A 121,896-nucleotide genomic window follows, 5' to 3' on the forward strand; every position below is an offset into this window, starting at 1 on the left:
GTATTTTGGAAAAGCAAATCAGAGCTTTAGATCACTTTTTGTTTCATTGCGTTTTTGGTTGCACTTCAGACCCATGCCCCTGATCTTTGGGCATCTAATTCAGAGAGGTGGGCCTGGTCGGGCTGGTTCTAAACAGATCCAAGCAACGGGCTGTGGAGGGGGTCATCTCTGTCAACTGCCTGTCCCTCTTCTGTAGTCACGTTCAAGCCCAAGTGTCATTGGAGAGGGAGCACACACTCTCCAACTCCATTTTGATTTATTCCATCACTTTTTGATATTAGCATTGCCCTTAACAAGCTTTGCTTATAAATATTCAGTTGGCTGCATAGGTGGTTTTCCTGGTGGTGGAAAAGAAACAAAATAAATTCTCTTTCTAAAGTTGGCTTATCTGTCTCATTTTATATATATTAAAGATTTTTTTAAAAAGGGAGCTTAAGTGCCGTTTTGTGAAAAATAGAGCAGTAAAGGGTGCTTATGGTGAGTCAGGAGGCCTGGGTTCAAGTCCCAGTTGCTCCAGAGACATGTAATAACATTCCTGATGTAGAAAATAAAGCACATCCAGTTCCCTTCCTAGTCTCCCCTCCCATGGCCCCTCACTTTTGATGGTTTGCATTGTTCATTATGGGCTTTGCATGTAAACATCAAATTGGCTGCACAAGCGATTACTGGTGATGACTAATAATTAAATACAAAAGAAGTCATGGTGATGTGGTGGTGGGAACATTGTTTGGTTGTATGTAATAATACTTCTCGATGTAAAATTTAAAAAAAAGACCCAGATGTAACATTTGTTAAAAAGTAGACCTAAGGCTCTGTTGGTACAGTGGTACTGGGATAGAACTGTCTATCCCAGTCTGGGATTATGTATGCCGCGAGTAGTTGCTTTATTTTGGTGTTCAACAATATATGATGCATCTTCCGGAGTAATTACAGAACCCAAAACTATTGCTCTTTCATATCTCTCATCCCCAAGTATAATTAGATTACTTGGATTTTGTGGCCATTGGCAAAGGACAACATTCGCCAATACACTTAAAAAACTACCCTCAGATATTTTAACAGGGTTTAACATTCACACTTCCTCTATTTTGACGTCAGTTTCAATTTGGTGCCATTTACAGAGAATATAGTACATTCAATAACAGGCTGATCAGCCAATCTAATGCATGCTCTATCAGATTGAAGAATTCTGATATATTTTAATGCAGGGACTAGAAGCTGGCAATATAAATCACATTTACATCATTGTAAATAAAGATTATATCAAGTGCTTGGAGTAAGGGAGAAATGTAAACTTAGATCACAAACTTAAAAGACATAATTAAACATTTTGTAAATGCTGTTCTGAGGGAACGAGGTTCCATACTTTTAAAGTTAGTTTTGCAGGGCAAGAGAAGTAACAATTCATCAAGTTTCCTTTGATAGCAACTTCCATGATCATCTAGGAAGGCCAGGGCAGCAGATACATGGGAACACCAGCACCTACAAATTCACCTCCAAGTCACTTACCTTCCTGATTTGGAAGTATATCATCGTTCCTTCAGAGTAACTGGGTCAAAATACTGGACCTCCCTCCTTAATGGCATTGTGGGTTTACCTGCAGCATTTATTGGCCAGAACATTGACTATCGGAGTTGGGAGGTCATGCTGCAGCTGTACAGAACATTAGTTAGGCCACTTTTGGAATATTGCATGCAATTCTGGTCTCCCTTCATTTGGAAGGATATTGTGCAAATTGAAAGGGTTCAGAAAAGATTTACAAGGATGTTGCCAGGATTGAAGGGTTTAAGTTACAGGGAGACACTGAATAGGCTGGGGCTGTTTTCCCTGGAGCGTCGGAGGCTGAGGGGTGACCTTATAGGGGTTTAGAAAATCATGAGGAGCATGGATAGGGAAAACAGACAAGGTCTTTTCCCTGGTTTGGGGAAGTCCAGAACTACAGGGCAAAGGTTTAAAGTGAGAGGGCAAAGACATAAAAGGGACCTAAGGGTCAACATTGTCACACATCGGGTGGCATGTGTATAGAATGAGCTGCCAGAGGAAGTGGTGGAGGTTGATTTAATTACAACATTTAAATGGCATCTGGGTATAAGAATAGGAAGGGTTTAGCAGGATAAGGGCCAAGTGCTGATAAATGAGACTAGATTAATTTAGGATATATGGTCAGCATGGACAAGTTGGATCAAAGGATCTGTTTCTGTGCTGTACATCTCAGTGACTCTATGATATGCAGTGCAGTGATTCAAGAAGGCAACTCACTACCAACTTCTCAAATGCAACTAATGCAATAAATTCTGCTCCATTTGGAGATGTCTACATCCCACAAGTGAATAAAAAAAACCTTGCTCTGTCACAATTCCATGACCCAGCACACTTTAAAGGTAGATTTCTCTTGCCAATATAGGGAGGAGGTACAAATGAGGAACTTAACATCTTTCAGCCTCAATTTCAGTCAAGTTCACCCAGTGGTAACAGTCTGTTAGGTTTGTACCCAACTGATATTATGGTTAATAGAATTAACGGGGAGTAAATTTGGACAAGGTATAAAGACAGAAGTGGAGCCAAACTCATCCATCTTCTTTTGGCAAATAAGCCCTGTATGTTTTTGACCCAGTTCTTCCGTGTTAATCAGAACAGTCAATAGAAGACACGGGTTCCAATAAAAATCATCTCCTGCCGAGGAATCATTCCAGTGAAATGGAACATTTTTGAAAAAGATTGACTATTATTTCAGCAGTTTCACATACAGCACAAAAATCATTGAGATGAATGATTAGTTAAATTGGTTTCTGGTATTGTTGATTGAAGGATAAATGTTGGTAACTTCTGTATTACAGTACTCTGTAATCTATTGAATCTCTTGGAATACCAAAGAAGTGAAAAGGGGTTTAGCTTAATGTCTCAACAAAAGGGCGTAAGTTCCAACAATGGAGCATTTCCTTGATAAATGAGTTTATGCTTGGAGTAGTATATGAGCCCACAATCTACTAATGTATAGAAGAGAAATTAACAACCAAACTAAACATTCTGCAACAGTTTGCAGCAGGATGTTGTGGTCACAATGCTGAGCAGAGGGAAGTTTAACAAACCCTCTTACAGATTGCTGTTGTGAATATTCAGAAAGAAGCAAAATTTATAACGCTGTAAAATACAAATGGGGAGAGGCTGTGTACAGACCACTTACCACAAGTGTATTTTCAGCCAACTCATCTGGGGTGAGAGTAAGTTTTCTTTACATAATTTTTAAAAATTCACCAAACAACTGACAAACCATTACAGAAATGCGTTGATAGCATCAGCTTTTAACTTTGGCTGAACTTGTTCTCTAGTCTGGGGGAGAAAACCAACGGCAGAGGCACTGTGCAGTCTAGATTGCATAATGTTTCTCAACCCCTCTTAATTCCACTCTCCACATCTCAATCACTCTCACATTCACTCACATCATTCCTCATTTCTTTCCTGCCCAGTCTTCACACAACGTAGACAAGTAAGTGGCTGGGAGAACACAGCAAGCCAGGCAGCATCAAGAGGTGGAGAATTCAACGTTTTGCGTGCAACCCTTCTTCAGGACTGGGGGGTGGGTGTAGGGGGGTGGGTGTAGGGGGAGCTGCAGATAAAGGGGGAGGTGGGGGCAGGGTGGTGAGGTTGGGATAGGTGAAGGGAGGTATGAATCTGGTAGGTGGCTGGGAGGAATGGAAGGGAGGGGACTGGGAAAGGAGTCGGGAGATGGGAAGGGAGGTTATTTGAAATTGGAGAACTCAATTTTGAGTCCACCAGGCTGTCCGCTGCCCGGGTGGAAGATGAGGTGTTGTTCCTCCAGTTTGTGGTAGTCTTCTCACAAACCAGTTTCAATCCACTCTTCCCATCTCTCTTGGAAATTCCACTTACCTCTCTTGCTGATATTCATCTTAGGGTTAACTGTAGCTTCTTTGTAACATTCATCTTTGATTCAGTGGCTGCAAGTTACATTCTGAGACCTGAGTACATCATTGAAGGTGGTACTCTGAGTTGTTCAAATAATTGTTACACTATCAAGGGTGTTTCTATTGAAAATACAAGGTCAGGTCTGCTTTCTCATTTGATTAGATTAGATTAGATTACTTAGTGTGGAAACAGGCCCTTCACCCAACAAGTCCACACCAACCCTCCGAAGAGCAACCCACCCAGACCCAGTCCCCTACATTTACCCCTTCACCTAACACTACGGGCAATTTAGCATGGCCAATTCACCTAACCTGCACATTTTTGGACTGTGGGAGGAAACCGGAGCACCCGGAGGAAACCCACACAGACACGGGGAGAATGCGCAAACTCCACACAGACAGTTGCCCGAGGCGGGATTTGAAAGGTCTTCTGGCATAACTTTAAGGAAGAGAATGCGGTTGCAGGGGGAGGGTTATTTCACTAAAGGGTGAAAACACTTGCTAAATATGTTTAAATAACCTGCTCAGAGATTTAGTGACACCTCTGGGGCAGGCGGGGCTTGAACCCAGCCCTCCTGGGCCAGACGTAGAGATATTTGCTGAATTGGATGGAATGTGAATTAGAAACATCTGTTTGAAGGATTAAATTTGTACCTAGTTTTAAAGCTACTTGACAATGATAGTAATGTAAGCAGTGATGGATCAGTGAATCACAAAGCCGCAGGTTTAGCAATGAATGTTGATTAGTCTCAATGTCTTGTGGAGCTGTACATATAGGCTTCATGTTTCCACTTACACTGAAAGTGTGTGGAGTGCTGTAATTAACATGTTTAATTACATCTGTGGAACAAGCTGCACAGGTTATCAGATGCAGCTCAAAACATCCTGATGAAGGAGATCCAGAGTAAGGGGGTGTCCTGTTCTCACTTACCTTGCTGTCTTGTCCCTCCTTTGTGCAGCAGTTGGTGCATGTCTGCCTTGTCTTGTGTCTTCTACCCACTCCTCATTCAGGTCAAGAGCTATCTCAGCAAGACACCATAACCAAGTAGTTCCTTCCTTAGCAAGTTTTGAGAAGATTTGTAGCTCAGGTTGAGGTTCTGGATGTAGGTTTGCTCGCTGAGCTGGAAGGTTCATTTCCAGATGTTTTGTCACCCTACTAGGTAACACCTTTAGTGGGCCTCCGGGCGAAGCACTGCTAATAATTTCCTGTGGCGGAAATTACATCACCAATCCAAAGAAACCCAAACATATAAATAGAAAGCAGTAATTATCGGCAGTGCTTCGCCTGGAGGCCCACTGAAGATATTACCTAGAAGGGTGACAAAATGTATGGAAATGAACCTTCCATCTCAGCAAGCAAACCTACATTCAGTTCCTTCCTTCTGGTGGCTCTTATATATTCTCCAACAAGGCGAAGTAGCACATCACATACATAATAAAATTAAGAACTGCAAATGTTAGGAATCTGAAACAAAAATGGAAATCAGATGAAGGGACAGTGGACCCAAAACATTGCAGAGGTCCTCTTTACAGCTCCAGCAACGAAGACCATAGGGTAGTCTGTGTTCCTTTAAGTACCAATTCAAACTGATATCTGAGCTGTGTGTCTAATCAGCTGGTCATTGTTGGGGTAGTGTATTAATTGAAATGTTAACCACTAAAATACTATGAGCTCTGGCAGGTAACATAAGTGACCATCAAGCCCTTCACTCACTGTGCCAACTGCTGGTCACAATTCCTTTACCAAGATGGCATCTTGAGCTTAGTGCTATGTCGATGTTTCACCCTCATCTAGGCAACTTCCATTGTCTTTTTAATGTTTTAGGTATTCAACACAATTCTAAATGATATTTATCCCTCAACCCAACATCACTCAACCAAATTATCTGGTTGTTGTTACATAGTTGATTATGAGAGTTTGATGTACATGGCAGTTTTTATGGCATAACAGAGATGGCACTTTAAAAATTGCCTGTAAAGCATGTTGGAATATGCTAAGGTGTTTTATGAGTTCAAATTCTTTTTCTTTTCTCATCTTGCCCTTTCTCCTCCTCTCACTTAGGCTCAAATCCTACAACTCTTCTCTTTATGGTGGAGTTGAAAGATGATGGGACCTGTGCAGGTTCTGCAATTATACATTACTCCCAACTTATTCCCCTGTTGATTGAGATGGTGAAGCTAAATGGCAACTTCCTAGTCTTCTTCTATTAAGTAATATTACTGCCACACATGGTGGGAGAGGCAGTTTGCACAAAGAGCAATAGCTTGTCGATGCTAATACAAGGATACAGATGAAGAGCCAGAGCAAGTTGTCACATATTAAAAGAGACTGAAGCATCCTGAAGAATGCAATTTTTAAAAAAAAGCACTGAAAGTGTTGGTTGAGTTTGGAACATTTACAATAGTTGTAACTACTGGGGGCAGGTTTGTATAATCATAGAATCCATATAGTGCAGAAGCAAGCCATTTGACCCATCGAGTCCACGCTGACTCTCTGAAGAGCGTTCCACCAGACACACCGCTCCCTCCCCATCCCTATAACCCTGTATTGGCTAACCATCTAGCCTACACATTCCTGGGCAATTTAGCATGGCCAATCCTAATCTGCACATCTTTGGACTGAGGGAGGAAGCCAGCACACCCTGAGGAAACCCACACAGACACAGGAGAATGTGCAAACTCCAAATGTACAGTTGTCCAAGGTTGGAATTGAATCGGGATCCCTGGCTCTGTGAGGCAGTAGTGCTGGAAGACAGTAGAAAATAGAATCCTCTCTCCTGCCACTGTAAACATTTGGGGCAATTGCTACTGAATACAAAAATTGCTAAAACTTACAATAGGAGGGTGGTTCTGGAACCCCACAGGAAGTGAGGCCTAACTACTGGAATATACAGCAATAAAAGGGGATAATAACTCATACAAACTGGGATCTGATCTCAGTCAGTACCATTACTGTTACACAGGTATGGCCAGGGAACTGAACCCATCATTAATCATTACTATAGTTCAGGTATGCTTAAAGATCCAGTCTGCCTGTGCCATTGCTGTAACACTACTGAACTCAGGGGTCCGAGTCATACTGTCATTCAGCTGCAGTCAGAAAAGTGAACCAATCCGAGAGACATAAATGCAACAGAGATCATATCTATTTCACCTACCCACCATTCGTCTGTCTTCTATTGATCTAGTAAGAACCTGATTGCTGTGCCTGAGCATTGATGGTGCATTACACTGCTGCAATTCCAGCTATTCATTGTTACTCTTCTGCTCAGCTGATAATCTTCAGAATCTCTGGAGCACAGTAGAAGATTTTTGGAAAGGATCATGAACAAGACTCAGATCACATGTAATTGTGTCTGACCTTTGATATCATATTTAATTAAAATCTAACTAATTCTGACATATAGATTCTCATAAAAGAGCAAGTTTTGACAACAGATGCTCCTAACATTGAAAGATTGGCAGAAACAAAAGTTAAACATTCAGTACAGCCCACAGTGTGATTCAAAGGGGAAGAGGAGAGAAAGGAGATAAGAAGAGAGTGATTGTAACATCTTGTGATGATTTTGAAATTGGGCACATTGGAGTGAGTAAAAGAAAACAGGAAGTTATTACGTGCTCTGTGCATATAAGCACACTTGGCAACATTGGTCTTTTACAATACATGGCATTGGTAACAGACATAGCATTGGTTTGAACGTGAATGTCTGCAAAATAACAAAGCTGAAAATGTGTTGCTGGAAAAGCACAGCAGGTCAGGCAGCATCCAAGGAACAGGAGAATCGACGTTTCGGGCATAAGCCCTTCTTCAGGAACAGCCTTTCTCCTGTTCCTTGGATGCTGCCTGACCTGCTGCGCTTTTCCAGCAACACATTTTTAGCTCTGATCTCCAGCATCTGCAGCCCTCACTTTCTCCTGCAAAATAACAAAGCCAGGTATGTCACCTTTGTTAATGAAAAGTAAAGTGATAAGCATAGCCAAAAAAATCCAGCAAAAGTCTTTTATTAAAATAAAAATATCATAAATAATATGGGAAATGAATAGTGAAGACTGGGAAACATACAAAAACAGATGGAGACTCAATTTAAGATCTGATAGATGTCTCTGCCAGCAGGACTTCACCAGGTCAGCACTAACAATTATAGGTTCAAATCTGTAGATTAGAACATGGATCCAAGCTTTTAAACTCTGAGGTGAGAGAGCCACTCCTGAGTCAAGGTCATATCGGAAAGGATGAACACTAACTCCAACCAATCGCACATCAGTTGCTGCTGTGGCAAGAAAAACTACTATTCTAAAGGGTTGTTAGCTTGTAATTGCTAATATTTGAAATACAATATTTCAAACAATTGAGATTATAACAATTGTAGTGATTTGAACTAGAACCAGGTGGATCTCATTGACTATGAGATCCTTAATTGGGATTGTTAACCTGAAGAAGGGCTTATGCCCGAAACGTCGATTCTCCTGTTCCCTGGATGCTGCCTGACCTGCTGCGCTTTTCCAGCAACCCATTTTCAGCTCTGATCTCCAGCATCTGCAGTCCTCACTTTCTCTTCATTGTTAACCTGGGCCAATCAAGGATCTCATAATCAATGAGATTCACCTGGCCCTAGTTCCAGTCAATACAAACCAGCTAAATGACACCTCTCCCAAAAAGACTTAGTTGGATCTGATGGCCTAACTGAGAGATAGTATAGAAACAGGGTGTTATTTCTAAATTACCAGGGACATCTGTACCTTTGAAACATTTGGCCACTGTGCTGTCTCAGGTTTGGAACAATAGCATTGCCAATGAGCCATGATAATGGACTATTTGAAAAGTAACAGTGGAGGTAAAGAAATGCAATGATTTATGTTCTACAGCAGTGTTTGTTATTAGGTTTTTGTCATCCATGTTTGCTGATGACTAGCCATCAAAACATCCAACACAAAAGCAAAGCTTTACAGATGCTGGAATTCAGAAATAAGAACAGAGAATGCTTGAGATACTCAGCAGGTCTGGCAGCATCTATGGAGAGAATAAATAGGGTTTCAGAATATTAACCTTTTCATCAGAAGTTAGAATTGTTTAAAAAAAAAAGTCTTGGATTTTATCAAGTGAAGTGGCAGAGGTTACGAAGAACAAAAGGAAAGGTTTATGATAAGTGGGATTCGGGAGAGATTAAATGACAAAAGCTTTCATGGTGTAAAGCTGAAGTGAAAGGAAATGGGACAAGTAAATAATGTAAAGATGTCTCTAGCAGAGGTGTGAATGGTAGGATCCTAAATAGTTGTCTGTAAGCAAAGGAAATAAGAGACTGAGGCAAAAATAAACCAAATTAGCAAAGAAAAACAAAAATTCAATGGAAAAAGAGGTTTTGATCTGAAATTGTTAAAATCTGTGTTGAGTCCAGAAGGTTGGGCTGTAAAGTCCACTCAGAAGACAAGATATTACTTGAGTCCTGATTGTATTTTATTATTTGATAATAAAAAATCAAAGCTTCCCCCAGCAACTGACCCTTCACCTGGAATCATTCCAGGATGTACTGCAATTTGCCAGCATGTAGTGTACATGTGTTCATGGAGAGTTTGTGTACATAGTGTACATATGCTCATGGGGAGTTTGTGTATATGTGATGTCCATGAATTGGAAGAGTACCAATTTCACAGGAAATAGTGACATTGGATGAGATTACAAAGATAAGGAGAGGCAAAGCCATTGAGCGATTTGAAAACAAGAATTGGAATTTTAAAATCCATATGTTGTTTTATTGGAAGATATTGCAGGCCAGCAAGCACAGGAGCAACAGGAAAATTAGACTTGTGAGTTAAGACGAGCAGCAGAATTTTAGTGGACCTCATGTTTACAGAGGGTGGAATGAAAATCCAGCCAGGATTGGATTGTAATAGGGTTAAAATGCTGAAAATGTGTTGCTGGAAAAGCGCAGCAGGTCAGGCAGCATCCGGGGACAGGAGAATTGACGTTTCGGGCATAAGCCCTTCTTCAGGAATGAGGAAAGTTTGTCCAGCAGGCTAAGATAAAAGGTAGGGAGGAGGGACTTGGGGGAGGGGCGTCGGAAATGTGATAGGTGGAAAGAGATAGAAATAGAAAGGTCGAGGAAGGGGAGGGAAGAATCTGAGACTGTCCTCCCTCCCCTTCCTCGACCTTTCTATTTCTATCTCAGGCGACCAAATCAACACGGACATCTACTACAAACCGACCGACTCCCACAGCTACCTGGACTAAACCTCCTCCCATCCTGCCCCCTGTAAAAATGCCATCCCATTCTCCCAATTCCTTCGACTCCGCCGCATCTGCTCCCAGGAGGACCAGTTACAAAAACGCACAACCCAGATGGCCTCCTTCTTCAAGGACCGCAATTTCCCCCCCAATGTGGTCGACGATGCCCTCCACCGCATCTCTTCCACTTCCCGCTCCTCTGCCCTTGAGCCCCGCCCCTCCAACCGCCACCAGGACAGAACCCCACTGGTCCTCACCTACCACCCCACCAATCTCCATGTTCAGCGCATCATCCGCTGTCATTTCCGCCACCTCCAAACGGACCCCACCACCAAGGATATATTTCCCTCCCCTCCCCTATCAGCGTTCCGTAAAGACCACTCCCTCCGTGACTCCCTCGTCAGGTCCACGCCCCCCACCAACCCAACCTCCACTCCCGGCACCTTCCCCTGCAACCGCAGGAGGTGCGAGACTTGCGCCCACACCTCCCCCCTCACCTCCCTCCAAGGCCCCAAAGGAAACTTCCATATCCGCCACAGATTCACCTGCACCTCCACACACATCATCTATTGCATCCTCTGCACCCGATGTGGCCTCCTCTATATTGGGGAGACAGGCCGGCTACTTGCAGAGCATTTCAGAGAACACCTCTGGGACACCCGGACCAACCAACCCAACCACCCTGTGGCTCAACATTTCAATTCCACCTCCCACTCCACCAAGGATATGCAGGTCTTTGGACTCCTCCACCGCCAGACCACAACAAAACGATGGTTGGAGGAAAAGCGCCTCATCTTCCACCTAGGAACCCTCCAACCACAAGGGATGAACTCGGATTTCACCAGTTTCCTCATTTCCCCTCCCCCCACCTTGTCTCAGTCTAATCCATCGAATTCAGCACCGCCTTCCTAACCTGCAATCTTCTTCCCAACCTCTCCGCCCCCACCCCAGTCTGACCTATCACCCTCACCTTGACCTCTTTCCACCTATCACATTTCCGACGCCCCTCCCCCAAGTCCCTCCTCCCTACCGTTTATCTTAGCCTGCTGGACAAACTTTCCTCATTCCTGAAGAAGGGCTTATGCCCGAAACGTCGATTCTCCTGTCCTCTGGATGCTGCCTGACCTGCTGCGCTTTTCCAGCAACACATTTTCAGCTCTGATCTCCAGCATCTGCAGACCTCACTTTCTCCTTGTAATAGGGTTAGCAAAGGCATGGGCAAAGGTTTCACCAGGAGATGAGCTGAGACAGGTGAAGTCAAGTTTTGTTGTGGAGGTGGAAATCGGCAGTCTTACTGATAGAGTGAGTACAAGGTTGGAAACTCTTCTTAGTATCAAATGTAATGCTAAGGTTTCAAACAGAGACTTAATCAAAGACTGTTATTAGAACCGGGATAGAAAGGGACCAATAACAAATCCTTGGAGAGCACCAGAGGTCAGTGCAGGAGCAGGAAGCAAAGTCACTGCAAGTGATTTTCTCAGCCTGACTAGATGGATCACAATGGATCCACATGAAAGCCTGAGTACCCAGCTGGAAACTAGTGGATAGGCATTGGAAAGGACAGTAATAATCAACCAGATCATTGGCTTAGACAAGTCGGAAGGATCAAGTGGGAACATTTACCTTTGTTACAGTCTCATGGATATCATTTGTGACTTTAAGAGATCTTTGTTATTTGGCAGTGGCCAAAACTTAGTTGGAGAGATTGAAGCATGGAGTTTGGGACATATTGGGAATATTATTTGGAGTCAACAACACATTCCAGGACTCCAGAGATGAAACGTTGTTTGGAGGTTGGATAGTGGTTTGCAAGGGGAAAGGAGGTAAAACTGTTTTGTCGCGATAGCTGTTGGCAGTATTTCAGAGGTGAGGGGGACAGCATCTAACGAGTCTCTAGTCAACATCTGAAGAGAGGGTGATCCTTACCTGGATCTGGAGGGAGTGTAGCAAGCTGGTTACAAAAATGTACTACTCAGTGTCAAGAAACAAAGAGTAACATTTGATGAGTGTTGCAACTAGAAGGCTCTTTCAATGCCCTGCTTTTTCTTTTGATGTATATTAAGATTCAGAATTAAATGTAAGGAGCAGGATCAAAAATTTAAAAAAATCAAAAACAAAAATTAGCTAGTTAATAGTGAGGAGGGCAGCTGTAGACTGCAAGAACATATTAATGTATTTGTCAGCCAGGCATAAGAATGGCAAATGGAATTCAACCAGATAAGTGGGAAGTGATGCATTTTGGAAGTCAAAACAAAGGAATAAACAATAACTGGGAGGACATTGAAAGTGAGAGATCTTGGACTACACATCCACAGATCTCTGTAGTATGGCAGGACAGATTGATAAGCTGGATAAAATGACCAATGGAAGACTTTCCCTAAGTAACCAAAGTACGGAAGGTAAATGCTGAGAAATTATGCTGAAATATATAAAACACTATTTGATTACTGCATGCAATTCTGCACTGGTCACCACATTCCAGAAAAGACGTAATTGCATGAGATAAGGTATGGAGGAGATTTATGAGGATGATAGTGGGATTTGAAAATTGAAGCTATGAGGAAAGATTGGATAAGATGGAGTTGTTTTTCTTGGAACTAAGATGGCTGATGGGAGATTTCATTGAGATGCACGAGGTTGTGAGGGTGGAGCGCATGGGAATGACCTATTTCCTTTAACTGAGAATTCAGTTGGTGGAGTTTGGAGTCATAGATTACTGGGAGGATTAGAGGACAGATGAGGAAAACATCTGGAACTCAGCCTGAAAGGGTAGTAAAAGCAGAAACTCTCAATCCACTGAAACAGTGCTTGGATATGGATCTGAAGTTCTGTAACCTACATGGAGGCTTTGGCAACCGGCTGTTTCACTCTTTTCCCCAGGGTCGGGGAGTCCAGAACTAGAGGGCATAGGTTTAGGGTGAGAGGGGAAAGATATAAAAGAGACCTATGGGGCAACTTTTTCACACAGAAGGTGGTATGTGTATAGAATGAGGCAGTGGTGGAGGCTGGTACAATTGCAACATTTAAAAGGCATTTGGATGGGTATATGAATAGGAAGGGTTTGGAGGGATATGGGCCGGGTGCTGGCAGGTGGGACTAGATTGGGTTGGGATGTCTGGTCGGCGTGGACGGGTTGGACCGAAGGGTCTGTTTCCATGCTGTAAATCTCTATGACTCTAAATATGAACCAAATGCTGGAAAATGGGATTAGGTTATGAGGTTCATTTTTATTTTTGGAAGGTGGGGATATAAGGGTCCTCTTTCTGTGCCATATATTTTTGTTCTAGATTTTATAAATATTCTAAATATCTGAAAAGGAGGAATCCACGATTTGGGAAGACAATAAAGTGGCAGCATGTGAAGGGGTCCTTAGGAGGACCAGCCCATACTTTTTCAGTGCTGTAATAATCAATAATTCATACAGGGGCCTGTGGACCACTGCCCTGCCACCGCATGGCCATCTCTAGGTAGTTAGTCCCACCATTCCTACCCCTCCTTCCACTGCATCAGGAAATTGGAGGCCTACTAGAAACTTTCAGTCAAATTCCTATTGACAGTGCTGAGCTTAATTGCCTGCCCATCTCTTGGGGACCCGTGGCCCTACCAGGTTCTATGCCCATCTGGTCCAATATGGCTAACATCTGAAATGGTGTCCTACACCTGCCAGTCCTGAAAATTTCAGAGTCATGCCACCTCCTCTACTCCTGCCTTCTGGGGATCCCAAAAATTCAGACCTTTGTCAATTATATTGCTACAAATTTAATCAGACAGAAATAATCATAAAATTTATGATCATTCATTAATACCTGCTTACCAATCTGCTTGATCAGTCATGTAATTGCTAATTAATGAATTATAGTTAAGATAATTTGTTAGTATTGTATGAAAGAAAGGAAAATAATTGTTAGTTACAGTAGATTGCAAATGAATTCACCAGACTTTATGCAACCCTAACTACATCACTGCCAAAGTCTCCCTATTAAAGATCTCATTGTGTTATTTAGGGCTCGTAAATGGTTTAATCTGGTTTACCAAAATAATTTGACATGGAATGTACTCTTAGGATGTCTGAATGAACTGCGCTTGCTGACTCCAATACATTGAAACTCACTTTGCCTGGGGAATAAGTCCATATGATTCTTCACCTTAATATAATTAATAATATTTACAGATAAAGATAATTTATTTATTCACTTGCTTCAAAACTTGTATTTCAAAGCTAATTATTGGGGACCAAATATGAAAACTATTGAATACTGCATGATCATGTTAAATATGTAATTCTGTTAACCAATAATATTTTAATTCAGTAAGCTACCAATCAAATTAGAATGTCATCTATTTTTCAAATTTCTTTTTAACCCAGGATTCATTTTACAATTACCACAAATCAATCTCATTTCACAGTAAACAAAATTTGACTCAACTAGCAAAAAAAATTATAAGGTAAGGAGATTTAAGTGAAGTCAATTAAGAATTTAAGGTCCTTAAATAATATGCTACAAGAGACTGAGCCACGTTTTGCTATAATTTAAATAGATTATACAAATAAGTGTGAAATTGCCTGTCCTTTCTCCATTCTTGTTCCCAAAAGTTGGGCATGGAGATTAGCCCACACTTACTCGCAAAATACTGCAATAGTTTGAACTGGTTTAGACAGATTTGAATAGATTTGGAGGTACAAAAAAATCCTGGCAAATTTAAACACTTGCAGGTTAGTGTCCTAGATCTTTAAATAAAATGTAGGTGAGACAATTTGTTTATTTTCGGTGACTTGTGTTTGATTAAATTAAAAGTGAGAGAAATGCCTCTTAAAATTGCTAATGTGGTTCTGGGATTTGAAGATGATTCTAAAATTTGCCAAGAAAGTTTAGAAGGAAAGAAAAAGGCCATACTTTTAGAATTAGCAGCAAAGTTAGATTTGGGTTTAACCAAGGACAAAAGTAAAGCTGAAATAGTAAGGGAGTAACTCAAACACTTAAGTGTGTCAGAGAAACAGACAAGTGCGGTAGAGGTAGAAAAACCTAAATTACAATTGAGGAAAATGGAGTTAGAAGATAAACAGAGTGAGAGAGAGAAGGTTCTTAGCTGAGCAAAAAGAAAGAGAAGAAAGGGGGAGACAAACGGAGAGAGAATTTGAACTTGAGAATTTGTGATTTAGCAAAGTCAACAGGATGGAGATTAAAAGCGAAGGTAGTGATATATACAAATATGTCAAAACTCTGCCACTTTTTGATGAGAAAGATGTTGAAGCCTTCTTTATTTCATTTGAAACATTGGCTAGGCAGATGGAGTGGTCCGAGGATTTAAGGGAAATGCAAGTTTGGACTAAACTGGTAGGCAGGGCTAGTGAGGTATTTGCCATGCTGTCAGATGAGGTGTCAAGAGATTATGAAGAGGTTAAACAGGCGATTTTAAGTGCTTACGAATTGGTACCAGAAGCATATAGACAGCAGTTCAGAAACAAAAAAAGAAACCAAGTCAGAGTTGTGTTGAGTTTGAAAGAATTAAACATAGTCATTTTGATCGATGAGTGCATGCTTTGAATATAGACAGGATCCTTGAGGCTCTAAGAGAGATTATTCTGCTGAAGGAGTTTAAAAACTCACTTCCAGAGATGGTAAGAATTCATGTGGAGGAACAGAAGGTTCAGGAAGTGGGAAGGGCAGCAGAATTAGCAGATGAGTACATGTAGGTGCTTAAGGCAAACATCTGGCCAGAATTTTGTCCTGTGAGGGATAGAAGTTGGGAGAAGGGGAAATCCTACGCTACAAAACCAAGAGTAGAGAGCACTGGTTAAGAATTTATCACAGGATAAAAAAGAAGCCCGAGAGGGTGGATGGGAGGTGGAAGGCCTCGGGTGTTTCCACTGTGGTAAAGTGGGACACAAAGTCACAGTGCTAGTCGTTAAAGAAAGGCGCTATGGGAAAAGATGTGGTAAAAGAAGCTAAGCCAGTGGCATTAGCGAAGGTAGTAAAGGAGACCCCAAGAAGAGCCGAGGAGCTGCAGGAAAGTGCACAGCCCAGGCAGGGGCTGGGTATGGAGTTAGTACCTGATCTTTACAAAGAATTCATCTCTGTGAGTAAAGTTTACTCAAAGAACAGGGGAGAAGGACAAAAACTTATAATTTTGAGATATACAGGATCTAACCAGTCGCTGATAGTAAGGGATGAGCAAATATGCAGTCCTTCTGATCTGTTACCCAAGAGCCTGGTGATTTGTGGAATAGATGGACAGAAATTTAGCATTCCCCTATGTAAGATTAGGTTGGAGTGCCAAATCCAGACTGGGGAAGTTACAGTGGGAGTGAATGAGTGCGTGTCAGTTCCAGGAATTTAATTTGTTCTTGGGAATGATTTGGCAGGATCCAAGGTGGGAGTGACACTCCTTGTGGTGGAGGAAGACCAAGAAACTGAGGAATTAAAACTGAAAAACCCTGGTATTTTTCCAGACTGTGTGGTAACCATATCCCACTATCATAAGTCACAGCACGAAGTGAAAACTAAAGAGAAAGATGAGGGAGTTGAGGTTCAGTTAGTGGATACCCTGTTTGATGTAATGGTGCAGGAAAAACCTGAACAGGCGGAGAATCAGACAGAAGTGTTTAGTTCTGAAAAGCTAAGAGACTTGCAACAGCAAGACAAGATGATAAAAGATATATATGTGGATGCGTACTCAGAAAAAGAGGCAGAGAATATTCTGGAGGATTATTATATGAAACATAGAATCTTAAAATGGAAATGGAGACCACAGCAGGTTAGTGCAGAGGAGAATTGGGCTGAAGTGCACCAGATTCTGGATCAGTGGTGCTGGAAGAGCACAGCAATTCAGGCAGCATCCGAGGAGCTTCGAAATCGACGTTTCGGGCAAAAGCCCTTCATCAGGAATAAAGGCAGAGAGCCTGAAGCGTGGAGAGATAAGCTAGAGGAGGGTGGGGGTGGGGATAGAGTAGCATAGAGTACAATAGGTCAGTGGGGGAGGAGATGAAGGTGATAGGTCAGGGAGGAGAGGGTGGAGTGGATAGGTGGAAAAGGAGCTGGGCAGGTCAGACAAGTCCGGACAAGTCAAGGGGACAGTTTTGCTGGAGGTTAGAAACTAGGATGAGGTGGGGGAAGGGGAAATGAGGAAGCTGTTGAAATCCACATTGATGCCCTGGGGTTGAAGTGTTCCGAGGCGGAAGATGAGGGGTTCCTCCTCCAGGGGTCTGGTGGTGAGGGAGCACCGGTGGAGGAGGCCCAGCACCTCCATATCCTCGGCAGAGTGGGAGGGGGAGTTGAAATGTTGAGCCACGGGGCGGTTTGGTTGATTGGTGCGGGTGTCTCGGAGATGTTCCCTAAAGCGCTCTGCTAGGAGGCGCCCAGTCTCCCCAATGTAGAGGAGACCGCATCGGGAGCAACGGATACAATAAATCATATTAGTGGATGTGCAGGTAAAACTTTGATGGATGTGGAAGGCTCCTTTAGGGCCTTGGATGGAGGTGAGGGAGGAGGTGTGGGCACAGGTTTTACAGTTCCTGCGGTGGCAGGGGAAAGTGCCAGGATGGGAGGGTGGGTCGTAGGGGGGGCGTGGATCTGACCAGGTAGTCACGGAGAGAACGGTCTTTGCGGAAGGCGGAGAGAGGTGGGGAGGGAAATATATCCCTGGTGGTGGGGTCCGTTTGGAGGTGGCGAAAATGTTGGCGGATGATTTGGTTTATGCGAAGGTTGGTAGGGTGGAAGGTGAGCACCAGGGGCGTTCTGTCCTTGTTCCGGTTGGAGGGGTTGGGTCTGAGGGCGGAGGTGCGGGATGTGGACGAGATGCGTTGGAGGGCATCTTTAACCACGTGGGAAGGGAAATTGCGGTCTCTAAAGAAGGAGGCCATCTGGTGTGTTCTATCGTGGAACTGCTCCTCCTGGGAGCAGATATGGCGGAGGCGGAGGAATTGGGAATACGGGATGGCATTTTTGCAAGAGGTAGGGTGGGAAGAGGTGTAATCCAGGTAGCTGTGGGAGTCGGTGGGTTTGTAAAAAATGTCAGTGTCAAGTCGGTCGTTATTAATGGAGATGGAGAGGTCCAGGAAGGGGAGGGAGGTGTCAGAGATGGTCCAGGTAAATTTAAGGTCAGGGTGGAATGTGTTGGTGAAGTTGATGAATTGCTCAACCTCCTCGCGGGAGCACGAGGTGGCGCCAATGCAGTCATCAATGTAGCGAAGGAAGACGTGGGGAGTGGTGCTGGTGTAATTACGGAAGATCAACTGCTCTACGTAGCCAACAAAGAGACAGGCATAGCTGGGGCCCAAACGTGTGCCCATGGCTACCCCTTTGGTCTGGAGGAAGTGGGAGGATTCAAAGGAGAAATTGTTAAGGGTGAGGACCAGTTCGGCCAAACGAATGAGAGTGTCGGTGGAGGGGTACTGTTGGGAACGTCTGGAGAGGAAAAAACGGAGGGCTTGGAGGCCCTGGTCATGGCGGATGGAGGTGTAGAGGGATTGGATATCCATGGTGAAGATGAGGCGTTGGGGGCCAGGGAAACGGAAGTCTTGGAGGAGGTGGAGGGCGTGGGTGGTGTCTCGAACGTATGTGGGGAGTTCCTGGACTTGGGGGGATAGGACAGTGTCGAGGTAGGTAGAGATGAGTTCAGTGGGGCAGGAGCATGCTGAGACAATGGGTCGGCCAGGATGGTCAGGCTTGTGGATCTTGGGAAGGAGGTAGAACCGGGCAGTAGTGCACCAGACTGTTGCCAGTAGCATACAGACAGGAAGTGTTACGGGTAGCACATGAACTACCTGTAGGAGATCACCTAGGTGTACGAAAGACTCAGGCTAAGGTACAAAAACATTTTTATTGGCCTAAAATGCACAAGGATGTGGTTAACGTTTGCCATATGTGTCGTACATGCCAAATGATGTGTAAGCCACAGGCGGTAATAAAACCACCACCTTTGTTGCCAATTCCCGCATTTGAAGAACCTTTCATGTGTGTTATAATTGATTCCTGAGAACTAAAAGTGGGAACCAGTATGTTTCTACCAGATTTCTGGAGGCAATTCCATTATGGAGTATCAAGGCAAAAAAGGTGGTTGAGGAGTTAGTAGCTTTCTTCACATGGTATGAGCTACCCAGAGAGATTCAGTCAGACCAAGGGTGAAATTTTACTGCTAGGTTGTTTAAGGTGTTTATGGATAGCTTAGGTATACAGCACTTTAAATCCAGTGCATATTATCCTGAATCCCAGGGAATTTTAGAAAGGTGGCATCAGACTTTGAAGACCATGTTGAGAGCATATTGTCAGGACTACCCGAATGATTGGGATAAAGGTATCCCATTCGTATTGTTTGCCATTAGAGATGCCCCAAATTAATCTACTCAGTTCACTCCCTTCAAGTTTTTTTTTGTCATTAAGTGAAAGGCCCTTTAACATTAAATAAAGAAAAATTGACATGACCAAAGTTAGAGATCTCACACTTAGATTATGTATCAGAGGTGAGGGAGAGATTAAATTGAGCAGGTGAGTTAGGTAAACAGCACCTAAAGAGGGCACAGTATAGAACGAAGCAGGTGACAGATAAAAACTCTGAGACTTGGATGTTTTCCCGAGGGGATGATGTGTTAGTACTGTAACATGTGATAGGAGATCCCTTCAATGCCAGGTTTAGTGGTCCCTATCAAATTAAGAAAAAGTTGAATCAGGTGAACTATCTCGTAAAAATGTCAGATGGGAATAAAAAGGTATCGGGTATGTCATGTGAATGTGTTGAAACCGTATTATACTAGAGAGAAAGAACTGGAGAAACTGGTGTTAGTTACTGCCCTGCAAGTGAGGAATCAAATCCTCATGATTTGAATTTTAGCGTGCCTCAAAATAGATTAAAAAATAAAGAAGTCCTTTAGGAGTGGGATAGGTTTGTAAACTATTTGTCTTGGGAGCATAGAACGCAGTTGAAAGATTTTGTTACTGCAATATAAGGACATGTTTAAGAATCAAATGGGGAGGTCTAATGCTATTGTACATGAAGTAGATTACAGAATACTGCTCCAATAAGACAACACCCCTATCAGCTTAATCCTTTCAAAACCAGACAGGTCCAGGTGGAGGTAGAGGCCATGCTCAAAAAGGACATCATTGAACCAAGCCGAGCGAGTGGAGTTTGCTGATCATCCTAGCTCCCAAACTGGATGGAACTCAGAGATTCTGTGTGGATTATCGGCAGGTCACCACCATTACAAAAACTGACTCATCCAATTTTTAGATTGGAGGACTGTATTGAGAAAGTTGGACAAGCCAGTTACATCACCAAGTTGGACTTAATGCGTGGTTACTGGCAGGTACCTTTATCAGAGTCAGCAAAAGAAATTTCTGCGTTTGTAACCCCAAAGGGCTATATCAGTTGAAAGTGATGCCCCTTGGAATGAAGAACGCACCTGCTACATTCCAAAGACTCATGAGTAGAGTTGTGGCTGGATTAACAAACTGTGCAGTCTATTTGGACAATGTAGTGATCTTTAATAAGTCCTGGAAAGATCACATGGTACTGTTGGCAGAGCTCTTGGAATGACTACGAGAAACAAAACTGGTGATAAATTTAAATAAAGCGGAATTCACAAGAACAGAGGTGACATTCTTGGGACATAATATTGGTCATGGAAGGTTGACCCCATGGAATGCAAAGACAAAGGCCATCAAGGAATTTCCACGACCAACTTCAATTCTTAGGACTCAGCAGATTCTATCGGAAGATGGTCTAAACTTCAGCAGTGAAGTGACATTGTTAACTGGTTTGCTGAAGAACACAAAGTTTTGGTGGACAGAACAATGCCAGGAGGCATTCGACCATTTGAGATCAATATTAACCACCAAACCAGTTTTAGCTACACCAAACTTTTCAAAACCTTTTAAAGTCACCATCAATGCTAGTGACATTGAAGTTGGAGCTGTACTCCTACAGGAAGATGAGGATGGGATTGAACTGCTAATTGGTTGCTTTTTGAAGAAGATCAACATCCACCAGAGGAAATACTCCACAATCAAAAAGAACTATTGAGTTTTGTACTGGCCTTACAACATTTTAATGTGTATGTCATGAACAATGTGTTGAAATGGTTGTGTACACGGATGGCAATCCACTTCCATTCTTAAAACACTTTAAAGACAAGAATATGAGATTATTTCATTGGAGTCTTATGTTACAGACTTTTAATTTAAAAATCATACATGTTGCAGGTCATAAGAATGTAATTGCAGATGCTTAATTGCAGATTTAACTGATTTAGTTTAGTTGAGATTTGTATTTTGAGGTGAATTTATATTATAGTTATCTGTATGTTAGGGTAATGTGCTTAAAAAAAGAAAAATGAAGCCTTCTTTTCATTGATGGTTAATTTCTTCTTAAGGGGGATATTACGAAGATGTGGGTATATTGTACCATTTAAGAAAGTTAAAAGCTAGCAGAACTACCTGACAGCACCAAGTGTTGTCAACAAGATACAATGTAGTATGTGATCCAGCAGTGAGGATAGCTGGTTACCTGAAGACAAAAACAGATTTACATTAGGCCAATCAGTTTAAATTATATTCTAAAAAAACCAAACTCCAATCCAGTTTGAATTTAGTACCTTAATTTTAAAAGCCAATGACCCAATCTGATGCTTTGGGGGTATAAAACCGGTGAAAACTAAACAGTTGAGAGGAGAACTGCCAAGCCACCAGCATGTAAAGACTGCCCAAAAATAGCTCTCTTAAAGGTACCCTTATTGATCAGTAACCTGTGAAGCAGAATCCCCAAGAAGAAAAGACAGAAATACAGAGAACAACTAAAAGCTGCCTGGTTTTGAGATAAGCTTTGTTTTGTAAATTTTAATTGGGATTTTTATCGGACCAGTATTGTAGCAGGGAAAGTAGAAGATAGGTTAGAAGAAGGAGTTGTAAATAAATGTTAGTTATTTATTCTCTGATATACTTTAAGAAATAAAGTTGTTCATTTTTACTTTAAATAGTTCTTGGCCTCTCGAATTTTCACAGATTACTGCACAGGTTAAATCTTTTCTGTATTGCTTGTTTAAATTAAGCAGGAGAGTTTACCCCGTGTTGTGACATCTTCAACTTCATAACCGCCTATCATCAAATGTATTGGAAGAATTTACAGGCTACCAATCCAACAGTTAATTCATATCACAACACATGTTCTATGGCCATGGAACTCGAACACATAGGTTCAGGTCTAGAGGTAAGAATGCTACTGTATCATCATACCTAAAATATTAAACTAAACTTTGTTTGTAACGTCTGGATGAAGTAATTGGCTGCTGGAAAAAGCCAGGATCCATTGAAGGACAGAGTAATCTGGATCAAAGACAGAAATTGCTGCAGAAAGCCAGCAGGTCTGATAGCATTTTTCGAGGGAAAGCAGCCTTAATGTTTTGAGTCTAGTGTCCCTTCAGAACTGCAGTAATCTGGGCAAGAATGAGGAGCAACTAATGCCTTAATGCTGGCATAGAGCTTCATGCCATTAAAACTCAACATAAATAATGCTCCAACTAAATGTGACAACTCAATCAAATCATTGATTGCCGTCCTCTTAATTTTTCATTAAATCCTACACACGTGTCCCAACCTTAACAACAACTTACATTTATAATATATACAGAAGCAAAATATTACAATAATCTGAAATAAAAACAGGAAATACTAGAAATAATCAAGATTGCAGGTGTATCTGTCAAGAGAGAAACAGTTAATATATATCAGCTTAATGATATTGCATGGGAGTATATTTAATTGCATTTATACAGCTTTGTTAATATATCAAAATATTCTAAGGGACTTCATGGAAGCATTCTTATACAAAATACAACTCTAAGCCTCATAAAGAAATCAAAGAATTATATAGTACTGAACAGGCCTTTCAGTAAGTTAAATCTGTACTGCCAAAAATATACTACTGCATACACTATGTACCTGTTCCTGCACTAGGTCCATAACCTTAAATGTTATGTTCATCCAGGTACTTTTAAGGCTTCTGAAATTCCCCACCTCAAATACTCTACCAGGTCATGCATTTCAGATCCAATACCATCCTCTGTGTGAAAACACTTTTCCTTAAATTCCTCCTAAACCTCCTGCTTTTTAATTTAAAATAATGCCCCTTTGTTATGGACCTTTCAACGAAGGGGAACAGAGGGAGAGAGAGAGATAAGTCTGAATCATCAGTTAATAACAATGACTTGGAAAACTTTTCAACATGGTGAGCGGAACCCAAATAGAGAAATCTAGTTTCCATTTCTAGCAGATCTCATTTTGTTGGTGGGAAAAAGGGATGAAATGTGAATCACTGAGGTAAGAAGACCACAGTGAACAGTGGTATTTGATTTGATTGATCAGTGCAAATAGACACAAGAATCACAAGGCTAAGGTGGAAACCTTATTGCTTGTAAAAGCTAGATTTAAGGTTTGTTAATTTCCAGGTTTACAGTTAATTTCTGACACCTAATTTCGCTGTAATTGATGGCAAACAACAAGGCAGGGGGAAGCAGTTGAGAAAGAGGAAGAGAAGATTTCTATCTACCCTTTGGATTGTCCCTTATTTCAGGATGCTATTAGGTGACAGGTATACTGCTAGGCTTATTGGAAGATTATTCGGGACAAACAGAAGGCTCGCAAAACATGGGTGCAACATCTTCCCAATTCTGGTCAATAGTGACCCACCATTAGCAGCAACATGTAGCCAGAGTCCGCATACCTATACAGTGCAAGGCAGAGCTGCCCGATAAACGGCAAGGAGTAGGAGAAGGACGTATTACAGAGTGAAGGGTGTAGCAGAACCAACTAGGTTTCTAAGACATGTTCAAATGACAGTACAAGTGAAGGCCTGATCTGACAATGAACAATCATTACATCTTGATCAATCCAACTTAATGTTGTGAAAGTAACTGAGATTGTCATTTTCTACGTAGCTGGTATTTTCAGATCCCCCTGGCATTTCTCAAGAGTTTACCAATGTGTCACATGCTTGGGTGAAGGAACAAATCAACTTCCCCTTGATGTGACACTGCAGACATAGAGGGCAAAGGAGATTCTACTATCTAGCTTTCCACAATGATAACACATAATAGAATGCACTCTATATCACTGTTAGGGCAACAATGCAACAGCTGGAGTGATTCATAAATGGAAAATCACTCCATTCCATCAACATGTAGGAGGTCTGGACCAACACCAAGACCAACTTGCATATTTCCCCAGCAAGTGTGATGAATCATTCACACTAGCCACACCACAGCTTCATGGCTGGTTACTGGGAGAGAAAGGATTCCCTAAAGGACGTGGTTGCTTACTCCCTTGTGGTTACCTGAGATCTGACCCCAATGTCACTAGAATGCCAGCTACTTACAAAGACAATCATGTCAGGCTGCTAAGAATGTAGTTCAGGGTGAGCACTCCAGTCATTTCCTGCAAGATTAGTATAGTGATAACATGTCACATTTTTCATATTATTGTGTGGCAAAGGGTCACTTGCCTTGCTGAGACAGAGACTGGTGAAGAAGCCATCTCATTGGACCACAAAGATTAGACACAGTCCTCTCAGATGGAGATAGAATCAAGGTAGTAGATGATGAAGAAAGGCATCCTGAGGAGCAGGCCTGGCTATAGATAGCTGAATCCATGCAAGTCACCATTGCTGTCAGGGAACATTTTAATACTAATCCTAACTAGCTCTGAGGATTTCACAACCTGTTGAGTTTTTGATAGTTGTGGCCTTTAACATATTCTGAGTGATGCCAATACATTTCCTGGATATTCACTGGCATCACCATGGCTACATTTAAGCCATCATGTTTTTACAGCATGGAGAAAGATCTGTCGGGCCATTGTGTCCATGCCAATCATCAAGCATCTATGTATTCTAATCTCGATTTTCAGCGATTGGCCCATAGCAATGGTATTTCACCTGATCATCTAAATAGTTCTTAAATGTCTTGTCAGTTTCCGCCTCTATCACCCTTTTAGGCAGATACCCACAACAGTCTGGGTGAAAAAATGTTTATCTCTACTCTCCTCCAACCCTTCTGCTCCTTACCTTAAAACTGTGTACCTTGGTTTTTAATCACTCTCCTAAGGGGGAAAGGTTCTTCCCTATCGACCCTATCAATGCACCTCATAACTCTGTTCATCTCAGTCAGGTCTTACTCAAGCCTTCTCGGTTCTAAGGAAAATAACCCCAGTCCAGTCTCCCTTCATACTCAAACTCTCCAGCTCAAGCAACATTCTGAGGAATCTCCTCTGCACCCTCCCTAGTGCAATCACAATAGTGTGGCAATGAAACCTGCACACGGTACTCCAGCTAAGTCCTAACTGATATTATATACAGTTTCACCATAACCTCCACACTCTTAGTATTCAATGTCTTTACTAATAAAGGCAGGTTTCTCAGATGTCTTCTGAACCAACTTATCCAGTTGCTTTGGAGGACTGAAGGACATGCACTTGAAGCTGCACCATCAACACACTGGGAGTCTCCTGTGCTTTAGGGTTGAGCTTGAAAAGCCCTTTAAAAGCTGGGACTGCAAATATATATCGCCTTGTGCCTAGTCAAAATCTATCGACTAAATCAAGAGCGCTTGTGAATAATATGAGGAGAAACTTCAATTTTTCCATGGACGAGCATGGAAAGGGAGTAAAGGAAGTAAAGGGAGCCAATGATGTGCAAGACAAAGTCACATCTGTGATTGCCACACAATTTGCTATAAGTCAGGTTAATCACAATGTTACGTTTGTTAATGTCTTTATTTAAGGCTAGGAAGGAATAGGTTGTGTCTATTAATTGCCAGATCGCTATATAAAGAATGCACATATAATGCTGGGATATGGAAGATTGAATAGTCAATAAACTGTACCCACAAAGGAAGGTGCCTTGGAATTCTGTCTCACTGACTGACTTAGATTCACAATCACATTTGTATTAGAAGATGGTTGACGTGAGGGACATTTTCTTTTACACAGTGGTCCATGTGTGGAATAAACTTGCAGAGAAAATGGTGGATGCAGGTACAGTCGTTTAGATAAATACATGAATAAGAAATGTTTGGCGGGATATGGGCCAAGCGCAGGCTGGTGGAACTAGTTTAGTTTGGAAGAATGGTCAACATGGACTGGTTAGAGCGAAGGGTCTGCTTTCGTGCTGTATGACTCTGTGACTCCATATGGCTAGACTCCTAGTACTAACTGAAGTTAGATTTTTGGAAAAAAATACTTCTTTTTGGAACAGGTAAGACCGTAAGATGTGGGCACAGAATTAGGCCATTTTGGCCCTTAGAATCTGCTCTGCCATTCTAGAATGGTTGATATGTTTCTCAACCTGATTCTCCTGCCTTTTCCCTGTAATGTTTGATTCCCTTACTAATTAGGAACCTATTTCAGTCTAAAATACATTCAATGACTTAGCTTCCACAGCCTTCTGCAGCAAATTCCACAGATTAACTACCCTCTGGTTGAAGAAATTCCACTTTACCTCATATCTAAAGGGATGCCCCTTAACTCTGAGGTGGTGCCCATGGTTCCGAGACTTCGTGTAAGAAGCCTTAAAATAAGGTGGTAAGATATTCATTCCCAACAGCCTTCATTGCTTAGTTGGGACACTTAGCAGTAGCATAAAGCATGGAGGATTCGATGGCAGTACTGATTTGAGATTGGCCAGATACAGACTGAAAGCTTCTAAACAATGCAAGATTCAGAAAGAAAAAGAGAGAATTTAGAGATAACCTTGGCAATTTTAACAGACAGCAGGAACTGGTGAACCAGCAGAATAATTAACCCCACCCGGGGTATGGTCAACAGCAGTTTTAGATCCAACTCAATATACCATTATTACATTATGCAATGAATTTGTCCAAAAGGGAATAACAAGGTTTTTGTAATTGCACACAAAATGGAATGATTAGAAGGAGAAGGTGATGGTACCGATCAAGGAGTAGGAGATGTACTCATTCCTAGAAATGAATCCAGTAATGAATGCTTTGGTTGTAGACTCATCCAAATAAGTTCCATTGAACAGTGAATGTATGACCACTGTATGGAGTGACACATGACCAAGATTTTTTTAAAACAATAAGCACTAAAATAATATTGAAGAATTTGAGAGTTCTAGCTGTTCAGGTTTGGGGATCACAACATAGTGAAATCATTGAGAGTGGTGATTCTGAAAAGTATCTGAGGTGACCCATAGATATAGTGTCAACTGAAATACTCTTACTACTGAACTTATTGTTGTCAATGAAAAAGCTGAAATGAAACTGGAAATGGAACACAATAGGCAATTGTTTTGGGAAGCCAGTAGATTTACAGTTTATACAATCTAGATATAATTTTATTCCTTTAACAAACCTACCTTATCTAATCAAACAATTAGTCAGGTGTTGCTAACAACAATAGATCGGAGTTTAAAGCAATAAAAGCTAATTGTCTTAAAACCACATTGGCAGTTTGCCCATCCATCTTCTCACTGGCTAAAAATCATAGTGAAGGATGCAGGAGTAGGGGACAATGAATAGATTAAACCAAAACATGAGATCAGTGACAAATGTGACACTATCAAAGTTGATACTAAGTCTCCCATTGGCAAAAGACTTTAACAAAGTTGAAGCAATGGACTTGAAGATATGAGATAAGTAAAACATACTTTATCTTGCAATTCACAGACCTAACTAGATTCAGTCAGTCCACAACAATATATAACAAAGAGGAAGATGTAATGGTGGACAAGGTGATGTAAAAGTACATCCAGCTTTGTTTCGGGGCATCAGCTAAATTCTTAACTGACAATGGCAGGGTTTGGCAGGCTTTGACAGGGAGAGAGAGAATTTGCCAATACTGAATTTAGGGTTATGCGTGAAAACATGAATATTATGGGAACGAACATATCCAGAAAGTACCTTTACTGAAGGTGTGTACACAAAAATCGTTAAATGATAACAGATGAGATGCTTCATAGAATGTGGATCAACCATGTTGTAAATTAACATCTACCTCCTGAATAGGCCAATTTCCTGATAAGTGTTCATGTTTCTAAGAGTTGGATTAATATTACCAAAAGGGATAGTACTTCAAGGACAACTAGGAATGGGCAATAAAATGCTGACCTAGCCAACAATGCCCATGGCCCATGAGTGAATAAAAAAATACTCAGGTAGGATATTCTTGAGAGAGAGGTTGGGAATGACGGATTGAGGGGGTAGTTGTCACAATATTGCATCATCTAATTAGTTAAAGCAGGATTTGAAGACAAGTTATGGGGTGAAAGGCTGCTGTTCCAATGCTCTATACCGCACAAATGCTTGTAATTAGAAGTATACAACAGTAGCAAAAGGGCAATCTTTAACAGTACAAAGCACAGAAACAAGAAAGGCAGGAACTCATTGTTCCCTTCTGTAAAAGATTTAGCACTGCAGATTGTGAAGCATCTTCTTCAGAGTTGACGTATGATTCAGCCACTCTTGCACTCAAGATTGGCTCAACATTATCCCCATTTAGACATTCAGATTTCAGATCATCACCTAATGGGCTCAGTCTAGTTACAATCAATCTATTATATTAAGAATGGTTTGGATATTAAACTAGTCCAATTTACCTATTAAGGTTAATGTTACAGATCTTACAAGACTATTTCACAAAAAGCAATGTATCCCCTCTGGGACCTGACCATCATTTATCCTTCAAATAACATGATTTTTTAAAAAATTAAATGTTCAGTATTTCATTACTATAATGAACATTATGTGCTAATTGACTGCCTTGTCTGTCTACAAAATGAGTGATGACACTAACTATTTTGCTTGTGTCAAGTTTTGGAGCTTTTTAATGATGTGCAAGAAGTTCTATAAATGCAAGATCTTTCTTTCAAATCACTGACTATCATTTTTCTTGCTGCCAGGTTAGAAACTCCAATGTAGCAATGCTGCCCAATTTTAAAAGATTTTAAGGTCACTTTTACAAATCTATATTTCAGGTCTGCACATGAATGGAAAATCCTGAGTCTGATTTCAATTTTCAAATTCTCATATGTATCTTGGCAGCAGAAATTGTAAAATGTGTAATTCTGACTTTGTCTTTCCTTTTTCAACACTCAATGACAGTGTCGATATGGTCATTCACAGGGCTTTTTGACCAATCTTTTCCTATTAAAATTTTCTATTTAACAGTGTTTCTCGGTTCAAGTCTGGCAGAACATGCTGGCACATCGGTCCTTCAAGTCCATCAATGCATTCAATCCAAGCAGGTTTACTCACGTAATTCTCCACAACTCGCTTCATGACCTATGCACCTTGTTTCTATGGTGCCCCACTCATTCCATCTTTTCTCTCATCAGAGGCTTAAGTACTTGCCACTGCTGGGACTTCCTGGCACTGGTGCCATTTCTAAAAGCACAGTGGTGCATCTGGTCAAGTGCTGCTTGCCAGGAGCTACCCTTCATCATGCATTTAATTGGGGTGGAACCAAAAGTAAATGTTTCTTGGAGCAGATAGATGCCATGGCTGACACCTCATTGCAAATACGAGAGCAAATTCATAAATGTATTGCTATTTAAGAACCAAGCTATATATACAACATTTTTACTGTCATCCCATGTTAGTACCTTATCTAAGGGAATGACATTCTTTCCCAAAGTCCTAGTGTAGCTGAACGTTTTTTCATTGTTCACTGCGGAAAAATCACAAACCAGAAAGCCTTCAAAAAGATGAAAGAATTCACTTTTGCTCAGGAACTGTGAAAATAGAGAAAATGCTAATTTAAAAAAAGCTGCATTTATATGTGGGAACAGACAGGGGCTACTTACTCCTTGAGCAATCACAAATTTACAGCCAATGAGAGTGATCACTACACTCAACTCTCATCTACTGGAACCCAGGGTCAACTAAATTTCCTGTGCCTGATGCTGCAGTCATGTTTTATCAGTCAGAAGATCTTGTTCCTCTTGCTCAATGTCCTCATCTTCAACGGTTGAAGACTGCTACTATTCTTCCAGCACTTCAACATCTATCAATTCCCCTCTTTACCTGTTTCAGTTGTGCAGACCACAACATACAAAGATTACATAGCACACTGTGTCTGGAACGTACTGCAAAATCACCATCCCCCAGCCCTAGCAATGATCCATGTATCGGAGCCTCATCTTCAGCAGACCATTTTGCTTCAACATGGAAGAATGGGCTGCCTTAAGTCTGCACTTGGCTTCAATCAGGGGTTGTGCAATGGGGTGATCAGAGGGTAGCCTTTATCCTTGTACTTAGCATATTCATTCAGACAGTGGGACATGAAGATCTCTGACATGGAGGGCCATGGAATGCCCTCATGGGGATCTTTGACATAAGGACAATCTTTTGATTAGTGCAGCACTAGCTATGTTATATAATTACAATAGGAGATTCTAAGTGCTGTAAGATGTCTGACACCAGCTCCCCCCATAATTAGAGCTTAAAGGCAAACAATAAGTCTGCCTTGACTTGCTGTTAGCCGAAACGCAAAGCCAGGCAGCATGGCATGGGCTATGAGCAGTGATCAGTCAAGAGGATGTGCTACATCGATCTTACACTTGCATCATGGGCCTGCATCTTACACAGCAAGCATACTTACGTGTGTTTCAACCAAATGGGCACGTTTCAAAGTCTAAGAGGATTTGTGTTCAATCAAGCCAAGGGAAATAACCTTCACCATAGTGAATGGGATGCCAGTTCAGCAGCTAGGACAGTTTATTGCTTGGAGTGGCCAGAGTCAGAGTTCACATCACAACAGTCTAGGGAGTGGGCCACAGACAGTTCTGAAGATCCAGGGCATCAAATCAAATCAGTTGTGGATCCACACAGTTATCAGTCAGAGGTCTACTCAGCCATCAGTGGAGGCTATCCACCCAAGCCGGTGGTCGAGGGAGGGGTGTCCACGAGTTGCCAGGTATCCGCTTTGATTTTCCTGTTGGGAATTGTTGTCATTTAGTTAGGGTACGAAGAAGTGCAATCAAGATAACTGCAGGAGTCAATGAATTTATAATAAATAATAGTTGATAGTCTGTTCTCAAAAATTGAAACACAGAAGTCAAGAACAGATAGGGAAGAGTCTGAGATGGATCATGTGAAATTGAGAGAAGTGGAAATTGGAAGCTAATTTGAGGAAGGTTTCCACTTCTGTACTTTATCTCTATTTCATGATCTTTCATCATTGTCATTCAGCACAAATGTAAACCCCTGTTGATAACTTTCTGAAGACCCACATATTTCATAGTAATTGTATTTCCCATCATGTAAAGAATGTCTTCAAAAAGATTATTGTACAGAATCCTGAGGGACAGGATATATATGTATTTGGAAAGGCAAGGACCGATTAGGGATAGTCAACCTGGCTTTGTTCGTGTGTAATCATGTCTCACTAACTTGATGCTTTTTGAAGAAGTAATAAAGAGGATTGGTGAGAGCAGAGCAGTGGACATGATCTTTATGGACTCCAGTAAGATGTTCTACAAGGTTCCTCATGGTAGACTGGTTAGCAAGATTAGATCACATGGAATACAGGGAGAACTAAGTATGTGGATACAGAACTGGCTCAAAGGTAAGACAGAGGGTTTGAGGGTTGCTTTTTAGATTGGAGGCCTGTGACCAACGGTGTGCCACAAGGATTGATGCTGGTTCCACTGCTTTTCATCATTTACATAAATGATTTTGATGGGAATATAGGAGGTATGGTTATTAAGTTCGCAGATGACACCAAAATTGGAGGTGTAGTGTGGTGGACAGCAAAGGAGGTTACCTTGGAGTACAACAAGATCTTGACTAGATGGGCCAATGGGCCAAGGAATGTCAGATGGAGTTTAATTTAGATAAATATAAGGTGCTGCATTTTGGAAAGACAAATCAGGGTATGACTTATACACTTAATGGTAAGGTCCAGGGAAGTGTTACTGAATGAAGAGACTTTGGAATGCAGGTTTATAGCTCCTTGAAAGTGGAGTCGCAGGTAGATAGGATAGTGAAGGCAGTGTTTGGTATGCTTTCCTTTATTGTTTAGTGCATTGAGTATAGGAGTTGGGAGGTCATGTTGCGGCTGTACAAGACATTTGTTAGGCCACTGTTGGAATATTGTGTGCAATTCTGGTCTCCTTCCTATTGGAAAGATGTTGTGAAACTTGAAAGTGTTCAGAAAAGATTTAGAAGCATGTTACCAGAGTTGGAGAATTTGTGCAATAGGGTGAGGCTGAATAGACTAGAGCTGTTTTGCCAGAGGCTGACGGGTGACCTTCTGGAGGTTTACAAAATCATGAGGGGCATGGATAGGGTGGTTAACCAAGGTCTTTTTCCAGGGATGGGGAGTCCCAAACTTGAGGGCATAGGTTTAAGTTAAGAGGGAAAAGATTTAAAAGGAACGTAAAGGGTGCCATGCAGAGGGTGGTGCGTGTATGAAGTGAGCTACCAGAGGAAGTGGTGGAGGCTGTATGACTTTATGACTCTCTCCTGCAGCTTAACTATTACTAAAATAGACACTTCCCAATTGCACTTCAGCTAATCTTGAACAGAAGTAAGGTTATTTTATTATTTTTAAGTTTTCTCTAATTAAATAATAAAATTGTTTCATAGATACTTCTACGTAAAAGTCTTGGCTGGAGGTGTACTTTTCATTTAATTGTATTATGTTTGTATAACGATAAGTTACTTCAGATCTCATTAGAGAATAAAGGATGTTCAATTAATTTTAAGTCTCAAGAAAGCATTCACCAACCAGAGAATAAGGAAAGGTCCAATCTTAATTAGATTAGATTACTTAGTGTGGAAACAGGCCCTTCAGCCCAACAAGTCCACACGGACCCTCCGAAGAGCAACCCACCCACACCCGCTCCCCTACATTCACCCCTTCACCTAACACTACAGGCAATTTAGCTTGGCCAGTTCACCTAACCTGCACATTTTTGGACTGTGGGAGGAAACTGGAGCACCTGGAGGAAACCTACGCAGACATGGGGAGTATGTGCAAACTCCACATGGACAGTTGCCTGAGGCGGGAATTGAACCCGGGTCTCTGGTGCTGTGAGGCAGTAGTGCTAACCACTGTGCCACTGTGCCGCCCATTACTTACAGTGTGAAAACAGGCCCTTTGGCCCAACAAGTCCACACCGACCCTCCGAAAAGCAACCCACCCAGACCCGTTCCCCTAGATTTACCCCTTCACCTAACACTACGGGCAATTTAGCATGGCCAATTCACCTAACCTGCACACCTTTGGACTGTGGGAGGAAACTGGAACACCCAGAGGAAACCCATGCAGACACTGGGAGAATGTGCAAACTCCACACAGACAGTTGTCCAAGGCGGGAATTGAATCTTGGTCTCTGGCACAGTGAGGCAGCAGTGCTAACCACTGTGCCAATATGGTTCTTACTTATGTTACTTATAATATTAATTTTTTGCCAATCAGAAATTCTAACCATAAGCAGTGCTAATGCCAGATTATGTAGAAGCTGAGTGTTACAGAAGTTGGAGTATTTGTGCCAGTATTTATCCTCCATCCCAGCAAAACGTTCTAAGCACACTGACCTGTGCTGCTCCCATATTGTACCAAACCAGGTTTGGTTTATTAAGCAGCAATATTTGGTTGTCAATGAACTAAAAACTCTTAACACCCAAGAACTACAAACAGATAAGGAAAATACTTGTATAACATTTTCAAGAAAAACAGGTACCCAATAAACACAATCCACTGGTTCCTCAGAAACAAGCCCAAACAAGCAGACACAATGCAACCAAAAACTATAGCCATATTACATAAATCAAAGATGTGTCAGAAATGACTTACAGACTACTCAGACCCCTTGGCATCATGGTAGCCTGCAAACCTACCATCACACATAAACAGCGACTAATGTACCTAAAGGATCTCTTAGATATTACCAGCAAAACTAACTTAATATACAAGATACCATGCAAGAGCTGTAAAAACACTATCATCAGACAAACAAGCAGGAACCATGCCACCAGGATACATGACCACCAACTAGTGACCTAATGACATGACCCACGATCACTAGCTTCCATATATACAAAGAAGGACACCACTTTGGCTGGGACAACACACATGTCCTAGGACAAGCGAAACAAAGACATGCATGAGAATTCCTAGTGGCCTGGCATTCTCACCAGTAAACACATTGATTTAGACCCCATCTACCTTCCCTTGATAAAAAGAACCGGAAATGACATTACCACCTTAAGAAACCAAGATTTATAAATAGAGAGGTAGGACGTACCAGCACTTCACTGGAGGCTCTCACCGATGATGTTACCTAGTATGGTGATGAAATATCTGAAAACAAATCTTCCAGCTCAGCGAGCTAACTTACATCCATATCATCAACCTGAGCTTCAATTCTTCTCAAAAATCGCCAATTAAAAATACTATTGGAAACAATAGTAGTAACAGATCCAACAAGGTTAAGTAAGATTCAGTTGCTTAATATTGATCATCTGTTATTCATTGGTTAGTTGGAGAAGATGGGCTTCCAGTTTTATCCTGTCATAACCCTTCATTATTTCAAATATCACTGTTAAATCTTCTCTTAATCTTTTTTGTTCCAGAAGATAAAGATTCATTAACTCAGCTAACAATTTAGAAGAAAGCCTGGCTATCTTCATGGTAAGTCTGTTCTGACAATTCTCTATCATTTCAATATGAATGCTATAATAGGGCATAAAGATCTGCATGTAGTACAGGACTTTTCCCAAACCATTGCCTTAAACATGAATCATTAACTCTTTATTATTATACATTATTCCTTTTTATTCTGAGACAGCACTGAATTCAGCAGTTCAGATTCAAAAGTAAAATTGTGACTCGGTTGAGTCAAACTGTGGCACTTAGCAATTGAATAGAAAGAGTCCTAACAGCTCAAGGTGGATGGATGTGTTCACAGTGACAAGAAGGGCCGGCGCTAACTCATTCCAATTGAAACAATCTTGTGTTACCAAATACTGGTCTCTGGTTAAATTTAACAGCAGAACATTTTCATTGTGATGTCAACTATTATCTTGGCCACATGTTCTTTAGAATAGGTACAGTTCCATGTTAATACCACCAACCATGATTTTACAGTTTGGTAAACATTTTTTCCCACAGTCAGAATACCAAATGATGATATAACAAGGGTTGTTGGTTGATTTATTGCAAATCAACTTATTGCAAATCTTCTCAAAACTTGCTAATCAATACCTGTTTAATAAATTTGATATCCCATAATTTCACCCCATAAAGTGCCTTGATATATCTGACTGTGACCTGATTTATTTCCTCACAGAATGTAATTTATGAGGGATAGGGAGTGCCCTGTGAGTGGGTTTAGTTCTCACTGGAAATTCAACTTCTTATGAGCTAGATTTAATATATAATGTGCAGATGGCATAGACTTTGAAAGATATAATTTGGCAAGGACTGAACATTCCCATTACTCTGACTGAGTCCAGGCTGAATGACAAGCTCACTTCTTATTATAGATATTTTTATTAAACTTTTCTTTCTTTACAAAACTATGAATAAAAGGAAGAGAAATTACAACAGCAGCAAACATTATTCTATATACATATAACAATGAAAGAAAAACCCACAACAGCAATAACAATACACCCAAACACAACTATACCCATGTGCAAAACAGACAAATCAGTAAAGGTAGTTTATGAACAAATGAACAAGCAAAACAGCTCAGCACAACAAAACATTAGATCTCAACCTCTGAGAGCACTAAGTATTGCACATAACAAATTCGGAATTCTTCCTTCAAGGACATCAAGTACACTAAATCAGAACACCATGGCTACACGAAAGCCCTAGTTAAAATGGCAGATTAATCTGCATCCATGTAGTCCAGAATGGGCTGCCATATCCTATAAAAATGTTCTATTTTCCGGTGCACTACATTCGTGAAAAGGTCCAAAGGAATATGTTCCAAAATAAGCCTATGCCGACCTAACAGACCCGGGGTTTGGGGGGGGCGGGGGGTGGGATTTCAGCAACCCAACACATTAAAATATTTTTCCTAGTGCAGAAAGTGAGGATATTAAGAAGTCTTTTTTCCCATGAGCATGAAAAGAGTGTATATTGGGTAGGCCCAGGAAGAGAGAAATAGGGTCCATCTTAACCTCGGCCCTCAAGACCTCAATAAGCCTTGCTGCAGAACTCCAATATGTACGGAGCCTGTGGCAGGACCATAAACAATGAATGAGAGTACCGATGTTTATCTTACACTTAGGACAAAAGGGGGATGCTCCCACCTTAACTTTGAGAGACAGCCAGATGGACCCTACAGAAAACCTTTAGCTGTATGGCGTGGGTCCTATTACAAATCGAGATCTTCCTTGCATTCTTGTAAATGTCCCCCCAGGCCTCCATAGAAATTTCAACCCCTAATTCCCTCTCCCAAACCCTGCAAAGCCACTCAACGTCTTCTGATAGATCACCCCCTAGCGTATGATAAAGTGTACTAAGAGAGAGAGTACTTTTAGCATAAAGTACCCTCTTCTCCAAAGTAGTTGGTCAAGAGAGTGGTCCCTTTCCAAATAAAATCCCTGACCTGAAAAAAGGGGAAAAGATTTTTGCTAACTCATCCATATTTACAACTTATTTGTTCAAAGGACATCATTACTTCACCTTCAAATAAATCACCCAAACAGGAGATTCCCCTGGCTGCCAAGAGCTTATATCCAGGGTCCATTACCCCAGTTGAAAATCCGATATATCTACTACCGGGGTAAGAAATGATGTTTTGGACATACTACCCTCTCTCTGCCGCACAATCCTCCATGCCTTAACAGTATTAATAATAATCAGATTACGGCAATATTCCATGACCATCTTCATTTTATTTAAAAATAAACAAGGCTCACTTCTGACAATTACGTAAGCTATAACGAAAATCTCTCCCAAAAGTCAGTGTGTCTTCCTCTGAGAGCTTCTTGTAGGTTTGGCATGCATTCAATACAACCATTATCAGCAAGATCATAGGGCTGATTGCATGCTCCTCTATTCGCTGTGAACTCTATCATGAATGGATCGTGGGACATTGTAATGTTACTACCGTATGCCATCAGATACTAAGGGTTGGATTTTCACTCGCAAGATAAGTAGGTTAATTTGAATAATTTCCCAATTTAATAGATTTGTTCTTGTAGAAGACGGTCAATTAACATAAGTATTGCTTTGGTGGAGTGGGTGTAGGATGAAGTTAAGAAATGGAGTTTATGTGGCCACAGAGTCAATCTAGTGCCAAGACAGCTGGTTAGAAAACTTGTCTGAGCAGTCTGACACTTCGCTACAGTTGTTTTGAAAGCTTTTAGGCTTTCTAGCTATGACTTCTCATGCACCACCCCCACCCCCTAACACCTCATACAATCTCCATTATGCCTTCACTTCAACCTTGTCCATTCACCAAGTAAACACTTTGTACAGAACCATGTACAGTATTAACAATGTCATGTATGGAACTGCTGAGATAAAAAATAATCAACAAATGAAATAGGAACATACTCAATCCCTTGACTCTGTTTCACCATTCAGCAATATCATGGCTGATCTGTTTGTGTTTTGAATTCCACATTTCCATCTGCCCTCAATAACCCTTGATTCCCCTGTTGAGCAAGAATCTATCCACCTTTATCTTAAAAATATATTCTGACCCTAGCTCCACTGCTTTCTAAGCCAAAGGGTTCTAGAGTTGCACAGCCCTAAGAGAGGAAAACAATACTTTTCATTTCTATCCTGAAGGAATAACTCTGAATTTTAAAACAGTGCCCCCCAGTTCTGGGCTTATTCACGAGAGGAAACATACTTCCATAGCCATCTTGTCAAGACTATTCAGGATCTTACATACTTCTGTCAAGCCACTCTTTGGTATGATCCAGCTGATGTTATTACTAGACAAGTCAAATGCCAGATTGAAACTGTCTTGTTTTAGTTTTAAGTTGCTGAAACATAAGCATGCAATACTGCAAATTTTGCTTTAACAATGAAGCAGAAGTTCATTATCAAAACAAATGAAGATAAAGTAGGATAAACCAAACTATCTAATTGTAGCATAAATACAAACATTTTAAAGACATACTAAAAGTTTTTAATAAAATTCATTCCTGGGACATGGCGTTACTGCCTGGCCAATATTTATTGTCCATCCCTAGTTGCCCTTGAAAAGGTGAGCTGCTTTCTTGAATGGCTGCAGTCCATTTGCAGTTGATAGATATACAATGCTGTTAGGGAAGGAGTTCCAGGAGTTTGACACAGCAACATTGAAGGAATGGCAAAATATTTCCAAATCTGGATTGTGAGTAGCTTGGAGAGAAACTTGCAGATGGTCATGTTCCCATCTATCTGAAGCCCTAGTCCTTCTAGATGGTAGTGGTCATAGTTTTAGAAGGTGCTGGCTCAGGAGCCTTGGAGAATATCTGCAGCGCATCTTGTCAATAGTGCTGCTACTGAGTGTCAATGGAGGAGGAAATGAATGTTTTTAAATATGGTGACAATCATAGATGGGCTGCTTTGTCCTGAATGGTATCAAGCTTCTTGAGCATTTAGTATAGTCTCACTAATCACCAAAACAAAACTTTTGTGTAGTATCCAAAACATCACTTATACTTACTCATGTCAGGTGATGGAAGAGTGAGATATGGTGTAGACTGTGTGATTTATATATTATATATATTTAGTATCACTTATTATATGTTTAGGTTTCGGTTTTGAGTTAGTACAGTCTGTAACACCTCAACAGGTTTAAGTCACTTCTGACTTTCACTTAAAATTTGGAACTACAGATAGTTTCTTCCTGGAGCTATTTTATACCTGAGTTTAAATGTACTCAGCTTTAAATAACCTCTTCAGAGTTTACCACAACACATCAGGTCTGGGACTATCACTAACTCTATTCTAAGGTAATCTAGTTTCACTATATCCTTTCCTTCATAAGACCATCTTCATTGAAGTTCTTCATGGGACTGCCCAAAACACAAAGTAGAAGTAAAAATCCATCTCTACAAATAGTGGAGGTTTCCCTTAAGCTTAAAAATTCTGCCTGATCTTCTAAACTGGAATTTGTTTATCATGTTTGGTCATAAAACCCTATCAATGACCACAAAAACCCATTCATTCTAAATTCAGGTCTCAAAAACAGTTTTTAAATAAATCACCATGCTACAGAGCTACCTACAAGTAATTTATTGACTTCAGACACATACAAAGCCCACATTACTAACTCAAAACCCAAACCCAAAAGTATATAAACCCAAAGTACATTAAACCATCCTAAAAATACAAATAAATTACAGTCTACAGCAGACCCCACTCCTCTCATCCCCAGTGGAAATAAAGCCAGCCCGTTCAACGTTATTTCATAATATAGCCCACTCTTTCCAATCATCAGTATAGTAAACCTGATCTGAGCTGTTTCCATTGCATTAATGTCATTAGGAAAACAAAATTTCTTGCAGTATTTGAGAAGTGGAGCAAAATCTTCTCTGGTTCAGAATGACATGGGCTATAGCGAGAAATTTGGGAAGATAAGGTGCGACATCCAATAAGACTTTGTCAATATTGAGACAAAACAAGTTGTATTTACCAACCAAGTCCTGGACATTGAGTTGAGATTCTTGCTAGTGAGAGGTGAGGTGCCTTGTAACATGGATAACCGCTCACTATCACTTGGACTGCTACTTAATCTCAACCCATTCTCCCATCAACTGGTTAAAAACTGGACACTAAAAATTCCCAATATGAAAGTCAGAGTGAGTACATTGTCAATCCAGCTCACCACATGCTCCTGCAGACCTCTATCTTGGACAATAGTCTTCAGAAACTTAGGGCATTTTCCATGGAAAGCGAACCACACCAATGCCATATCCATGTACATTGGCATCCAACACATACCAGCCTCATCATATCATCATAGCACATCTCTGATCCATTTAGAGCCATAGAGTCATACAGTACGGGAACAGACCCTTCAGTCCAACTAATCCACATCAACCATTGTTCCCAAACTAAACTAATCCCACCTGCCTGAGTTTGGCACATCTCTGCTCTATTTAAAATCAGAGACCTACAGCATGGAAACAGATCCACCAGTCCACGCTGACCATTGTTCCCAAACTAAACTAGTCCCACCAGCCTACGTTTGGCCCATATCCATCCAAACCTTTCCCATTCATGTACTTATCTAAATGTCTTTTAAACTTGACATTTCAACACTGCACTTTGGAGCACTCATTGCAATGCTACTGCAAGGAAACTGTGTGTGTTTGGACAGGCACCTAGCTCACAGATTGAACCAGGCTGTATCTCAGGGCTACTCATTTGGTCTTTTGCAACTACCTGTATGTTCACAGTACCTACGTTTTGCTTTTTAGTGCTTAGACCCCTTAAAGACCCTCTACTTCTGACCTGCCTTGCAGTTTACCACAGATATAAAGTCAGGCAGCTTCTTAGCAGCAGTCAGTGAAGGGGATGGATGTGCTACTGTATAGCACTGCTGTATGTTAATTCCACAGCTGTACCATGTGCTGGCATGGACCTGTTTAAAATTCTAATGGATTTGTCAATAAAAGACCAGCTGGTTCAGACTGTTCTACTTAGAAGTGATACCATATCAAAGTGACTCCCTAGTCCATAAGATATCAAACAGTCTCCTTGGAGAGGAATCCTAATTAAACACTGAAAGGATTGGGATGAGGTCAATGGAATCTGGAAAATTATTTTTTTATTTCCCCTCGGTTATTGAGGTTAGCCCAAATTTTGCATGATATCTTTTACTTGCTTGCCTTTTGTATAATAAGGTCTTCATTCCAGCCAGCTATCTCATGAAGTTAACTCTGAACAACTCCATAAGACATTGGGAACAATCTGCAAATTTCCAATATCAAACTCTGGCATGAAACAACTGGGTTATGTATTAAGGGAGATTCTTAATACATTCTGAATTTTTTAATATAAATATTCACAAACTTGATCTTACTTTCTAACACTTTAGATGTAAAAAAAAATTGTTGTTGGTGACGGAAATGAAGCATACCATCTTGAAACTTTCCCCACAATATTGGTTAAAATAGCATTCGAAATAAAAAAATGAAATAAAAACATCTGTTTTAAAAGCTTTCAGGAAGATTCCTGTCACATTTTTTAATGCTTAGCCTCCACATTAAGGGCTGGAAAACTAATAAGATTTTTGGAAATATTCTGATTGTGTTACTTTGTAGGTTTTGGTTGGCAATATATGGATGTTTTAGTTCAACATATCAGAGACTTCGTTAATGGTTGCCCTTAAAGAAAACCACATCCTGTCTTTGACGTTAAACACGTCACACTTGCTGCTTTTCCTGTCAGTGTTATGTATTTTTTTAAAAAACAGCATCTGCTGTACAATTGAATAAGACAAGATTTCAGAAGATGATTTCATACTGTCCAATTTGTGCAAAACCTGTCTATTTTGGTAAGTCTGTGTTCTTTCTAATATAGAGCTGAGCTGAAGTAAGAATTCATTCTGTAATCCAGTTGATATAGTTTGTTCCTGCTCATGTTGATGCAGTGTTGTGCAACACAACTGACATTATTATTTGACAAAAAATGGCAATAGTAATTAATGTGCGTCAACTGTGTTGTCCTCAAAGGATGTGTCCTTTCTATAACTGGTTGAATTGGGCCTCAGCCAGACTTTCTGAGTTGAAACAACACGTTGCAAAGATACTTGGAAACTGTTAGCTCAGCCATTGCTGGTGTGAAACGTATGTGAGATGTAAGTGCTTGGCTTGTGAGTGACTTCAATCTTTAATTGTTAAAGTTTTGAAATTAATCAGTACAAAGTAAATATGGATGTTGGTAAGATATAATAGAGTTAATAAATTTTCCTCCTTATGAAATATATGGCGGGGTCTTAGGCCAAGAGGAAATAGCCTGATGTTGTCAGAGCAGCTTATCATATGCACATTTGCGAGAAGGAAGAACTGATCTTTCTATCGATCAAATACTGATTTAATTGTCACAAAAGCAATGTATTGCTGGTCAAACTCAGCAGGTGTGGCAGTATCTGTGGACAGGAAGCAGAGCTAACTGGGAGTTCTGAAGAAGGGACACTGAACCTGAATTGTCAATCTGGTTTTCTCTCCATGGATGCTGCCACACCTGCTGAGTTTCTCCAGCAATTTGTGTTTCTGTTTCAGATTTCTAGCATCCATGGTTCTTTGTTTTATTTCTGATTTAATTGTCATTGCACAAAAAGCAAAGATTAAGTGGCCACGCTTTAATTTCTAAAAAAAAACCTCATCACAATGACACTTTGTTTCATTCACCATTTTAAAAGATGCACAGGAAAGTGGCTTCAGTTTAACATTGCTACAATAATTAAAGAAAAAGGATATTAAAGCTTTCAGCAAAGGAAGGAAGATGTATCTAGTTTCTAATGTGGCATCATGAATCAAACAAATATTGACATTTTTAAAAACATTAGAAAAAAATTACTTCAGATTTTGATTTAATAGAATCCCTCATTATCATTTTTTCTTTTTACAGCGGAGAGAAAGCGATCTTTAGGCAAAGACTATCACCCTCTTTGTCTAAAATGCTATCGATGTAAGCGCCAGTTAAGTCCAGGCCAACATGCAGAGGTATGTAATGTGTTGAACCTCCATCTGTCTGCCCAAGTATTTAACTGTTTAGCTGTATTGTGACTATAATCTGTCTCCTCAAACTTACTCTATATCTGCTCTCTCCTTTTGGGAATTGTAAGCAATCAGAACATTTGGGGCTTGCTTTTTAATCATGAACATCAACATCCTTTTTTCTCCAGTCTATATATCGATTTGAAACTAATTACGTATCATCGTTTAATGTATCATCTGGGCCAAAATTCTGTCTTCCCTCTCTAAGGGCATTATGGGTCTACCTACAGCAGAGAGACTGCAGAGTTCAAGAAGGAAGCGCACAACCACCTTCTCAAGGGCAACTAGGAATGGGCAATAAATGCTGGTCAGCCAGCAAAGCCCACATCCCATGAGCAAATATATAAATTTTTTTAAAATCTGAGTTAGAGTTCCATTGCTGAGCATTCCTTATTTACATGACAGGGTATCTGGGAGAATGTGATTGTCTTTGGGGTTGCATGTTTAAGCAGTGGGTGAATTGGCTACAGCCATTTTGTGCAAGTTCAGTTGTGTACACGAGTGTGTTCGCTTACACACCAATGTGAATGGATGGCTGTAATATAAGTAACTGCCTCTCAAACTGTTGGTACAAATAAAGGGTATTAATTCAATCACATTTATTGAAGTCAGTTCTTTTCCATGGTGAAAGTCAGACTGCACATAAGTGCATTTTAAAATGAGGTTTTGCACATTTTAAAGGATTATTGGTAATTCAAACCACATCACTCATCTTTACAAGTAACTCTACAATACCTCAGAATCAAATCCTTCAGAACGACAACTGTTGCCATATAAATACATTCAAACTAAGCTTACATAAAAATTCATGCTTTAAACTTTTATTCATGTGCACTTCTTTGTAATGGATGGGTCAAATTATCAATCATAAAAATGTGAAGATTAATATAATATGTAGCAGTATTACAGCCTCTGTAAAACAGGATAGTAATATCTCCTCTGTGTGTTGGTTAACAGAGAATACTCAACATGAATTCCAGTAGTTAATGTCCCATCCAAAGACTATTGAAGTGAATGCAACGAATTAAAAAGCAGGGGATTTCTCCTGATGGCTGAGCTAGCATTTCTTTCTCCATGACCAAACATATATTTTGAATCAGAGCTGTTTGTAGGGCCTTGCCAATGAGAATCATGGGGGCAGAGTCCTTGTGTAGATATTTTTAATCAACCAGTTCTGACGTGTTATTACACATCTCTGGAGCAGGTACCATGTCTCCTGGTTCAGAGATAGGGACATTACCTCTGCACCACAGGAGTCTAGGTGTATATTTAAGACTGAGACAGATAGACTCTTGACCAGCAGGGCAATCAAGGGTTACTGTATAGGGAAAAGGCAGGAAAGTGAACATGAGTAATGTTAGATCAACCATTATCCTATAGAATGGCAGAGCAGCCTCAAGGGGCTGAATGGTCTACTCCTGTTCCTAATTCTTATGGTCTTATAATAACCTGATCAACCTCATAAAATTGATTTTTGTCCTGATTGCTTTGGTAGTTGTAGTGATTGTAATAAGGTCAGCCAGGTGGACCTCATGGAAGATGAGTTCCCTGATTAGGGCTATTAATCTGGTCCAATCAGATATAAACAGAATTGTCAGACATCCTGTTCACTCTGAGAGTTGGCTCTGCCGGAGCTGGATCAAGTGTCAAGGACTCTCCATGCATAAATAAAGGGTGACTTGGTGATAGGATATCGGCCTCTGTTATGATGGTTATATATCAGTAGTGACAAGAGAAAAGCATGCGCCTGAAGAAATTCTCTTGCAACAGTCGTCTTTGTTTTGTGGTAAGCATTTCTGGCATCATGCTGTTATTTGGGAAGCTTGACTTGTTCAATTCTGCTGTTGAAGACAGAGCCCAGTATGTTCAAAAAATTCATTTATTTTTCTGGGTAAATGACTTTGGGACAGGTGAAACGCAACAAGTAATTCTCCTGACAGATTGTGGACCCACAGCTTTTTCGGTTATTAGGAGCCTAACTTTGCCTCAGGTATCACATACTAAAACCATTCAAGAGTTGATGGATTTTGTTAAGGAATATTACGAGCCTAAGACTTCTCAAATTCTGAGATGTTTTATTCAGCAATTTCCGAACCAAGAAATCTGTACTGGAATTTTTGATGAGGTTAAGATGATTGGCAGAGGCATGTCACTTTGGTTTAACCCTCAATGAAATTCTGAGAGAATGTTTGGTATGTGGGATTAATGATGTAACCATGCAAAAGCACCTACCAATTGATGCCCAACTGATCTCCAAATAGGCATTACAACTGGCTTAATCATTGGTAAATGTGGGCAATGGAGCATATGAGTTATAGGATATTCCGATGGAAGTCAGTCCGACTGAGCTTGGGGAACACCATTTGAGTGAAAGCAATTGCATAGCCTCAATCAGGACATACCCTGAACAGAGGGATTCTAAGTCAGGCCCCAGCAAAACCCCAAAACAAAGCCAAGCCTCCTCCAAATGATTTAAATTTTCCTCAGGATCTGGACTGGCAAGCCATTGTAGTTGCTGCTAGGATGCAGACTTAGGACGACAGCAAAAGAGACTCTCAGACCTAAATTGAATAGGAGAACTCATGGGCTGTTATCCACGAGCGGGCACACCCTAGCAAGTCCACCTACATTTGGCTTTGAACAGTTAAATTGCTGAGCAACATCTTAATCCAAACCAATCAAAATAAATCTGGTTAAATGATCACCTGGTTCTAATGGAGGTTGATACCAATACAGCTGTATCAGTGATTGCAGAACCAGTCTTTAACAAAATTCTCTCTGTACTCGAACCCTCATGTTTGCACAAGACTGTGGACCTATACTGGGAAGCAGCTGGTTCAGTTACCACTGATTATAGTAAAAGGCTGGGGCCCAAATCTGATGGGATGAAATTGGTTGAGAAAGATTCACCTAGATTGGCTCAACATTTTTCGATTAGAAATTGGCTGTCTGAGTAAAGTCCTTTTAAGTAACTGAAAGTTTTTCAGGAAAGTCTAAGGACCATCAAAGGAGCCAAGACCAACTTGTATGTTGAACAGGAAGCAATTCCACAATTCTGTAAGGCCCACCCAGTGCCATTTGCTTACGGCAAAAGTGGATGCAGAAATCAGAAAGCTGGAAACTGAAGGAACTCCACTCCATCCCAGATCAAGGAATCCCACCCCATCCCAGATCCAACCCTCTGATTCAGATCCATCCTCTTGACCTGACTTACCGGTCCATTTTCCTTCCCACCTAATCGGCTCCATACTTCCCACCGACCTATCGCCATCAGCTGCTAACTTCACCCACCTACTGCTATCCCACCTACCTTTTCCCCTAGCTCCACCCCTCCCCCTATTTATCTCTCAGCCTGCTTCCCCCTCCCCAGACCTGAAGAAGAAATCATTTGAACCTATCTAAGCTTTACTAAGATTTCGGTTGGAGTACTGTGTGCAGAATTGGCCTTAACACCACAGGAAGGATGTTGAGGTTTTTGAGATACTATAGTGCAATTGACTAGGCATGATTTTAAAAAATTAATTGTTTTCTCATTAGAACAGTACAAGTTATGAGGTGAGGTAATAGAAATGCTCAAAATTATAAACCTGATGGGACAGGGTCGGTAAAAGCAGGTAATTTCTCATAGCGATGAGGAATAGAATGAACAACAATAGAGAAAACATTAAATTTATGAGACTTAAAACGAAGAGCATAGAGACAGTAGTTTTCTTTTGAGTTAATGGTTGAGGTAGAAGTTTGGGTTGTATTTTATATTGCCAGGGTTGGAGGTTTGCGCTAAAGGGAAAGACTGAATAGTCTGAGGTTATTTTTCCTGGAGTGTCGGAGGCTGAGGGGCGTGTATAGCAGGAATAGTCAGGTCTTTTCCCATGGATAGGGCAGTCCAAAACTAGAGAGCATAGGTTTAAATTGAAAAGGGAAAGATTTAAAAAGGACTTAAAGGCCAACCTTTTCACACAGAGGGTAGTGCATGTATGGAAAGAACTCAGTGGAAGCAATGGCTGCTGGTACAATTTGTGACTATGCTGCCACTTTGAAAAGGTTATTTTGTGCTTGGCATTTTTGAAGAGAGATTGCAAAAGCAGAGGTGCCGAAGAATCTCGGGGGAAACAGCGAAGAAATGGAAGGCAAATGGCCAGTTCTCCCATTTCAGGTTTTAAAAAAATTTTTTTTTGCTGTAGCAGTCACAAAATGTTGGAGTCCAGAAGTGTTGCAAGCTTCAATAAAGGACTCTTCTGACTTGCTCTTGAGATCTCTCTCTCTGAACATTGTTCCTTCCTGTCTGCAAGAATCTGTTTGAATTTGCCTTTTTGCCAAGGGGTGTACTTATGGGATGTTACTATATTGGAACAATTAATTGGTAATAGTTACTGTATCAGATCGGTTAAGTTTGCCAATAGTTATTTATTCTAAATTCTGTTTTCTTTTGTTCGTGTTTCAACTGTAATGATTAAATAAATTCTGTTTTGCTTAAAGCCAAATGATTTGACCAGTTGCATAAAACCTGGAACATCCACTTCACATTTGCCTTTATAAGAAAATGATAGGGTTTAGGCTATCTTCTTAAAATATTTTGAGGCGGTCTAGCCTCAACTGCCAAGACAAAGAGCATAGTTGATGCAATGGTGTATAGAAGTCAAGCTTGACTGTGGCAGTAAGTTCAAGGTTCAATGCAGGCAAGCCACCTCTTTACCTGACATTTCACAGAAAATTGCTCTGTTTAATGGATCGTCCATTTTATAAGTAAACAGTGGTTACGTTGTTTGGAAAAGAAAATAAACATAGCTTAGGTTGTGTTAAACATGGAAGATCTCACAATGATTAAATAGAAATGCACAGTTGCAGTTTGGGAACAGGCATTTTGACGGAAAGAATACAAAAGACCACGACCAGCTATCCTTAGTAGCCACACACGCAGATGACAAGCAACATGAATTCGACTGGGACAATACTACCATTATAGGGCAACCCAAACAAAACGGCCAGGGAATTCCTAGAAGCATGATACTCATCCACAAACTCCATCAACAAACACATCGACCTGGACCCAATATACCAGCCACTACAGCGGACAGCTGAAACTGACAACCGGAAGCGGCAGGGACAGGCCACTATAAATGCCGGAGGAAACACCACAGAAGCGTTTCACAGGAGGCTCCCAAGCACTGAGGATGTCACCTAGACAGGGGACGAAACGTTTGCCACAAAAATTTCCAGCTCGGCGAACAGAACCACAACAACGAGCACCCGAGCTACAAATCTTCACCCAAACTTTGAAGAATACAAAAGAATCAAATCTAAATGGTAAGTGGTTGCAGAGCCCTGAGTTGCAGAGAGACCTGGGCGTCCTAGTGTATGAATCATTGAAGTGAGCTGGTATAATAACTAATCAGGAAAGCTAATAGAATGTTATCATTTATTGTGAGAGGAATTGAATGCAAGAGCAGTGAGGTAATTCTTCGGTTATACAGGGGACTGCTGAGACTGCATCTGGAGCAAAGGTCTCTCTAAGCTGTGTAGTTGCACATGGGTGCAGTCATTCCAATGTTCTGCACACGGTGACTGGTGTCCAAATACTGATTGCAGCACTGACTTCCAGTTCCAAAGGTCACTGCACAACATTCGGATGCCTCTGCATAGTAAGAAAACTCTAGGGAATGCTGGTTGGAGTACTTTGTACACAATTGGTCTCCATCCTTATAGAAGGATTTAAATGGATTGGAAGTACTTCAGAGAAGGATTTTTAGACTAAAACCCAGAGGAAGCCGATAGTCTAAAGATAGGGCTGAAATATGAAATTGATGAGCAGAATGTGGATGTCAAGGGAATATGTCATGGAGAGCAGAAAAATGCAAACTTTTTTTTTTTTAAGTACCATCTGTGGATACAGTATACTTCTCATCCAGGCACATTTCCATCTGACTTAAGACCATAAGTCTATAAGATATAGGAGCAGAATTAGGCGTTCAGTCCATCAAGTTTGAGCCACCATTCAATCATATCTGATATGTTTCTCAATCCCACTCTCCTACCTCTTCCCAATACCCCTTGATTCACTTATTAATCAAGAACTTATCTATCTCTTAAATACACAATGATTTGGCCTCCACAGCCTTCTGCAGCAGTGAGTCCCACAGATTAACCACCTCCTGGCTGAAGAAATTCCTCTTCATTTCAGTTCTGTAAGTTTCAATCAGATCCCCCCTCATCCTTCTAAAGTCCATCACATACAGACCCAGAGTCCTCAACTACTCATCATATGACAAGCTCTTCATCCCTGGGATCATTCTTATATATCCTCCAATGCCACCACATGCTTCCTGAGATATCGGGCCCAAAACTGCTCACAATATTCCAAATGCAGTCCGACCAGTGCCTACATCCGCAGCAGTACATCTCTGCTTTTGCATTCTAGACCTCTTGAAATGAATACAACTATTGCATTTGCATTCCCAACTGCCACTGAACCTGCATGTTAACCTTAACACATTTCTGAACCAGGACTCCTATGTCCTTTGTTTCAGATTTCCAAAACCTTTCACTATTTAGGAAATAGTCTATGCCTCTACTCTTCCTACCAAAGTACATAACCTCACACTTACCCACATTACATTCCATCTGCTACTTCTTTATCCACTTTTATAGCCTGTCCAAATTCTTCTGCAGCCTCCCCACTTCCTCAACACTACCTGTCTCTCCACCTAACTTTGTGTCATCTGCAAACTTAGCAACAATGCCCTCAGTTCCTTCAACCAGATCACTAATGTATAACGTGATTAGTGTGGTCCCAACACTGACCCCTATGGAAATCCACAAGTCACTGGCTGTCATCCTGAAAAAGTTCACTTTATCCCTACTTTCTACCTTCAGTCAGTCAATCCTCTATCCATGCCGGTACACTGCCCCTAACACCATGGGCTCTTATCTTATTTAGCAGGTTCACCGGCAGCAACTTGGGATACATTTTAATAAAAAAACTTTAGATCTTATTCACTTCAAGAAAATAATTTCCTACTGTGATTGGTGTAATGCTTACTACTTATGTTGTTTTTTGATGTGAAATGATTAGTTATAAACCTTGGCTAATGTGCCCATGTTTGTGAATTTAAAGTCATTTGGAGGAACTGAGTGCTATTGTGTCAGAGGAGTTGCCTTTTGAATGGGATATTAAATCAGGCCCCATTCGGCTATTGAGATAGATGTAAAATATCCTTTATGCTATTTGTGAAAAGAATAGGTAGCTGTCCTGATTAACTTGCTGCCAATACCTTTTCAACCAATACCACCAAAAATATACCACTGACTATTGATCTTAAATGTTGCATGCAAGTACATCCAGCAAATAGGGTGCTGTTTGTTATGGAAAATTTGACTGCTTTTAAAAATTAATTGGTTGTGATGAATTCTGGGACATTCTAAGGATGTGATAATTTGCTATTGAAATTATTTATAGGAAATGAAACTATTTCTCTTTATTTTGACTTGACTTCCCATTTTTTCAATTTTGTTTAGTATGATGAGAAGCCATACTGCAATCACTGCTACTTACAGCACTTTGGTCCAAGAGGTAAGACAATGTTTAACTAATATACAGGGACATAACAAATATAGACATGCGCAAAGACACATGGATATAGAAACACACATAGATGCAGTTGAGCACGCATGCACACATGGCAAGGCCAACATGTACTGCCTATAACTACTCTTGAAGGTTCAGCACGTCTGGAAGCATCTGTGGAGACAGATCAGCGTTAGTATTTCAGATCAAGGGACCTTTCCTCAGAACTGATGCTGCCAGATCTGCTGAGCTTTTCCAGTGACGTCTGTTTTTGTTTCTGATTTACAGCATCTGCAGTTCTTTTGTTTTTTACCCTTGAAGGTTTTTGTGAGCCATCCATATCGCTGCCTGTACTGATGTGATTCACTTCCCTTCTTCCTTTAACCCTGGATCAGTGGTTTAATATAATTAGTTTTAACAAACAAACTCTGTATTTTTCTCATAATAATGGTAGAAATGCAGCACAGTGGTACATGGTTGAAGAACGATAGCACTGTCAGAGGTTCCATCATTCAAATGAGGAAGTAAACCAAGGGTAGCCTGAACTCTAGGGTTCACACATGATCCCATAGGACTATCTGAAAGACATTATCCAGGTGATCCTGAACAAGTTTTATCCATTAACCAGTACCATGACATCAGATAACAATTCAAAAGTAATTCATTGTCTGTGAAACAGTTTGGGATGTCCTGAGAATATGAAAGATATTTTATAATATGTTGGTTTGTTCTTTATTTTTACAAATAGTTGGGCGGCATGGTGGCACAGTGGTTAGCACTGCTGCCTCACAGCGCCAGAGACCCGGGTTCAATTCCCGCCTCAGGCGACTGACTGTGTGGAGTTTGCACATTCTCCCTGTGTCTGCGTGGGTTTGCTTCGGGTGCTCCGGTTTCCTCCCACAGTCCAAAGATGTGCAGGTCAGGTGAATTGGCCATGCTAATTTGCCCGTAGTGTTAGGTAAGGAGTAAATGTATGGGTGGGTTGCGCTTCGGCGGGTCGGTGTGGACTTGTTGGGCCGAAGGGCCTGTTTCCACACTGTAAAGTAATCTAATCTAAAGACTACATTAACCGTTCACCCACTTCTGTTAATGCACTTCTGCTTTTTGAAACATTGAACAAACTATGGAAACATTGGCCTTACATCTCTTTATAATGTAGGGTGGAATATATATTTATTATTCAGATTCAGTAACATTGCAAGATTACTATTTATTAATTATATGTAATTACCCTGAGATTGTAGTGGTAGGCTTTCTTCTTGATTCTTTGTAATTGAGCAGTTTTTTACAGCACCTCAGGAAGCAGCAAGAATCAGCCATACACTGTGCAGTAAAGCCACGTATCATTTAAATGAGTTTCCTATTTTTAAATAGCTGGTGATTACAATTCAGTAACTAAATGTTTTTTTTGTCTCAATCTACAAATAATCAGACTTATCAAATTCAACTTCACAGCATGCTGTAGTGGAATTGGTATTTGTAACCTTTGCGTTAATAAAATGACAAAACATATATACTCTATGTAAAAAATACTGTATTAAACATGCTACAAACAATGGTCCTGCAAAACCCCATGGTAATATGAATCTTGAAGTTGTGGTAAGATTTCCAATCATCTACCAGAATATTTAGGGGCAGGTACCTCTCAGGTAGTCATGTGCCCACATTGCAGCGTACCTGACAGCCCATATAGACCAGAAACTCTAATTGCTGTTGATATTTAGGTGAGGTGTGGGGAAACTCCCATACCAATATAACTGGGTCCCTCAGGCTGCCACAGGAGTCATGAAAGGTCTGGCAAGTTGTCTTGCTGAAAGAAATTGGTGTTTTATTTTTAGAATGGAAAACCTGTTAACTACAAGAATTAAATAAAAACAAAAGGCCCATAACAGGTTTAATTCTATTTGAGAAAAAAATACAATGTTGAGATCAATGATTTTAAGTGAAATTAAATAGTGGCACCATTTTTATATTTGGAAAAAAATAATTTATTTCTAATTCGTGACATCATTTTGCACTTTTTTCTCTCATTTTGAGGAAAATATGTTGGCAGTTAGAATTGGTGATTAATGCTGTGTATTAGGTAGTAAGACACCTAATATGAAAGGCCATTTGCCTGCAGGGCAAGGATGCAGTTATATTACTGATAAAGAAACACACTTGTATACTAAAGGCACATATAGAAATACTCACAAACACACTGAGGCACATATAAGTATGTATGCTTACAAGCGTATGGTTATAAAAGAAATGGACACACAATGTAATACACAGACAAACAGGTGAATTATGTGATTATTGGTCAGGTTTCCATGCTGGGTCTCCACATGAAGTATTTTTAAAAGCATTGCAAAATTTACTTGGAGATGTCTGCCATCATTCTGAGATGAATGGTCGTCTGATTTACCTTCTTCTTCTCTACTCAGTGCCTTCCTGTAGAAGGCAAAACAAAGAACAGAAACTCAGAAGATTGTGCATTAAACACAAACCCTTCCACACTGAATGCCATGGTGTCTGTTAGAGCTTACATTGGTACTTGACTTTCAACCTCCAGCTTTCCACCGATCAAGGAATGTTGGTACAGAAGACAGATGTCTCTATAATGGGATAGGCAGGTTAATAGATAGAAATCGTTTCATACTTGAGTTCAAAACAAATCCTAGTGATCAGTAAAGTAACTCCACACAGGCCAGTATCCCATCACCATCACCCTTTATTTACACTTGGAGAGTCCTTGACACTGATCCAGCTTCCTCAGAACCAGCTCTCTTTTTCTTTTTCCTGGGGAGGGTAGGGACTAAATCAAAATAGAAGTCCCTGTTTTTTTTATTCTTTTTGCAGTACTGTGTGATTAAACACTCTTGTTTTTTTATTCTTTTATTAATTTAACCCCACACTACCGCCTAACTGCGGTAGTGCTTATTTTTTCCCCAGCACCCATGTGGTGTGTGTAGGTGTGAGACAGTGAAAGACACAAGGTGCATGAATCATTATTCAATTTCCACACTATCTGTCAGCCAGAGTTCTGAGGTTTTTAATCCTATCCAATCAGGGAACTCCTATGTTATTAGGTCCAACTGGCTGACCTCATTACAATTACTATGATCAGTTTTACTGTCTCAACTGAATATTATTTAAATATAGAAATTGGCATTAAAACAGGTTGATGCAAACTTTATGCTCCACACAGACCTCTTTCAAATCTACATCACCTGGTCCTATCAGCATATTCTTCACACGTCACAATTGTCTATGGGAGACATCATTTTGCAATGACAATAAGAACTAAAAGCACTCAATGTAATAAGATGAATTCTACATCTTTAAGTGAACATTAACAGGTTTTATACAATATAACTGTATCCAACTGTTGGTAAGAGAGACATCTTCTGGAACCTGGTAGACTCAGGTTTCAGTTCCATGGTCTGATGTCACTATGACATAACTCCTTTCACAGGTGCTGAGTAGCTATTGTAGAGCAAAGGTATAATTAATCTTTTATTCTACATCACCTCAAGTACTTTTGCAGTATTCATTTAATCATTAACATTTAACCTTGAAGATTAAACTCTTTATTCCTTTTCAGCACTCTTCCCCTCTTCCCTTTCACTTGAGACATTAACTCCAACAGTGTTCTCAGATCTGAAGAGTGCAGGAGGATGGCAGCTTGTTTGCAGACAAGAACATTTCCTGAATTCCATCAGAGAATAGGAGTGTATTATCATTAATAAGGAGATCAGGGTGACATGGTGGCTCAGTGGTTAGCATTGCTGCCTCACAGAACCACAGATCCGGCTCAATTCCAGCCTTGGGCAAGTGTGTGTGGAGTTTGCACATTAACCCTGTGTCTGTATGGGTTTCCTGCAGGTGCTCCAATTTCCTCCCACAGTCCGAAGATGTGCAGGTTAGGTGGATTGGCCATGCTAAATTGCCCATAGTGTTCAGGAATGTGTAGGCTAGGTGGATTAGCAAGGGGGAATGGGGTGTTACAAGGATGGGGGGAGAGGGTGAATCTGAATGGGATGCTCTTCAGAGGGTCATTGCAGACTTAATGGGTCAAAAAGCCTCTTTCTGCACTGCAGGGATTCTATGATTAGGGTTTAGAAAAAGTTCATGTGTTTCCCTGTATTCTGAAGGGCAATTGTAAGCCTATTTTTAAAAAATCATTTCAATTTTGCAGTTATCTCTATCATCAACAAAGGCTTGCTTTTCCTTGATAAAAAGTAATCTCTGATCTTAAACAAAGATTTGCAGCAGAAATCTTCCTCCAGCTAATCATTGGAGGATGGAGAATGATTCCTGGTAGACTGCATCTGCTTCAGTGTCTTTGTTACATTGTTATACTATATCAATGTTACGTAATATGCAACACTGTGTACATAGCTCTGCTTAGTAAGGAATGATGTACATGGTCCCTGTGATGCTGTGTCCAGTATAACAAGATGAAGCAACCATCTGCACTTTCGCTCTGACTTTACTATCTCCTCTGCTCTAAACTCAAAAGCAGGATGCTTTGAAGAGTTGAGACTTCAATCATGTTGTAGCATCCAAATGAATAGACAGCTTTGCTCTTGTTTCAGACATTAGCACAGACATAAAGCTAGGAATCTTACCTTGGTCGGCAGCAGGACTTAATTATGTCAAGGAGATAGTCTTCACTCAAGACATCCTTGCACAGTAAGTCAAGGGCAGCCTCCCCTATCAGCCCAGAGGCTTGGACACTGTCAGTCACTTGCAGCAGTCAGAGTCACAACAGTCTCTACATAATGGTGAAGAGTTAAATTTCAGGCAGTCCACCACCGACCTTGACTCTTTCTGCTGAATTGGTGTCTGTCTTTGAATGTAAGAGAGAGATGTATTCGGGAAGTAGAAGAAGGTGGGTCACAGAGCCATTACTATTGGTGCAGGTGACAGTATGTCCTGAGCAAGCGAGTAGATAGCACAGAGGGCATGTAGAGTTAGTGTTATCAGGGTTGGGGTGGGTGACTGAGTGGGGAAGATGTTACAGGCAATAAAGAGAATGTAAGAGCATGAGCCTTTGTCAGAGCTGGGTACAGTAGCACAGTGTGAGGTTTTGGAGAGAAAATAGTGACACTTATGGTGGCAGAATGCAGAGAGTCAATGACCTTCCTGCAGTGACGGGCTTTCCTCCAGATGATTGAGATTGCTTTAACCTTGGACCAGGTTGACATGGTCTGAAGTTGTGGCGCCCACTGGAAGAAGAGGAAGTCCCACATCTGCACCACCCTATCCAGCAAGTCTTCCAGGTCCCTGCCCACAAAACAAATGCTGATTTCCCCCTGTCTGCCATGTCTGGGGCAAATGTCAGGAACTGTGCAGGGTAGCTCTGGACTAGCAGGCTTGTTTGGGTACACAACAGGCTTTTAAAGATGGCATGTATGCAAGAGATTCTGGTGAATTCCTGGATATCCGCTGTGGCAACTTGTTCTGGAAATGGCGGAAGGCAAGATGAAGGTGAATTAGATGTTAGCAATGCCATCAGGGTGGGTTATGTAGTTAATGAGGTGGGTTCGGTTGAATACGAACTTGTGGCTGAAATCCTTACTAAACTCAGACTAAGCTGTAAAAAAGAGAAGATTCAGCCCAGTATCTCTGCTGGGTTGATGTCCACAGCATGAGGAGCTGTTGCTGCTCATATTGTTGATTCAAGTGAAAACTATTTCTTGTTCCGTGACTACTACCACAACACATCTCTTTCTGTAGCCATTCAGACTCTGTTAACAAATTAGACAAGAATTTTACTGGATAACTTCATAGTCATAGATATCTACAACACAGAAAAGGTCCTTGAGCCCACTGAATTTACACTGGTCAAAACTACCATCTAACTGTTCTAATCCCATTTTCCAGCATTTGGCCCATAGCCTTGCATGCCTTGGCACCACAAGTACATGTCTAATTACTAAAATGTTATAAGGGTTTCTGCCTCTACCACCCATACTACCCATTACTCTATTTTTTTCTGTCTTATCGTTCAGGCTGTACTTGAGAACTGCTAGTACTCTCAGTCTTGTGCTCTTATCCAGTTAAGATAATGTGATTCAAGACCTTGAAGAATAATTTCATAATCTTTTAGGATCTATTCAGCAGTCAATGGCTTAGTGGTTATGAAAACCTTTCTTTGGCAGAAGTAGCATCGCAGCTCAAGCTTTAGACTTGTTTTGCTGAGAGTAATGTCTACTATCTGAAATTTCAGCTCTTCATTACCTCAATGCATTAGGCCCTCAGTTTCACTTGCCCTCCTGGGATGATTACTGTTCCATCATATTGCCTGGACTTTACCATTGGTTTCATTTATCAATCACTGTCTTGAACCACTTCTTACAGATTTGCAAAGCTTATGATGTTGCATGCAACTCTGATAGCTCACTACCACCTTCCCAACAGTAACTAGAGATAAGCAATAAATATTGGACCAGCCTGTGATGCTCACCTCCCATGAGTGAATTTAAAAAAAAGTTTCTGATACTTCATGTTCACATATTGCTCTCTTTCTGTCATCATCATTCTGACAGTCACAAATCATTTATCCCCTTTAGACCTGACAAAGCCGTCATGTTGAATGGTGTGAAATGACTCATCAGTCTCATTGACTGATCTCTGTCCAGCAGCTATTGTTATACCCTTGATTTGCTTCTTTCTAGACAAATGTTTGTATATAAAGTGATTCAGCTTCCTGCAGTTAGAACACTGCTTTTCCCACTCTGCGCATGCTTTCTGTTCTTTTGTGCAACACCCTCCACTATATTCACATCCTGTTTTCTACCCTCTATCTTTCTGCTGGCTGTTCTGCAAATATTTCTTCCCTTTTTTCCCCAATATATTATTCCCAGTCTGTAACGCCTCTTAGTCTAATGCAAAGCCTTGTCTGTTCATTTAACAGTCCTTTGTTGATGACTGACAATCTCAGCACTTTTGCAAATATCGATTAGTTTTCTTGACAGTAGGTTTCTCCTGTCTTAGCAGATGTGCTCTCTGGCAGGATATTTTATGCCTAAAATAATCCTAACTCATCTGTCCAAACTCTCAAGCTTCATACAGATGGGTTTTCCTCTCCCCTATTGAACACATACTATTCATAAGTAATGTTAGTCAAGACTTCAAAGTATGTCTTCAAAGCCTTCCAAATCTCTATAGCCTGAGTCCTCTGCTCTGTGTATTTTAGAATACAACACAGCTTTCTCCAGCACCAATAACAGGGTTGCTGCTTTTAATTGCTGAGATTTACTATTTCATTCTGTAGCTATTTCATATTTTTGTCTTTGGGAGTGGCAAAAATTTCTGTTTCATATCTCCTTTTATTTCCACATTAAAATTCACATTTATCCTGACCCACCCAGCACTAAGATGCAGGCTGTGGTTCTAGTGCTTCCATCTTGTTTTCTTTCAGTAGCTGTCTTTTTTATAGCTAAGAAATTTCATCAATCAAGCTGTCACACTTTGGACATCATGTAATTTCTTTTAGTGGCTACCGCAACCTAAAGTGAAAGCAAGTCATAGCAGAGGTAAAAAAAAAATCACACGATGACCCCAAGCCAACGAGAACATTATGTATAAATGCATTTCTGCAGTCAGCCGGAACTTCAATCTGCAACTGTTCAGTTGCAAACTGATAAAAAATGGCTGATAACTATGAATATAGGCTGTTCAGAACACAGCATCTGGGTACACATCATCATTCATCTCTAAGACTCCAATGGGCAGCAGAAAGCATGTATTACAGTACCTCTTTGTGAACAGTCCTTCCAAATTCAAATGGGGCTTAGAACCAATGACTAAAATAAAAATTCAGTTGGGAAAACAGCTGGCTTGCAGATGCTAAATGTAGAATAAGTGAAATGTAGAATGGCCGTGAGGATGCAGTTTAGCTGAGATTTAAGTGACAACACTGAGATTAATTATAACAGTGTAGGAAATCTGATCAGCAAAGGTCATTTGCAAGCACCTAACGGCCACGCAGTAAATTCTTCAGTATGCTATTTTTGCAGAGACATTAACCTTTTTCAAAAAGACAAAATGAAATAAACAAACTGATATTTGAGCACTGTGGAAGAAGAATGTCAAGTAATATGCATCAGCTTCAGGGGTGGAGCTTCTGTTGTCCTGTCCTTTGGTTGGTGAGTCCTTCAACTATCACTTCATTCTTCTCATTAGTATTTCTGTTTCAATGTAGGAACAAGACGACCAACGTCTCGATCTACTCCTGGAGCAGCTGGATCCAATGTTCCAGTTGAGAAACCAAGCAGCACTTAAAGCCATCCTTTGCAGCTTCAGGATGAAGAAACTTAAGACAATGACACAAAGGGAAGAATTTGTACAGAAATTGTATGAGCTTTAGAAAATAATTTTCCATTATTTACAATTACTGCGTGGACTAAGATACAGACATTTGCTCTTTGAGTGTTTAGAATTAGAATTAGGTTTTATTGTCACATAATTTGGTTACATAATGTTGCAAGTGATGCCAAGATGGTAACTTCCAATGTCTGATAATAGTGCTGTGATCCTGCCTATATCTGGTCTTCTGGAATGTGTTTGTAGGTCCGAAAAAGTTTAGTTTTCATATGACAATATCAACACCTCAGATTCTTCACAAAATAACTTGGTGAGTTCACTCTCTCCCCATCTTATTGATCTGGTTGTGGAACATCATCTCATCTCTGTCAATTGGCATTAGTCCCAGTCATTTATTTTCAGTGTCTGGTGCAGTGACCATAAAGTCAATTATTTGCAGCAATGCATTAATAATATTTGCAATTTCATTTAACCTGTAAGTATTTTGTATCATTCTATAATTAAAAAAAGTGTATGCTTCTGCCTACACCCCTAAATTTCCTGTCATTTTCTCTATATGTCAATTTTGAATTCCATTTTAATGGAACGTCCTGATTTAAGGACAGGCCTAATTACTCTGTTAATATTGACACAGGGCTATTACAATTCTCTCAAAATTCCAATTATTATCTAAGGCCCTCCTTCAGCTGTCCTTTTCTATGCTGAACACCCACCACTTGGCTGAGGGAAGCTACAGCACCTCACTTAAAGCTGCTGGTTTTGTTCTAAATCTATCACATTTAGCACAATGGTAGTGCAACATAACATGATGGATGGTATTGGATGGCATGGTGGCTCAGTGGTTAGCACTGCCGCCTCACAGTGCCAGGGACCTCAGTTCAATTTCAGCTCTGAGCCACTAAGTGTGAAATTTGCACATTCTCTGTTGTGGGTTCCCTCTGGTGCTCTGCTTTCCTCCCACAGGCCAAAGATGTGTAGGTTAGGTGGTTTGGTCTTGGGGAATGCAGGATTACAGGGAAACGGTGGAAGACTCTACAAAGGGTCGATGTGGACTTGATGGGCTGAATGGCTTGCTTCCACACTACATGGGTTTGTTTGTTTGTTCTCCGCCTCTCTTTCTCCGCCTCTCTTTCTCCGCCTCTCTTTCTCCGCCTCTCTTTCTCCGCCTCTCTTTCTCCGCCTCTCTTTCTCCGCCTCTCTTTCTCCGCCTCTCTTTCTCCGCCTCTCTTTCTCCGCCTCTCTTTCTCCGCCTCTCTTTCTCCGCCTCTCTTTCTCCGCCTCTCTTTCTCCGCCTCTCTTTCTCCGCCTCTCTTTCTCCGCCTCTCTTTCTCCGCCTCTCTTTCTCCGCCTCTCTTTCTCCGCCTCTCTTTCTCCGCCTCTCTTTCTCCGCCTCTCTTTCTCCGCCTCTCTTTCTCCGCCTCTCTTTCTCCGCCTCTCTTTCTCCGCCTCTCTTTCTCCGCCTCTCTTTCTCCGCCTCTCTTTCTCCGCCTCTCTTTCTCCGCCTCTCTTTCTCCGCCTCTCTTTCTCCGCCTCTCTTTCTCCGCCTCTCTTTCTCCGCCTCTCTTTCTCCGCCTCTCTTTCTCCGCCTCTCTTTCTCCGCCTCTCTTTCTCCGCCTCTCTTTCTCCGCCTCTCTTTCTCCGCCTCTCTTTCTCCGCCTCTCTTTCTCCGCCTCTCTTTCTCCGCCTCTCTTTCTCCGCCTCTCTTTCTCCGCCTCTCTTTCTCCGCCTCTCTTTCTCCGCCTCTCTTTCTCCGCCTCTCTTTCTCCGCCTCTCTTTCTCCGCCTCTCTTTCTCCGCCTCTCTTTCTCCGCCTCTCTTTCTCCGCCTCTCTTTCTCCGCCTCTCTTTCTCCGCCTCTCTTTCTCCGCCTCTCTTTCTCCGCCTCTCTTTCTCCGCCTCTCTTTCTCCGCCTCTCTTTCTCCGCCTCTCTTTCTCCGCCTCTCTTTCTCCGCCTCTCTTTCTCCGCCTCTCTTTCTCCGCCTCTCTTTCTCCGCCTCTCTTTCTCCGCCTCTCTTTCTCCGCCTCTCTTTCTCCGCCTCTCACTCACGACATCAGCCACACTCAGATACACCTGTGATAGGGTGGAGGAAGTGAGGTCAAATAGATTATTCTTTTCTTAGTTTCTCACCACTTGCAAAGGACCTTAATGTCATGTATATCCTTCAGCAGTGGGCCACCTCGGTCAGTAATGGTGTTGCTGAAATGCTCTTGATGATGGACTCTCCCACTCAGAGTACATTTCACACACTTCCCCATCTTCAATGATGGGGGAGCCCATAATGTTAATGCAAGGCTGGAATATTTGACAAGACTTTCAGGCTAAAGTGCCAAGTGGATGATTCCTAGGGTCCCCAGCATCACAGGTGCCAATTTTCTTTCTTCTTTTTATCCAGCAGTGTTCTTACACACTTTTGTTTTTATCCCATCACCAAATCATCCATGGTGTTTTTCTTACCGATTAACAACCACCAATAAATCACGTGTTTTCCAACTGATTCATTTCACAGATGTCATTGTTCAGCCAATTTGATTCACTTCACATGATTTCAATGTGATCACTGCATGCACTGCCTTCCACACTGGCTATAGCCTTTAATATCATCCCAGCTGTAGTACTGAAGACTAATGCTCCAGAACCAGCTGCATGTTTAGCAATACTGACATCTGATGATGTGAAAAACTGCCCAGATATTTTCTGTCCACAGAAATTCACAACAAACTAATCTGTTCAAATACTGTTCCATCAGTCTACTTTTAATTATTATAGTTAAAAATCACACAACACCAAGTTATAGTCCAAATTTGGAAGCACAAGCTGTCGGAGCACTGCTCCTTCATCAGATGGCTTGTGGGGCATCATCAAAGTGTTGGGACTTGTTAAACAAACTTAAAACACCTGCTCTTGATGTCAGCTTGGGTTCCACCAAGGACATGGCTCCAGACTACATTCCAGCTTTGGGAGTGATTGATTGATATTGGATACAGCAAAAGCTATAGATTGCCCAAACACAGCAGCTGTGGTGCTGGAGAACTGTGTACCAGAACTAGCCATACCCCTAGGAGAAAGTGAGGTCTGCAGATGCTGGAGATCAAAGTTGAAACTTTAGTGCTGGAACAGCACAGCAGGTCAGGCAGCATCCAGGGAACAGGAGATTCGACGTTTCGGGCACAGGCCCTTCTTCAGGAATCCTGAAGAAGGGCCTGTGCCCGAAACGTCGAATCTCCTGTTCCCTGGATGCTGCCTGACCTGCTGTGCTGTTCCAGCAATAAAGTTTCAACTAGCCATACCCCTAGCCAAGCTGTTTGAGTGTGGATGCAGCAAAAGCATCTACCTGTCAATGTAGAAAATTGTTCAGGTATGTCCTATTCAAGTCAAGGAAAACAGATGCAATTTGACCAATTACCTTTCCATTTGTCTATTCTGTTGATTACAAAATTTGCTGATGATTTGCACCGAGTGCTATCAAGTGTCACTTACTCACCAATAAACTGCTCACCGATATTCAGTTTGAGCTCAGGCTTCTATTCTCATTATGACTTTGGTCAAAACTTGGATAAAAGCTCTGATGTGAGAGTGACTGCTCGTAACAGCAAGAAAACGTTTGATTGAATCTAACATCAAGAAAAATATATTTGTCCTTTTAGAAACGTGTCAGCCCAGGACATCTCTGCAGGTGTGTTTCATGGGTAGTGTCCTAAGTCCAAACATCTTGAGCTGCTTCCTCAATGAGCCTCCCTCCATAATAGGTCAGAAATGGGAATATTCAATAATGATTACACACTGTTCATTGCCATTTATGACTGTTCAGATACTGAAGCAATCTGTGCTACATGGAGGAAGACCTGGATGTCATTCAGGCTTCATCCATGTGGCAGGTAACATCCATGTGACACAAGTTCCAGGTAATCACCATGCATGACATGAAAGAGTTTAACCATTTAACAGCATTGCCATCACTTATTTTCCAACCATTAACGTCCAATGGTTTACATTGTCCAGAAACCTACCTGGACCTGCCATATAAGTATTATGATGGCCAGCCTAGATCAGAGATTAAGAATACTGTGATGAGTAACTCATCTCTTGATTCCCCAAAGCCTATCCAATTATGGAACATTTTTCATTCACCTGGATGCATGTCTTTGTAACAACAATGAGGATGCTAAACGACTTCCAAGAGCAACTTCCATTGATCAACATCCCAACCACCACTTTAAACGTTCCAGCACACTGTGGCAGCATCATGTACTACTACAGAAGGCACTGCAGCAAGTCACCAAGCAACTCGGCAGCACCTTCCAAACTCATGATTCCTATTTCAAGAGTAATAGGTGCTTGAGAACACTGCTGCATACATATTCTGCCATCCTGGCCGGAACTGTTTCTTCTCTATTGCTGAGTCAAAATCCTGGAATTCCTTTTCTAACAGCACTGCTGATGTCAGTATTAGGTATGGACTGTAGTGCACCACTAGCTTCTCAGGGACAATTAGAGACCTAGCCAGGAATGTTAATGCCCCATGAATGAACAAAATAAAAATCATTGTTTGGATTTAGCACACAATTTAAGGGCTATTTACAAATTGCTGTACCGTAAATGTGCCTGGTGCACTAAAATACGAGCTGGAATTTAGCCTTCATATCCATATTTCCATTGAGGATCTTGAATTTACAGCTGGCCCATTGAAGCTGAAGGAGGAGGATGGCAGGATGGGTCAAGAACTGAAGGAAAAGTCTCAGTGGTTCTCAAAAGCAACACCAGAGATCCTTATGAAGGAGATACAACTGAGGAGCGATATGTTAAATGCAGCAGATAGAAGATTTCAATGTGTTACAGCTAGGAGCACTGTGCTGAGGGCATTTGTTTCAGAGCCCCAACAAGATTAATGACTGTGTATAAGTGGTCTACATAAGATTCTATCTCACAAAACTTTTTGTCAAAATCTGTACCACCACCAACACCACAAACTTAACACAACACATCCACAATTTGACAATATGTTGAAACTCACTTGACACATAGAACATAGAAAAGTACAGCAAAGAACAGGCCCTTTGGCCCACGATGTTGTGCCGAGGTTTAATCCTAGTGTAAAATATAATAACTTAACCTATTCACCCCTCAACTCACTGCTCTCCATGTGCCAGTCCAGCAGTTGCATAAATATCCCTAATGACTCTGCTTCTACCACTACCGCTGGCAACTCATTCCATGCATTCACAACTCTCTATGTAAAGAACCTACCTCTGACATCTCCTCTATACCTTTCCCTAATATCTTAAAACATGTAGAATCCTTCACAAGTATGACCCACACCTTTAGACACCTGCTCATTGACTGTGTGAGACTTTACATAAACACACAAAACATATCTGCCAAAATATTCATTCGCAATCACCACTCCTTTTCCAGGAAAAAAATACTATATAATATGAGACAGCAGGAATTCACCAGGAGGAGGGATAGCCGAACTCCATCATGTCATACTCCTCAATCAAAGGGATCAAGGCATGCCATGCCCACAGACAGCACCTCCAGGGACATGTCAACACTTTAGCTTTCTTACACCTCCATATTTATACCTGAAAATTTATCTACCAAGTTCCAACACTGTCTCATCACATTTCATGTAGTGGCAAAACAAGATGTACTCTCTGGCCTTAACATTGAAGACTCCCAGCAGAAAGATCCACCCTTCTCCTGAAAGGAACTGAAATAGGAGGAAGAATCCCAAGAGAAAGGAGAGTAGGAGCTCATTTTATTTTTCTGCAAATGCTGGTATTCCTGCTCTCTCATTGTTATTCTGTCATTGTGCTTGTAGACATCTGTCAGTTACTCAAACTTGTAGCCTGAGGCAAATGCATCACAACTTATAGCTTCTCATGAACATTGCCAGGGTCATCTGAACTCCCGCCTTCACATTCACAGCAGCCATTCACCTTGCCTACTCCCAGCAATGGGTTTCTTGCATTCCACAGGAGCACCAGGTTGACAACACCACTTATAGTCACTGAGGGTAAGCACCAGGTCAAATGGTTTAAGGTTTGTAAGTGTTTTGGTTATTGTAATGTTTTAATTATTTTTAGTATAAATAGTGCGTGATGATGGTTTGTGGGTATGGGTGGTGGTGATCATTTCAAAAGTGATCTGCATAAGGAAAGATTTGACACAATTGGCTGCAGATGACAGACTCTCTAAGTCCTGGAAGGTATAGTATGTGACAAAAAGTCTGATGATAGCATATACCCCTCAAACGCATCTTCAGTTGCTGGTGGTAACACCCAATCTCTCATGACCAGCAGACAGTGGAGAGTGCAGCAAGTCACCAGTGACCTTAGCCATGGCAACAGAGTATGTTGCTTGTCACCCTGACACCACCCATGCAATTATGTTGGATGCTGAAAGATCTGTGATTGTTTCATGATGCAACTAACTGGATAACAGGTGTTTACCTGAATCATCCACAGCTCATGGTTGCATGTGAACAATACTTTGAGGGAGTGGAATCCCATCTTATTCCTGAACTTCCAAGTCCAAATGAGGTGCTTGCATTGCTACATGTGTGAGTCAACTGATCCCCAGTCCATGAGAAATCCTGCAATCCAGTTGAATCTGAATGGTCTGCACCTCTGGTCCTCACTGACAACAGGGGTTGTTACGTAGTCATTCCACCAAGTGTATAAAGCCACAGAGAGCTCCCTTCAGTAAAGGTGTCAAGGATTGTGAAATGTCATATTACATACAGCAACTTTGCATATGCCCATAGTGTAAAACAAAAGCTACAGGATATTCAGTCTTGACTGTATTCTAAGGGATGGGGTTTTGTTCCACATGCTCACTGGTTATGAGCTCACTGGTAAAGTGCAGTCTCTTTCCGTACAGGTCTTGGATCATGTGAATGCATGAATCATGCTCTAGAAGATGTTGGAGAGATAGGACCTTCTGCTGAAAGCTGTCCTTGATGTCCTCATTGTCTTTTCTGCAGAGGCTGATGTTATTCTACCTGACCTCATTTATTTCTTGTGTTATTCCTTCAGATTGGCCTGAGCCAGAAGGCCCAATGCCAACCATTCCTTTTCTCATAGGGACTTCTATCAGGTCAACATAGAACCCAGTCTCTTTAAATGAAATCCTCAGAGAATTTCCAGGAATTTCTTCCAGCGTAAATACCACTTTTTTCCATCTACGTAACATTGCCCAGCTCTGTCCTGTTTTGGTTCATCTGATGTCCAAGCCTTTATTCATGTCTTTATGTCACAAACAAAGAATTATGAAATTATACATTGTTGAAAAAATAATTCCTACTTTAAATGGGCACAAGAAGCTACAAGCATGGCTGCTACAGATCACCTTACTGGACATCTGCAAGTTCTAAGTAAGAGACACATGCCTGGGTATACAAAGTTTCTTGAAACACCAGAAGTTGGCAAACAGATATTAGGGGTATGAGAATCCAAGCTTTAGAGAGAACAGCACACTCGAGGAAGAACATCAAAGGAACTCAGTGTAATTAACTTCTTTGTTTTCGGAACCCTTGATTCCCCAAAATCATCAGAAACCTCTTTAGAAATGGCCTATAGCAGCTTGTGTGCAAAACTCTAGTATAAGACTCTAAGCAACATCCTCAGATCATTTGAGGGGCTGATGTGGATGGAGAGGGTGTAAGTGATTGTAACAAGGTCAGCCAGGTAAACTTCATAGAATAGGGGTTCCCTGATTGGGGCTGTCAATCTTTTTATGATTAGATTACATTAGATTACCTACAGTGTGGAAACAGGCCCTTGGGCCCAACAAGTCCACACTGACCCTCCGAAGAGCAACCTACTCAAACCCATTCCCCTTAAATTTACCCCTTCACCTAACACTACAGGCAATTCAGCATGGCCAATTCACGTAATCTGCACATTTTTGGACTGTGGGAGGAAACCGGAACACCCGGAGGAAACCCATGCAGACACGGGGAGAATGTGCAAACTCCACACAGACAGTTGCCTGAGGTGGGAATTTAACCCAGGTCCCTGGCGCTGTGAGGCAACAGTGCTAACCACTGTGCCACCATGCCGCCCCCAAGTCTGTTCCAATCAGCGAGGCCTGACTGACAGAACAGGAATATCAGAGGTTCTGTTCACTCTGAGAGCAAGTTCTGAGGGAGCTGGATCAGTGCCAAGAATTCTCCACATGTAAAGAAAGGGTGACTTGGTGACAGAATGTTGGCTTCTGTGGAGATATTTCAGGAGGAGAACAATTGACTGAAGGAAGATATAAAGACAAATATATAGAAACCTAATGCTGTTCTTGTTAATGGAAGCCAAGCAGTGTGTAAGCGCTGAAAACACACCAACAGTGGAGACAATGAAAATCTCCCTTCCAAAGTCTGCTGAGCTGCTGTGTCTACCTATACAGGAAAACATCAAGTATTCACCTACATAAGCCATTACAGCCACTGGATCTGACTTCAAAAGTTAAAATATTCTTTTCAGCTAAAAGGCACTCAGATAATGGACCCCAATAGTCTACCACAGAGACTTGTTGGGACATCCTCCTTATAAGTATTCTTTTGTCTTATTTATTCTTGGTAATTTGCATTTTTAAAGTTAATTTTATCCATTTGTTCTAAAGGAACCTTCAACAATGGCTTGCAATAGGTTAACCTTTAACCTGTTTTAAACAGAAGCTTGAGTATTGGTCTACTTTGACACAAAATATTAAAACATTTTAAAAAAGGATGAAATGAAACAAGAAATTAATTGACAGTTCACTAATGCCTTTGTGAAATACACCTAGCCTTTATGACTGTTAACTCTTGATTCACCCCTGTGCTTACTGATCACCATTGGCTCCTTGCTGACCAATGCCTCGATTCTAAAACTTGCAATCTCCTTTACAACTCCCTCCACAGCCTTTGCCTCCCCTGACTCTGCAATCTTTCCTTGTTCTATAACATTCCAGAATAATTACACTCTTCCTTCTGGCCCCTTGTGCATTCCCAGTTTTAATTGTTCCACGTTTGTTACCCTGAAGCACTAGGTTCTAACCTCTGCAATTCCATCTCTAAACCTCTTTGCCTCTCTACCTGCTCCCCCTTGATCACAGCTTTAAACCTGTCTCATCTCTCCTAATAGCTCTTTATTTGATATATACTGTCCAATCTAGTTTGATGGGGCTTGTGCAATGTTTTTGGAATGTTTTGTACATTAAAGGCAAAACATATTTGCAAGTTGTTGCAGCTGTTGGACAACTTTCAAGTTAAACTTAATTTTAGACACATGTAGGGGAATTCCTCAATAAGAAATTAATAAAATTTACAGGATACTCTAAGGAACCCACATTGACAGGAGCCCAGCAAAGTAACCTGAGAAAACTGCATAATGATCATTTTGCAGGTATCTATGTTGTATCTCTACATCTTTCACAGATGGAGTCGGGAGAACTTTGTGGAAATTTAGGATGTACGATCCTGCAAATCTCACAATGCCTTGTGTCATTGCTTCAACCATTCCATTTATGAAGAACTGTAAAATACCAACTGCGTTACTTCAAAATATTTCTAATATGCTTTTGTGCTAAGGATCCAAAAATAGAGAGAAATAGGGCAGGAAATGGCTTTGATGACACCCAGATTAGGTAGCATATTTTATCTGTTGCATCCTTTTGTGCGACAACAATGAGGTTGAGACAGGAAATGAGTAAAACTTGATATTGCAGTTAAATGCCTTTGGATTGCTTTAAACAAAACTTTTTTTTGAGATGCAATTGTATCAAAATTACATTTCTTGCAGAAGAACATTTAAATGCTCTCTGTAACAACACATTATTCAAATAAAGAAAAAGCGGTTAAACTTACAAATGGAACATACTAATCTGACCCATCTTGTATATTTCAAAATGGAACTTCAGTACAATCAAGAACATGTGGGCGGCACGGTGGCATAGTGGGCGGCACGGTGGCACAGTGGTTAGCACTGCTGCCTCACAGAGCCTGAGACCCGGGTTCACTTCCCGCCTCAGGCGACTGACTGTGTGGAGTTTGCACGTTCTCCCCGTGTCTGCGTGGGTTTCCTCCGGGTGCTCCGGTTTCCTCCCACAGTCCAAAGATGTGCAGGGTCAGGTGAATTGGCCATGCTAAATTGCCCGTAGGGTTAGGTAATGGGTAAATGTAGGGGTATGGGTGGGTTTCGCTTCGGCGGGTCGGTGTGGACTTGTTGGGCCGAAGGGCCTGTTTCCACACTGTAATGTAATCTAATCTAATCTAATCTAAAAATCTAAAACATTCATTTCCAAGCATTACTTTTTTTAACTTTATCCTGAATTCTCTTTCCAACCACTTGAAGTTATTTACCTTTATTTAGTTCCTCTAAACTGAATACCATGATGCACACTAAATAGGAGTGAGAAGGTTTTCCAGAGTGACCCAGACTAATTCCTTGAATTAGGCGGAAGTGAGGACTACCTATGCTGGAGATCAGAGTCTAGATTAGAGTGGTGCTGGAAAAGCACAGCAGGTCAGGCAGCATCTGAGGAGCAGGAAAATCGACATTTCCGGCAAAAGCCCTTCATCAGGAATGAGGCGGGGAGCCTCAGGGGTGGAGAGATAAATGGGAGGGGCTGGGGAGAAAGTAGCTAAGAGTACAATAGGTAGATAGTGGTGGGGATAGAGGTGGGGATGGAGGTGATAGGTCAGAGAGGAGGGTGGAGCGGATAGGTGGGAAGGAAGATTGGCAAGTAGGACAGGTCATGAGGATGGTGCTGAGCTGGCAGGTTGAAACAACTGGGGTAAGATGGGGGATGGGGAAATGAGGAAACTGGTGAAGTCTACATTGAAGCCCTGGGGATGGAGTGTTCTGAGGTGGAAGATGAGGTGTTCTTCCTCCAGGCATTGAGTGGTGAGGGAGTGGCGGTGGAGAAGGCCCAGTTCCTCTATGTCCTTGGCAGAGTGGGAGGGGGAGTTGAAATATTGGGCCACGGGGCGGTGGGGTGGATTGGTACGGGTGTCCCAGAGATGTTCCCTAAAGTGCTCTGCTAGGAGGCATCCAGGCTCCCCACTGTAAAGGAGACTGCACGGGAGCAACAGATACAATAAATGACATTGGTCGATGTGCATATCAAACTTTGATGGATGTGGAAGGTTCCTTTGGGGCCTTGGATGGAGGTGAGGGGGGAGGTGTGGGCGCAGGTTTTGCAATTCCTGCGGTAGCAGGGGAAGGTGCTAGGAGGGGAGGGTGGGTTGTTGTGGCACGTGGACCTGAGCAGGTAGTCATGGAGGGAATGGTCTTTGTGGAAAGCGGATAGGGGTGGGGAGGGAAATATATCCCTGGTGGTGGGGTCTGTTTGTAGGTGGCGGAAATGTCAGCGGATGATGCGGTTTTTGTGGAGGTTGGCAGGGTGGAAGGTGAGGACTGGGGTGGGGGGGGCAGGTTCTGTCTTTGTTGCGGTTGGAGGGTGGGGTTTGAGGGTGGAGATGCGGGACATGGATGAGATGCGTTGGAGGGCATCTTCAACCATGTGGTCAGGCAAATTACGGTCCTTAAAGAAGGAGGCCATCTGGTGTGTTTTGTTATGGAACTGGTCCTCCTGGGAGCAGATTCAGCGGAGGTGGAGGAATTGGGAATACGGGATAGCATTTTTGCAGGAGGTAGAGTGGGAAGAGGTGTAATCCAGGTAGATGTGGGAGTCAGTGGGTTTGTAAAAAAATGTTAGTTTTAAGTCAGTCTTCATTGATGGAGATGGAGAGGTCCAGGAAGGGACGGGAGGTGTCAGAGATGGTCCAGGTGAATCTAAGGTCAGGGTGTAATGTGCTGGTGAAGTTGATGAACTGCTCAATCTCCTTGCGGGAGCACGAGGTGGCGCTGATGCAGTCATCAATGTAGCGGAGGAAGAGGTAGGGAGTGGTGCCGATGTATCTACGGAAGATGGACTGTTCTATGTATCCAACAAAGAGACAGGCATAGCTGGGGCCCATGCGGGTGCCCATGGCTACCCATTTCGTCTGGAGGAAGTGGGAGGATTCAAAACAGAAACTGTTAAGGGTGAGGACCAGTTCAGCCAAATGAATGAGAGTGTCAGTGGAAGGGTACTGGTGGAGATGTTGGGGGAGGAAGAAATGGAGGGCTTGGAGGCCCTTGTCATGGTGGATGGAGGTGTAGAGGGATTGGATATCCATGGTGAAGATGAGACATTGGAGGCCGGGAAATGGAAGTCTTGAAGGAGGTGGAGGGCATGGGTGGTGGCTACGTAGAACTGTCCATCTTCCGTAGTTACACTGGCACCACTCACCCCCCCTTCCTCCGCTACATTGATGACTGCATTGGCGCCATCTCGTGCTCCCGCAAGGAGATTGCGCAATTTATCAACTTCACCAACATATTCCATCCAGACCTTAAATTCACCTGGACCATTTCTGACACCTCCCTCCCCTTATTGGACGTCCCCATCTCCATCAATGATGACTGACTTAACAGTGACATTTTTTACAAACCCACTGACTCCCACAGCTACCGCTTCCCACCCTACCTCCTGCAAAAATGCTATCCCGTATTCCCAACTCCTCCACCTCCGCCATATCTGCTCCCAGGAAACCAGTTCCACCACAGAATACACCAGATGGCCTCCTTCTTTAAGGACAGTAATTTGCTTTCCCACCTGGTTGAAGATCCTCTCCAATGCATCTCATCCATGTCCCGCATCTCTGCCCTCAAGCCCCACCCCTCCAACCACAAGGACAGAACCCCCCCAGTCCTCACCATCCATCCTACCAACCTCTGCATAAACCGCATCATCCACCGACATTTCCGCCAGGGGATATCTCCGGGACACCCGCACCAATCAACCCCACCACCCCGTGGCTGAGGACATGCATGTCCTGGGCCTCATCCACCACTACTCCCTCACCACTCAACGCCTGGAAGAAGAACGCCTCATCTTCTGCCTTGGAACACTTCATTTTCAGGGCATCAATGTGGACTTCACCAGTTTCCTCATTTCCCCTCCCCCCACCTTACCCCAGTTTCAACCTGCCAACTCATACCATCCTCATGACCTGTCCTATCTGCCAATCTTCCTTCCCATCTATCCACTCCACCCTCCTCTCCAACCTATCATCTCCATCCCTAACTCCATCCACCTATTGTACTTTTAGTTACCTTATCCCCAGCCCCACCCCCTCCCATTTATCTCTCCACCTCAGAGGCTCCCTGCCTCATTCCTGATGAAGGGCTTTTGCCCAGAATGTAGATTTTCCTGCTCTTCAGATGCTGCCTGACCTGCTGTGTTTTTCCAGCACCACTCTAATCTAGATCCTAATTCCCTGAATTTCCTACTGCCCTTTTCCTTAATTGACTCAACTAAGATTGTCTTGAATTTTCTCTGATTTTCCAATGCAGTCAGTGCAAAATTTGAGGCAGGATCTTTTCTGCTGGGTTTCCAAAGATATTTCACTTGCTGCTTGCTTTCTTTGTGCGTGATACTGTATAATATACAGTAATGATAGATTTTTTCAAGGTTGGGAGTTTTAACACAAGCTATATTTTAGAGACCACACATTCTTCCAGATGAACAAATAATTACCTGTATGATCACTGTAGAGGCAAATAACTTAAAGAAATAGATTCAAACTTCCAGTTTTTAATTTTTCTAGGCTATTAGATGGAGATATTTTGCAGTCAGGAACTGGAAGCCAAACATCGATTAGGATTTGATAGATTTGTCATGACCAGGATTTGAACATGGAAGGGGAGAAAGTGAACACAAGTTTGTGAATGAGGCTTCAGCCAATCATGATCTGTCACAGTATAAATGCAGAATGAGGAGAAATAAAAAGACTGTGGGAAATGACCCACATCTCTGTCTGAGCAGCAAACTCATCCAACACTGGCTGACATGACAAGATTTCATGTTTTAAGACCTTTACTGTAGCAACAAGACCAAAAATACTATTTACTAAACACCACTGAAGTTGTTGTAGACAACTTTACATTTTTAACTGTGGAACTGAACTTTCCAATTTTATTTTTAACACAACTGAAAAGCTCACTTCACAGTATATGTTATACTGATCCTTAAATCATTATTCCATTTTCTCAGGTTCAGTCCAAAACGATTCTTAATTCCCAAGGGTTAACTTACACCTTTTTCCCTTTCTAGTCTAATGTCTTGTAACCCAGAACTAAATTTTGCAGTGAGATTTTCCTATTAGAGTGTCTCTTAAGGGAAAAAAATGCAAATCTTCCAACTTTGTTTCAAATCCTCATAAATTTGATCTTTTCACTCTGAATGTGAGCACCCCCTCACCACTTTCCTGGATAGTGAGCCATAGAAACTTCTGTGATTCTCTGTGATCTTTGGCCTCTGGCCTCTGGCTGCTCTTGCACTCTTTCCCAGCTTGCCGGGATAGCTTTGAAACTCTTCCCTTCTCAAAGGTGGAAGGCAGAAAAGGTTAGATGACAAAAGAGTATATTGTTCAAGAAAGAAGGGAGTGGTAAGAGGGCAGATAAAGGAACAAAGTTGCAAGTAAATGAAGTGAGAGTGACAATAAAAGGATAAGCACTAGCCGTCAGCCATTTGAAAATGGGAATCTTGGCTAGGACCTGAAAGTGTTGAACTTCCCACCTCAAAGCAATCATGCAATTAATGATAAAGTTAGTTTTGACCTCATCTTCCACTCTCAATAGCCCTCACATTCACCAGGTTATCCTCCACCATTTCTGTTATTACCAGCAAGAAAGCATCAGCAAACACATTTTCCCCTCCCCTTTCAGCTTTCTGAAGGGACCATTCCTTCTGTTGCATTGGTCATCTGTAACACCCAACATCTCCTCCCCAGGGCACATTCCCATGCAAGTATATGATGTAGAATCATAGCATTAACAGTACAGAAGATGGCCATTTGAACCATCATGTCTCTATCAGTTCTCAAAAGAGCTACACAGCTAGTCCCATTCTCCAGCCCTATCTCCACTGCCCTCTAAATTAATCACTTTCAAACATATTTCCAGTTCACTTTTGAAACCTTATATGAAATCCACCTACACCACTGTCCCACACAGTTCATTCGAAATTCTAACAATTTTCTGAGTAAAGAAGTTTCTCGTCATCTCACTCTTTGCTCTCGTTCAATCTTGAAATGATGCCTCCTATTTACTGACCAACTACTGGAAACAGAATACCCTTCTTTACTGTGTCAAAATTGCTCATTATTTTGAATACCTTATTAAGGTCACCTCTTAATCTTCTCTACTCCAAAGAGAACAAACTCAATTTCTCTAATCTTTCCTTGTATCTCAAATCCCTCATTCCTGGTATAATTATAGTTAATCTCTTTGCTCTCTCTCCAAGGCTTTAGCATCCTTGTAAAGCCTGCTGTTTATCCTTTTACTTCCGACCATCTCAGGTGCTAAGAACTGAATCTCCTCTTTAAATCATTCTGCCTCTCATATGTTTTCTTATCCTTTATGGCATTCCTTAAAGCTTACATGTTTGATCAAGCTTTTATTCACATGTAATATCTTTCATACAGCCCAATGTAACATTATACTTGATTACACTCCTGTAAAATGTCTTGGGGTGCTCTACTACATTAAATGTGTGATATAAATGCAATATATTGTTCCTTTACCTGTTTCACCACCAAATTCCTTAGCTTTCTATTGTGACATATTTCAAAATAATTCAAAAGAATAGGCATGGCTTGCACTACTTCATTTTGTTTTCTGTTAAACGTCAAACAAATACATTTTTGTAAGAGTTATAATGAAACAGTATGAATTCCTGCCATTGTTTCTGTCTAAGTAACAACAATAATAGTGCTTTCATAGTACACCATGTGAAACTGTGTCATGTTGTCCTGGCACTGTAATCACTATTCCTGTGGAGCAGGCTGATAAAAATGTCAAACCTTGCTTCTCAGATATTTTTAATAATATGGACTTACATGCAATGTTATTACTAATCCCATTGATATAGAGGAAAAGCAACCTTATTATAATGCAGTTTTCATCAGGCAAAAACAAGATCAATCCCAAGAGACCAATCTGTTCAGGATTCAGAGTGTTGAATTGATAATTGGTCTGTAATAGAAAATTGCCACCTATACCAGTCAATTAGAAGGCAAGGATGCAGCTCATCTACAAATGAAATCAACTATTGTGTAAAGAGCTGCCACAAAATCCACAGATGAAAGTAATTTGCTAATGTTCAGTAGGACATATTTGTAAACCAAATCAGATGGTGTTATTTTTACTTTTCTTGAATAATTGTCATTTCTTAACAGTATTCCGTGATGCAGATCTCTGCTCTTTGAGACCTAACTTATGTTGTTTTGTGAAAATAGACTATTGCTGAATGAAACCAAGCATCGAGCTCCTTAAACTCTCTTTCGTTTAGTGCACAATATGGAAACTACTTTAACAGTCAGATGCTTAATTATATAATTCCGTGAGTGACAATAAAGGGGAAAGAATGGAAACAGCAGGCACCTGAGCAAGTGAACAATTCAAATTTGGAGGGTCGTTTTTTTATTTATTTAAGCTTATTTCTGAAAGTCTGTCTGTTGTTCTTTTTTTAAGGCATTTTAAGCTGGAGGTTTCAATGGTTGCTATCTCTAGCTCATAAGCTCTTGATAAGTTACTTTCATTACTATGGAAATTAGGTGAATAGCAAATTTAAGTCATAGAATTTGCCTGCTTAAACAGAGAACCTGTCAGCATGCAACTGGCAGGCTAGCCATGATCAAAGAAAACAAATCTTCTTTTGTGGAATCTTTGTCTCTGGTTACACTCTAGAGTATTGAATTAATTTGAAAATGACATTGAATCACAAATCTATTTGCATATTCCACCTGTTCGTCCCCATTAGTCTTGTTTTGGCTGCAAATCCAACAGTTCATTTTTTTGATGATCCTGTGCTTTTGATACCATATACACTGCTGTTACGATGGGCTTATATTTAGGATTTAATTTAATTCAATTTACTGAAATGTGCATGTTTCTGTGTATTGGTGTATCTGAACTGACTGTGTCTCTGCATAGGTTGCATTCAAATATTCTGGATTTCATGATTTTCATGTTTGTCAGTGGAAAGCTTTATAGGAGTGTAGATAAACTTAGGTATTCTGGATTTTTAAGGCTACAGGATAAACGAGGACTCAACACAGTTCCTGTGAATGGACCAACGGAGAACATCTATGGAGGCTCACGCACAGGTCCCAATTCCATATGATCAAACCATGTAGTTCCTTATTCATACAATTAGTAGCTATTATTAGAATAAAGGTATAGTTAATCCTTTACTCTCCAACGACCAGGAAAAGATGGCACACTAGAAAAGAGACAGATACAGCTGAATGCCTTCATTTCTTGGGGACGGACAGTGCTTGGTATTAATGTCATGGCTGCCAGTGAAATTGTGGCAACTAACATTGCTCCTGCCTCATACACTTTTTCAAGCCCAACTCTAAGTCAACAATCTGGTGTGTAAGCTGTGTAACCAGGCAAATCCCACTTTCACTGTCAACACCCCCCCCCCCCCACCATCCCTCATATCAACTCTCCGTTTGTGCATTTATGCTCTCAGACCAACAAGAACTGCCGCCTCATCAAGAAGGAACAGCAGACCTCTGAGGAAGAAACACAATCACTTGATCTGACATTGACAGCCACCATCCCAGACACTGGCACCAGGTCTACCTTAGAAGATAGTGTGGAGATAGGATCTGCACATGGCAAGCCATCAGTCATGAATGATTTGCAGCAAGGCCATCGAGAAAGGATTACATTTGTGATAGCTCCCCAGAGGCAAGTTCTTCTGCAGACATTTCCGATAGGGAATTCAATGAGATACTAGATAGGAAAAGACAGATGGCATTGCATATCACAATACTTAATGAACTCACAGACTAGATTAGATTACAGTGTGGAAACAGGCCCTTCGGCCCAACAAGTCCACACCGACCCGCCGAAGCGAAACCCACCCATACCCCTACATTTACCCCTTACCTAACACTACAGGCAATTTAGCATGGCCAATTCACCTGACCTGCACATCTTTGGATGGTGGGAGGAAACCGGAGCACCCGGAGGAAACCCACGCAGACACGTGCAAACTCCACACAATCAGTCGCCTGAGGCGGGAATTGAACCCGGGTCTCTGGCGCTGTGAGGCAGCAGTGCTAACCACTGTGCCACCGTGCCGCCCACCTGTCATAGTCTGCAGTCTGTCAAATACCATGAAAGATTCCAGATCAAACCTGGCATAAAACTTTACACAGAGATCAAAAATTCATCATTTCCAGCTTGGAAGTGCTGATGAAAGGATGAAAGTGGGTGATGTTGCAGAGATGGAAATCCTAGGATGGCATGAATGCAGGATCAAAAGTTCATCTCAGAGTCAATAAGACATCAAGATTTTGAAATGGGTAATTTCGTCTCAGAAATGAGGAGACATATTCTGGTGAGTGTTGTAGTGCTCCCTCTTGACCAGTCCAGGAAGTGCAATGATTTATTTAAGATGTTGATGGACAATTTCATATAGCATGACTGTCAATTCTAGAACCACAACCACAACCGTGGTGGCACAGTGGTTAGCACTGTTGCCTCACAGCACCAGAGACCCGGGATCATTTCCCGCCTCAGGTGACTGTCTGTGTGGAGTTTGCAAATTCTCCCCGTGTCTGCCTGCGTTTCCTCCGGGTGCTCCGGTTTCCTCCCACAGTCCAAAAAATGTGCAGGTTAGGCGAATTGGCCATGCTAAATTGCCCGTAGTGTTAGGTGAAGGGGTAAATGTAGGGGAATGGGTCTGGATGGGTTGCACTTCGGCGGGTCAGTGTGGACTTGTTGGGCTGAAGGGCCTGTTTCCACACTGTAAGTAATCTAATCTAATCTAATCTAATCTAATCTAATCTAATCTAATCTAACCTGCATTCAGTTGCATGACAGAGGGGAGTCATTATCAGTCACGTATACAGTGTGCAGTTCTTGTTGCCAGACAATATATGCTGATTTGATGTGGCAGCTCAAAGATAGTTGAAATGGCTGATTGGTGCAATTTTTCTTAGAAAGCAGGAATGCATCAGATGATAATCTGAGCATTAAGCATCAGAAGGTTTAGTGAGTGAATTCCCTTCATGGTTCTAGTACCCCACTGAATTGAAGCACTTCAGAGATTACATTTGTGCAGTCAATAGGTTGCTGCCTCATGGAGAAGTCCATTAACCTGGCAGAGTCGTATTCATATACCTCCTGCTTCTCTCTGCTTCATATGCACAATGTCTGTTCTCTTGCTCTGCACCTGCTATCTAACCCTCTTGCACAGCACAGTGACTTCCAGAAGCTTTGCAGCAGCAAGTGGAAAGTCAAAAGTACCTCACCTAAAAGTTGGATGGCAATATCTTTGAATAATGCTAAGAGCATCCCTTGTGTAGGTTGTATTCTCATGTTGTTGGGGTTTAAGGGTCTAACAGAAAAAGTATGAGTCAAAATGACAAAATCAGTGCAAAATTAGCATCAGATGCTAACTGAATTAACAAGCTTTTCTGCCTTTACCATTCACATAGAGTACCTGCATCGGTGTTCTCCATAGCTTTATGATCAACACCAGCCTAGCTCTAAGCCATCCGAAGTGAATCCCCTGCTATTATTTATTTTGTGGGGTCCTGTTGTGCTGAAGTCAGCAGCATCACACAGCCCAGTTTTATAGCTGCAGGCATTAAAAAATGAATGAGAATGTGGTCGGCATCAGAAGGGGCAAATTTCCTCACAGCGATTTGCCTTCATAGCACAACTTCAACAAATGCCCCACTTACATGGAGGTTGTTTTTAAATGCAGTACCCAGCAGAGGAAGCAGTAGATCATGGTAATTTTAACTGTTGGGATCCAATTAAATACAGTCAGACTATTTTTCACCTGAAACAGCTGTAGAGAGGACAGAGAGCAACCACTGGAAATTAGAGGTGGTGGGCATTGGTTATCCACCACATTTAAAATAGATGGCAGTAAGAATGGTTTCAGGTGGTAGGAGTCTGAAATAGGTGACATAATGATTTTACTTGGTGGGGAGGAAGCAGCGTTTAAACAATCTCTGGACTTCAGAGGATGGTTTTGCATTTACCTGATGAGTCTCTTGTGCCCAGAGAACTGCTTCTGTATGGGAAAACTACAGGCAGGAGGCTGGAAGAACACAGCCAGTCAGGCAGCATCAGGGGGGTGGAGAAGTTGACATTTCGGGTGTAACCCTTCTACAGAATTGGGGTTGGGTATAGGGGGAGCCACAGATAGAGGGAGTGGTGGTGAAGTGGGGATAGGTGAAGACAGGTAGAGGGTACAAACTGGTTGGTCAATAGGAGGAATGAATCTGTTAGGTGGCAGGGAGGAGTGGAAGGGAGGGGGAGGAGCTGGAAAGGGAGTCGGGGGATAGGAAGGGAGGTTATTTGAAACTGGAGAACTCAATGTTGAGTCTTCTAGGCAGTAGGCTGCCCAGGCGGAAGATGAAGTATTGATCCACCAATTAGCAGTTTGGTTTGTTGTGGCAATTGAGAAGGCCAAGGATGGTCATGTCGGAAAGGAAATAAGAAGGGGAATTAAAATGGACGGTGACTGGGAGGTCAGGTCAGTCCCTGCAGGCCCGGCTGAAATGCTCGGCAAACCATTCCTTAAGTTTACATTTGGTCTCCCTAGTCTACAGGAGACTACACTGGAAGCAACTGATGCAATAAACTAGGTTGGAAGAGAGGCATGTGAACATCTCTCTAACTAAGTTGGAAGAGATGCAGGTGAACCTTTGACTAACTAGGTTGGAAGAGAGGCAGATGAACCTCTGTCTAACTAGGTTGGAAGACAGGCAGTTGACTCTCTGTATAACCAGGTTGAAAGAGAGGCAGGTGAACCTCTGTCTAACCAAGTTAGAGACAGGCAGATGAACCTCTGTCTAACTAGGTTGGAAGAGAGGTAGATGAACCTCTGTCTAACCAGATTGGAAGAGAGGCAGATGAACCTCTGTCTAACCAGGTTGGAAGAGAGGCAGATGAACCTCTGTCTAACCAGATTGGAAGAGAGGCAGGTAAACCTCTGTCTAACTAGGTTGGAAGAGAGGCAGGTGAATCTCTGTCTAACTAGGTTGGAAGAGAGGCAGATGAACCTCTGTCTAACCAGATTGGAAGAGATGCAGGTAAACCTCTGTCTAACTAGGTTGGAAGACAGGTAGGTGAACCTCTGTCTAACTAGGTTGGAAGACAGGCAGGTGAACCTCTGTCTAACTCGGCTGGAAGAGAGGCAGGTGAATCTCTGTCTAACTAGGTTGGAAGAGATGCAGGTGAACCTCTATCTAACCAGGTTGGAAGAGAGGCAGGTAAACCTCTGCCTAACCAAGTTGGAAGAGAGGCAGATGAACCTCTGTCTAACCAGGTTGAAAGAGAGGCAGATGAACCTCTGTCTAACCAAGTTGGAAGACAGGCAGATGAACCTCTATCTAACCAGGTTGGAAGAGAGGCAGGTAAACCTCTGCCTAACCAAGTTGGAAGAGAGGCAGATGAACCTCTGTCTAACTAGGTTGGAAGAGATGCAGGTGAACCTCTATCTAACCAGGTTGGAAGAGAGGCAGGTAAACCTCTGCCTAACCAAGTTGGAAGAGAGGCAGATGAACCTCTGTCTAACCAGGTTGGAAGAGAGGCAGATGAACCTCTGTCTAACCAAGTTGGAAGACAGGCAGATGAACCTCTATCTAACCAGGTTGGAAGAGAGGCAGGTAAACCTCTGCCTAACCAAGTTGGAAGAGAGGCAGATGAACCTCTGTCTAACTAGGTTGGAAGACAGGTAGGTGAACCTCTGTCTAACTCGGTTGGAAGGCAGGCAGGTGAACCTCTGTCTAACTCAGTTGGAAGAGAGGCAGATGAACCTCTGGTTGGAAGAGTGGCCACAATGAACCAAACTGCAAATTAGAGGAATAACACCTCATCTTCCGCCTGAGCAGCCTACAGCCTGGAGGACTCAACATTGAGTTCTCCAATTTCAAATAACCTCCATTCCCACCCCCCACCTCTCCTCTGAGCCCCTCCCTCTCCCCCCCACTCCTCCCTGCCACCAAAGTATTCATTCCTCCCATTGACCAACCAGGTCGTACCTCTACTTGTCTTCACCTATCCCCACTTCACCACCATGCCTCCGCCACCCCCTTTATCCGCAGCTCCCCCTACACCCATCCCTGTTCTGTAGAAGGGTTATAGCCGAAACATCAACTTCTCTGCCTCCTGATGCTGCCTGGCTTGCTGTGCTCTTCCAGCCTCCTGCCCGTCTACTTTAGATTCCAGCATCTGCAGTTTTTTTATCTCTAACCAAACATGGAAAAGCTACAGAGGTCTCCCTGTTCACTTCCTGATTAAAACATCAAAATAGGTCCCAGAATTTGGAGTTTCCACTTGCTTTCCGTGGCATTTCAGTTGCCTGCAAATCACTGTTGATCAACATCAGAAATAACAGTTGCAATCTGAATGCGTAAATTATCTGCTTTTTATTAAATGCACAATTAGTGGAGAGTTGGGAAAGGGTTAAGTCGAACCCCAAGCTCTCTATGTAAATAATGTCGAGCAGCAGGGGAAGTGACAAGAAAATTTGTATCTGAAGGGTTTCAATGTTGTTTAGAGTCTTACTCCAGTACTAAAATGTCTGCAAAGTTAATGCACAAAAAAAAGTGAAATCAAGGGAAATACATGCATTTTTCTTTAGTGTTGGATAAAGTGGAACAAATTCATTCATCCCTCTTGGAATTGCAACACTGGATGACCTTTAAGGAAGGGATGTTTCACCTACTGATCAAACACATTCCAACAAGAGGAAAGGAGAGGCAAACCAAAACCAGAGCTCCTTTGATGGCAAGGAAGACTCAGGGTGTTTGGTACATGTCAAGTAAATTCTAGATTAATCTGGATTTTTCTGTTCTTCATGCGAACTCATATATGCCTGGGTTTCTTTTAAATTGTATATAATCAATATCTACATGATGGTAAGAATGCAGAGTCCCATCTTCGGGTTTGTACAAGTCCCATTCTTCTAACTGAGCCCAACTCATAACCACTGGGATTACAGTCACATCATAGTATATTACAGACACGCATCTATATTTTCATTAAATCCTACATTTTCCACTTTCTCATTTTCAGTACACTATTTCAGGTCAAGGTCATGTGCGGTTTAGAGGTTGGCTTGTAGGTGGTGGGATTCCTATATTCCTGCTGCCCTGTCCTTCTCAGGGGTAGAGGATACGAGACTGGAAGATTTTTCCAAAGGAAGCTTGGGGAATTGGGTGAAGATGTACTGCTTGCATGAAAGTCATCCCTAGACCATCAAGGCTTTCAGGGATATTACTTTTGGTGGAACATATTCAAAATAAAGGAATCACGTACCTCCCTCACATGTCTCTTCGTGGACTTGGTATTTTATACTGAAGCCCTAATATGCCTGTCAACCTGCTCACTTATAATCTCCCCATTCTCCCCATCTAAGGATTGTAGCAGACCACAAAGTTACTCACCACTTTTCAAGACACAGCTCTGCCGTGGCTGAGGTACTGGAACCTCATCTTCAACAGTGTGCTCAATTGTTAGTCTTGTGGAACTACAAGAAGCTCTGTACCTCACCTCAGCCATGTTTTGCAGATACAGGAGTGATAGCATTAGCCACAATTTCAATGGAGAGCCCTACCAAATAGAATCTATCTCTGCATGGATCTTAAATAGTTTTGAGAGCAGTGAGTTCCAGAGAATGGCACAAGGGATTTCTGGAAAAAGTGCACAGATCATTCTGAAGAAAAGTCCTATTGCATTTGAAACCTTGATTGTCTTCTCTCCACAGATGCTGCCAGACCTGTGGAGTTTCTCCAGCACGCTTTGCTTGTATTTCAGATTTACAGCATCCACAGCATTTTGCTTTTATACACCTGGAGGATTTCTTTCTGGTGGTTGTAACACATTTGAGCATTGGAAGAGTAGAAACCTTTTGAACTTCTGCATTGAGCTGCTGCAGGCTACTCCCAAAGAGCTCTGATCACCATCTAAGACAAAAACCCTGGGAAACCTGCAATAATTCCAAACCCACAGATCTTGTGGACTGGCCCTCAGAATCTGTGTTTTACCTGTTCAATAGGGCATTGCAACCTTCCTGATGCAATGATGTGTCATTGCCTGGGATATGTCACACTGATTCACAATAGAGCTCTGGAAATATCCACTAGTGAAATATTCAGTGTTACTGTCATCTTCAATGCCAATCACAGTGAATTACCTTCCAAGCCATTGGGTCACAGGTCATCCTGAAGTAGTTCAGTGAATACGTCCCTCTGACATCAGCTCTCCTTCACCTGCTGATAGTTAATGTGTGTTCAGAGCATTCTGCAATGTGCCAGTTCTCATCATGCACAGACCTCAGTTGTCTCAATCCTCAGCAGCCTCAGTATCTGATGCAAAGCCCTTCATTAGGAATTCCTGAAGGGCTTATGCCCAAAACGTCGATTCTCCTGCTTCTCGGATGCTGCCTGACCTGCTGTGTTTTTCCAGCACCACACTTTCGACTCTGATCTCCAGCATCTGCAGTCCTCACTTTCTCCCATAAACTCAATGAGCCAAATTCACTTCTGTGCTGTAAATGACTGACTCTTTGAGACCTGAGAGTTAGTTCATGGAAGAGGCAACAATTCAGAAGTTTCTGCTTGATGCCAACAGACAACATTTTCTCAATCCCCCAAATATAAGAGCAGTTGCCTGTGAATTATTCCAGTCTGAAGACATAACAGTTTGGGAACATGACACAGAACAAACTGTCCTTGGGAACACATCTACCAAAACAAGAGCAGCTTCCTGGGTTCCACAGACAAATAGAACAAGCAAGGCCCAGACTAATGAAAGCAAAATACTTTGGATGCTGGAAAACTGAACTAAGAAAGTGCTAGAGAAACTCAGCAAGTCTGGCAGCATCTCTGGAAAAAGAAACACATAACATTTCAAGTCTGAGATGACTTCTCTTCAGAACTGAAAGAAGCTGGAAAATGGTAGTTTTATGTTATTGGTTTACATTCCATCTCATTTCTCCAGCTGCTGTCTGGACCTCTGAGGTCTGTGCATGGCAGTGGCTGGAGGATCCAGAAGTGAATGCATCGGTGTGGCAAATGCCATACATGGACCTTGAGAGCATTTAAGGGAATGTTGCTGTAAACAGAGAGAGGAGGATGAGTGGAACAGATGGTGAGGGTGCTGGTACCAACAATCAAAGGCAATGTTACTGACGGTAAAGAGAGATGGAGATAGGTGTAAAGAAAATGGAAAAAATGGTTCCTCTCTGCTGAGAGCAAAGCCAACAAAGTATAAACAAGACATTGAATGTTAAGTAGTCATTGGTCATCATGCCAGAATTTGGTTAGCATTGTAAGGGCCAACTGCAGTCTCTACTCAGAGTAGCGGTGACTTAGAGAGAGTGTGTTTTCGGGATGTAGCCGTGGACAGGTAAACTCTGTGGCCTGGTGGTTAAACAGTGTCTAGGGTGAGAACATAGGGTTGCATTTGCGAGGGAATATCAGCCACACTTGCTGTGTGCAGCATAGCTTTGCAGCTGCTTTACCATTATGTTGCAACACTTATCCAAAAGACTTTGAAAGGTGGCAAAGTGCTAGGATGCTGGTCCTTATATCTGCTGAGTGGTGAGCAACATTCCCTCAAAGCTGCACAGTGTCAGCATGCTGATTGCAGCATTGACTTCTGGCTCCGGGTGTATCTGCCATGCACCAGTTTCGGAGGCCTGCTGGAGAAAATTAGATGGAACATTAGTGATGAGTTGTTCCAGGAATGGCCTGTGGTAGGATGTTAGCCATGAGACGGAGATGCCAGCATTGACTGGGTGGACAAAGTTAGAAGTCACATGACACCAGGTTATAGTCCAATACGTTTATTTGAAATCACAAGCTTTCGGAGTGTTGACTTCATCTGATGCAGGAGCAGCGCTCTGCAAGCTTGTAATTTGGCTCAGTGGTTAGCACTGCTGCCTCACAGTGCCAGGGACCCGGGTTCAATTCCCACCTCGGGCAACTGTTTGTGTAGAGTTTGCACATTCTCCCCGTGTCTGCGTGGGTTTCCTCCGGGTGCTCCGGTTTCCTCCCACAGTCCAAAGATGTGTAAGTTAGGTGAATTAGCCATGCTAAATTGCCCGTAGTGTTAGATGCATTAGTCAGGGGTGTATGTAGGGGAGTGGGTCTGGGTAGGTTACTCTTCGGAGGGTCGGTGTGGACTTGTTGGGCCGAAGGGCCTGTTTCCACACTGTAGGGAATCTAATCTAATCTAATTTCAAATAAACCTGTTGGACTATAACCTGATGTCATGTGACTTCTGACTAAGTGGTAAGATGAGGCTAGGATCAAATGTGAGGGCTTCGATAGGGGTGGGGTAAGTAGTTAATGAGACAAGTTTGGTCAATTACAGGACAAGATTTCGTTGGGTATTGAGGTGAAAATCCCTTCAAAAACTCAATACAAATATACAGCCAAAGAAATGTAAAATTCAGCCCATTAAACTAGTTTTTAAATTTAAGAACACATGTTTATCCAGGAACTAGTTAACCACCCAAGAGGCCTATCTCCTCAACTTGCTTAAATCAGACAATTTTTCTGTCTGTTTCTTTAATTAACGATTGTTGCTGCAGCTATATTTTTTCTTCAAATTCCTCATTTCCCTGTTAAAATTTAATATTTTCCACTTCCTTCTCTGAATTTTTTGTTCAGTTTTTTGTTTTACTTTATTTAATTTCAATTATACTTTTCTTCTACCATATTTTGATTTCTCTTTTTTTTTCTGAAATCGTGTGTAAAGAAGGAAAAGTGTGTTTCTGACTGGTGTAAGACAGCAAATACAAGTGAGAACCAAACTGAACAGGTGCAGATAGCATTCGATATAGAGAAGTGTGAGGTGAGGCATTTTTGTATGAACAGAAAAGGTCAGAATACAGGTGAAAAAAACAGGTTCATAGCTCCTTGAAAGTGGAGTCGCAGGTAGATAGGACGGTGAAGAAGGCGTTTGGTATTCTTTTATTGGTCAGAGTACTGAATACAGGGGTTGGGAGGTCATGTTGTGGTTGTACAGGACATTGGTTAGGCCACTGTTGGAATATTGCATGCAATTCTGGTCTCCTTCCTATTAGAAAGATGTTATGAAAGTTGAAAGGGTTCAGAAAAGATTTACAAGGATGTTGCCAGGATTGGAGGATTTGAACTATAGGGAGAGGCTGAACAGGCTGGGGCTTTTTTCCTTGGAGCATCAGAGGCTGAGGGGTGACCTTACAGAAGTTTATAAAATTATGAGGGGCATGGATAGAATAAATAGACAAAGTCTTTTCTGTGGGACTGGGAGTCCAGAACTAGGGGGCATAGGTTTAGGGTGAGAGGGAAAAGATATAAAAGAGACCTAAGGGGCAACATTTTCACACAGAGGGTGGTATGTGTATGGAATGAGCTGCCAGAGGAAATGGTGGAGACTGGAACAATTGCAACATTTAAGAGGCATTTGGATGGGTATATGAATAGGAAGGGTTTGGAGGGATATGGGCCGGTTGCTGGCAGATGGGACTAGATTGGGTTGGGAGATCTGGTCGGCATGGACGGGTTAGACTGAAGGGTCTGTTTCCTTGCTGTACATCTCTATGACTCTATGACTAAAAAGAAATTATGAGAAAAAGCTGGCAGCTAACAGGGGCTGTTCAAAGTCTGCTATCAATGTACAAATAGTAAAAGAGTGATTCAAGGAGAAGTAGTGCTGTTTAGAGATCAGAAAGCCACATAGGGAGATTCCACCTAGGCCATAGAGGAAGGAACTCAGTCACTAGACGCGCTCAAAATTAATAAGAAAGAAACTTTGGATTTACTGGAAGTGTTGGCAATTCAAGTTGATAAGGAAATGAGACTGGATGAGATACATCCAAGGAAATGAGAGCAGAGGTTGCAGGGGCTCTAGCCACAATCCTTCAGTTTTCCTTGGACTCAGGGATGGTCCAGAAGGTGGGAGAATTGCAAGCATTATGGCCTTGGTCAAGAAAGGTTGTAAGGATAATCCCAGCAATTACAGACCCATCAGTTCAAATTTGGTGACTTAGAAATTTCTAGAAACAATTATTCTGGATAAAATTAGTGGTCACATGGTCAATGTTGGCTTGATTAGATAGTCAGCATACATTTAACCAACTTGCTGAAGTTTTTTGAAGACATAACAGAAATGCTCAATAAGGATAACACTGTTGATGTGGAAGGCTTGTCGTGGAGTTTTCTAATGGGATTCTTGCTTTTATTGACATACATTAATGACCTAGACCTTGATGTGCAGGAGATAATTTCAAAGACTGAAGCGACACAAAACTTGGATGAATTGTAAATAGTGAGGAAGATGGTTTGGAACTCCAAATGGACACAGACAAAGAGTGGGTGGACAGGTGCAGATAGCATTCGATATAGAGAAGTGTGAGGTGAGGCATTTTTGTATGAAGAGCATTGAAATAGGGGATACAATTCTAAAGGGGAAGTAAGAACAGAGAGACCTTACGGTATTTATGCACAGATCACTAAAAGTGATAGGACAGGTGAGAGAACAGTTTATAAAGCATACAGTGTTCTCGGCTTTATGAATGGGGCGTGGAGTACAAGAGCAAGGAGGTGATGTTGAACTTGCCTAAGATACTTGTTAGGCCTGAACTGGAGTCTTGTGTACAATTCTACATGCCTCATTATGGGAAGGTTGTAAATGATATGGAAGGAGTATAGAAATGGTTTACAAGGATGGTTCCAGGGATGAGAAATTTCAGTTACAAGGATAGATTAAAGACGTTGTGAGTATTCTCGTTGTAGAGAAGAAGTCTAAAAGGAGATCTGATAAGAGTTTTCAAAATCATGAGTGGGCGTGATATCTCCATAATTATTTGAAGCCCTCAGTCTCCCAGTTCTTCCCTCCACCTATTGTTTCACAACCCTTTTGCCTGAAAGATACCAACTCAAATTTCTCTGTGTGAAACTGCATCTGCCCTGACCTAACTAAATCACTTGACCACTTATGTCTCATTGCAATTTCTTCCTCATAATTTTCTATTCTTCATAATTTGAGCTAATTAACCTTTCTTGAATATCAGCATGTAGGTATATGATAAACAAAGAAAAAGGTTCAGTATTGATCCCTGCTGCAAACTACTATCAGATTCCATTTTCTTTGGCTGTGGAACATATTGTCTTTGATCCCAGTTCAAATCTGAACCTTGTATTGCATTATCTTCCATTCTTGTGCAACTGATGTTTCCAATGAACTATGCTGGGTCAGGCCCTTTTTAATTGCACTGAAATAAGACAATTGACAGCCATTTACAAATGGCTATTGTTTTCCTTTATTCATTTGCACTCTGAATCAAATCAGGTTTTCGTATTCCCAAATATTCTGCAAGTCACACAATCATTGCAGCAGCAAACACTGGTGATCAGACCAAATGAGAATTCTGACTCCAAAGGATTGCCTGGGAAATTGGACATTCCATTTGATGATTCCTGTGTATCTGAAACCCTCTTAAAAGCCATTCAAGTCAGAGAATTTGGAGAGTCCTGACTCACTTAAACATAATACAGGTCATTCTGCTATAAAGCATTTTTCGTTAATGCAAATTCACTACAATGCGATTGAAGAATTGGAGACACTGTTTCTAAAGCATCAACTTGTAAAGCATGTATTCATTATAATGCAATTCCAGCCCCGTTAGTTTAAATGCTGCTGCTATTACGCGATTTTCTTATACATGGGATTGCCTGAGAATGGAACTACTGCGTTATAGCAGAACCGACTGTAGTTAGCCAGGAAAATTAGAGGACTAAAAACCTGCTCTAATTCCTGGTAAACAATTAAGCAAACCCCTGACTCATTTCTGTTCATCCCTCTAATCCATTCTCCAATCTACTACAAACCTCATAGCTCCTGAAACACCCCAGACTTCTCCCAGCCCTGTAGTAAAGGCACCTAAAACCCCCAAACTATGTTGGATCAAACACTGCATCCCTCCTGACCCTATCCCAATGATTTCAGCCCCTAAACTCTCCCTACCTGCTGATCTCCCCTTGATTGACAGGTCCCATCAGACCAAACACTGCTCCCAACCTGACCAACAACCCCGTCCCTAACTCCCAAACCAAATCCCTCCTGACTTATTATCAAGGACTCATCTGTTTACCTAGTACCATGGCATCCTACCAACTTGGCACCCTACCATTTCACCCAAATAGCAGACTACCCAAGTGATAAAATACTCCCTCACACTTCTGACATCATAGTCCCCTTACCAATATGGCACCTTTGCTCCTTTCCCACATGGAACATTACTTCCTTTCATCCACCTGTACCCTAAACCCTCACATACCTGGCATCCTAATCCCTCATTCACCTAAAATTCAACCCCCTTATATACCTTGCCTCCAATGCAGTGAACACATCTGCTCTCACCTGGCACCATGCCTCTTCATTCACATTTCCTTCCTACGACCTCACACACTTAGCCTCAGCCCACTCACCTATCTGATATGCATTTCCACAGCACTCTCACTTGGCAACCTAATCCCTCGCTTGGAACCATAGTCGCCAATCAACTACCTTTACTGCTCTGGTGTAAATTGTGTTTGCATGAAATTTATTATTCTTAAATTTGCCCTAAAGAGTTCAAAATGAAAAGCATTAGCAACCTGCCTCTTTTTTCAGCAATATTTAAGTTCTGTGTGACCAAGTGATTACTGCAAACCAGTTTAAATTTTCGACAAATCTATTTATCTTCACTTTTGTGTGGTCTCTAATACCATTTCAACATTATAGCACAATGTTTTTCCATTGTAATCATGCTTCAAGTTCTCCTATTTTATTTCTAATGTATGTTATACATAACGGCACTACACTTCAAAATATTCAAATTTCTTTGTACACATACTCTATTTTAACATAGTCTTTCCTCCCATTGCTCTTAGTTTCTTTTTATTCTGCATATGCTTCTCCAGTCTATACTCCTTCTCAAGCTTACCATCACAGATCTCTTTACTTACATGTCCTTACAAAAACTTATAAATCACTTGGCCAAGTGCAATCTTCCTCTAAGTCCACTTCTTGTAATGGCATGACCTCTGCCTTCACATAAGCCAAGTGACTTATAATCTGCTTGTTAAAGAAGGTCCTCAAATGACAGCACAGCCAAAGTAATATTAGGCAAACTCCCTAATATATCACATTTCATGCACTGAAATATGTAAAAGTGTTGTTCAGTTGAAATTTGATTCTTATTTTAAAAATCACAAATTATTTTTAATACAATGACAATGTAAACTTTTCTTTTACTTGTGGGATGTGTCTGGTTGGGTCAGCATCCACTGCCCGTCCAGAGTTGCCCTCGAGAAGGTGGCGGTGTGCTACTTTCTTGAACCAATTTGCTGTTTGTACACCTGCAAAGCTATTAGGGGGAGAGTTCCAGGATTCTGACTCAGCAATACTGAAGGAATAGCAATATATATCTAAGATAGGCTGGTCAGTAGCTTGGAGGGGTACTTGATTGCTGGTGTTCCAATGTAGTTTCTGCCCTTGTCCTTCTTGATCAGTGAATTTCAAATGGTCTATCATGACAAGATGAGGAGTGTGCCATAAAATGTTCTGGATATGGTACTCTTTTACCTGAGCATGGAAGCTGCATCCATACTCCAAACTCTTCTGGAGGCTCAGTGTCTATTATAGAAGTCAGTATCTTTTGACACCTGGCACCTCTATCAACTGTGCATGTGCAAGCTTTCAGCACCATGTGTTTTTAGACTTCTAATATCACACATGCAGTATGGGTAATGTGCATGTGCCAGGGAATTGTTTGTCCCATTGAAGTGCACCATTGACACTGAAAAGGGTAGAAACCATTATTTTAGGTAGTAGTGTCTGTAGGTTTGGAACATACTGCCTTAGGAGCTTTGGTGAATTTATGTCATAAATCCTATAAATAGTACACAGTGCTGCATTTGAGTGTTGGTGCTGAAGGGAGTAATGTGGCTCCAATTAAATGAATCACTTTACTCTGGATAGTGTCAAGCTTCTTGAATGTTGATGGAGCTGCAATCATCCAGACAAGGGTAGAGTTTTCCACCACATTCTGACTCATGTCTTCTAGATGGTAGACAGGATTTGGGGTGTTAGGAATTGGGTTATTCACTGCAGGGTTTTTAGTATCTGATCTGTTCAAGTAGCCCCAGTGTTTAAATGGCTAGTCCTGTTCAGCTCTGGCCAATGGTAATGCACAGGATTCAGTAATGGTTATGCAGTTTAATGTCAAAGGGTAATGGTTAGATTCTCATTGTGGACACTGTCATTCCCTGGCAGTTGAGTAGTACAAATGTTACTTGCCACCTATCAGCCCATGCCTAGATAATGTCTAGGTCTTGCTACTTTTTTGCCTCATTATCTGAGGATTTGCAAATAGTGCTGAATGTTATGCAATCATCAGCCAACATCCCCATATGATGCAGGGAAAGACATTGATAAAACAGCTGAAGATGGTTGGATCTAAGGTACTAACCTGAGGAACCCCTGCAGAGATGTCCTGGAGTTGAGATGACAGATCTCCAACAACCACAATCATCTTCCTTTGTGCCAGGTATGACTCCAGTCAGAGGAGAATTTCCACTCTCCTCACCTCTAAATCCAGTTTTGATAGGATTCTTTTATGCCATATTTGGTCAAATACAGTCTTGATGTCAAGGACAGTCACTCTTCCTTTGGAATTCAGCTCTTCTATCCATGTTTGAACTAAGAGTGCAGGAAGGTCAGGAGTTGAGTGGCTCTGGTGGAGCCCAAACTGAGTGTCCGTAAGATGCTGCTTGATAGCTAAGTAAAATAAAGAACTGTGAATGTTGAAGAATGCTGGAGAAACTCAGCAGGTCTGGCAGCATTTGTGGAAAGAAAGCTTTTTGTGTATAGGATACAATTGGGCAATTTTCCACGTTGTCAGTTAGATGCTAGTGTTGTAACTGCACTGGAAAAGTTTGGCAAGGGATGTAGCAGGTTCTGAAGCACAAGTCTTCAGCACTAATGCCAGAATGTTGTCAAGGACTACAGCTTTTGCAACATCCAATGTTTCCAATCGTTTCTTCATATCACGTGGAGTGAATTGAAGACTGGTATCCATGATACTGGGAACCTTCAGAAGAGGTTGAGATGGATCATCCATTTGACACTTCTGGCTGAAAGTTTTTGCAAATTCTTCAGTCTTATCTTTTGCACTGATGTACTGGGCTCCCATTGAGGGTGGGAATATTTGTGGAGCCTCCTCCTGTTGTTAATTATTTTAATTGCCTACCACCATTCTTCGCTAGATATAGCAAAATTGCAGACCTTAGATCTGATCTGATTGTTGTGGATTGTTTATTTCTGTCTATCAGTTGCTGCTTATGCTGTTTGACATGCAAGTAGTCCTGTTTTGTAGCTTCAGCAAGTTGGCACCTCATTTTTAGGTATACCTGGTGCTACATTTGGCATGTTTTCCTGAACTCTCATTGACCCTGGGTTGATGGTAATAAAGTGGGGACTGTGCCAGGCCATGAGGTTGTGGATCATGTTGAGAATCTACTGCTGCTGATGGCGCACAGTGCTTCATGGATGCTCAGTCTTGATCTTTTCAAAGTCTATTTAGCACGGTGAAATTGCCAACAATATGGTGGAGGGTATTCTCAATGTGAAGACGGGACTTCCTTTTGATAAGGGCTGTATGGTGGACTCTCTCACTGATATTGTCATGGAGGGATGCATCTGCAGCAGGCCAATAGGTGAGGCTGATTTCAAGATTGATTTTTCACTTGTTGGTTCTCTCACAACCTGCTGCAGACCCACTTTAACAGCAGTGTCCTTTAGGACTCGACCAGCTTAACCGGTAGTGGTGCTACTGAGCCACTCGGTGACAGACATTAAATTCCCCCAACCAGATTATTCCGCCTTTGTGTTTCCTCTAGGAGCTGTTAAATATAATCCATTAGCTGAGGAGACGTGGTATGTGGTAACCAACAGGAAATTTCTTTGCCCATGTTTGACTTGATGCCAGAAACTTCATGATATCCAGAGCTGATGTTGAGGAAGCCCAGGGCACCTCTCTCTTCTGATTGTATCACCACCTGTGCTGAATCTGTCCTCCCAATGGGGCTGGACATACCAGGGCTGGAGATGATATTGCAAGGTATGATTCCATGAGTATGTCAGGCTGTTGCTTGATTAGTCTGTTTGGCACTTGTCCTCATCTGTTTGGAAAGAGGACTTTGCAAGATTGACAGGCATATGTTTGCTGTTGTTGTTTCTGGTGCGTTAGGTAATACAAGGTTTTCTGTCTGGATTCTAGTGATTGTTACAACTGAATGGCCTGCTAGTCCATTTCAGAGGACATTGAAGAGTCAACTGCATTGCTATGTGTCTGGACAGGGTATCATTCCTAACAGGCATTAATGGACCATATGGATTTTTACAACAAGCACCAATGGTTCGGTGATAATCGTTGGACTTTGAATTCCCGGATTTTTAAAAAAGATTGGATTCAAATTCCACCAGCTGCTATTGTTGGATTTGAACCCAGGTCTCCGAAACATTACCTGGGTTTCTAGATTTGCAGCAGTAACATCAACTCCCTCTGCTAAGAATGAATACATTTGATACTTTGCATTCATGTTATATTCAAAGTATGATCAGTATAAATTTTGTGTACTCTATTTAATGATGACAACTTTCACCTTCTATCAATGCAGAGGTCTGGGTTCAAGACTTGCTCCAGAGGTATGTCATAATAGCTCTCAACAGGTTGGTTAAAAAAATTGGCTCAGTTGGTAGAACAACCTATCTTTGTGAACCTCATCAATTTCCACCTGGTTGAAATCAAGATAAGTAAACTAGCCGAAGTCTGCTACAGGTGATTGTGCTATTTGCCAAGTTACCAGCTGGGCAGTGAAATTGAGAATGATCCCTGATGATTATACTCAGTCGATTCTCTTTGTTGGTTCATTTATGAATGATAATTGCCACAAGAGGGTCTGACATAACCAACTTCAGGGCTGATAAATACAACTGTGTGAATGACTACTCTCTTTAGTATTCTGCCATCTTCTGTCAGTCAACATGAAGTTAGAATGAACACAGCTGGTGCATTAGAAATTAGTGCAGAGTTAGATACAGGATGAGTAGCTAAAGGGTTGGAAAAGTGTATGTGATAGCATGGATGGGCATGGAGATATGTGGAGATAGGGAAGAATGAATCAGCATGGGGATGTAAAATAGCACGAGGGGGATGGGGGACATGAGTTGGCCCTAGAAGGATTTACTAACACCAGCAACACAATACATTGGATTACGAATTGCACAAGGGATGCAATATGGATCCAGAATGGATCTGTAAATTCAACTTCCAATCCCAAAGATCACCCCACCAAATGACCTCATTTTTTTCTCCAGTCTCCCTCTGCATCTGCTCATGTTATTACTGCAGGATATAATAAACCTCCCATACCCATCACAATACCTGCCTTTCCCTCATTAGTGTAATGGAGTGTAGGATACTGAAACTGATCCACATATTGGTTGAGATCCTTCTAAAGCTACACGTGAAGTGTTTCTTCCTTTCACCTATGAATGGCCATACTTCCATGTGAGCTATATGAGAAAGATACATGGAGTGTAACACACCATGCAGTTTTGGGAGAGGAACTGGATGTGCCCTGTTTGTTCGACAATTCTCTCCTCCCCATCTATCCTACTCAGGACACCCCCATATTCACTGAAGTTTGCTGCATAGTACACAGGCATTAAAACCACACTATGCTTCCTCCGTATTATAGATCGATTTGGAGCAGACAATAGGCGTTTTTCCATTCTATACACCATCAGGGTAGAGCCTGATGTCACCTCCCCTGACTGTACAGCATAAGAGTGAATGTTGTTATATTCAGTGATGTCTCTCATGTATGATGCCAATATTTTCTACCTGATATAGCTGTTTGGGAATGTATTTCCCTGAAATGATCTGAATTGCTAACACTACTCCTATCAACATTTCATGTTTAATAAACAATCAGGCTTGGCCAAATACATATGGGTTAAACCCGATTTGGCAACTGGTCAAATTTGTTGATCCTGGCATTGGGTTCTTGAACTGGAAAGGGAAACTTTCACTCATGTATCTGTTGCAAATTTTCCCAGATCTGCCTCAGTATCCAACTACTATATATGGAACTGACATGATTTTATACCGGTTGCTTCCCATGTTGCTTCTGGACTTTGAACAATGTGATAATAGTTTTTGCAAATTGTTCCAGGTAGGGACCAGCATCTGCTGGGAGTACTGCCATCTTTTCATCTGGATTTGTTGGCCTGATCTCAACATCCCTTTTAACTGGGAAGCAAGGGTGTGGATCTTTTGGTCCAGACTTATCAAATTTTTGCAGTTATTAATCCTACTCCTGTATTAAATCCATTCATCAGATGATTAACCAATATCCTTCTTTCTTGTCATATTTTTCCCTTCCCTTGATTTGGTTTTAATGCAGACAGTTGCTCTCCAGACCAGAACCATAGCCTGTGATCCCTGCACCAAGTTCCTTGCCCAATTACTTGTTCCAGCAATTCCAGAAAGAGCAACTTGGTCAATTTAAAACACGAATCAGGTAACTGAATCTCTGAGACTTTTAAGATAATGAATGCCAACTCATGATGTACATTGTTTTTTAAAACTCTGTTTTTCTTGAATAATACCAGTCAATTGGGAGTCAGGGTATCTGTCTAGAGCATTGGACAGAATCACTGACCACCGCCATTGATGCAACCACATTTAGACTGAGAATAGGCTGTGGTAGTTCCCAACAAGCTAGGGCTATCCAGACTCCAAGATCATCCACCATGCCATACCTTTGCACAACCCTCAGCTTCGGGTTTTTGGTATGACTGCCACTATTTTGTCCTGAAATGTCACACGGTGTCAATTAACCTCCAACCCAATTCTGCAGGGATCAAAGGATTGGTTCCTAATTCCAGAGGTCCAATGGACACCAAGCATTCTGGGAGTGCAAGCTCAACTAACCATGTAACCTCACACTGAACATAAATCATCCTTATTTCTGGATTAATGTGAATCTAATCATTCCAGCAAATCTGTTGATCTAAATATTATCCCTAGTGGTGAAGTGACCTTGCCTGCTCCTTCAACCAGGTTCGTCCCCATCACTATGGTGACCATGGTTATGGCCATAACCTGATGCCACTCCATGTTCCTACAACACAAGAAGCACTGGGTAAGGCCTCACAACATGAACCATGCCGTTACAGTTCATTACAAATTTGAGACAAACATACTCCAGTTTTACAGAACTGGGGAGTTGGCCTACATTTGCGGACACTCCTTTGGATGAGAATGTAATTGGGATTTCTCATCCCCTCCTGCTTTGGGTTTCTCGACAATTTGGCTTCCTTTCAGGATGTTCAGGCAGTCACCCTTCTTATGTCTGAGTTCAGCACAGGCACTATCTTCATTTGGTTAATGTGGAACCATTTGACACGCTAAGGCTATTGGATAGCATAGACCATGTGGCTAGTGTCCACAATACTATATAGGCCTCCATATGAGGCCTCAAACACTCGCACTATTGCATCATTCTGTACCGCCACGTGATTCCTAAAATCCCACTCCTATGTTCTTTTTGGCATCAACAACATTTTAATGTGCTGGTGTCTCTACCCAACGTTACAGACTGCTTGATCTGTACAGTTGACATGGCCATTCCCACAAATCACATCTCGTGTCTGCTGGTCCGACAATGTCAGTATAAGAAGGTGTATTGAAAACCTGCCTGTTAATAATTCATGCCCTTAGACTTATTCCTCATATATTTATGAGGACCAGGGGTAATATCTCATTCCATTTCAGTGGCTGACCCATGAGCTCCTTCCACAGGAACGTTTTAATGGTTCTGTTCATGCACTCCACTGTTCCTGAAGATTCTGGGAGATATGCCACTTACCCACTATCCCTAACAACATTAAAGTGGTTGACATCACCTATCCCAGAAAAAGACTTCCCTGATCAGATTCCACTATATCAGGCAAATCCCATCTCAAAAACACTTCCTTTATGAGGATTCTTGCCATCCATTGAGCCATGGCCAACCTACAGAGAAAAGCCTCCACCCATTTTGTGAAATTATCCTCTAGGACCAGGCAATACTTGTTTCCTCTTTCAGTCCTGGCAGATGAAAAAAAAGTCAAACTGTATGGATCACCTTGGCCCCTCTGCCCATCAGGTAACTCCCAATTCAAACGTACTGTTCCAGAGTTATTCTATAAACAGATCAAACATCTCTTCATACAGGCCTCCATATCCAACCTTATTCCCAGTTACCATATAACCTATCTAAAATGTCCCCTTGTCCCCTTACTTCCTGGATGTTCCACACCAGGGCCTCCATGGACCAAGTGCATTACCTTGTTGGTAATCCTTAAACACCACTCACTTATTATGCTTGAATAACAATCCTTCCTTCACTGTGATATCACTAGTCTGCCAGAGTCCTTTGAAATCCTTTCCTCCCTGTTTGCCTCAATGATAGCCTTTAAAATTAGGTCTTTATGCTGGTCTTTTGTCAAGTCCAGGAGAAGGAGCATGGATATTGTGCCTTCCTCATTTGCTATGGTTAGCACAATCCCTGACTCATAGGGATCCCAGCTTAGCCCTTTTCCTGGCCAATTCGTCAGCTCTTTTATTCCCCTCCTTCAGCTATCAAGTGGCCTTTTTCTTATACTGGTTTTTCTTTTCTTTCCAATCATTTTTTTCTTTCTGCATCCGATTTCCTTTATTTCATTTTTGTTGGAGCTCCTTTGTTGGGCTTTACCTACTTAAACCTGTTCCTTTAAGAAATGCAGGGCTACTGTAACAAGTTTTGCATCTAGGTACCACTCACGCTAATTAAGCAAATGGGTTTAACTGTTTAAATTTGAAGAAACAATATAGTGAAACAAACCAATCTTTGGATACTGTAAGGTTTCTTTAGCTATATTTTCTTTCAGGAGAGCTATGCAGCTGGACAATCGGGAGAACTTTACTGCCTTTGTTTAAAAGCGGAACTGCAGGATGATGGGTTTGTTTTAAGGAGAGATGTCTTCTTACTTGAAAGAACGTAGATTTTAATCAGAAAGGAAGGAGGTGTTTATTCGACAAGAAAGCAAGCAAGATTCTTGAGTGAGCTTTTACCTAATGGATGTAATACTATTGTTCTGGGTTCTTGACGGGGTCAGAGTCGTTTTTCCAGAGTTGAAATGTCTAATACTAGAGGGCATGCATTTAAGGTGGGTGAAAATTAGTGCTGCAGTTGCTGGAGATTAGAGTCAAGACTGTGGTGTTGGAAAAGCACAGCAGGTCAGGCAGCATCCGAGGAGCAGGAAAATTGACGTTTCGAGCAAAGGCCCTTCATCAAAGGCCCTTGATGGGGGAAAGTTAAAAAAAAATGAACTTTTTTTTACATAGAGAATGGTAGGTGTCTGGAATGTGCTGCCATGGATAGTCATGGAGGCAGATACAGCAGGGGCATTAAAGGGGCTTTTAGGTAAGCACATGAATATGCAAGAGATGGAGGGATATGGACCAAGGGCGGGCAGAAGGGATTAATTTATTTTGGCATCATGTTCGACACAACATCATGGACCATAGGGTCCGTTCCTATGCTGTACGGTTCTATTTTTTTCTATGTTCTATTTCTAAAGTCATGTGGAGGATCAAGCTGGTCATGAGGTTTCCCTCAGCTGAGGTGACCTCTCTCTGGGTCCATATAGCCATATATAGCTCAGCACACTCTGAACACAGTCAGACTAGATAGCATGGGGAATTCTTAGGGGATATGACCACATAGGTTACTGCCAGCAGCCAACTTGGCCTATTGGACACTCAGAGTTGAGGGCAACCTCAAGGCCATACACACCTCTTTCTGGATCATAATCACCACATCCTTTCCCCCTTTACCACCGAGCTTGAACCATCCACAAGGATGAATCACCCTGCAACCAAACCACCTCTAGTGCCCCATACCCTTGCTACAGTAACAAAAACAGAACCAAATTCTGAAGAAGGGTGACTGGACCGGAAATGTTAATTCGGCTTTCTCTCTCCACAGATGCTGCCACCTGCTGAGTTTTTCCAGCAAATTCTGTTTTTGGTTCATTGAGTGGTTTAAGCTTTAGATCTATCCCATTCATGAACAAGGGCCACTGGGCTCACAGTGCCATCCATAATCCTGCCGTCCACTAAAAGTCTCGTTGGTGGGTGGTTAAGGTTACTCTGTATAATATGTCAGTTTTCAGAAAAGACCAGAAAGTGGCCAGGAGGTGTCGCTAACAGATAGGATATTCCTTCCCCACATCGACATTGTGTGGGAGGCCTACATGCTCTCGTCAGGCCGGTCCACCGACTTCCTGCATCAGTCCGCACGAAAGCTCGAGTCCAGGGTCTGGGTCCAGGGTGAGATCCTCGTGGAATCTACGGCCCCTTTGATGGGTGAAGTCTGTAAGTAGGATTTCAGTCAGATGAAGATATCTTCTCACTCCTCTGTTCATTCCCAATCCCCCTTTCCGGGGCAACTGAGACAGAGGGACCACCGTGTCTGCATCATCCTCGATAAATTCCCTGTCAATCCCTGAAACGATTGGACCCCAGACACACTGATGGGTCATTTTATATCCCGCACTGCCTTCCATTTCCTTTTCTCCATCGGCTCTCCTCGGATCAAACAGTCAATCCTATAAACTGAGCTCCCTCCTCTCTACCCCAGCTGAGTCTTCCTGGAGTTGATCTTTGAGTTGTAACATTTGCAGTAACTCCCGCCCCCGAAAGGCCAAGTGCTGCTTTTGACTTGCTGAGAACAGCAGTGAGTCAACCATATATTGCACTGACTCCTTTGGAGGAACGGAACTCCTCCATCCCTATGCCATGCACAGATGGGAGACGGAGGGACTATTGTGCAACCCTTAGAGCAAATAGCTCCTTTATTTTGTTGGTCAGTAAACATAAATGCAAACTTATACTGGCCCTTCTCCGTCACTAGTATGGTCTGCCAGAAGTGACCAATTGGCTGCACTCAAAGCCCTGGACTGACGGCAGAAATTAGTTTTGATTTACTATTTGAATGAAGGATCTCTCCCTTGGCCTGACTTAAGACTTTGAGAACTGGCCATTTGGCTGAAGCATCTTCAGTGTAATCTTTCATATGTTGTGGGCACACGGCGCAAGTGTGAGGGCGATGGAGCATGGTGCCATACACCACAAGTCCACCCTCTAGACTGAACATTTTTAATAAAAATAACAAACTGCCTGTCTTTGTACCTGTCTCTCTTTAAAACAAACCCAACATCCTGCAGTTCCGATTTTAAACAAAGGCAGTAAAGTTATCTAAAATTCAAGGCAAGAAAGAAGTACTGAGAGTCTTTAAACACTGGTTGAGGGGATAAAGTGCAACAAAGCAAGACAGAAATATCACGAGCCAGCGAGGGGTCTGAGATAAACCCTGGTTGAATTCATATCATGGGCGTTTGTCCGTGTCAGCAAAGTGTCCTGGCAACAGCGTTACAATGTAAGGCGCAAGTGTGCTCCCAGGTGCTGTACTGAAACGCAGGACTGTATTGTAAGTAGGTCAGAGACTTTTCATGAGGCTGCAGCGAGGCTGGTACATGTCCGATACAAACCTCTGGGATGGAGAGTATGGGTTGTTGCTTCCCATGGAGCATAATCTGGGATGTTAGGGACTGCTGTCCAGGATGCAGGAGTGAACTGGGAGCAGAGAGCAGATAGGCACTCTGCCTTTCAGTTACTGAATTTAGCTTCTATCCAGCGGATGGGAGAATATGAAACTGTGCCTCATTGACATGATCTTAGGTACTAATAATAGCATGGAAATGCACGCAAATGGGTGCAAACAGTTCTCTCGTACTTACGCGTGAGGTTCTCAGACCTTAAAATCTTGGTCGCAGAATTGGACTTCTTTTCTCAACGTCAAGAAACTTATTTTTATGATCTGATCGTAATTTCCGAACTGAGTCACCAATGCCGACGTCATTCTGGGGCCGGGGAGATTCTACCTATTACTAAAATTCTGAGGAAAACTTTGGTTACTTATTTTCCTTCAAGATCCAAAGCTGTTTTCCTCCACCCAAGTGAGATTTCATACCACTGAACCCCTCAGTGTTAGCCCTTTCAGGTGCTTACACGATAAATGGGGCTGCTAGAGGTGGGCGCCACAGGGAGTGGAGTGCATTATTTCCCCCTCCAACTCTATTTTGATTTAATCCCTGCCCCCACCCCACCCTCCAAACTTCACTGTTTGATCACACAGCATTGCCCTTTGATGTGAAGGGCACTGCTTGTCACTGGCCATTCGGGTGTTTCCTTTCTTCCTGGTGGTGGAAATTTGTATAAAGATTCGTGCACCTTGTGTCTCTCACTGTGTCTCACACCTGCACACACAAAATATGGGTGCTGGGGAAAAAATAAGCACTAAAAAAAAATAAATGGGGCTGCTGGAACTTGTTGCCTATCCATCCTGATTAATATGAGAATTTCAGGACACTGAATGGTTACTCAAGTTCAAGTTCCATCGGAACTTGAGAAGCAGTCTGAGTCATTGCAGTGCAGCTGGGAGTCTGAGAAGCTGATGAAACATATACTCCAGGAAATGGTTACCCCTAGTCTATAGAAGGAGCAGGTTGTAAGAAAATGAATAAACACTGGACAGGATAGGAAGAAGGTTCTGCAGAAATCCTCTAGCCAGTGGTACTCAGTAGTTATTATTCAGTTTGAGTAGCAGGGAGACTCACTCTTCCTTGGATAAACGTAAAGAAGAATCAAAGTGCTGGCACCGTAGGAGATTTGAGTGCAAATGGGAAAAAGAAAACCAGAACTACAACAGTCATAGAGGACTCAATGGTTCGGAGCATAGACCAGCATTTATATAATCACAGCATAATTCCCAAATTATCTGTTGCCTCCCACATGTCAGGGTAAAAGGGTATCACTGAGTGTATACAGTATGTTATGCAAGAAGGAGTACAGCCAGACACTATTGTCTACATTTAAACCACGTCAAAGCAGAAACAGGATTCAGGCGTAGTTTCAAGCATAGTTTCAAGAAATAGGGGAAAAAGAATCCAAAGTAGGACCTCAAAGGTAGTAACCACAAGATTACTACAAGTGTGACATGCCTGGTGCAGGAGGAAGGGGGTTAGATGCTTGGAACACTGGGAACAGATCTAAGGTAAGAGACACCTAACATAGAACAGAGAATATTGCAGGCCCTTCGGCCCTTGATATTGTGCCAGCCTTTTATCCTACTCTAAGATCAGACTAACCTACATACACTTCATTGTACTAACTTCCATGTGTCTATTCAAGAGTTGCTTAAATGTCCCTAATGCATCTCATAGTGCATTCCATGCATCCACCACTCTCTGAGTAAAGAACCTACTTCCCCTAAATCTTCATCTAATTACCTTAAAATTATGCCCCCTCATGATAGACAATTCTGCCATGGGAAAAAAGTCTCTGGCTATCCACTCTATCTATGCCTCTCACCATTTTGTACACCTCTATCAAGTTACCTCTCAATGAGAAAAACCCTAGCTCCCTCAAACTTTCTTCATAAGACATGCCCTCCAGTCCAGGTAGTCCAACATTTCAACTCTCCCTCCCACTCAGCCAAGGACATGGAGGTCCTGGGCCTCCTTCACCGCCGCTCACTCACCACCCGAAGCCTGGAGGAAGAACGCCTCATCTTCCGCCTCGGAAAACTTCAACCCAAGGGCATCAATGTGGACTTCACCAGTTTCCTCATTTCCCCTCCCCCTCCTCACTCCAGCTTTAAAATTCCAGATGAGCACTGTCCCCATGACTTGTCCTGTCTATCTTCCTTTCCACCTATCCACTCCACCCTCCTCTCTGACCTATCACCTTCATCCCCACCCCCATTCACCTATTGTACTCTATGCTACTTTCTCCCCACCCTCCTCTCATTTATCTCTCCACCCTTCAGGCATGCTGCCTGTATTCCTGATGAAGGGCTTTTGCCCGAAACATCAATTTTCCTGCTCCTTGGATGCTGTCTGAACTGCTGTGCTTTTCCAGCACCACTCTAATCCAGAATCTGGTTTCCAGCACTGCAGTCATTGTTTTTACCCAGCATCCTGGTAAATCACCTCTGCACCCTCTCTAAAACGTCTACATCTTTCCTATAATGAGGTGTCTAGAACTGAATGCAGAATTCCAAGTGTGGTCTAACCAGGACTCTGCAGAGCTGCAGCAAAACCTTATGGCCCTTAAAACTCAATCCTCCTGTTAATGAAAGCCAACAGACCATACACCTTCTTAACAATCCTCTCACCTTGGGTGGCAACTTTGAGGTATCTATGGACATGGCAGTATGGAGGAAATTTGGGGACCAAGATTCTTGCCTTTAACCCTGTATTCTGCATTCAAATTCAACCTTCCAAAGTGAACGATGTCACACTTTTCCAGGTTGAACTCCATCTGCCACTTGACAGCCTAGTTCTGCATCCTGTCAATGTCCCATTGCTCCCAACAATAGCCCTCCACACTATTCACAACTCCACCAACCTCATGTCATCAGCAAACTTACTAACCTTACTTCCTCATCCAAGTCATTTATAAAAATCACAAACAGCAGAGGTCCCTGCGGAACACCACACAGTCACTGAGTTCCAGGCTAAACACTTTCCATCTACTGCCAACCTCTGTTTTCTTTGGGCCAGCCAATTCTGTATCCAGACAGCCAGATTTCCCTGTAGCCCATGCCTCCTTACTTTCTGAATGAGCCTACCATGGGGAATCTTATCAAATGCCTTGCTAAAATCCAAGTACACCACATTCGCTGCTCTACCTTCATCAATGTGTTTTGTCACATCCCCAAAGAATTCAGTAAGGTTTGTGAGGCACTTGTACAAATGGATGGGTAGTACCTGAATAAAGCTGGAAGCTGAGAGGTCAACCAACTTTGTTGGCAAGGATTTAAACTAGTGTGATAGAGATAGGTACCAGAAAACAGATCAGGGACAGAAAGATAAAAATAGCTGTAAAGTTAGAACTATCCCAAAAATTTCAGGGTCTAAATTGAGCAATAGTGCAAAATGCAACAAAAATGTATTACTTTGCATGCATTACAATATCCATAGTGTAACTGATTAAGTTAATGAGTTGCAAGCTACATGAGATTGCTTCAAGTGATGTACATTTAATGGCTGCCACAGATTGCATGCAAAGGGTATTTACTGTATTCTGTGCAGGTGTGAGATTACTTCTTCCTGCACTCAATGCAGGCATAGCTTCTCTAGTGTATGTGGGTGTCTGTGGTTCCGATGCTTTAACTAGTTTTTTAAATTCATGACATAAGATAGAAGTTACAGCTGCTCTATTCAAGTCACAAGTTGCCTTCTGGGCAGACTTTTGTTGAAAGTACCAGTGCACGGAGAGTGCAATTGCCTTTCTCCAAACAGAGATTATATGGTGTTCCTTTAATAGAAACATAGTACAAAAACAGTTTGGCTATTTCTGATTACCAAGTCTTCAGGAATGATACCTGAAATAACTCCACAGAGGCTGGTATCCCGTTACCAAGTTACTCTTTACTTAGATGTGGAGAGTCCTTGAAACTAATCCAACCCCAACAAAGCCAGCTCTCAGAGTGAGCAGGATGTCTGACACTCCTGTTTATCTTTTTTTCTTTTTTATTGAACAGAGTTGGATTCAGTACAGTAATGCTGAAATAAATCCACACAGGCCGGTATCCCATCACCATGTCACCCTTTATTTACAGTCCTTGACACTGACACTCCTGTTTATACCTGTCAGCCCGGACCCCCTGATTGGACCAGATTAACAGCCCCAATCAAGGAACTAATATTCTATGAGGTCCAACTGGTTGACCTCGTTACAATCACTACAATAATGAATGATAAAAAGGACAAGGATGATGTTACAGTGCTAAATTAAAGAAAGGACTTACTCAAAGTTCCAGGACTAAAACTATTTGGCTTGTGCTGAGGAGTAGAGAGAGTGTCATTACATTGCTGTGAGTTTTTTTTCTCAACCTCCATGTAGTGAGATGGTGAGAGATGAGCAAATCACTTCAAAGTTTTTTTTAACAAAATTACTGATGTAATATAAAGAGACATGAATTATTTTAACATAGTCTTGGAAAAGAAAATGTAGGAAAGAAGAGCTTCTCATAACTGCACAAGAACATTTTCTTAATTAATATATTTCCAGTTCATCAAAGAAAAAAGCATTTTTGGAGTAAGTTAAGCGGACTCTAATATAGTGTTGATTATTTAGGTAACATTGACCACAATATAATCTGGTTTAAAGCAGGCATGAAAAGAAGTATCTAAAGTGAAATTGCTCAAATGGAGAAAAAATGTCAGTGATTTGAGACGGAGCCTAGCTCAAATAGAGATTGAATAGATGATTTCCAGGACAAAGCACTCAAGAATGAGTTAGTTCAGGTCTAAACTAGACTTTTTTTAAGGAAAAAGGTAAAGTATCTAAAGCTTACATGGTCAGAATAGTAATTAAAATAAAAATTAAGTTTAAAAAAAAGTCTCTTTCAATATGGTTAGATATCAAACCTCCCAGGCAAGGTGCCCCCCTACTAGCTTGCTGTTTCTGGACAAAATGAGGACAGTTCGGGAATGTTGTCAAAACCCAATAGTTATCAACACTGTTAAAGCATGGAGGGCAAATTGGCAGAGGGAAGGCAATTTTGGCAAAACATCTTTTACACCTACAGTAGGAATGCCAGGTTTTCAACCGGGGATGATAGAGTCAGAATTCAAATGTTGGGCAGCTAGGGGTGTGTCTTGCATAGGCGATTTATTTGAGGGAGACACAATGATGTCCTCCAATCAATTAGCACGGAAATACGAGCTATCTAACAGAGACCTCTTTTGTTTTTTTCAAGTTAGGGATTTTATTCAAAAAAAAGACTACACTTTTGATTGATCCCTACAAATTCGACATAGAGAGGAAGGTGTTGCATGCTAAGAGTACTCTTTCTGCTAGCACTTTATATCTTCAACTGGGGGTGCCTCTTCATAGAGTTCGATCGACTCTGTAGGGTGTGGGAGAGAGAGCTAGGTGTTGAAATCTTCTCAGAGCGATGGGAAGATATTTGAGAAAATGCAAGAAAGATATCAATTTGCAATAGGACCCATGCTTTAGAATTGAAGATTCTCCATAGGGTCCACTTGGCTCCAGACCTTTTGTCAAAATTCAAACCAGGGGTATCTTCAACATGACCTAAGTGCAAGGTCTGTACAGGCACTCTCACCCATTGTCTCTGGTCTTGTGGTAGGCTTCAAACATACTGGAGTGATGGATGCAATGGAGAGGATTTTGGGTGTAAGGGTGGACAAGGACCCAATCTCTCTTCTTCTGGGCCTGCCCAGTGTGTTCCCTGCAGACGTACATGAGAAAAGACTTTTCAATATCCTCACGTTTTGTGCAAGAAAGAATATCTTGCTAGGCTGGGTATCCGAAAACCCCCCTGGCCTGTCGGGGAAGATTGGTATGGTGCATATTCCCTAGGATTTTCTAACAAGTATGGTACACCACAAAACTGAGAATTTTTATAAGACATAGCAGCCATTTTTGGAATACCTGGACACAGATTTATCTGCTACACTACTAAGGGCTTTTATATAGCCTTAGTGATTGTGTTTTACGAGTCCAATAGGAGGAGGAACTGGGAACGTATGAGAGTCTTGTTTGGCTGAGTTGAGTTATTGCTATCTATTAGTTGTTGTTGGTTATTATTAATTTAGTTAAATAGTTAGTTGGGTTTTTTAATTATATATTTTTCTATATATAATTATACATTTGTACATGAGGCAGGTTGGTTTTCTTGTGTTCTTTTTTGTATTGTTTTGAATTGTATTGTTTTGTATTTGTTACAATATTTTAAAAATCTATTATTTTAATAAAAATATATTTTTTTAAAAAATGCCCTTGATCAAATATCAGAAGTAAAATCCAGTTAACAATCAGGAAGAATATGTAAAGGAAAAAATTTAAAATGATAATATAGGGAGCAAATACAGGTTCTAAGCAGAGAATTAGAGAAATCTTGTCTATATAAATAAAGGCTTAAAGAGAAGTTGAGAACCTGCTTAAAAAAGCATATGGGCTACTTGGATTTATATATATATAAATATATTATAAAAACAAACAGACGATGTCAAAACTACTTATATCACTGATTAGGCCTCAGCTGGAGCACCTTGGACCAATTGGGGCACTACACTTCAGGAAAGATGCAAAGACACCAGATATGAGGGACTTCAATTTTGAGAAAATTGGAAAGTTGGAACAATTCTTTTTGAAACACTGAAACTTAAGAAATAACCTCTTCAGTAATTTCAAGATGATTAGAAGTTTTGGTAGCAGGAATAGCAAAACAAACAAGATTCCTCTGGTAAGCGGATCAATAACTTAAAATGTTGCCACGGAGCTGCTTTCTCATTAGGGACAGACAACTGGTTTAACCTGCAGGTCACCATGCCTCAAGTAAAAGGAGTGATTGAGAAGGAGTGTCCTCCATGGTAACCTCAAATGGTACAGGAATTGAACCCACATTATTGGCATTACTCTGATTACAAATTAGCCATCCAGCAAACTGAGCTAAGCATCAATAATAGAGGTTGATTAAAGTCAAAATCATTAGAAAAATGTCGGAGCAGATGAAAATTATTGGCATTTGAAATACACTATCTGAAAATGTGGTGCAAGTTGATTCCATAAATAATTTTAAAAGAGAGTTATACAGGTGCTCGAGAATGAGGAACATACAGAATAATGGGGGGGAAAGGTCTTGCCCTGTGTTGGTCATATTTATTATTCTATGATTTTGATGATTCCATATTTAACCTAGATTGGCAGTATCAATTGGAAAAACAATAGGATGGCTGGTAGTAGAAATAGGGGATGATATTACACTGGTGTGGCATATCTTCTGTTGTTCTATATTTGGTGTTGAGGCATTCTAACAGTTATGCAGATGGAGTTTATCTAACCTAGAAATGCTTGATACTCACACTAGATGCCCAAAACACAGAATTTTCCATTTCTTATGCTAACTTTCTTATAAAAATACACAAAAAGAACAGTGGGGGAGAAGGTTAGATAAATGCAAAAATAAATGAATGACACCATACTAGTTTCAAGATCCATGACTGTGCCTTCAACAGCACGCAGACACGAAGAAAAAAACAGGACTAAAGGCAGACAAGTTCTTTGAACCTGAGGGTTTGCACTCTCAAAATAAGTGGTTACAGAGATAGAAACCTTACAGTGACTGTCGTTGGGAAAATGCTAGATTCCATAACTGATGAACTATTTGCAGGACATTAGAAACTTATAACACAATCATATATAATCATAATGGTTTTATGAAAAGGAAATAATGTTTGCCAAATTTATTAGCGGTTTCTGAGAATGAAACAAGCAGATGGACAAAGAAGAACCAACAGATGTGTGTACTGGATTTCTAAAATGCATTTAATAATGTGCCATACAAAGTTTAGTGTCAGAGATAATATGGATAGCTTATTTGCTAATTAAAAATACGAGTAATGGGATAAATGGATAATTTTCAGGTTTACAAATTATAATTAGTGCAGTGTTGTAGGGATCAGTGTTTGTACCTCATCTGATAATTTCTATATTCATGATTAGATGAAGAGAGAGTACAGTGTAGCCAAAATTTCTGATGATGAAAAGTTGTGAGGACACAGAATCTGCAAAGAAATATAAATAAGTTAAATGAGCAAGCAGAAATTTGGCAGATCGTGTATAATTTCGATATGTCCAGTTTGGCTGGAAGAACAGAAAAATATGTTGTTTAAATGGAGAGAGACTGTAGAATCTTGTGGTAAAGAGGGATCTGGGAGTCCTTATACATTAATCAAGATGGCATTCATTTCTAACAACTAATTAACAGATTAAATACAATGTTAGCCATTATTGTAAGGGGCATGGAGAATAAAAGTCAGAAAGTATTGGTCACTACGACTGATACTGCCACGGACAAGCATATGTGCAACAGGCAGATCGGTGAGGGTGAGGTCATGTATGATTTCCTCTCCTGTTGGTTCCCCCACCATCTGCTACAGGCCGAGTCTAGAAGCTCTGTCCTTTAGGACTAGGCCATCTTGGTCAGTAGTGGTGCTACCAAGCCATAGCTACTCCACTAAGAGTACATTCTGTGTCTTTTCCACCTTCAGTGCTTACATCGTGATGTTCAAAATGAAGGAGTACTGATTCATCAGCTGACACGGGCTTGGGGAGGGTGGGGGTGGGAAGGAGTTGCAGTATATGGTAATCAACAACAGGTTTACTTTTCTACGTTTGACCTGGTACCATTAGACTTAGTAGAATCCAGAGTCAACATTGAGAACTCCAAGGGCAACTCCCTCCTGACTATATATGGGGCGGCACGGTGGCACAGTGGTTAGCACTGCTGCCTCACAACGCCAGAGACCCTGGTTCAATTCCCGCCTCAGGCGACTGACTGTGTGGAGTTTGCACATTCTCCCCGTGTCTGCGTGGGTTTCCCCCGGGTGCTCCGGTTTCCTCCCACAGTCCAAAGATGTGCAGGTCAGGTGAATTGGCCATGCTAAATTGCCCGTAGTGTTAGGTAAGGGGTAAATGTAGGGGTATGGGTGGGTTGCGCTTCGGCGGGGCGGGGCGGTGTGTACTTATTGGGCCGAAGGGCCTGTTTCCACACTGTAAATAATCTAATCTAATATACCACTGTGCCATCACCTCTGCTAGGACTGGATCTTTTCTGCCAATGGGACAAAACATACTCAGAAATGGTGTTGGTGATATCCGGGGTATTATCTGTAGAATATGATTCTGTGAGTATCATGTTACTGCTTGACCAGTCTGCAGTACTGACAGTCAGCAGCAGCTTCTTTTCATTGCATGTAATTTCCCCTAAAGAACTGGCAATTGGCTAGATGTTTGCCTAAAAAGCTATTAGGTCAGCCAATACTGTAGGTTCAGCTTACCTGCAAACTACAGTTATCAAGAGGATTGTGCTACCTTCCTTAATGGACCAAGTACAGGTAAGTTGTCATCCCTGCACCTGTTAAATTTAAGCCCACAGTCTCTTTCACAATGTGTCATTACATAATTACAACATTTAAAATGCATCTGGATGAGCGTATGAATAGGATGGGTTTACACTGCTGGCAAATGGGACTAGATTAATTTAGGATATCTGGTTGGCATGGACGAGTCAGATCAAAGGGTCTGTTTCTGCGCTGTACATCTCTATGACTGTATGTGCACGTTTCTCACTTGTTACAAAGCATGTTCTCAGTCTCACGGGAATGAAGTGGCAGAACATGAAACTAAACTTGATGACTTCAAGCTTTGCAATACAAATGGCAATGAAGTCATCATTAAAAACGTCCAGCTGTTGGTCTGGCCATGTCACTCGTTGCTTGATTATAAATTTCCCAAATTTATCTCTAATGCCAAGATGTAGTACATATATTGGAATAAAGGTAGGCAGAGAAAACTCAATTAAGATACACAGAAGTTCATCCTCAAATGTTGCAATATTAGTTCCAACACCTGGCACAACATAGTTAATATCGCTAGGGGTTGATTTGAATTAATTTAAATGCAGGTTGCTTGATGTGTTAGTTAAATACTTGGTGTACAAGATAACATGGCTGTATTTCAATGAGATATTGATCATTATGTGCATTCAAAATTAGCTCTTGTGCTTCTCAGCACATCACATCTGAGACTCATCTGTCGATTTGACTGGCAATTTGATCATCACAACTTGATTTACTCTTACCACTGGAAATAGGTGAAATGGCATCTAGTGGGTCTGCTTCACAAATCTATTTTCGTGTCTGTCATTTTACAATTGTAGGGACATTAGAATTATTGTCACATGTACTCAAGTACATGGATTCAGGAGTACTGTGAAAAACTTATAATTCATTTGGTGCAAAATCTTAGGTAAAGAATAGAAAAATAAAGAAACTAAGTTAAATGTTCAACATTACAGTTCTTGTCGAAAGTAATAAATAAGAAATAAAGTTAGAAGTTCCAAATTACTATCCTTCTTTAGCCATAGGTCTGTAGTCACCTCCATGCCGGCTTTCCCCGTGAGGAATAGATTTCTCTCCTGCACTGGGCTCAATCTCTTGATCCCCGTACCTCTGTGCTGCTGCATCACCACTGCCTGCATCTAGGCTTTCAAACTACATTGACACAGGCTGCCAGAGTCACCCCTGGTCCCGTTCCAGGTTCCCAGCCACTTCCACGATGTTCCGATTGCCAGAGTTCTGTTTGGGCACACCAATCACCTCGTGGCCAAACGGCCAAGTCCCCGCTCTGAGCCCCCAGCCATTGCCATCACCGCTGCTGCCTCCCAATACTACTAAACACAAATGAATTGGGTAAAATGGCTGCGTTATTATCCCAGCCAGTGTTATTATGGGTCAAGTCAGATCCCAGACTAAAATCTGGCTTGGTAGATGATATTGTATTTTATTTTTGGTTTAACAAGGTTGTCTTTCACAGAAACCCAAGCATAGAATGCTGTAGATTTGGTTTTGACATTAACACAGAATTTTATTACACATAAGAAATGAAAATCAAAATGGAATAAACCAAACTATTTACACAAAGCACAAATGTAAAGATTTCAAAACAAACAATAAATAAAATCCCATTAATCCAAAAAGCACTCCTTCACAGTATTCACACCATGGAAAATTCCCTTTTATATCACAGTGAGAATTTGACTGAACTGTGGCTTCCATTCCCATCTCAATAATTTGTTCAACTTTTCCTTCAATCTTCATACAAATAAGCTTAGTCTTTCTCAGCTTAAAAAACAAACCCTTCAGGTTTTTAACCAAACTGTTCTGGTCTAGAACTTCAAACTCCGTACACTGAGTCATCTTTAAAACTACCTCCTTTGTTTAGACGAAAGTGTCTTACACATCAAACTTCAGCCAAGACTTCTGTAAAACTGAAACCAAAAGGTTTCTCCAAGATATGGATGTTCCCCAGCACAAAACAAAAATTAAGGAGCCTTCTACCTGAAACTTGATGTACAACAGTTTACTCTGTTTGCTCATAAAATTCTTCCAATGAAGACAAACCTTATTACTTTCCAGGAACTCTCTCTCTCACACATTGTGTTTTAAACTAAATCACTGTGGCTTCAGAAGTACCTGTGAGTTAACCATTAAACCTTTTCATAGATGCAGACCAAATTCACATGCCACTAGGTCAAAATTCCAACAGTAAAACAAGTAATATTAAAATGTACATACATCATGCATTTTACATCAGAGCTTCAGGAATAATGGGATTGGTAAGACAAATAACCAATGCATACATGCTTATCTCAATGACCAAAATCAGCATCTTTCATCAAAATCAATTCAAAAATTGAGTTCTATAAATGTTGTATTTAATGAACTGATTATCAATGACTGCTTATGATTCCCACAGTGTTCATATCTGAACCTGGTAACAAGAGCATAGTATTGCATATCAAGGAATCAAATCTAACAGTAGGTATTCTTAAAACGGAATCCAGGTCACATATCCTTTGTTTCTTCTATTGTTGGTGTTGACATGGCCAAACAATTCCAAAGAATCTTTTATGTCAGAAAAACATTAACAGTATTACTGAAAAATATATTCACTGTGAAATTAAAAACAAATGAGATTTAACCTGCAGAATTCCTGTTAAAACAAATTGTTGTGAGTAGGTAGTCAGCATTCACATTTTTTTCTGAAAATGTGTTACTGGAAAAGCACAGCAGGTCAGGCAGCATCCAAGGAGCAGGAGAATCGACGTTTCAGGCATGAGCCCTTCTTCAGGAATGCAGGAGAATCGACGTTTCGGGCATGAGCCCTTCTTCAGGTTTCCTGAAGAAGGGCTTATGCCCGAAACGTCGATTCTCCTGCTCCTTGGATGCTGCCTGACCTGCTGCGCTTTTCCAGCAACACATTTTCAGCTCTAATCTCCAGCATCTGCAGTCCTCACTTTCTCCTATTCACATTTATTTTACCAATTAAGCACTTGATATAAATATTTCATTGAAAACTCATTATAAGAAACCTGCAGGATCTCTTTGACCTCATAGAAAGCACTTGTGAAATGTCTGTTCAACACTCAAGCTGCTACCTACTGTTTTGTATTGTATAATCACGTGGCATTAGACAATCTGGTCACCAAATTCACTCTACATACTTTGAACTGTTTTTCAGTAAATGGAGATCTTTCATCAAAATAAAAATTTACCAAAAATGAAGTCTTAAAATTGGAATTTATCTAATATCAGGCATAGAATTGATACTTTCCCCAGACTCATATTTTTGTAACTGCATTTATACCCAGCTTTTATGAACTAGGCCAGACCTCCTCAACACATTTCAAGATAGTAGCCCAAACCATATCTTTGCTAGTTGCTTTAAGCAAGTGTATGGTGGATATTCCAGGAGTGATGCAGCCGGCATTACTGAATTTATTTGCAAAATTACCAAATCAAACACAAACAAAAGATAAAAGAATATAGAATAACTTACACTATCCCAACGTAATGATGCTGTTCCAAATTCTTGCAACAATCCAGAGGAAGTGGTGAGGGCTAGTACAATTGCAACATTTAAAAGGCATTTACCTATCACATTTCCGACGCCCCTCCCCCAAGTCCCTCCTCCCTACCTTTTATCTTAGCCTGCTGGACAAACTTTCCCCATTCCTGAAGAAGGGCTTATGCCCGAAACGTCGATTCTCCTGTTCCCTGGATGCTGCCTGACCTGCTGCGCTTTTCCAGCAACACATTTTCAGCTGGATACATGAATAGGAAGGTTTGGAGGGATTTGGGCTGGGTGCTGGCAGGTGGGTCTACATTGGGTTGGGATATCTGCTCTGCATGGACGGTTTGGACCAAAGGGTCTGTTTCAGTACTGTACATCTCTATGACTCTATGACTATAACATCCCTTGGCAAAGAAAGGTAAAATCAAACACAGGGTCTTACAGGAGAAAGAGAGGGAGATGGCAGAGAGATTCAGCATGGAACACCTTCTTCAATGTCGCTACTTCTTGGACCAGCAGTTTCAAAACCGACTGACTAGCACCTCTGAACCCAAACCAAACCAGAGAAAAACGGAGATTGAAAAACTGGCCACTCTGCCTTCATTGTACAAGTGTTTTTTTTAAAACTTGAAAGTCTTTTGCTTGAGCCAGTATTTGTTAGCTATTGGCCCTAAAACCCATCCAAGCCAGACTTCTCGGCAACTCTGCATTTAATACCCTTCTGAAAAAGAAACTAAAGACAACATAACCTTGTTAAAGGTGCAGCATCATCACACCAGCTGTCTAACAAAAGTGTGCTACATTTCTCCACTAGTCTAGAGAGATCATGCTAGAGTTTTGCATTAAAACTTGCTTTTCCAAGAATGTTATTTTGTTTCGAGATTAAAATGACTGCCAAAGGCTTGAAAAACTTCATCCAAAGCATCTGTTGCTTGATTTAGCCATTGGTAAGCTATGCATCATCTATACTTCCAAATGTGTACAAAACTATTTATTTACTCAGCTTTAGATTAGATTAGATTAGATTAGATTACTTACAGTGTGAAACAGGCCCTTCGGCCCAACAAGTCCACACCGACCCGCCAAAGCGCAACCCACCCATACCCCTACATTTACCCCTTACCTAACACTACGGTAGCACAGCCAATTCACCTGACCTGCACATCTTTTGGAGTGTGGGAGGAAACCGGAGCACCCGGAGGAAACCCACGCAGACACGGGGAGAACGTGCAAACTCCACACAGTCAGTCGCCTGAGGCAGGAATTGAACCCGGGTCTCTGGCGCTGTGAGGCAGCAGTGCTAACCACTGTGCCACCGTGCCGCCCGCAGCTTCTGATTTACTATCTTGTTTGGAAACAATTATATATCTTAAAAATGTTTTATCTGAGATGCCAAATTCTGTTTGCCCCATCTTATAAATTAAATCTTCCTTTGAGCAGTGGTAGTAAAGAAGGCAATTCATGACTCTCAGCAAAAATACATCCCAGTAAGGAGGAGAAATTCTAAGAGAGGTTTAAACCAACCATAGCTAACTAAGGAAGTTAAGGACAGTATTAAGTTGAAAGAAAAAGCATACAATGAGGCCAAAGTGAGTGATAGCCCTGAAGACTGGGATAAATTCAAAATCCAGCAAAAATAGGACTAAAATGCTAACAGACAGAAAATAATCTTTGAGGGCAAACTAGGGAGGAATATTTAAACTGATAACAAGAGCTTTTTTCAATATAAAAAAGGTAGAGAGAGGTCAAAATGAAAAAAAGCCCTTTAGAAAATGAATGTGGGGACATGATTATGAAGAATAAGGAAATAGTAGAGAAGTTAAGCAGATATTTTTCCTCAGTCTTTATGACAGAAAATACCTCAAACATACCATTAATATTAAAGAACGGGGGGGAAGAAATAGGTATCATTACCATCACTAGAGAAGTAGTATGAGACAAAGCAATACAGCTAAAAGCAGGTAAGTGCCCTAAACCTTGCATCCTATGACCTTAAAAGAGATAGCCACAGAGATAGTGGATGCATTAATTGTAATTTTCCAAAACTCCTTGGATTCTGGAGGAGTACCAGGGTATTGGAAAACGGCCAATGTGACACCTCTATTCAACTGGGAGGAGAGTACAAAGCAGGTAACTGTATGCCAATTAGCCTAACATCTCATGTTGGAAAATTATTGGTATCAGTAATTAAGAAAGTAGTAGCAGACCATTTGGAAAATCATAATCTAATTAAGCAGAGTCAACAATGGCTCATGAAAGTGTCTGACTAATTTATTAGAGTTTTTTGAGGAAGTCTCAACCAGAATGAACAGAAGGGAGCCAGTAGATGTGTTGCACTTGGACTTCCAGGAGGAGTTCTATAGGGTTAAATCATAAGAGCTCATAGTGTTGAATGTAGAATATGGCATGGATAGAGAATTGGCTCATGGGCCGCAAACAGAAAATAGGGATAAGGATTTGTTTTTCGGGTTGGCAAACCGTAACCATTGCGGTTCCACAGTGATCATTGTCGGGATTGCAATTGTTCACAATAGATATTAATGACTTGGAGGAAGGAAGTGAATGTATTGTAGCCAAATTTGCACATGACACGAAAATAGGTGGAAAGAGGGGTACAAGCAGTTTAGTGAGAGATATCAGTAGATTAATTAAATGGGAATAGAGTATAATGTGGGAAAATGTGAAGTTGTTCATCTTTGGAAGGGGGAACAAAAGAACAGAATATTATCTAAATTTAAAAGAATTGCAGATAGATGCAACACAAAGGAACTTGGGGGTATTTGTGCATGAAACATAGAAAGCCAACCCACAGCTGAAGCAGGTAATCAGGAAGGCTAAGGGAATGTTGGCCCTTATTTCAAGGGAGTTGAAGAATAAGAATAGGGAAGTCTTAACTGCAACTGTACATGGTGCCGGTGAGACCAGTTCTGAATTTCTGTGAGCAGTTTTGGTCTCTTATTGAATAAAAGTTATTATTTCATTGAAGGCAGTCCAGAGAAGGTTCACTACGATGGTCTCTGGTATGCAGCCCTTATTTTATGAGCAAAGGTTGAACAAGGTGGGACTTTATTCATTGAAATATAAAAGAATGGGAGATGATCTTATTGAAATATATCGGATTCATAAGGCATTTGACAGGGTAACAGCTGAGAGCATGTTTCCTCTGATGGAAGGTTTTAGGACCAGGCTCAGAAAAAAGGGGTGCTGATTTAAGCCTGAGATGAGAAGGAGCATATATTTTGACTTGAATCTTCTTCAATGGTTGAAGGCATCAACTTAAAGATAGTAATCAATTGGTTACTGAACATCCAGTCATGCAACAACTGGTCAAAGAACAGGCAGATGATTTTAGGGCTCTCTAGACTCGGGTCAGAATCCAAACAAATGTCAGAATTTATCAAGATTAATAATGTTGGCAGAAATTCATTTTACAGCGTCAGCAAGTTGGAAACCTGCAACTGTACTGAATTGGTCGAAATGTTTTCCACTATTATTAACAATGAAGAGAGTTCAGATTGCAAAAACTAGTAAGGTATGTGCAAACACACAAGCAATCAGACAGCCAATAATACCCAGCTTGGGTATTCTATACTGCACTAGGCCAAGTAGGCCCTGTAGATTCCAACCAAGAAAGAGGATGGTAGCAGCAAATCTGCCAAACAGCTCACACAACGTAATTATGAGGATACATCTTACAACAATAAAGACATTAAAAAGTTACAGCCCAACTGATTTTAGCTCAAGAGGGATGCATGAATGTTACAGGCTGGTACATATAAAAGCATAAACTTCTTATCTCTGTGCTTGGTAAACAGCAGCTTTGAGGTTCAAGTTGTCCATCTGTTGCCTTTTGTTGATCATTGGCTTCTCAGACAGGATGTGACATTGGATTGCTCTGTTTCACGTGGAATTATAACCATACTCACATGACAGTTTCAATAATATTTTTTGCAAAACATTTTCAGATGCAATATAATATTAATATAGTTCCGCCCAAGGGTCTGGCCTGTTATAAACTAATTGAGCCTAGTACTGAAATTTATAAACCTTTTCCTTAATTTTTTCATTCACAGCATATGGATATTAAGGTCAGCATGGGAGCAAGCTGGAGAATTAAAATGATAAAGCTCGGGGTCACACATTCAGACTGAATGAAGGTGTTCCACAAAGCATTCACTCAGTCTGTCGCCGGTCTCCCTAATGCAGAAGACACCAAATCATGAGCAGCAAATTAAATTGAAATAAGTACAGTCATTCCTCCGTATCCGGGAGGGTTCTGTTCCTGAGAACCCGTGAATGATGAAATTCACGAGTAAGAAGCTCATTTAAAAATAAGTTAAAAATTGCAGATGTTGATTTTTGTTGTTAATTATTTTTTGGCACAGGTAGGCAAATTTGCAATTTGCAGATACAAAATTTACAAGCAAAAATCTGCTTCAAATGCAAGGAGCAACTTGGGGCCTTGGACAATGAGAAGGGAGGAGATGAAAGGCCAGGTATTGCAAGTTCTACACTTCCAAAAGAAAGTACTGTAGAGAAGATTTAGATTTTATTGTCACACGTACTCAATTACTGGGGTACAAGAGTACAGTGAAAAGTGTACAATGTCATCACACATAGTGCCAACTTAGGGACCAAGTATTTAGGTACAAAAAATTAGTTGCTGAAATAGAAAAGTAAATAAATAAATTAAAATGTTCAGCACTACAGTCTTCTTAGTATCAAGGTAAAAAAATAAAGAAATGAAGTTTAAAAATGTTAAACATTACAGTCCTTTCCTAAGCCATGGGCCTGCAGATGTTCCCAGCTGGCTTTCCCCAAAAGGGTTTGCTCTCCTCTGTGCTGGGCTAAGACATGCCTGTGGAGAAAGTGAGGACTGCAGATGCTGGAAGTCAGAGTCAAGAGTGTGGTGCTGGAAATGCACAGCAGATCAGGCAGCATCTGAGGAGCAGAAGAACCGATGTTTTGGGCATACGCCCTTCATCCTGATGAACAGCTTATGCCTGAAATGTCAATTCTTCTGCTCCTCGAATGTTGCCTGACCTGCTGTGCTTTTCCAGCATCACACTCTCGACTAAGACACGCCTGTGCTTGCCTTCACTGCCGCTGACCTTGATCAAGCATGCCAGGCTTCACCGCTGCTTGTAAGGCTTCTGCCACGATCGTTGCTGCCATCTCTTGCCACAGCCTCAATGTTGACCGGCACTGCTGCCATCCTTCGCCACCAGCCCCAGCCGCTGCTACATTCTATTGCTGCGTTAACCACCTTGCTGCAGAGTCCAGCTCTGGTACCACTTCGAATATCGATAAAACTGCAATGTCACTGACTGATCAATCACCTCGTGACCTATCGTCAATGTCCCCCAGCCACTGCTGTTGCCTCCATGACTGAGCTCTAAAGATTAACGATCGAAAAAAAGAAAAAAAAAGTGCAAGAACAAAGAAAAGCGGTTTGAGTGGATGACCTACAGTGAGGAGCCCTACTCAATCGCCAACTTGACAAGGTAGGGGGTATTGGGATGATTGAAAAGTTGATTGATGTACATGATGGAATAATCCTTACAGAATGCTGTAACTGGAGGGCAGGAGAAAATCTGGTAGTTGCACCATGCTGGAGTTGACTGAAAAGGCAAAGGCTGACCCATTGAACATGGAGGCTGATGGGTAAAAAGTGAGGACAAGGTAAATCCTATCATGGTTCTGGGAGGGAATGGAAGGGATAAGTGTAAGTGTGAGATGAAGGTTCATAGTGCATTGTTATTAAATGGAACATGTCTTCTAAACTCGAATTCAATGGATTTTTGTTTTTTGAGTTCTTTAAGTGTCATGAACACTTTTTAGCATTGAGTCGAAAGAATATTTCCAAGATATGATGCAACTAAGCTAAATGTTTAGAAAAGCTATCTGATGAGATAATTGTAGAAGACCATAAGATCAACTGTTTACTAAGTTGAGCTTTTACAACCGAGAGAGACAGACAGATGAAAAGACCAGAGATCAGAAACAGATTCGGTTCAGAAGATCCATACTAGCAGATGTGCTGTTTAGAAACTGCCAAGCAGTCCACGTAAATGGCGGAAGCCAAACGTGTGAAAAGTTATTCAATATTCCTGTGTCCACGTCTCGAGAAGAGACAAGAGTGTCACACCCTAGTGAACACACAAAAATTCACTGAAAGGAAAGGCTTGTGACCTTGTTTGTTGAGAAAAAAATTAGAGTGCAGTTAGGTGTTTTACTTAACTGAGGTTGCGTGTCCATAAAGGATACTGTTGGAGAAAAGGGCTGAATCCTTATTTTGCTGCAAGGTTTGTGAAGGTTTGTAGCTCAGGTTGAAATGATATCACCACAAACCCCAGGAACCCCATCCCATCCAGGACAAACATATAAATAGAAAGCAGGAGACAACAGCTTCGCTTCACTTGGAGGTCGCCACTGATGATGTTACCTAGCCAGGTAATGAAACGCCTGGATATCAAACCTACAGCTCAGCTTCACCCTTATTTTGATGTTTATGATAAAATATTTCAAAATTGTTTTCTAAAAAATCATTTTTTCTTTTATTTTGTGATCTTTTATTAAAAGCTGATTAGTATTTTTGTCTAAATATGTTCAGTAACTGACTATCACAGTAACCAAATTGCAAAAATAAAACTTTTGTTGTTTGAAGTCAGTAGTATTAGTATTATTTAATTAAGTATTTCCAGTATTACCATCAATGTGGCTCATAATAAGTGCATGAAACAGAAGGATTTACCTTTCTACACATGGTCTGCTATAAACTGCAGCGAAGTAGTTAAATTTGGAAACTGGATATTCTCTGAGAGAAAACAGAAGGAAAAGAGACATTCAAAATCATTAAGAGTTTGGACAAAACAGTTAACAATAATGTGTTCCCTTCAACAGAAAGGTCAAGAACCAGCAGATACACTATTCAGGGTGATTGCAAAAAGAAGCATTGACAACAAGGACTCTCAGCAACTTTTATAAATGCACCACAGAAAGCATTCTAACTGGATGCATCATGGCTTGGTATGGCAACTGCTCTGCCCAGAACCATAAGAAACTACAGAGCTGTGAGCACCGCCCACTCCTTGATACAAGCCAACCTTCCATCTATTTACTCCATTTATACTTCTCGCTGGCTCGGAATGACAGCCAATATCATCAAAGGCTCCTCCCATCCCATATATATTCTCTTCCATCCAAAAGCTCAAACACACGTACCAGCAGGTTCAAGAGCAGCCTCTTCTACGATGTTATTAGACTTCTGAATTGACCTCTCAAAATTTCAAATGTAATGTTGACCTTGCTTTTTGCACACATTCTTTACAGCCGTAACTTTGTACTCCTTGTTCTGTTCCGTCAGCCTTAGATCTTTGTATGGCATAATCTGCCTGTATTGCACGAAAAACAAAACTTTTCAATGTACGTAGCACATGTGACAATAATAAATAAATCCAAACAAAATCAATGAGAACTTTTTGCAATATGTTGTCAGGATCTGGAGTGCACTGCCTCAGAGTATCCTGGTGACAGATTCAACTGAGTCATTCGAAACAAAATGATTATTTGAACAATGAAAAACGATGTGCAATTATGGGGAGAATACGGTGGAAGGGGATGAGATGAGTCCCCATTGAGCCGACACAGATTTAATGAGTTAAATGGCGTCCTCCAGTATAATCATTTTGAATGTGTGATACCAGTTTGACAATGGCACAAAGAGGAGAGAGTCTCTGGATTCGTAGCCGCCATCACCTGGGAAACGACCATCTGTTTGAATCTGAACCCAACCGTCACCACGTGCACAGAGCATGCGCCTCTGCTTCGGTTTGGCGAGTGGGCCGGAAGTTACGTTAGTCAAGGAGGGAGATTCGAATGTTGGGGTTAAACATTCAAAAATCAAACGGGTCAGAGAGCCAGATAAACGGAGCGGGGTGAGCCCGGGAGCCGGATAAACGGAGCGGGGTGAGCCCGGGAGCCGGATAAACGGAGCGGGGTGAGCCCGGGAACCGGACAAACGGAGCGGGGTGAGCCCGGGAGCCGGATAAACGGAGCGGGGTGAGCCCGGGAACCGGATAAACGGAGCGGGGTGAGCCCGGGAACCGGATAAACGGAGCGGGGTGAGCCCGGGAGCCGGATAAACGGAGCGGGGTGAGCCCGGGAGCCAAGCAAAAGGAACGGGTCAGGTTGGTTTGGTGAGCCGCGGAGATGGGCTTTGGTCCCGGGTAAACAGAGCGGGACCTGAGATGTCCCGTTCGACCCTACACAGAGAGACGTTCCGGGCTGGGGTGCAGTGGCGTTTCAGGGGCAAAGTAGGTAATTAGCGTTACTTTCCTTCGGCCATTGGTGCCGGGCGAAGGGAGGGGACGATGTGTCTGCTCTCGGTTTATGGATGTGGTTGTTTGGGGAGTGGGGTGGGTGTGAGAGAGAGAGAGAGACGGAGGCACTCTGTCTACATTGAAGCAGGATCTGAG

General features: G+C 41.6%; 1 protein-coding gene and 1 long non-coding RNA gene across 3 annotated transcripts; one reads left to right on the top strand and one right to left on the bottom strand.

The window, feature by feature from the left end:
* The first annotated feature begins 41,462 nt into the window (after nt 1–41,462).
* LOC122564539 (cysteine-rich protein 1) lies at nt 41,463–59,248 on the top strand. Its single transcript, XM_043719595.2, has 4 exons — nt 41,463–41,610; nt 42,687–42,781; nt 50,348–50,402; nt 58,591–59,248. The coding sequence occupies exons 1-4, from the start codon at nt 41,568–41,570 to the stop codon at nt 58,668–58,670; spliced, it is 273 nt and encodes a 90-aa protein (XP_043575530.1). The 5' UTR covers nt 41,463–41,567; the 3' UTR covers nt 58,671–59,248.
* On the bottom strand, nt 52,360–120,828 carry LOC148151822 (uncharacterized). Of its 2 annotated transcripts, XR_015759505.1 has the most exons (4): nt 120,644–120,828; nt 120,174–120,236; nt 52,925–52,993; nt 52,360–52,829 (listed from the first exon to the last, which is right to left on the bottom strand). It is a non-coding gene; the product is annotated as an uncharacterized LOC148151822 (long non-coding RNA). The 2 variants fall into 2 exon arrangements; XR_015759506.1 differs by lacking the exons at nt 120,174–120,236; nt 120,644–120,828 and adding an exon at nt 91,283–100,053.
* Between the last annotated feature and the right edge of the window lie 1,068 nt (nt 120,829–121,896).

Source organism: Chiloscyllium plagiosum, unplaced genomic scaffold (assembly GCF_037043375.1).
Source record: "Chiloscyllium plagiosum isolate Xiang-an unplaced genomic scaffold, Cpla_swu_hap1 HiC_scaffold_2, whole genome shotgun sequence".
In the NCBI taxonomy this organism is placed as follows: Eukaryota; Metazoa; Chordata; class Chondrichthyes; order Orectolobiformes; family Hemiscylliidae; genus Chiloscyllium; species Chiloscyllium plagiosum.

Bases quoted from the DNA above. Each gene is read 5' to 3' on its own strand.
- LOC122564539 (XM_043719595.2), top strand. From the start codon at position 41,568: ATGATTTCATACTGTCCAATTTGTGCAAAACCTGTCTATTTTG. The intron at 42,782-50,347 runs GTATGTAATGTG...AATTTTGTTTAG, and splicing joins GTCCAGGCCAACATGCAGAG to TATGATGAGAAGCCATACTG. The intron at 50,403-58,590 runs GTAAGACAATGT...GTTTCAATGTAG, and splicing joins ACAGCACTTTGGTCCAAGAG to GAACAAGACGACCAACGTCT.